The following is a 144,179-nucleotide window of genomic DNA, read 5'->3' as shown; positions in this document are numbered from 1 at the left end:
TCTATCATTTCTTACTTGTCCTCTCTTACATTTTTTCCCGAAGACTTCCCCTTCCCATTCTCATGGTTAACCGGATACTTGGCAATGTTGGTCGGTGCTGGAATGACATTCATTGTTCAGAGCAGCTCAGTCTTCACTTCCGCACTCACTCCACTCATCGGTAAGAAGCATGTATGATTGTGAGAAATCATCACTTTTAATTTTAGTGTCCCTGCTTCCTGTTGCATCTTGGCTCTTGCATCTTATAGGTATTGGAGTGATTAGCATTGAGCGGGCCTATCCACTGACACTTGGGTCTAACATTGGAACTACAACTACAGCATTGTTGGCTGCCCTGGCTAGTCCGGGGGATACCCTCCAAAACTCTGTACAGGTGGGTGTTATACCGATGTCTACTCTAGAATGTGTTACTTAAAGACATGATAAATAGAGATGAGCGAGTACACTCGTTGCTTAGGTTTCCCCGCGCATGCTCGGGTGATCTCCGAGTATTTGGATGTGCTCGGAGATTTAGTTTTCGTCTAGCCTCAGCTGCATGATTTGTGGCTGCTAGACAGCTTGAATACATGTGGGGATTCCCAAGCAACCAGGCAACCCCCGTAAATACTCAGGCTGGCTACCAACCGTAAGTCATGCAGCTGTATATTAACAAAAACAAAATTCCCGAGCACTCACAAATACTTGGAGACCACCCGAGCGTGCTCGGGGAAACCTGAGCAATGAGTACACTCGCTCATCACTACTAATGATAAACCTTAAAGGATCTGCCATGTAGATCAGCGGATTGCTGTGTGCTTAACTCTTAGCCTACCTAGAAAACAGTTAATTTGCTCAGAAAAGCAATGACTATCCAGACATTCTGTATGAATGTCTGTCAATATAATAACATGTAGAAAAAGACATGGATTGCTCACTGAAGTATTATAATCTATTATGAATTTTACAAAACTGAATATGAGGTTCGTTATTTAACATTTTGATCACACTGTATAAGCCCACTGTTAGGTTTGATGTGCCATGGCAGTGGGCTTATATATTCTGATCAAAATGTTAAGTAAGAACTTCATATTCAGTTTTGCACATTTTTTTCATTGTATAATATTTCCATCTACAGCCCAGGTTATTGAGTACAGTTATGAATGGCGGTGACATGGTCACTAGAGTTGAGAAAGAAGGTTCCCACTGCCCCAGTCCGCCATCCAGACCAGTCCTTCATAGTAGCTGAACCAGGCCAGTCTTCAATTCTGTGGTCAGGATCCTTACCCCCTCATGCTGGGTGCCACTGGCAATTACTGGGCCCTGTGATGCCATGATGTTGTGGTACAAATCATGATGTTCTGTGAGGCCTATTGATTAGAGAATTGCTTGCCCAACGCTAATGGCTGCCTTAATGTGGCTGTCCAGGATATTAAAATTATTATGGGGTCAAAAGAAACCTAACTTAAACTCAGTTGGTAAAGCTCGTGCTGCTCCATTGCCAAGACTCCTATGGTTTCACCAGTTTTGGTCACGTTGACCTTGGATGCTTATTGTCATCATTGTTGAGGCCAGTGATTGGATGCCCTAACTTATCAAGCTAATCTGTACGTAATAAAGAATCTCCTTACTTGCCTTTCTAATTCTTATGATCTGGTCATGAACACGCCATTATTGACCAGATCATACAGTGAGGCAGAGCTGATAACATAAAGTGTCTTCTCATAATCTTATTGTGTTACTTTTATTTAAACAAATTTTTTCTTTTTTTTGCAGATTGCGTTATGTCACCTTTTCTTCAACATATCTGGAATACTTATTTGGTATCCCATCCCCTTCATGAGGTTACCAATTCGAATGGCCAAAAGCCTGGGGAACAAGACAGCTAAATACCGATGGTTTGCTGTTGTCTACCTGATCATGTGCTTCTTCCTGTTGCCCTTGGCAATCTTTGGCTTGTCCATTGCCGGGTGGCAGGTTCTGGTGGGGGTCGCTGCCCCAATTGTGTTCATAATTATTGTTGTAATTGTCATCAGTGTGTTGCAATCCAAATGCCCCAGGGTGCTTCCAGATTTTCTAAAAACCTGGGACTTCCTACCCAAGTGGATGCATTCTATGAAGCCTTGGGATCTCTGGATGGCCTCCCTCTCGCTGTTTTGTGGTCACTACTGTTGCTGCTGTTGCAAGAAATGTAAGTGCTGCAAGGGTAAAGAAGATGAAGAAGAAGCAGTCGATAAGCCCAAGGCTCTGGAGTGTCATGAAAATGTTGTAGATCTGACTGACGAACTCCCATCCCTTGAGAACAGAGATCATGGAAAGACTATGAACCTCACCGCCTTGTAAAACAAATTTAAGGAGGTTCCGTTGTAGGGACTGTGTCAAATCCTTACTCGATAGAGTTTTGATCAAATGACTATTTATTTAGTGACCCGAGAGGTTCAGTATATCAAGAGCCAAGATCAAAAGTAAGACATTTTTGTAATGAATTTCTAATCATTGACACTCAATAGACTTAATAATATGAATATGTATGCAAGGAAGAAGATGTATATAGAGTACGATCAATGGGAAACATCCCAGCATAATGCAGCCTGTGCTCTGTACTGTGTACATATTAATACAGGTCTGTATATCTCATTTAACCCATGTATGTAGATAAAGCCAATGGGTATGGATCTAGTGTATATAAATGTAAGATTTTACCTTGTTTCTTATGCATATTTGTAGTATAGTTCTGACATGTTCTTATATTAAATACATATTGTGATCCAGATTTGAGCATAATTGTCTATTTGTGGTCCTGACACTCCCAATCCCTCCAAAAATATTAACTGTTTTTGATGCAGATATCAGACTAATATGTGCAGGAACTGCCTAGTTTTCAGAACTTGCCACCCACTCTGTTTAAGTTAGTGGGTCATCAAAATCACTATTCTGCCAGCACTATGGGTGCTGGTACTTCCTTTCTTTCTCTTCCCAGCACACTCTGCTCCAGACATTGTTTAATGGTTTACCTTCTCGGAATAGAAAGTCTGCCTCTTTGTTATGCCTGTATGCAGTTTGACAGGAGATCAGAAGCAATGAGACAAGGACCCAACATCTCTTTCTGTAATCTGTCTCAGCATCTCTGTTGCTAGAGATGGACTATACTTGACAACAGGCAGTGAACAAAAAGCTTATTCAGAGAGTATTTGATGTGATTTTTTTTAATGTGGATTTTACATCAGAATCTTCTTCAAAATCCACATAAAATCTATTTGAAAAAACCCTTAAAGGGAATCTGTCAGCTGCTTCTCATCTGAGAGCTGCATGATATAGGCAAAGAGAAGCTGAATCCAATGATGTATCACTTAGAATACTGGGTGCAGTCGTTCTGACACAGTCAGTGTCCTCACCGGGCTCTGTATGTGCATTGTCTATAGACAAGCATCCCCTTGAGAAAGCGGCGTCTGCAACACACGAAACGTACGTTGGGGTCTTGCCATCTAGCAGCTCAGGGTCACCTTTCTACCTCTGGTAAGCTCTACCCCCTGGTGTTACCGGTTTATACAAGTTGTTTACTCTGCATTTCTATACTTGGGGACCGACCTTACCGGGGTATACCATCTGTTATATATGCACTATCTATGCTTTGTTGTTTAGCACAGATAACGTTTGACTATGCTGTTATCTATGATGGGTGACTCTGTTATATCTGTTTGTTTTTGCATAGCGTCACTTTACCCTTGTTTCCCCTTCCTATTAATGTTTTTTCAATAAAAATGTATGCTTGCTTTTAGTATAATCACCTGCTACTCTTCATTCTCCTATTGATTTCATTGTCTATAGACAGCGAGATGCCTATCACAGGAGGGGAGGTGTCAGACTAGCATGCACTCACAGTGTCACAGCAATGATAAGCTCCTGGTGCTAAAACAATAATTGCAAACAAACAAAACCACAGAGATAAGAGAGACATTCCTGAAATCTGAGTTTTAACCCCTACCTTGTGCTGTCTTCAGATTAAATAGAAAAAAACTTGCTGACTGATTCCCTTTAGCACAAGTGTAGAGAACATTTTTTCTGCAAAGGGCCATTTGGATATTTATACTATCATTCGGGGGACCATACAAAATCATCAATTGAAAATGAGCTTGCTATATTTGGTCAAACAATTAACTCACCCCTAATATGATGGCTGGAACTGCTTCTCTTTGATAAGGCGTGTGATATTAGGTGGTATTGATGATGTTGCTACTTGAAAATGATTTTCCAGGTTTGCATGGGTCTGCAGCGCAGTTGGCTGCTTCTGATATGTTTTGTATGTGATCAGTTTCTGATCTCAGCAGTAGGTTGTTCCGAACACAGATGCATATTACACTGCATGTCTCCTCATAGTGGGAAATTCATCTCATATAGGAGACACTGTGACTGCTGTATATACATCACATAGGATACACTGGGGCTGCTGTATGTGCATAACATAAGAGACACTGAAACTGCTGTGTATACATCACATAGGAAATACTGGGGCTGGTTTATGTACATCATATGAGACATTGAGACTGCTGTATACACATCACATAGGAAACACTGAGGCTGGTGTTTATACATTACATATGATACATTTGGGATGGTGTATATACATCACATAGGAGACACTAAGACGTTTGATGTGTGAAGTATACACATCACATGGGATAGACTGAGGCTGGAACATATACTTCACATAGGAGACTGAGGCTGGAGCACATACATTACATAGACATTGGGGATGGAGCACATACATTGCATGGAAGATTCTGGGGCTGGAGCACATACCGTACATTACATAGGAGACAGCGGGGCTTTGGCACATACATTACATAGGAGACAGCGGGGCTGGGGCACATACATTACATAGGAGACAGCAGGGCTGGAGCACATACATTACATAGGAGACAGCGGTGCTGGAGCACATACATTACATAGGAGATAGCGGGGCAGGGGCACATACATTACATAGGAGACAGCGGGGCTGGGGCACATACATTACATAGGAGATAGCGGGGCTGGAGCACATACATTACATAGGAGACAGCAGGGCTGGAGCACATACATTACATAGGAGACAGCGGTGCTGGAGCACATACATTACATAGGAGACAGCGGGGCAGGGGCACATACATTACATAGGAGACAGCGGGGCTGGGGCACATACATTACATAGGAGATAGCAGGGCTGGAGCACATACATTACATAGGAGACAGCGGGGCTGGAGCACATACATTACATAGGAGACAGCGGGGCTGGGGCACATACATTACATAGGAGACAGCGGGGCTGGGGCACATACATTACATAGGAGATAGCAGGGCTGGAGCACATACATTACATAGGAGACAGCGGGGCTGGGGCACATACATTACATAGGAGATAGCAGGGCTGGAGCACATACATTACATAGGAGACAGCGGTGCTGGAGCACATACATTACATAGGAGACAGCGGGGCTGGGGCACATACATTACATAGGAGACAGCGGTGCTGGAGCACATACATTACATAGGAGACAGCGGGGCTGGAGCACATACATTACATAGGAGACAGCGGGGCTGGAGCACATACATTAAATAGGAGACAGTGGGGCTGGGGCACATACATTACATAGGAGACAATGTAGCTGGGGCACATACATTACATAGGAGACAATGTAGCTGGGGCACATACATTACATAGGAGACAATGTAGCTGGGGCACATACATTACATAGGAGACAATGTAGCTGGGGCACATACATTACACAGGAGACAATGTAGCTGGGGCACATACATTACACAGGAGACATTGTGGCTGGGGCACATACATTACATAGGAGACATTGTAGCTGGGGCACACACATTACATAGGAGACATTGTGGCTGGGGCACATACATTACATAGGAGACATTGTAGCTGGGGCACATACATTACACAGGAGCCACTGGGGTAGGAAAATCTACATCACAGGTAGGAGACACCGTGACTGCTGCCTGAGATGGCTTGGGAGCACAGAGCACTCTAACTCTGCCCGCAAATATCCTGACGCTGTCACTGGAATAAACTGAGAATGAACAGTTTTACTTGGAACATACAGAAACTGGTATATTCATCATCGTAATATTGAGGATACAAGAGAGAATAACAAACAAGAGAGGTCACATAGTACAGTATTAACAGATTGTAACAACCCAGCGACAACTGTTGTATGCTCCAACACTCTGCATATGGCATAATTATACATGGAGCTGGGGCGTTTTTTTTGTAGGCCGAGTCAAGTCAACCATGTGAGAATACTAAAGTGCCCAATATTGATTGTTCATTTGAACAAAAAATATAAATTTTCATGACACAGTCATTGTATCTTGCTTTTAATAATGTATGATCCTAAAAGACAATTTTAAATATGCAAAAATAATAAATGAGAGGCTATTAAATTCAATTACCTGCTGTACAGGAAGACATTTTGTATTGCCTCACTGTGTGCCTAACTCAATCTTATTATAATGGCGGTGTTACTTATTATTAAGCTATTGTGAGCTATTACTATTCAATCCTATTCTGTAAACAATCTACATTTCTCAGCGCACACCCTTGTAGTTACCATTACTGCAATTAATTTATAGACTGTTAACAATAGTGATGAGCGAACGTTTTCATGTCTGATGAACAGCTGCGAGACATGTGTCCGTAGGAACTCGGAGATATTTTTCGAGCACGCCCGAGATACTCGGATAACACCCAAGCATGCACGGATAACACAATATCTGACCACGCTCGCTTATCGCTAGTCAACAATAGTCAAGTACAATAGAAAAAAGTCTGTTGTTAAAAAAAAAGAGTTGTGACCTATACACATAGGCTGTGAGCAGAACGTCTATGGATGTTATGAACTTTGTCTTCTGCTTTCTCATTTATAATTGTATGCTTGATAAATGTAAACGTTAATATTGTTTGATTTAAAGAAAAAAAATGAACAAATGAGTTCTCACCTTGGCTATCTCTGTAAAGTTCATAATTTTTGGGTGATCCATTTGGATTATTATTCTGTGGAGTCTGCAGTGGTCCGTCTTCTTTTGGGCCCTAAACTTGTACATTTCAGTTAAATACTTTTCTATTTTTTTTATTTGTCTATTTGGGCTGATTGAACAATCTAAAAGGTTTCCAATCCATTGTTAAAGAATAAAATATTGTTTTAATTTTTATTTCATAATTAATAGTGCATAAGATATACTATGGAGTTTAATATTTTTTTTTTATCAGAGGAATCTGATTATTTCTGTTCTTGAACTAATCTTTCACTTTCAATTGAAGGGTAAAAGCTGAAAAATCATTAAAGTAATCATTGAAGACAAATGTTATTATTACTGAGATAGGTGATAACAGTTGGTGCTTATATGATTCTATGAAGAGTTAAAGGAGGGAGGAGCTATAAATATTGTGAACAAGAATCAGAATGTGTTGAGAACGATAAAGTATATATATATATATATATATATATATATATATATATATATATATATATATAGTACAGACCAAAAGTTTGGACACACCTCATTTAAAGATTTTTCTGTATTTTCATGACTATGAAAATTGTACATTCACACTGAAGGCATCAAAACTATGAATTAACACATGTGGAATTATATACTTAACAAAAAAGTGTGAAACAACTGAAAATATGTCTTATATTCTAGGTTCTTCAAAGTAGCCACCTTTTGCTTTGATGACTGCTTTGCACACTCTTGGCATTCTTTTGATGAGCTTCAAGAGATAGTCACCGGGAATGGTTTTCGCTTCACAGGTGTGACCTGTCAGGTTTAATAAGTGGGATTTCTTGCCTTATAAATGGTGTTGGGACCATCAGTTGTGTTGAGCAGAAGTCTGGTGGATACACAGCTGATAGTCGTACTGAATAGACTGTTAGAATTTGTATTATGGCAAGAAAAAAGCAGCTAAGTAAAGAAAAATGAGTGGCCATCATTACTTTAAGAAATGAAGATCAGTCAGTCCGAAAAAGTGGGATAAGTTTATCTGAGTCACCAGCCTCAGAAATAGCAGGTTAACCCCCTTCTGCCAGCTGATGGAATAGTACGTCAGCTGGCAGATCCCCTACTTTGAGGTGGGCTCCGGCGGTGAGCCCACCTCAAAGCTGCGACATGTCAGCTGTTTTGTACAGCTGACATGTGCGCGCAATGAGCGTGAGCGGAATCGCAATCCGCCCGCGCCCATTAACTAGTTAAATGCCGCCGTCAAGCGCTGACAGCGGCATTTAAATAGCGCTCCCGGACGAGCGGCCGGAAGTGCTCGCACCGCTAACCCCCGTCACATGATCGGGGGTCAGCAGTGCATTACCATAACAACCAGAGATCTCCTTGAGACCTCTATGGTTGTTGATGGCCGATTGCTTTGAGGGCCACCCTGTGGTCGGCGTTCAAAGTACACCTGCATTTCTGCTACATAGAGGTGATCTGTACTTCACCTCTATGTAGCAGAGGCGATCGTGTGGAGGCTATTGAAGCATGCCAAAATTTAAAAAAAAAAAAGTGTTTAAAAATATAAAAAAATATATATAAAAGTTCAAATCACCCCCCTTTCGCCCCAATCAAAATAAACCAATTAAAAAAAATCAAACATACACATATTTGGTATCGCCGCGTTCAGAATCGCCTGATCTATCAATAAAAACAAAGGTTTAACCTGACCGCTAAATGGCGTAGCGAGAAAAAAAATCAAAACACCAAAATTAGGTTTTTTTCGTCGCCGCGACATTGCATTAAAATGCAATAATGGGCGATCAAAAGAACGTATCTACACCAAAATGGTACCATTAAAAATGCCAGCTCGGCACGCAAAAAATAAGCCCTCACCCGACCCCAGATCACGAAAATTGGAGACGCTACGGGTATCGGAAAACCGCGTGATTTTTTTTTTTTTTAGCAAACTTTGGAATTTTTTTTCACCACTTATATAAAAAATAACCTAGACATGTTAGGTGTCTATGAACTCGTAATGACCTGGAGAATCATAATGGCAGGTTAGTTTTAGCATTTGGGGAACCTAGCAAAAAAGCCAAACAAAAAACAAGTGTGAGATTGCACTTTTTTTGCAATTTCATCCCACTTAGAATTTTTTTCCCATTTTCTGTTACATGGCATGGTAAAACCAATGGTAACGTTCAAAAGTACATCTCGTCCTGCAAAAAATAAGCCCTCACATGGCCATATTGACGGAAAAATAAAAAAGTTATGGCTCTGGGAAGGAGGGGAGCGAAAAACGAAAATGAAAAAATGGAAAAAGCTCCGGGGGTGAAGGGGTTAACAGCAGCTCAGATTAGAGACCAGGTCAATGCCACACAGAGTTCTAGCAGCAGACACATCTCTACAACAACTGTTAAGAGGAGACTTTGTGCAGCAGGCCTTCATGGTAAAATAGCTGCTAGGAAACCACTGCTAAGGACAGGCAACAAGCAGAAGAGACTTGTTTGGGCTAAAGAACACAAGGAATGGACATTAGACCAGTGGAAATCTGTGCTTTGATCTGATGAGTCCAAATTTGAGAGCTTTGGTTCCAACCACCGTGTCTTTGTGCGTCACAGAAAAGGTGAACAGATGGACTCTACATGCCTGGTTCCCACCATGAAGCATGGAGGAGTAGGTGTGATGGTGTGGGGGTGCTTTGCTGGTGACACTGTTGGGGATTTATTCAAAATTGAAGGCATACTGAAGCAGCATGGCTACCACAGCATCTTGCAGCGGCATGCTGTTCCATCCGGTTTGCGTTTAGTTGGACCATCATTTATTTTTCAACAGGACAATGACCCCAAACACACCTCCAGGCTGTGTAAGGGCTATTTGACCAAGAAGGAGAGTGATGGGGTGCTACGCCAGATGACCTGGCCTCCACAGTCACCAGACCTGAACCCAATCAAGATGGTTTGGCGTCAGCTGCACCGCAGAGTGAATGAAAAAGGGCCAACAAGTGCTAAGCATCTCTGGGAACTCCTTCAAGATTGTTGGAAGACCATTCCCGTTGACTACCTCTTGAAGCTCATCAAGAGAATGCCAAGAGTGTGCAAAGCAGTCATCAAAGCAAAAGGTGGCTACTTTGAAGAATCTAGAATATAAGACATATTTTCAGTTGTTTCACACTTTTTTGTTAAGCATATAATTCCACATGTGTTAATTCATAGTTTTGATGCTTTCAGTGTGAATGCACATCTTTACATGAGAAGGTGTGTCTACACTTTTGGTCTGTGCTGTATATATATATATATATATATATATATATATATATATATATATATATATGCAGCGCCCCAGAGACCTGGTCATTGCAGTAATGTCGCTCTCCCGCTAAGGAGGGTGATGTTATGTCTGATTGCACTAAAGGAGTTCATCTGACCAGGTATCACAGCACACATTACACTTCACACTCCGGCCACTAGGGGGAGCAAAAGGCACTATTTATTAGGTCACTCCTCACACTGGTAAAACTAGGGGTTGGACAGGAAGTGAGGAAGAACGCAGCCTGGGAGAGCTCCAGGGAGGATCTGTCAGAACTGGGAATCTGGCAGGTACCTAGCCGAAAGGACAGATTGTTACGGAACCGCGCCTGCACTAGCTTGCGGCGGTATCTAAAGAAAGGACACGAAGCGAAGGATATTGTGGACAGTGAGAAAAGAGATCAAGTACAAAGGAGAGCCAGTAGGAGTCGTGCCCCAAGAACGGCAACATCCTACTGAGGCGCGTAGCCGGTGGCCGGAGCACAGAGGAAGTAACAGTCTCCACGCATTACTTCAAACAGCGGCAGGACAGTTAATTACAGGTTGGCTGTCTACCATACATCACCTAAGAAGGACATAGGAGGCAATCGTGGGAGAGGGGCGACACTAGGGTCCCAGAATAACTCCAGGCCTACCTGTCATAAAGATGCGTCCTAGCCATAACAAACCTGGGGGACGGAGAGCGAAAGATCTAGAAAGAACGAGAACAGAAGTTGTGAGGACTATCCCGAATGCCCAGCAGGGAAGAACTACAACACACAGGCGCTAGTTGGTAGGCACTGATTTCCACCTGCAAAGGGGTCTTTGGATGTGCCTTTAGACCGGCCAGTCTCAGACAGCCCTGTTGACAGTGCTCTGGATTGAGGATCCTGAAACCTTCAGTAAAAGGTAAAGAGACTGCAACCCTGTGTCCTCGTTATTGACTGCGCCTCACACCATCGTCACCTACATTACTGGGAAGCCCTGGGGACATACTTCACCTGTGGGAAGGCATACCATCTAGCTGCCATCACATCACCCCAGTGGACCCCAAGCAGTGTCGGTCGACCTGACCGAATACCACAGGTGGGGTCACGAAACTTTAGCAGACCTTCATCACCCCTTTTATTGGACGCCCCTTAGCAGGGTCACGGACCAGGTCCAGCCACCGTGACAACCCTAGAGCCGAGACAGAGAGGACCGGCAACGAGTAACCCGCGGCCCTGCGTCTGGGGGCACTCCATGTATAGGGGCTTCCTGACTCTTCCCTGACAGATGACATTGGAGGAAGAATTGGGCTGTTGTAATCTTAACAGTCTATCCTTTTGTTCTCAGGGAAAATAAGTTGCTGCCAGAATTGACCAGCAGTGGCGTTCTTATCTCTCCCCTTAGAAACACATGAATGCTCACCTAATACATGTGCGTATGGGGGACTCGGGGGCGATAGCTATCTGACAAATGAACATTCGACTGTCTGCTATTTCATAAGTGTGGCCATTTTAAAGAGTAACCGTCATTTCAATTTTTATTTCATAAATAAATAATACACATGAAAATAAGAAACTTTGCATTCTCCTTCTTTCTTCTTCTGGACTGATTCTCATAATTCTCAATCCACGAGTAAAATCTGTATTCAGTGAATAAAGATTTTACCATTACTGAAACTTCACCAGGAGTGCCATCAAATCTAGCGCTACACGTTCAAGAGGACATTAATGATAGACAACTGTACTAGGGAACTGCGGAAGTTGGCTATCGGGGATGTTAGCTGGCATGTGGGACAGAACCAACAGTAGCTCATGATTTTTTTGTAGCACCCGAGCCAGTAGAATCTCTGGAGGATCCATTACTGGGTCTTCCCTATCTTCAGGTAGAGTCACCCAACACATTAGAATGAGCTATGTCTAACACCCTGCGTCCATAAGACCCTGAAACCAGTAATTGCTCTATCACCACCCTCGACAAAACAAATAGGGAAAGTAATTGAACTGACTGTCGTCTCCTGAGGAACACCATTCACTAATTACACATTTTCATCTTCCAGTGTTTGGTCCCTGAGTTGGGTGGTTCCAAAGTTTCCCCGGACACCTCCACCACACAGATGTTGGCTTCAGGGGATGCTGCCTCATCATCATTGCCAATTCACATGCAACAATGTTTCTTTGGTTGCGACCTGGTTATGAGTCGAGCTACCAGGTGACATTGCTTTCCCCCAGAGGTCTCAAAACAATGAAAAATCACGTCCCACAATTATTAGCTGCAACAAATCCTTGATCACTCCCACTTCATGAGACGTGGTACCACAGTTCGCACTTATGTTGGCGCAGGCCACAGGATAGTTCTTGGTGTCCCCATGTATACACCTCACATTTACCACCTTCCCTTGGACTAGTATATACGTAAGTGTGGCCCGTATCGGGATCACCAAGTTCCCAGAGTCCAAAAGTCCAGTCACTTGTGCTATTTTCACATTCAGTTGGCAAGCTTGAGGTCCCTCGCTAAGTTGAAGCAGAGTGGGCAAGGTAAGAGCAGTGCCGGCCTATGCTGTCCATTTTTTCTGAGGTCATAGAGCAACAGGCAACTATATGACCCAGGACATGACACCTCTAACATGTAATGGCAAGGGACTGGTAGCGACTCAGATGCCTCTTGGGACTTTTAGCGCTCCATCTGTGCCAATTTAATCCTCTTCTTTTGGGTGTCATCCAACCTTTGGAAACTGCAAGAAGGTTACTTTATCCCCCCTGACTATCCAGAGAACCCTGGACCATCCGGTACCTCTCCACTAGATACACCAAGTCATTTGCATTTTGGGCATCTCCATGGGCAACCTAGGACTGGACCAGCTTCAGCAGAGAGTGGATAAAACAATCCATTACCACTCTCACCACCATCTGGGCTGGGGAACAAGTCTCTGACTGCAGCTACTTCTGCACCTAGTGCAGTAGGACAAACATCTGCGACCGGGGGAGGTTTGTCCCTGTGATAGTCTCTGAAGTGCACCTGTTGTGTCCTGATTGCCAGCCTGCAGGACTTGTCCAACTGACATCTTGCAATCTGCAATCATGCTGCTGACATTCCTACTGTTCCTCTGATGAGTCTGGTCATGTTTTTTGTAGGCTGTCAGGGCTCCAGATTCGAAACAGCAGGAGGCCATTTAGGGATAGTAATCACTCTATATTCTGTGCAATTACTACATGTTGTAATGTGATTAGTCAGAGTAATCACTGGATGTGCAGTCCTTCTCATTTAGTGTAGTTATAGACACACCTAGAAGGCTCATATGCTCCTTAGTAAAATTTCCTGAAAAACAGGACACCTGATGGATTCATGAAACTGAATCCTTCCATAAGAATTTATTGTAATATAATGCAATGCATGCTGAAGTTGCTTGAGAGATGTTGGTCAAAGTAATGAATTTCTGATATGAAAGTGGAAGCTGAGATCTGTGCTGCTTTTTTGTGGGGCGGGGGAGGGGGGCTTACCATCAAAGAGATATAAAACAAAGCAAAGAATAATTGATCCTTAAAGGGAACCTCTCATTTGGTTTTAAGACCCTAATGCAGGGGTGGTGAATCTTTTTTTCTGCCGGGGGCCATTCGGATATTTACACCATCAATCAACAACCTTTTATGCTGTGGGCACTTCCGGAACCATAACAGCCATGCCAAGTATTGACATGGCTGTGGTTGGCCAGCGCACCATGTGACCCTAACGGTATAAATTCCGGATCACAGGTGCCGCGGAGATTCTGCTCTGCTTAGTCTAGGGACAGGATAGAGCTGGAGTGAGGGACAGTGTTAGATAGACCACTGTCTTTTCTAGTATTGAGGCAAATAAATAAATCTCAGAAGCCATTTGTAAAGCAAACAAATATTTTTTTCTGGACCGCTGTGTGTTTTCTATTAGTGTGGAAAATAAATAAATCTCAGCACATCACAGGAAAGGCAGGGGCATACAGATATCACAGGAGGGGCTGAGAGCATATAGATACCACAGGATTGGCAGTGGTGTTACCATTGCTGTCATCATTGGTGGTGGGACTGGAGCGCAAAGTGCGGAGTGCGCTGACTCCACGGTACATGAGCATCTACTGTGCACGCGCTACAGCGTTCTGTACTGAATGCTGCGTGCGCGTGTTCACAGAGTCAGGAGCAATTAAAGGGCCCACAGCTGGCAAAATGCAGCAGCTGGCCCAAGCCCTGTGGTCATTTTTCAGTCACAACCAGTTTTGCCAGAGCATGGGTGGGTCAGGGAGTGGCTAGACCCGTCCATCTAATTCATGAGAACATATGCTACTTTAGTTGCGTAATATTCCCCCAGATCCTAATTATATATATATATATATATATATATATATATATATATATAGGGTTGAGCGACCTTGACTTTTTTAGAGTCGAGTCGGGTTTCGCGAAACCTGACTATCTCAAAAGTCGAGTCGAGTGGAATCGGACGATTATCGCAAAAAGTCGGGGATCGACCGAAACACGAAACCCAATGCAAGTCAATGGGGGAGCATAGTCGGCAGTGAGTGGAGGCCAGGAAAACACCTACAGTGCCCATTTTAATGGCAAAAAACATACATTCTTGTTACTGAAGCTTGTCAATCTAAATTTACCTTATAATAATAGTAAGGCATTGGAAATTGGGGGTCATTTGGCTAAAGTTGTGGTAGGGCTGGTTCAAGTATTTAGTGGGCCCAGGAAATCTGGACCACATCACTGCAGTGGAGCAGGGAGAGGTAAGTATTTCAACTTTGCAAGTGCTGTGATCCTGAGCAAGCAGGGGGGGCCCACTCGTTGGCATTGGCACTGGCACAGGGCCCCTCAAAGTACAGCGGTGTGTTTGCACGACGGGGGCGCCTCCCACCGGCAGCAACACTTTTGCGTACTATGAGGGGCCCTGTGCCAGTGACGTCGCTAACGAGTATTCCTCCCCCCACCTGATGAAGGAACCTGCACCTTCATCTGCACCTTCCTCTTTGTCCCCGTGTAAGGTGGTATGGTATGCGGGAAGGGGAGCCTGACTTTCAGCAGGGTCACAATCTTGCAGTGTAGCGTGCACGGGGAATGTCGCGTTATGGGTCAATGTACCAGCAGACTCATCTATCACTGGCTGGGCAATGGGCAGGATGAGGGGGAAACAGATATGGGCCCAAAGAATAAGGTGGGCTAAATGCAGTTCAAAATTGGTAACAGGACTAACCAGGGGGCATTGCTTTGTTCAGTGGAGGACAACTGGAATGAGAGGCTGACAGAGAGAGTAGGCCCAAATCAGTAAGTAGTCTAAATGCAGTTCAAAATTGGCAACAGTAGTAAACAGTCGGCACAGCTTTGTTCACTGGAGGAGAACAGCAAGGAGCGGCAGACACCGATAGAAGGCCCCAACCCAACTAGTAGGCCCACTGCATTTTTTAAATTCCGATAGGCTGAAAACCAGATAATTGTAGGTCATTTTTTGTAAAGAGGACAGCTGTATTGAGTGGCGCAGCCAGACACTACAAGTAGGCCTTAAACCACAAAGTTGGCTCGGCGCAGGTTTAAAAAAGGTTACATGGGTACACGGTCTGCATTGGTGTGCTCAGTGGAGGACAATTGAAAGGAGGGACCGCAGAAAGACTTTGTAGGCGTAAAATTACAAAATAGGCTCTATGCAGCTTCAATTATGTGGCAACCTGGAGAACACCTTGGAGCGGCAGACACCGTCTCTACGACCCAGACCCAACTTGTAGGCCTAATGTAGTGTTGTTTCAACAACTACTAAACGAGAGCTAGAAGCTCGAAGCTATGGAGAGGAAACCTGGGGAACACCTTGGAGTGGAAGACACCGTCTTTACAACCCAGACCAAAATTGTAGGCCTAATGCAGTGTTGTTTTCAACAACTACTAAACGAGAGCTAGAAGCTCAAAGCTATGGAGAGGAAACCTGGGGAACACCTTGGAGTGGAAGACACCGTCTCTACAACCCAGACCTGTTGTGAATTCTGTTGTCGGGCTCCCTCCTGTGGTCATGAATGGTACTTCGGCTGGTTCTGTCCATGGACTTCCTCTGGTGGGTGTTTCTGAGTTTCACAGGTGACGAGGTTAATTCGTTAGCTGCTGCTCTATTTAACTCCACTTAGATCTTTGCTCCATGCCACCTGTCAATGTTCCAGTATTGGTCTGTTCACTCCTGGATCGTTCTTGTGACCTGTCTTCCCATCAGAAGCTAAGTTCCAGCTTGTATTTCTTTGGTTTGCTATTTTTCTGTCCAGCTTGCTATTTAATTTGTTGTCTTGCTTGCTGGAAGCACTGGGACGCAGAGGGAGCGCCTCTGCACTGTGAGTCAGTGCGGAGGGTCCTTTTTGCGCACTCTGTGTTTCTGGGTTTTTGTGCTGACCGCAAAGTAACCTTTCCTATCCTCGGTCTGTTCAGTAAGTCGGGCCTCACTTTGCTAAATCTATTTAATCTCTGTGTTTGTATTTTCATCTTTACTCACAGTCATTATATGTGGGGGCTGCCTTTTCCTTTGGGGAATTTCTCTGAGGCAAGGTAGGCTTTATTTTTCTATCTTCAGGGCTAGCTAGTTTCTTAGGCTGTGCCGAGTTGCATAGGGAGCGTTAGGCGCAATCCACGGCTATTTCTAGTGTGTTTGATAGGTTTAGGGATTGCGGTCAGCAGAGTTCCCACGTCCCAGAGCTCGTCCTTATTATCAGTAACTATCAGGTCATTCCGTGTGCTCTTAACCACCAGGTCCATTATTGTCCTGACCACCAGGTCATAACAGTACAGGTGGCCCAAAGTACTAATGCATCTCAATAGAGGGATAAGAGAAGTTCTGAGACCATTTTTTTTCTTTGCAGTGTGTTTTGTCTCTTTTTTCCCCTTTACCTCTGGGTGGTTCAGGACACTGGTGTAAACATGGACATTCAAGGTCTGTCCTCTTGGATGGATAATCTCACTACAAGGATACAAAACATTCAAGATTTTGTGGGTCAGAATCCGATGTCAGAGCCTAGGATTCCAATTCCTGATTTGTTTTTTGGTGATAGATCTAAGTTCTTGAATTTCAAAAATAATTGTAAATTGTTTCTTGCCTTGAAACCTCGCTCCTCAGGTGACCCTGTTCAACAAGTAAAGATCATTATTTCTTTGTTACGTGGTGACCCTCAAGACTGGGCATTTTCCCTTGCGCCAGGAGATCCGGCATTGCGTGATGTTGATGCGCTTTTTCTGGCGCTTGGATTGCTTTATGACGAACCTAATTCAGTGGATCAGGCAGAGAAAATCTTGCTGGCTCTGTGTCAGGGTCAGGATGAAGCGGAGATATATTGTCAGAAGTTTAGAAAGTGGTCTGTGCCCACTCAGTGGAATGAATGTGCCCTGGCAGCAATCTTCAGAAAGGGTCTCTCTGAAGCCCTTAAGGATGTCATGGTGGGGTTTCCCATGCCTGCTGGTCTGAATGAGTCTATGTCCTTGGCCATTCAGATCGATCGACGCTTGCGTGAGCGTAAAGCTGTGCACCATTTGGCGGTACTATCTGAGCATGGGCCTGAGCCTATGCAATGTGATAGGACTTTGACCAGAGCTGAACGGCAAGAACACAGACGTCGGAATGGGCTATGTTTTTACTGTGGTGATTCCACTCATGCTATCTCCGATTGTCCTAAGCGCACTAAGCGGTTCGCTAGGTCTGCCACCATTGGTACGGTACAGTCTAAATTTCTATTGTTTGTTACTCTGATTTGCTCTTTGTCATCCTATTCTGTTATGGCATTTGTGGATTCAGGCGCTGCCCTGAATTTGATGGACTTGGAGTATGCTAGGCGCTGTGGTTTTTTCTTGGAGCCCTTGCAGTATCCTATTCCATTGAGAGGAATTGATGCTACGCCTTTGGCCAAGAATAAGCCTCAGTATTGGACCCAATTGACCATGTGCATGGCTCCTGCACATCAGGAGGATATCCGCTTTCTGGTGTTGCATAATCTGCATGATGTGGTCGTTTTGGGGTTGCCATGGCTACAGGTTCATAATCCAGTGTTGGACTGGAAATCTATGTCTGTGTCCAGCTGGGGTTGCCGGGGGGTACATGGTGATGTTCCATTTTTGTCTATTTCGTCTTCCACTCCTTCTCAAGTTCCAGAGTTTTTGTCGGATTATCGGGATGTATTTGATGAGCCCAAAGCCAGTGCCCTACCTCCTCATAGGGATTGCGATTGTGCAATTAATTTGATTCCTGGTAGTAAGTTTCCTAAGGGCCGATTGTTCAATTTATCTGTGCCAGAACACGCCGCTATGCGGAGTTATATAAAGGAATCCTTGGAGAAAGGCCATATTCGCCCGTCGTCATCACCGTTAGGAGCAGGGTTCTTTTTTGTGGCCAAGAAGGATGGTTCTTTGAGACCTTGCATTGATTACCGCCTTCTTAATAAAATTATTGTCAAATTTCAGTATCCTTTGCCGTTGCTGTCTGATTTGTTTGCTCGTATTAAAGGGGCTAGTTGGTTCACCAAGATAGATCTTCGAGGGGCGTATAATCTTGTGCGACTTAAACAAGGTGATGAATGGAAAACAGCATTTAATACGCCCGAGGGCCATTTTGAGTACCTGGTTATGCCATTCGGGCTTTCCAATGCTCCATCAGTATTTCAGTCCTTTATGCATGACATCTTCCGAGAGTACCTGGATAAATTCCTGATTGTGTATTTGGATGATATTTTGGTCTTTTCGGATGATTGGGAGTCTCATGTGAAGCAGGTCAGAATGGTGTTCCAGGTCCTTCGTGCGAATTCCTTGTTTGTGAAGGGGTCAAAGTGTCTCTTTAGAGTTCAGAAGGTTTCATTTTTGGGGTTCATTTTTTCCCCTTCTACTATCGAGATGGACCCTGTTAAAGTCCAGGCCATTTACGATTGGACTCAGCCGACATCTCTGAAGAGTCTGCAAAAGTTCCTTGGCATTGCTAATTTTTATCGTCGCTTCATCTGTAATTTTTCTAGTATTGCTAAACCATTGACCGATTTGACCAAGAAGGGTGCTGATGTGGTCAATTGGTCTTCTGCTGCTGTGGAAGCTTTTCAAGAGTTAAAGCGTCGTTTTTCTTCTGCCCCTGTGTTGTGTCAACCAGATGTTTCGCTTCCGTTCCAGGTTGAGGTTGATGCTTCTGAAATTGGAGCGGGGGCTGTTTTGTCACAAAGAGGTGCTGATTGCTCGGTGATGAAGCCATGTGCTTTCTTTTCTAGAAAGTTTTCGCCTGCTGAGCGTAACTATGATGTTGGTAATCGTGAATTGTTGGCCATGAAGTGGGCATTTGAGGAGTGGCGTCATTGGCTGGAAGGAGCCAAGCATCGCGTGGTTGTCTTGACAGATCACAAGAATTTGACTTATCTTGAGTCTGCCAAACGGTTGAATCCGAGACAGGCTCGATGGTCGTTATTTTTCTCCCGTTTTGATTTTGTGGTTTCGTACCTTCCGGGCTCTAAGAATGTGAAGGCTGATGCCCTGTCAAGGAGTTTTGTGCCTGACTCTCCGGGTGTTCCTGAGCCGGCGGGTATTCTCAAAGAGGGGGTAATTTTGTCTGCCATCTCCCCTGATTTGCGGCGGGTGCTGCAAAAATTTCAGGCTGATAGACCTGACCGTTGCCCAGCAGAGAAACTGTTTGTCCCTGATAGATGGACTAGTAGAGTTATCTCTGAGATTCATTGTTCAGTGTTGGCTGGGCATCCTGGAATCTTTGCTATCAGAGATTTGGTGGCTAGATCCTTCTGGTGGCCGTCTTTGTCGCGGGATGTGCGTTCTTTTGTGCAGTCCTGTGGGACTTGTGCTCGGGCTAAGCCCTGCTGTTCTCATGCCAGTGGGTTGCTTTTGCCCTTGCCGGTCCCGAAGAGGCCCTGGACGCATATTTCTATGGATTTCATTTCGGATCTCCCCATCTCTCAAAAGATGTCGGTCATTTGGGTGGTTTGTGATCGCTTTTCTAAGATGGTCCATTTGGTACCTTTGTCTAAATTGCATTCCTCCTCTGATTTGGTGCCATTATTTTTCCAGCATGTGGTTCGTTTACATGGTATCCCGGAGAACATCGTTTCTGACAGAGGTTCCCAGTTTGTTTCAAGGTTTTGGCGATCCTTTTGTGCTAGCATGGGCATTGATTTGTCTTTTTCCTCGGCTTTCCATCCTCAGACAAATGGCCAAACCGAACGAACTAATCAAACTAATCAAACGATCAGGATGATTGGGTGTCCTTTTTGCCGTTGGCTGAGTTCGCCCTTAATAATCGGGCCAGCTCGGCTACTTTGGTTTCGTCGTTTTTCTGCAATTCTGGTTTCCATCCTCGTTTCTCTTCAGGGCAGGTTGAGTCTTCAGACTGTCCTGGTGTAGATACTGTGGTGGATAGGTTGCAGCAGATTTGGACTCATGTGGTGGACAATTTGACATTGTCCCAGGAGAAGGCTCAACGTTTCGCTAACCGCCGGCGCTGTGTGGGTCCCCGACTTCGTGTTGGGGATTTGGTTTGGTTGTCGTCTCGTTATGTTCCTATGAAGGTTTCCTCTCCTAAGTTTAAGCCTCGTTTCATTGGTCCGTATAAGATTTCTGAGGTTATCAATCCTGTGTCATTTCGTTTGGCCCTTCCTGCTTCTTTTGCCATCCATAATGTGTTCCATAGGTCGTTATTGCGGAGATACGTGGCGCCTGTGGTTCCATCCGTTGATCCTCCTGCCCCGGTGTTAGTTGAGGGGGAGTTGGAGTATGTGGTGGAGAAGATTTTGGATTCTCGTATTTCGAGACGGAAACTCCAGTATCTGGTCAAGTGGAAGGGTTATGGTCAGGAAGATAATTCCTGGGTTTTTGCCTCTGATGTTCATGCTGCCGATCTGCTTCGTGCCTTTCATTTGGCTCATCCTGGTCGGCCTGGGGGCTCTGGTGAGGGTTCGGTGACCCCTCCTCAAGGGGGGGGGGTACTGTTGTGAATTCTGTTGTCGGGCTCCCTCCTGTGGTCATGAATGGTACTTCGGCTGGTTCTGTCCATGGACTTCCTCTGGTGGGTGTTTCTGAGTTTCACAGGTGACGAGGTTAATTCGTTAGCTGCTGCTCTATTTAACTCCACTTAGATCTTTGCTCCATGCCACCTGTCAATGTTCCAGTATTGGTCTGTTCACTCCTGGATCGTTCTTGTGACCTGTCTTCCCATCAGAAGCTAAGTTCCAGCTTGTATTTCTTTGGTTTGCTATTTTTCTGTCCAGCTTGCTATTTAATTTGTTGTCTTGCTTGCTGGAAGCTCTGGGACGCAGAGGGAGCGCCTCTGCACTGTGAGTCGGTGCGGAGGGTCTTTTTGCGCCCTCTGCGTGGTCTTTTTGTAGGTTTTTGTGCTGACCGCAAAGTAACCTTTCCTATCCTCGGTCTGTTCAGTAAGTTGGGCCTCACTTTGCTAAATCTATTTAATCTCTGTGTTTGTATTTTCATCTTTACTCACAGTCATTATATGTGGGGGCTGCCTTTTCCTTTGGGGAATTTCTCTGAGGCAAGGTAGGCTTTATTTTTCTATTTTCAGGGCTAGCTAGTTTCTTAGGCTGTGCCCAGTTGCATAGGGAGCGTTAGGCGCAATCCACGGCTATTTCTAGTGTGTTTGATAGGTTTAGGGATTGCGGTCAGCAGAGTTCCCACGTCCCAGAGCTCGTCCTTATTATCAGTAACTATCAGGTCATTCCGTGTGCTCTTAACCACCAGGTCCATTATTGTCCTGACCACCAGGTCATAACACAGACCCAACTTGTAGGCCTAATGCAGTGTTGTTTTCAACAACTACTAAACGAGAGCTTTAAGATTGAAGCAATGGAGAGGAAACCTGGAGAACACCTTAGAGTGGAAGACACCGTCTCTACAACCCAGACCCAACTTGTAGGCCTAATGCAGTGTTGTTTTCAACAACTACTAAACGAGAGCTTTAAGATTGAAGCAATGTAGAGGAAACCTGGAGAACACCTTGGAGCGGAAGACACCGTCTCTACAACCCAGACCCAACTTGTAGGCCTAATGCAGTGTTGTTTTCAACAACTACTAAACGAGAGCTTTAAGATTGAAGCAATGGAGAGGAAACCTGGAGAACACCTTGGAGCGGAAGACACCGTCTCTACAACCCAGACCCAACTTGTTGGCCTAATGCAGTGTTGTTTTCAACAACTACTAAACGAGAGCTTTAAGATTGAAGCAATGGAGAGGAAACCTGGAGAACACCTTGGAGCGGAAGACACCATCTCTACAACCCAGACCCAACTTGTAGGCCTAATGCAGTGTTGTTTTCAACAACTACTAAACGAGAGCTAGAAGCTCGAAGCTATGGAGAGGCAACCTGGAGAACACCTTGGAGTGGAAGACACCGTCTCTACAACCCAGACCCAACTTGTAGGCCTAATGCAGTGTTGTTTTCAACAACTACTAAACGAGAGCTAGAAGCTCGAAGCTATAGAGAGGCAACCTGGAGAACACCTTGGAGCGGAAGACACCATCTCTACAACCCAGAGCCAACTTGTAGGCCTAAAGCAGTGTTGTTTTCAACAACTACTAAACGAGAGCTTTAAGATTGAAGCAATGGAGAGGAAACCTGGAGAACACCTTGGAGCGGAAGACACCGTCTCTACAACCCAGACCCAACTTGTAGGCCTAATGCAGTGTTGCTTTCAACAACTACTAAACGAGAGCTTTAAGATTGAAGCAATGGAGAGGAAACCTGGAGAACACCTTGGAGCGGAAGACACCGTCTCTACAACCCAGACCCAACTTGTAGGCCTAATGCAGTGTTGTTTTCAACAACTACTAAACGAGAGCTAGAAGCTCGAAGCTATGGAGAGGAAACCTGGGGAACGCCTTGGAGTGGAAGACACCGTCTATACAACCCAGACCCAACTTGTAGGCCTAATGCAGTGTTGTTTTCAACAACTACTAAACGAGAGCTAGAAGCTCGAAGCTATGGAGAGGCAACCTGGAGAACACCTTGGAGCGGAAGACACCGTCTCTACAACCCAGACCCAACTTGTAGGCCTAATGCAGTGTTTTCAACAACTACTAAACGAGAGCTTTAAGATTGAAGCAATGGAGAGGAAACCTGGAGAACACCTTGGAGCGGAAGACACCGTCTCTACAACCCAGACCCAACTTGTAGGCCTAATGCAGTGTTGTTTTCAACAACTACTAAACGAGAGCTAGAAGCTCGAAGCTATGGAGAGGAAACCTGGGGAACACCTTGGAGTGGAAGACACCGTCTCTACAACCCAGACCCAACTTGTAGGCCTAATGCAGTGTTGTTTTCAACAACTACTAAACGAGAGCTAGAAGATCAAAGCTATGGAGAGGCAACCTGGGGAACACCTTGGAGCGGCAGACATCGTTAGTAGGCCCTACCGAAGCAGTAGTAGTAGCCCCAATGCAGTTTTCAAATTCCTATAGGCTGAAAACCAGACGATTGACGCTCAGCTTTTTTAAAAGGAGGACAGCTGTATTGAGTGGCGCAGACAGACACAGGTAGTAGGTCTTAAACACAAAATTTGGCTCAATGCAGTTTAAAAAAGGTTACAGGGGTGCACAGGCAGCATTGGTCTCTTCAGTGGAGGACAATTTCAATTATGGACTGCAGACAGAGTTTGTACGCCTACTATTAAAAAAAGGATGCTCTATGCAATTTAAAATAGGTTCCAGGGGTACACGGGTAGCAGTGGTCTGGTCAGTGGAGGACTAGTGGAAGGAGGGACCGCAGACAGGCATAGTAGGCCTAACATAACAAAATTAGGCTGTAGGCACTTTAAAATAGGTTCCAGGGGTACACGGGCAGCAGTGGTCTGGTCAGTGGAGGACTATTGGAAGGAGGGACCGCAGACAGGCATAGTAGGCCTAACATAACAAAATTAGGCTGTAGGCACTTTAAAATAGGTTCCAAGGGTACACGGGCAGCAGTGTTCTGGTCAGTGGAGGACTATTGGAAGCAGGGACCGCAAACAGGCTTAGTAGGCCTAACATAACAAAAGTGGGCTGTAGACACTTGGAATTCTCTTGCAGAGGTACACAGGCAGCATTGGTGTTGTCAGCGGAGGCCGATTGTAATGAGTGTCTGACAGTTAGTACTCACAAAAAATAAATAGATGTTAATGTCTCGCAATACAACAAAACCAAAACACAAAAGGGTAGAATAATAAGGTACAGGGGTGGGCTCCTCTGCTGAGTTTCAGACCTAGTAATTTGGCGCTACGTATTTACTGGTGTAAATATAGGACACTGCCCCTGACTATTTTAAGTACCATCATACATGTCAACACATTGGTATTGTCAGTGCCAGGCATTGAAGGATGTCAGCGCATAGACTAAACATTGGTGGAACTGTGAGAGATAATTTTGCAAGTGGTAGAGCACTGTTTGAGCTGGGGGGGGGACTCTCTTGTGGCCTGCGGTACAGGCCCAGGGCCCCTCATTTTACAACGGTGTGTCTGACGTTGGGTGCGCACCACCTCCGCCAGAGACACTTTATTGTACTATGAGGGACCCAGTGGCAGTGCCGTCAACCAAAAGTGTGCACACCCACCTCTTCAGACAAACGGCACTCTCACGGGTGCTTCCGCCAAGTGGCGAGACCACGGCCCCGTGGGGGGAGTTACGCCATTTAGGGAGGTGTAAACATGTCGTATGCTGGACAAACAGCTGTTGCAAATTACGAGATTGGAAAAGTCAGTCAGAGCAGTCCACAAGCAAGACGTTTTCATAGGAAAGCTAGGTGTCAGCCGGGCAAGGTGGGGCAAAAGAATTCGAAATCCAGTTGTGGTTCATTTTAATGAAGGTTAGATCATTAACATTTTGGGTAGCCAGACGAGTCCTTTTTTCAGTTAATATTGAATCTGCAGCACTGAAAACTCTTTCTGATAGGACACTAGCTGCTGGGCAAGCAAGCTCCTGCAATGCATATTCTGCCAATTCTGGCCAGGTGTCTAATTTGGATGCCCAGTAATCAAATGGGAATGACGGTTGAGGGAGAACGTCGATAAGGGATGAAAAATAGTTAGTAACCATACTGGACAAATGTTGTCTCCTGTCACTTTGAATTGATGCTGCAGTACCTGTCCTGTCTGCGGTCATAGCAAAATCACTCCACAACCTGGTCAGAAAACCCCTCTGTCCAACGCCACTTCTGATTTGTGCACCTCTAACACCTCTGGCCTGCTGCCCCCTGCAGCTCGTGTGATAACGATCACAGGTGCTGTGTGCTGGGAATGCCTGAATCAAACGGTCAACAAGAGTTGATTGTTTGGTTGCTAATATTTGTTCCAGGTTTTCATGTGGCATAATATTTTGCAATTTGCCTTTATAGCGAGGATCAAGGAGGCAGGCCAACCAGTAATCATCATCGGCCATCATTTTACAAATACGTGTGTCCCTTTTGAGGATACGTAAGGCATAATCCGCCATGTGTGCCAAAGTTCCAGTTGTCAAATCTGCGGTTGTGCTGGGTTGAGGGGCAGTTTCAGGCACATCTAAGTCACTTGTCTCCCTAAAAAAACCTGACCACGGCCTTGCAACGCCACCAGTTGCTATTGGCCCCGGAGAAGCTTCCTCATTACAAAAATAATCATCCCCATCATCCTCCTCGTCCTCCTGTTCGCCTGCTACCTCGTCCTGTACACTGCCCTGACTAGACAATGGCTGACTGTCATCAAGGCTTTCCACTTCCTCTGCTGCAGATGCCTGCTCCTCTATGTGCGTCAAACTCATGCTTATTATGGCGTTGTCTGCACTAACCAGCCGTGTGCATTCCTCAAAACACTGAAGGACCTGACACATGTCAGGTGTGCAGTGGTCGAAGATACAAGACAACTCCATGTCTGCCATCCTACTGCCTGCCCGTGTATGTGTATCCTCCCACAAATACATAACAGCACGCCTCTGTTTGCACAGTCTCTGAAGCATGTGCAGTGTTGAGTTCCACCTTTTTGCAACGTCGATGATTAGGCGATGCTGGGGAAGGTTCAAAGACCGCTGATAGGTGTGCATACGGCTGGAGTGTACGGGCGAACGGCGGATATGCGAGCAAAGTCCGCGCACTTTGAGGAGCAGGTCGGATAACCCCGGATAACTTTTCAGGAAGCACTGCACCACCAGGTTTAAGGTGTGAGCCAGGCAAGGAATGTGTTTCAGTTGGGAAAGGAAGACGGCAGCCATGAAGTTCCTTCCATGATCACTCACTACCTTGCCTGCCTCAGATCTACAGTGCCCAGCCACGACTGCGTTTCTCTCTGCAAGAACTCGGACAGAACTTCTGCGGTGTGTCTGTTGTCGCCCAAACACTTCATAGCCAATACAGCCTGCTGACGCTTGGCAGTAGCTGCCCCATAATGGGACACCTAGTGTGCAACAGTGGCAGCTGCAGATGGAGTGGTTGTGCGACTGCGGTCTGTGGACGAGCTCTCGCTTCTGCAGGAGGACGAGGAGGAGGAGGAGGGGGTGCGAACGGCTACAGCCAACTGTTTCCTAGACCGTGGGCTAGGCAGAACTGTCCCAAAATTGCTGTCCCCTGTGGACCCTGCATCCACCACATTCACCCAGTGTGCCGTGATGGACACGTAACGTCCCTGGCCATGCCTACTGGTCCATGCATCTGTTGTCAGGTGCACCTTTGTACTCACAGACTGCCTGAGTGCATGGACGATGTGCTCTTTAACATGCTGGTGGAAGGCTGGGATGGCTTTTCTCGAAAAGAAGTGTCGACTGGGTAGCTCGTAGCGTGGTACAGCGTAGTCCATCAGGGCTTTGAAAGCTTCGCTTTCAACTAACCGGTAGGGCATCATCTCTAACGAGATTAGTCTAGCTATGTGGGCGTTCAAACCCTGTGTACGCGGATGCGAGGCTAAGTACTTCCTTTTTCTAATGAGAGTCTCATGTAGGGTGAGCTGGACTGGAGAGCTGGAGATTGTGAAACTAGCGGGGGTGCCGGTGGACATGGCAGACTGAGAGACGGTTGGAGACGGTATTGTTGCCGCCGGTGCCCTAGATGCAGTGTTTCCTACTACGAAACTGGTGATTCCCTGACCCTGACTGCTTTGGCCTGGCAACGAAACCTGCACAGATACTGCAGGTGGTGCGGAAAATGGAGGCCTTACAGTGACGGAAGGGATGTTGCATTGCTGACTAGCTTCATTGGCCGAGGGTGCTACAACCTTAAGTGACGTTTGTTAGTTAGTCCAGGCTTGCAAATGCATGGTGGTTAAATGTCTATGCATGCAACTTGTATTTAGACTTTTCAGATTCTGACCTCTGCTTAAGGTAGTTGAACATTTTTGAAAGATGACTTTGCGCTGATCAATTGGATGTTGTTTAAAAAAATGCCAGACTGCACTCTTTCTAGCATCGGATACCTTTTCAGGCATTGCAGACTGAGCTTTAACCGGATGGCCACGCTGTCCTCCAACAGGTTTTGGCTTTGCCACGCGTTTTGGGCCAGATACGGGCCCGGCAGATGGAACCTGTTGCGATGTTTATGCCTGCTGCGGCCCCTCCTCCTCCGCTTCAGAACTACTGCCGCCTGCACCCTGTTCCCCCAATGGGTGCCAATCGGGGTCAACAACTGGGTCATCTATGACCTCCTCTTCTATCTCGTGTGCAACTTCGTCTGTGTCAGCGTGCAAGTCGGTGGTATAGCGTTCGTGATGGGGCACCATAGTCTCATCAGGGTCTGATTCTGGATCAGTACACTACGAGGGCAATGTTGTGGTCTGAGTCAAAGGAACAGCATAGTAATCTGGCTGTGGCTGTGCATCAGTGCACTCCATGTCAACTTGTAATGGGCATGGCCTGTTAACTGTTTCACTTTCTAACCCAGGGACGGTATGTGTAAAGAGCTCCATGGAGTAACCCGTTGTGTCGACTGACACATCCTTCTCTGTTGTTGTTTTTGCTGAAGAGGACAAGGAAGCGACTTGTCCCTGTCCCTGACCGTGAACATCCACTAACGACGCGCTGCTTTTACATTTACCAGTTTCAGAAGAGGAGGCAAAAGAGCTAGAGGCTGAGTCAGCAAGGTAAGCCAAAACTTGCTCTTGCTGCTCCGGCTTTAAAAGCGGTTTTCCTACTCCCAGAAAAGGGAGCGTTCGAGGCCTTGTGTAGCCAGATGACAAACCTGGCTCCACAGCTCGAGACTTTGGTGCTATATTGTTTTTCCCACGACCACCTGATGCTCCACCACCACTACCATCATTACCAGCTGGCAATGAACGCCCACGGCCACGACCTCTTCCACCAGACTTCCTCATTGTTTTAAAAACGTAACCAAAGTAACGGTATTTGTTACTGTAAAACAACTTACAAGCTTCTTACAAGCAACTTACAAACTTCTGTAGGATTTAGATATCCCTTTATAGGTGGGTGAGACTGCAAGGAAAATCAGGCACAATGTTACACACTCGGTTTTCTGTGGCACCAAATGAGAGAGATGCCACACACGCAGGACTGTCACTCAAGCACAAATGTCAATATTAATCTCCCACTGTTTATTTTTTTTTCAGGGAGAATTTAAAAACCAAAAAACAAACAAAAAAACAGACACTAGGCTTTCTGTGGCTCACTATTTGAGAGAGATGGCACACAGGACTGGCACACAAGCACAAAGGCCAAAATTAATCGCCGACTGTTTTTTTTTTTTTCAGGGAGAATTAAAAAACCCAAAACAGACACTAGGCTTTCTGTGGCCTACTATTTGAGAGAGATGGCACACAGGACTGGCACACAAGCAGAAATGCCAATCTTAATCTCCCACTCCTTTTTTTTGTTAGGGAGAATTGCCAAGAAATCAGGGCCAGTAATACACACTAGGCTTTCTGTGCCCCAAAATTGGAGAGAGATGGCACACACATGACTGGCACTCTAGCAGAAATGCCAACATTAATCTCCCACTACTTTTTTTTTTTAGGGAGAATTAAAAAAAAAAAAAAAAAAGGATTATAGACACTAGGCTTTCTGTGCCCCACAATTGGAGAGAGATGGCACACACGACTGGCACACAAGCAGAAATGCCAATCTTAATCTCCCACTACTTTTTTTTTTAGGGAGAATTAAAAAAAAAAAAAAAAAAAAAGGATTATAGACACTAGGCTTTCTGTGCCCCACAATTGGAGAGAGATGGCACACACGACTGGCACTCAAGCACAAATGCCAACATTAATCTCCCACTATCGATTTTTTTTCAGGGAGAATTAAAAAAAAAAAAAAAAAAAAACAGGGACTGTCCTACAATTACTATCTCCCTGCAGTAATCTCAGCCAGCTATGGCAGGCAGCAATAACAAGGAGTGGACTGCTGCACAAATTAAATCAAAAGTGTGGACAAACAAAAAAGATAGCTGTGCAGAAAGGAAGGAACAACAGGATTTGAGCTTTGAAAAAAGCAGTTGGTTTGCACAGCGGCGTACACACAGCAATGCAGCTATCAGGGAGCCTTCTAGGGCAGCCCAATGAGCTACAGCGCTGAGGAAAAAAAAATGTAGCTTCCACTGTCCCTGCAAACAAAGGTGGTGTTGGACAGTGGAAATCGCTAGAGCACAGGCGGTTTGGGGGTTAATGTACCTTGCCTAACGCTATCCCTGCTTCTGACGAAGCGGCAGCAACCTCTCCCTATGCTCAGATCAGCAGCAGTAAGATGGCGGTCGGCGGGAACGCCTCTTTAACTATAATATATATATATAGTTAAAGAGGCGTTCCCGCCGACCGCCATCTTACTGCTGCTGATCTGAGCATAGGGAGAGGTTGCTGCCGCTTCATCAGAAGCAGGGATATATATATATATATATATATATATATATATATATATATATATATATATATATATATATACTAGCTATTGAACCCGTTCTACGCCCGGGTGGCGAGCATTTATATTGGTATATGGTCTCCATCCTGGTATGTGCTGCTCCATCCTGCGCCCCCGTTCTGTCATGTGCTGCTCCCATCCTGCGCCTCCATTCTGTCATTTGCTGCTCCCATCCTGTCATTTGCTGCTCCCATCCTGCGCCCGTTCTGTCATTTGCTGCTGCCATCCTGCGCCCGTTCTGTCATGTGCTGCTGCCATCCTGCGCCCGTTCTGTCATGTGCTGCTGCCATCCTGCGCCCGTTCTGTCATGTGCTGCTGCCATCCTGCGCCCGTTCTGTCATGTGCTGCTGCCATCCTGCGCCCGTTCTGTCATGTGCTGCTGCCATCCTGCGCCCGTTCTGTCATGTGCTGCTGCCATCCTGCGCCCGTTCTGTCATGTGCTGCTCCCATCCTGCGCCCGTTCTGTCATGTGCTGCTGCCATCCTGCGCCCGTTCTGTCATGTGCTGCTGCCATCCTGCGCCCGTTCTGTCATGTGCTGCTGCCATCCTTCGCCCGTTCTGTCATGTGCTGCGGCCATCCTGCGCCCGTTCTGTCATGTGCTGCTGCCATCCTGCGCCCGTTCTGTCATGTGCTGCTGCCATCCTGCGCCCGTTCTGTCATGTGCTGCGGCCATCCTGCGCCCGTTCTGTCATGTGCTGCGGCCATCCTGCGCCCGTTCTGACATGTGCTGCTGCCATCCTGCGCCCGTTCTGTCATGTGCTGCTGCCATCCTGCGCCCGTTCTGTCATGTGCTGCTGCCATCCTGCGCCCGTTCTGTCATGTGCTGCTGCCATCCTGCGCCCGTTCTGTCATGTGCTGCTGCCATCCTGCGCCCGTTCTGTCATGTGCTGCGGCCATCCTGCGCCCGTTCTGTCATGTGCTGCTGCCATCCTGCGCCCGTTCTGTCATGTGCTGCTGCCATCCTGCGCCCGTTCTGTCATGTGCTGCGGCCATCCTGCGCCCGTTCTGTCATGTGCTGCGGCCATCCTGCGCCCGTTCTGTCATGTGCTGCGGCCATCCTGCGCCCGTTCTGTCATGTGCTGCGGCCATCCTGCGCCCGTTCTGTCATGTGCTGCTGCCATCCTGCGCCACCATTGTATTATATGCCCCCCGCTCCAGTGTGTATGCCCCCGAATGCTGCTGCCATATAAAAAAAAAAAAAAAAAATACCATACTCACCTATCGTCCGGCTCCACTGCAGGTATGTCTTCAAGAAAATGGCGCCGGAAAGCGGGGACTGTGCAGGCGCCGATTCCGGCAGCAGGAATCGGCGCCTGCGCAGTCCGCGCTTTCCGGCGCCATTTTCTTGAAGACACACCTGCAGTGGAGCCGGAGTGTGTCTTCAAGAAAATGGCGCCGAAAGCGCGGACTGCGCAGGCGCCGATTCCGGCAGCAGGAATCGGCGCCTGCGCAGTCCGCGCCCTCCGGAGCCGGGAGCAGAGGAGCCGGGAGACGGAGCCGCAAGCAGCGCTGGAACCGGGAAAGGTGAGTATACTTACCCTCCCTCCTGGCGGTCCCTGACTCTCCGGTGGAGATCGCGGTATGCGTTCAGTGCTTACGCATACCGCGATCTCCCGGGAGCGTCGCTCTGTGAGGCCCAGACTGCGCCGGCGCTTGCGCAGTCTATAGAGGCTTCGGACAGAGTGACGCTCCCAGCGTTATATTATAGATATATATATATATATATATATATATATATATATATATATATATATATATATATACACACACACATATACAGTTAGGGCCAGAAATATTTGGACAGTGACACAAGTTTTGCTATTTTAGCTGTTTACAAAAACATGTTCAGAAATACAATTATATATATAATATGGGCTGAAAGTGCACACTCCCAGCTGCAATATGATAGTTTCCACATCCAAATCGGAGAAAGGGTTTAGGAATCATAGCTCTGTAATGCATAGCGTCCTCTTTCAAGGAACCAAAAGTAATTGGACAATGGACTCTAAGGGCTGCAATTAACTCTGAAGGCGTCTCCCTCGTTAACCTGTAATTAATGAAGTAGTTAAAAAGTCAGGGGTGGATTCCAGGTGTGTGGTTTTGCATTTGGAAGCTGTTGCTGTGAGCAGACAACATGCGGTCAAAGGAACTCTCAATTGAGGTGAAGCAGAACATCCTGAGGCTGAAAAAAAAGAAAAAATCCATCAGAGAGATAGCAGACATGCTGGGAGTAGCAAAATCAACAGTTGGGTACATTCTGAGAAAAAAGGAATTGACTGGTGAGCTTGGGAACTCAAAAAGGCCTGGGCGTCCACGGATGACAACAGTGGTGGATGATCGCCGCATAATTAATTTGGTGAAGAAGAACCCGTTCACAACATCAACTGAAGTCCAGAACACTCTCAGTGAAGTAGGTGTATCTGTCTCTAAGTCAACAGTAAAGAGAAGACTCCATGACAGTAAATACAAAGGGTTCACATCTAGATGCAAACCATTCATCAATACCAAAAATAGACAGGCCAGAGTTAAATTTGCAGAAAAACACCTCAAGAAGCCAGCTCAGTTCTGGAAAAGTATTCTATGGACAGATGAGACAAAGATCAACCTGTACCAGAATGATGGGAAGAAAAAAGTTTGGAGAAGAAAGGGAACGGCACATGATCCAAGGCACACCCCATCCTCTGTAAAACATGGTGGAGGCAACGTGATGGCATGGGCATGCATGGCTTTCAATGGCACTGGGTCACTTGTGTTTATTGATGACATAAGAGCAGACAAGAGTAGCCGGATGAATTCTGAAGTGTACCGGGATATACTTTCAGCCCAGATTCAGCCAAATGCTGCAAAGTTGATTGGACGGCGCTTCATAGTACAGATGGACAATGACCCCAAGCATACATCCAAAGCTACCCAGGAGTTCATGAGTGCCAAAAAGTGGCACATTCTGCAATGGCCAAGTCAATCTCTAGATCTAAACCCAATTGAGCATGCATTTCACTTGCTCAAATCCAGACTTAAGACGGAAAGACCCACAAACAAGCAAGACCTGAAGGCTGCGGCTGTAAAGGCCTGGCAAAGCATTAAGAAGGAGGAAACCCAGCGTTTGGTGATGTCCATGGGTTCCAGACTTAAGGCAGTGATTGCCTCCAAAGGATTTGCAACAAAATATTGAAAATAAAAATATTTTGTTTGGGTTATGTTTATTTGTCCAATTACTTTTGACCTCCTAAAATGTGGAGTGTTTGTAAAGAAATGTGTACAATTCCTACATTTTCTATCAGATATTTTTGTTCAACCCTTCAAATTAAACGTTACAATCTGCACTTGAATTCTGTTGTAGAGGTTTCATTTCAAATCCAATGTGGTGGCATGCAGAGCCCAACTCGCGAAAATTGTGTCACTGTCCAAATATTTCTGGCCCTAACTGTATATATATATATATATATATATATATATCTCTATCTCTGGGTAACTAATCCAAGAGGAATGAAGTACTATTAGCAGTTGGATATAAATATAAAACTTAGCCTTTACTTGGCATGTATAAAGATCAATTCACATACAACACATAAAAATGTGCAATTGTGAACCCTAACCAACACAGAAAAGGGGGAGGAGAGAAATACAAAAATTGTTGACAATGCTAATTGGTCACTATACCTTTGACCATATGTGCTTAGCTAATAGCTCATGTGTATCCATAGTCACTCGTAATGGCTATTGAGAAACCCAATTATTGGTTAGTATGTCAAATCCATATAATTACGACCAATAAGGAATTACCAATTCAACAGGCCTCATTAATTAGCCACTGTCAATGAATGTAGCAGCAAAATGGAGGCTTTTCAATCAAATCATGACCATAAATATGCATCTATATGTAGAGAGCTGGGATCATGCTGCCCATAAACCATTGTCATGAACAACCCCTTTAATCATTATAGTGCGGTCATTGTATTTTTGCATCAAGCTCTGTTTTCATCAGACGCCAACATGTGCAAATCGGTGTCATTTATAAAGCCCATCAATATGGGTAGATCTCACCCAAAGTTGGAGAGAGTCAATTTATCTTTCAGGAAGGTAAGAAAGCCTCCATTAGATCTGGTGTCTCCTGATGCGTTTCATCCACTAGGAATCATCAGGGGAGTGTGACAACCTGTGATAACCGCTTTACAGGTCTCCCCGCTTCTGTGATTTAAAAGCGCTGAGCCCGGAGGGGCTCCCGCGAGGCTCCGCCCTTAGCGTGTGATGCGCTTCCGGTGCCTTAAAACGTACTTCCGGTATTGTGGAGCGCTCGTCCGGACTGTGGAATGCAGGGTGCCATGGAGATGAAACGCAAGCGCTCCCCCACAGCAACCATGCGCCGCTCCGGAACAGAGCTATATAAGCTCCATACCCGCAAATCATACCTCCCAACTTTTGAAGAAGGGAAAGAGGTATAAAGTTTGCGGCGCACTTAGTGCACCATGGCAAATTTTAGGCCATGCCTCTGACCACACCCATTTCACAACTAATCACACCCATATCCACATCCCAACCACACCCATTTAGCACTGCTGATCACACTGTTTCATATACAATAATTATAACCCCCAAAAATATGGCCACACAGTGCTCCATACTGTATAATGGCCACACATGGTGCTCAATACTGCACTGTATAATGGCCACACATAATGCTCAATACTGTATAACGGCCACACATGATGCTCCATACTGTATAATGGCCACACATGATGCTCAATACTGTATAATGGCCATTGGCCACATATGATGCTCCATACTGTATAATGGCCACACACAGTTCTCCATACTGTATTGATGGCCATTATACAGTATGGAGCACTGTGTGGCCTTTATACAGTATTGAGCATCATGTGTAGCCATTATACAATATGGAGCACTGTGTGGCCATTTTTTTTGGTTATAATTATTATATATGAAACAGTGTGATCAGCAGTGCTAAATGGGTGTGGTTGGGATGAGGATATGGGTATGACTAGTTGTTAAATGGGTGTGGTCAGAGGCGTGGCCTAAAATTTGCCACGGCGCACTAAGTGTGCTGCAAACTTTATACCTCTTTCCCTCCTTCAAAAGTTGGGAGGTATGGTACCGCATTTGCCAGATCGCGTCAAGTGCTGCAAATCCTATATGGAATGAATGAAGCCAAGTGTAGTGTTGCCGTAAGTGATCCGTTATGCGGCAGATGCAGAAAAACTGCCGGATCTGCTGCAAAAGGCGACTTTCACATCAGCGATTCTTGCCAAAGTCACTGCCAATAGTGTCATACTCACCAAAGGGGGAAGCAGCGCTAAAAGTGCCTAGGGCAGCAGAAACTCTAAATATGGCCCTGGCTAAAGGAGACTGCACATGGAGTGAGGGGAGTGGTGCTGCACATGATGAAGGGTGAGTGGGGCTGCACATGATGGAGTTTGGGGGTTAAAGGAGACTGCACATGACAAAGGGGAGTAAGGGGGATTGCACAAGATGAAGGGGGATTGGGGTTGCACATGATGAAGTGGGGGAAGGGGACTGCACATGATGAAGCGTATCTGAAGTGGGACTACACATGATGAAATGAAAGGGGATAGGGGGCTGCAAATTATGAAGGGGCACTGCAGATGAAGAGAGGGGGTGATAGGGGGACTGCAATGGATGAAGTAAGGGGACTTCAAATTAAAGTGGGGGTACTGCAAATAATGAATTCAGTGAGGGATGGGGAGTGGAGAGAGCAAATGATCAATTGAAGGGGGTAGGGAGAGCAAATTATGATCTAGGGCAGAGGTCCCCAATGTTTCTGACCTTGAGAGCCACATTCAGCTCTGACAGAGGGTCGCGAGCCACATCCAGCCTTGAGAGAGGGTCGCGAGCCACATTAAACTCCCGCCCCATCACAATAGTGGCAACCAAAGCCCAAGCCCCCATTATAGTCATAATGGTAACTAAAGCTTTCCCACAAAAATCACCCCAAAGCAGTATGCAAAGATCCAGGGAATCTTACAATAGCCCCCATTCAGTGTTCTCCTATAAAGCACTCCCAAGACACTTACATCCAGCTTCAAACACCTCCTCTGACAGGTGTTGTCATCTTGTCTCCAGTGTACCATACTTAAATCATCTAAAAATCCCTAAGATCATTAGATGTTCATCCAGATCTGCTCTTCTGTACAGGGCTGCTCACAAAATTCACCATTTTCAGATGTGCTCTTCATACCCATTTGCTAGAACTGGAACTAATGTACCAAGCTGACAGACAGCCGCGAGCCACAATTCATGGGACCGCGAGCCACATGTGGCTCCCGAGCTACAGGTTGGGGATCCCTGATCTAGGGGGAGAACAGATAATGAATTTTGAGGGTGGGGGAATAAATGATGTATTGAATGTGGGGCAGAGCAGTTGATAATGAATAGAGGGTGGGAGAGAAAGACATGAGGCAATGAATTGGGGCATGTAAATATAATGAATTGGGGGTTAGGGTTAGAGCAGGAGGTACATAGTGGGGGCGTTGTGGATGAAGTGACTGGTAATAAATTGGGGGAAAGAGTACAGGTGCTAATTAAGTTATATATTAAATGGGGAAGTGGCTATTTACACACTGCTCAAAAAAACAAAAAGGGAACACTTAAACAATATAACCAAGTAAATCAAATTTCTGTGAAATCAAACTGTCCACTTAGGAAGCAACACTGATTGACAATTTCACATGCTATTGTGCAAACGGAATAGACAACAGATGGAAATTATTGGCAATTATCAAGACACCCTCAAAGGAGTGGTTCTGCAGGTGGGGACCACAGACTACATCTAAGTACCAATGCTTTCTGGCTGATGTTTTGGTCACTTTTGAATGTCGGTTGTGCTTTCACATTTGTGGTAGCATGAGACGGACTCTACAACCCACACAAGTGGCTCAGGTAGTGCAGCTCATCCAGGATGGCTCATGAATGCGAGCTGTGGCAAGAAGGTTTGCTGTGTCTGTCAGCGTAGTGTCCAGAGGCTGGAGGCGCTACGAGGAGACAGGCCAGTACACCAGGAGACATGGAGGGGGCCGTAGGAGGGCAACAACCCAGCAGCAGGACCGCTACCTCCGCCTTTGTGCAAGGAACAGGAGGAGCACTGCCAGAGCCCTGCAAAATGACCTCCAGCAGGCCACAAATGTGCATGCGTCTGCACAAGCGGTAAGAAACTGACTCCATGAGGATGGTCTGAGTGACAAACATCCACAGATGGGTGATGTGCTTGGAGCGCCCCCAGACACAGGGCCACGAGTTCTCGGTACCGGGCCTCTCTGGTTCGGTTCTGAGGCTGTCATGGAGGCTAGACCCGGTTCGCGACCCTGCTAAGGGGCGTCCAATAAAGGTGGTACAGTCTATCAGGGATTCGTGACGCCACCTGTGGTGTTCGGTCAGGGTGACCGACGCTGCTGTGGGGTCCGCTGGGGTGATGGAATGGCAGCTGGATGGTATACCTTCCCACAGGTGAAGTATGTCCCCAGGGCTTCCCAGTAAGGTGGATGGTGATGGTGTGAGGTGCAGTCAATAATGAGGACACAAGGTTGCAGTCTCTTTACCTCTTTACTGAAGACTTCAGGATCCTCAATCCGGAGCACGCTTAACAGGGCTATCTGAGACCGGCCGATCCGATGGGCACATCCAGAATTCCCTTTGCAGGTGGAAATCGTTGCCTACCAATAGCGCCTGTGTGTTGTAGTGCTACCCTGCTGAGCATTCGGAATAGTCCTCACAACTTCTCTTCTCGTTCGTTCGTTCATTCTAATTCGTTCCAGATCTTTCTAGTTCAACGTCCCCCAGATATGTTATGGCTAGGGAGCACCCGTATGACGGGAAGGCCTGGAGTTTTTCCGGGACCCTAGAGACGCCCCTCTCCCACAGTTGCCCCCTATGTCTTCGTAGGTGTTTAGGTGAGACAGCCAACCTATCATTAACTGTCCTGCGGAGTTTGAAGTAAAGCGTAGAGTCAGTTACTCCCTCGGTGTTCTGGCCACCGGCTACGCGCCTCAGTAGGATGTTGCCTCGGTCTCACGGCAGGACTCCTACTGGCTCTCCTTTGTGCTTGATCTCATTTCTCACTGTTCCACAATATCCTTTGCTTCGTGTCTCTTTCTTAGGATACCGCCGCGAGGTGTGCAGGCGCAGTTCCATAACGTTCTATTCTGGTCGCTAGGTGCCTGCCAGGTTCCCACGCCCGACAGGGACCCCCCTGAATCTTCTCCCTGCAACACCCCCTGCCACAGGATGTTGCCTGAATCCAACCCAGTCAGCTTCTGACTAACTTCCTATCCAACCCCTAGTTTTACCAGTGTGAGGAGGGCCCAATAAATAAAGCCTTTTGCTCCCCCTAGTGGCCGGAGTGTGAAGTGTAATGTGTGCTGGTGATACCTGGTCAGTAGAATTCCTTCAGTGCCATCAGACTACTATCACTCCCTTTAGTGGCAGTGTCATACTGCAACGACCAGATCTCTGGGGCGCTGCATGCTCACAGCCCAACACAGTGCAGGACGCTTGGCATTTGCCACAGAACACCAGGATTGGCAAATTCACCACTGGCGCCCTGTGCTCTTCACAGATGAAAGCAGGTTCACACTGAGCACATATGACAGACGTGAGTCTGGAGACGCTGTGGAGAGCGATCTGCTGCCTGCAACATCCTTCAGCATGACCGGTTTGGCAGTGGGTCAGTAATGGTGTGGGGCGGCATTTCTTTGGAGGGCCGCACAGCCCTCCATGTGCTCGCCAGAGGTAGCCCAACTGCCATTAGGTACAGAGATGAGATCCTCAGACCCCCTTGTGAGACCATATGCTGGAGCAGTTGGCCCTGTGTCCCTCCTAATGCAGGATGATGCCAGACCTCATGTGGCTGGAGTGTGTCAGTAGTTCCTGCAAAATGAATGCATTGAAGCTATGGGCTGGCCCGCTCGTTCCCCAGAACTGAATCCGATTGAGCACATCTGGGACATCATGTCTCGCTCCATCCACCAATGTCACATTGCACCACAGACTGTCCAGGAGTTGGTGGATGCTTTAGTCCAGGTCTAGGAGGAGATCCCTCAGGAGACCATCCACTGCCTCATCAGGAGCATGCCCATGCATTGTACAGTGGGGAGGTTAAACAGGCACGTGGAGGCCACACACAATACTGAGCATCATTTCCTTTTCATGAGGCATTTCCACTGAAGTTGGATTAGCCTGTAATTTGATTTTCCACTTTGATTTTGAGTATCATTCCAAATCCAGACCTCCATGTGATAATCATTTTGATTTACATTGATAATTAAAGTCTATAAAAAGGTTGCCACGCTGACAGGCACTTCCGAATCCATGTGTAATCCTGTATGAGGAATGTCCACTTGGGTAGCAGTTTCTTCCCCCACTGTCCAGTAGTGCTTGGCGATGGGAGCGTCTTCCCCAAGGTAGCAATTCCCCATGTAAACCCACCGCCGCAACTCAGTGGTAGCCTCAACCGATGGCGCCGCTGTCGGCGTAGCGAGGTGAGCGGGGGGCGTTTCGAGGGAAACGTCGGGATTGGCCTCTACACACGTCCGTCATACACAGACAGGTGATGTCACCATCTAACCACACCCACCGCTCACCTCGCTACGCCGACAGCGGCCGAGGCTACCGCTGAGCTGCGGCAGCGGGTTTACACGGGGGATTGCTACCTTGGGGAGGACGTTCCCATGGCCAAGCACTACTGGACAGTGGGGGAAGAAACCGCTATGCAAGTGGACATTCCTCATACAGGATTACACATGGATTCGTAAGTGCCTGTCAGCGCGGCAACCTTTTATAGACTTTGATTTTCTTTGGGCAGTTACACACACCTTACTGGCTGGTTTTGCCTGCTGCTGTTCCTTCAGGCACACGTGTTTAGCGCCATTGTGATCTATAGATATACTATTTTACATTGATAATTGTTATGCTTTATTTTTCTGAACACATTCCACTATGCTATGGGTAAAAATTTGCAACTGGAATATTTCATTCAGAAATATCTAGGATCTGGCATTTTAGTGTTCCATTTATTTAAAAAAAAAATTTTTTTTTAATAATATATAAATATACACACACACACACACACACCTACCATCATATGGGGGCACCATATTCCGTATAGGGGGCTGTAGGGACATGATCATAATGTATATAAGAAGCTGTGAGGTACATAATATTGCAATTAGAGAGCTGTAGGAGACCATCATACTATATATAGGGGGTTTTGGAGACAGTCTGTGGGGAGCTATAGTATATATAAAACTGTAAAGTCTCATACTATATATAGGAGGCAGTGGGGACATCATTGTATATAGGGGGCTATGTAGCCATTTAACTATATATAGGGAGTTTTGGGGTCCTCATCGTATAATAAAGAGGTATTGGGGCTGTAGGACCATTCTGTACATACAGAGCTGTGTGGGTGCTCAGGGGACATTATTTGTTATGAATGGGTTTATTATTAGCTTTGATAGGAGCAACCCATTTCCTTTTTTTTTTTTTTTGGGGGGGGGGGGGTCATTGTTACTTTAAGTGAGCACTCAAGGGTATTTGTTGCTGAAAGGGGGCACTTGGGATATTATTTCTTTCAAAGGACCATACAGGTCTTTGCACAGCAGGGGCATTAATACTCCGTGGGACACTAATTTCTTTGGGATGGCAGTAATCCTAGTAATGACACAATTGATTAAAAATTGGGGTCAGTGGTCCATACTGCAGGTGCACACAGAGTGGGGAGTTTTTGTAGGTTGGGAATAGATGGAGACAGCACTGGAAATGTGAGAAGTCAAATGTACCTTTGTTGTAATCTGTGCAGTTGAGCCCTGGCTGGAGAAGTTGTCATGTTGGTCTGGGCCAGATAGAAAAGTTAAAGATCCGAATCAAAAAGAACGTAATGTTTAAGTTCCTATATATAACTGTACTGTAATCACTTGTTCTGCGGCACTGGTATCTACCAATATACGGTTACTGTAAGGTTGTAATATTGCTCTTTTTAGGTAACATTTAAAAAAAAATATTTAGTAGCAGCTAAATGTAATTCAGTCATTATAGTAAAAGGTGTATGAAGGTCATTGGTCTTTGTATAGAATGTAGCTTCATGTAGAGCTAATGGTGATATTATAATATTAGGTATTCACTGTATAGTGGTGACAGTAGTAGGCACTGTGTAGCCGTCTTGTATGTATGTTTGTAAGTAAGCTCCGTTATGGCACCATATCTAAGCTTGGTACTGTAACAATTTAGTAATCTAGATTATGGTACCGTATGTATGCCGTAATCTTGGTTCTGCTCCAGTTTCTATGTAGCAGACTTGGTTCCATGTAGTGAACTTATTAAGCTCCGTTCTGCTCCCATATCTCTGGAGTAAGCTCCGTTCTGCTCCCATATCTCTGGAGTAAGCTCCGTTCTGCTCCCATATCTCTGGAGTAAGCTCCGTTCTGCTCCCATATCTCTGGAGTAAGCTCCGTTCTGCTCCCATATCTCTGGAGTAAGCTCCGTTCTGCTCCCATATCTCTGGAGTAAGCTCCGTTCTGCTCCCATATCTCTGGAGTAAGCTCGGTTCTGCTCCCATATCTCTGGAGTAAGCTCGGTTCTGCTCCCATATCGCTGGAGTAAGCTCGGTTCTGCTCCCATATCGCTGGAGTAAGTTCAGTTCTGCTCCCATATCTATGTAGTAAGCTCGGTCTGCGCCCATGCATCAAGCTCCGTTCTGTTACCATATCTATGTACCAGCCTGTTTTTAAAGCCCGTTATCTCTACTACTTTAATGCAGTGGCCAGAGATAAAACAGGGAAGAGGAGGGCAACTGCCTTGTGATTGCCCCCGAGGCTGAAAAGTGCCAGCCAGCCCCTGCCTCTGTGGTACACTAAGATACTATATTGTCGCATTTACAGCATCTATTAATAAAGTAGTAAGAACCTGAAAAGTTAGAATCTTTATTGTCTTACATATGTAGAAAATTGCCTGCAATTCTTTGTCAATTTCCACCTAAATTAAAAAAAAGAATTGTTCCTTCATATCTTCATAGCAATGATGAAGAAGTAGTGCTACATCTCACATCGTCCACCGAATGTATGAGGACATACAACACCTATGTAGTAGCATATAGAAAAGCCACTTTCCTCCTGTCATGTCCATAATGTGACTATGGCCATCACTGTGTACTGTCTCATCTCATCAGGTCTATGTTTCCAGTCTCAGAACGAGGTGGTGTAAGATTGACCACAGACGCTTCAGTTTGCTCAGGTCTTGGAGGAGAAGTATCGGCATTGTCTGATGGTTGTGGGGAACCAGGGACATGGTCAGCTCTTCGGGACTGTAATAATTTACCTGGAAAAAACAAAAACATGGAATTATACATTCTTATATTATAAAATTACTGTGCATATAAACTGAACTGTGGCTAGAGGGAACAAGAGCGGATATCTGCTGCCCGATCCCCAGGAAGCGCGAATCAGACATTGGCTGTATGATGTCAACCAGGTATGTTTTACTCTGAAATACTGCAATGCCCATGCTGTTCAGGAGATTCTCTCAAGTGAAGTGGAGTAGTTGCCAGAGACCGATTTTGACTACACACCCATGAACACATACCGAGAGACTAGTCACACAAGGAGAGTGGGGTGGGGAGAAGCCACCAGGGACCTTTTTTTGGACTAGTCACCTATGCAGCATGGATCCCAGTCAGGTGCTAGATGTACAGTATGGTGTTTAACAACAGACAGGATTTCACAATAAAAACATACCTGTCTGAAATGATCGCAAGATAAATGGCAAGGATGCTCCAGCTAAGTAAAGGCTATCATTCATTAGGTAAAACATAGCATTTATTAGGCCACTAAAAATGGTACTCCAAAAATATTGGCTGGTCTGACCATAAGCAAGATGCATAGAAGTGCGTAGGTCATCACAGTCAATAGCGACCATGATACACAGATTCGCTGCAGGTCTCCGGACCTGAACTTCACAGACTCCAAGATATTTATGAAGCTGTCAAGTCCAGGTCAGTACAAATCTTTAAAACTGAACAAACTCCCCTTACTTGTTTCCATTTGAGGTCCGTATTGAAGGACCACAACCTATCACCTGGTTGTCCAGGACTTCTTTATTAATAACGTATCTGGAGCAGTACGGAGTAGTGGCTGTTTTCTGGTACTGCAGATTAGTTGATTCTGAAGTGAACGGGAGCTGAGCTGCAGTAAGAACGGCCACTGCTGAGAGATTGTATTTTCAGTATATCTATAGTATTGCACTGGTTAGAGAGCCTGAGATAGTTTCAATTGCCTTAATACTTCCATCACCTGTACAATAACAAGGAAATCCAGAAAACATGACGTGTTGGCGGCCATGAGCACTGGGTTTGGGAAACTGTCCTTTACGTAACATGCATACCAGCAGTGGAAGCATGAGACATTAGGACAAGTGCAGATAACAGACTGAGTGATTTTAGCGCATTATCTCCACTACTGTCATGATGTGAAACTGAAGAGTTTACCAGGAGTTAACACTGATTACAGTGCAAATAACCATGAGACTAAATCCTGACAGAAGATGGATGACGCTACTACCAATATTTACCTTTGGAAATGCAATTAGTCAGTTCTTGATGGTGTTGACTTGGTAAAACATAAGGGTGCCGTCATACAGTGGCACTTTGATCGCTAGGTCGGCACGATCCGTGACGTTCCAGCGATATCCTTACGATCTCGCGGTGTCTGACACCGTACTGCAATCAGGGACCCCGCTGAGAATCATACGTCGTAGCAGATCGTTTGAAACTTTCTTTTGTCGCTGGATCTCCCGCTGACATCGCTGAATCGGCGTGTGACGCCGATTCAGCGATGTCTTCACTGGTAACCAGGGTAAACATCGGGTTACTAAGCACAGGGCCGCGCTTAGTAACCCGATGTTTACCCTGGTTACCAGCGTAAACGTAAAAAAAACAAACACTACATACTTACCTTCCGTGTCTGTCCTCCAGCGCTGTGCTTCTCTGCACTGGCTGTGAGCGCCGGCCAGCCGGAAAGCACAGCGGTGACGTCACCGCTCTGCTTTACGGCTGACCGGCGCCGACAGTGCAGAGGAAAGCACAGCGCCGGAGGACAGACACGGAAGGTAAGTATGTGTTTGTTTTTTTACGTTTACGCTGGTAACCAGGGTAAACATTGGGTTACTAAGCGCGGCCCTGCGCTTAGTAACCCGATGTTTACCCTGGTTACCAGGGGACCGGGATCGTTGGTCGCTGGAGAGCTGTCTGTGTGACAGCTCTCCAGCGACGCTGCAGCGATCGACATCGTTGTCGTATCGCTGCAGCGTCGTTTTAGTGTGACGGTACCCTAACTCGCCTAATGGATTGGTTCATCCAATGCTTAAAAATGTACACAGCTTGTTAGGTTTTTCAGAAACAACCAGGCCATGTGCACACATTTTTTTCTAGCAGATTTCACCTGGTATCCATCTGAAAAAGCGTCACAAAACAGTGGCAAAAAATGAACTAATGTACAGCAATGTAAAAACAACATTGCTGTGCACAAGTTCAGTTCTCTGGTACTTCTAACTGCTTCTGGGTTTGAAAACCATGAAGTGGTCAGAAGAAGTAGTATTTATGCCTTTATATTTTATGGTTTAAATGATTAAAAGGAAGACGCTGGCGGCACAACCACTGCATAGGTAAAACCTCCAGCAAAGTCGCTTCAGGAAAAAGACCACTGGAGCTGCTTCCTCTAGGAAACCTTGGCGGTTCCGAGGGCATCTAAAGTGAACCTGACAGCTCATACATACTGCCCAATCCGTGGATATCATGCATCAGGCACTGACTGTGGGATCTCAGCCAGGTACGTTTGACTCAAACACTGCAACGTTTCAGTGAATAATACTTTGAAATCTGGATAGGTGGGTCCCCGGCAACATCTCCACGCCGCTGCCTTGGATGGACAGGTATCACCCTATGTGCACGTATAGGCAAAGATCTGTTAATCCAGTGCAGCGGGTGGGGAGAAGCTGCCAGGGACCTGCCTGTCCAACCAGTCTACAGTGTGGTCCCCAGCGGCTTTTACAGCATGTTCTTCTCTGAAACGCCGCACTGTTTAAGTTCATACAGTACAAGTACATACAGCCAGTGTCTGCCACATGCTGTCTACAAATTGGCCAGCAAGTATCACATGTCAGGTTCACTTTAAAGATACTGTGCATATACCCTTTATTGGGATTTTTTGAAGGGCTTGTGTTTTTTTGGAAAAGGTTTGGAATAGTGATGACTGAGTGAATGTGCTCAGATAAGGTGTTCAAAAAGCATACACTGTGCTCTCCGAGTGACTTCGGAGTGCTCAAAAAAATATGTTTGAATCCCAGCGGCTGCAAGTCTCGCAGCTGTTAGACAGCTGCAACAAATGCAGGGATTGCATGTAAGACAGCCGCGAGACATGCATCCGAGGGGACTATAACATATGATTCGAGCACGCTAAAGACACTCCGATAGCACGAGCATGCTCAAATAACACATTTTCCGAGCACGTCCGCTCATCAATAGTTTGGAAACGGGTTTGAAAAAAAAAAAGTCCGCCTTTTCGTTGACCAGTGCCTAGTATGGAGAGGATTCCATCAGGATCCACTTTGAAGATGTGTGTGGCATACATATTCCTTTTTCCAGCAAGTTTTTTTTACAAAATCTTTTGAAAAACAAAAACCTCAAAAAACACCTCTTATAAATAGCATAAGTGACCTGGAAAATGCTTCTAAGTATTTTTGAAGTTGTTTCTCTAGGATGGTTTTGATGCAGTTTTTTTTTTTTTTAGCAAAAGTCTCAAAACCCTCTTTGTGAACACAGCCAGTTGCATAGCTATCAGGGAACAGAGGGGGCTGTTGCCCCGAGCCCTACACTTTGAGGGGGCCCACCCGGAGCAACGTTTCTGTAACTATCAGTGTGCACAGCATACATAGTGTGCATAGTTTCATTCTGCGGCAGAGCTTAGAGACCAGCAGCCAAGGGACCCCTGAGCAGGAGGGGAGCCCGGTGACAGCAGTGGATCCTTCGCCCGTCATCACAGTCTGCTAGATGCCGATACAGTTGGCAGCATTGATGAGAGAAGAAGCGTTACTCTCCCATCATCCCCCTCAGCATCTGATGTCACTGACTGGGTCGCGATGACATCAATACTCAGTGCCTGCAGTCCAGAGACGAAGAACACTATGAAGATTCTCGTTCACTGTCAGCAATCAGAATGCCATGATGAGATGCATAAGGCACATTGCGGCTTTTCAATATAAATGAAGGCATACATATATAGCCACCAGTCCCAGTGAAGAATTAAGAAACGATTGTAGATTCTCAGGCTGCCTTTGCAATGAATGAAGCCGGGTGGCCTAGGAACAGATATTTGATGGTCTCACCTTGTAACTTGTACACACACTGTAATAGGAATGCAGCCACTGTGACAATCACCAGTAAATGAATCTAGAAAAGGAGTAAAAAAAAGGTTATGCAAATTGCACAATTCCAATGTATTATTATGAAGGGTAGAGCCGAACATTACCAAAGAGGAATTCAGCATGTAGTGCCAAGCGTCAGTCAGCTGCAGGTAAAGCAGTGCCAACGTGCAAGGACTGATGGCCTCGTCACTGCTGAGATTCTGACACCTGCAGAAATAATAGCAGGAAAGTGATTTCTAAACAATCATGAAAGAATTAATATGCATCATGTGTCTCCTACATGGTCTCATGTCTAATTACTGGTACGGTATATCTTTCATACTTCTCACCAGCTTCACGCATTTTATTTTGTCCAATACTGGTGAGAAAACTTCATGACTGCACAGTAAGACTAAATGTTTCTATATACTTTTTCATGTTACAGATGGTAATAAACAAATTGCTAGAAATCTTTAAAAAAAAAAAAAAAAAAATTTCCTTGTTAAAGACACATGTTGGTGCTTGATTGCTCTTCTGGGACTGTCCCTCCCTGTAGTGTAGGCTGGATGTAATGTGTATGTGTACCCAGGGTGCCGTTTCCAGGGGTGTTTAATTCTTATTCATCAGCACAGCTTCTATCCTGCACTTTTCCTCTTCATCCGATTTCCTCCTCCTTTTTTATTGCGGTTTTGAGACTATATAATGTCTTCCCTTCCTATTCTTCCGATCTGTTAACAACCCCTCAGCCCTCCTGCTGTCTAATAATGAGAGACTAGAGAGGGAGAGAAGATAAAGCTATCCGAACCAGGAGCAGGAATTCTGACCTATTTGTAGTTTTGCAAAACCACTTGGCTAGATAAAGAATGTACAAAACTCCTGCTGCAGCAAATAGTAGGGCTATGTTTACACAGCTATGGTCACAGACTCCCTTTACTTATATATGGTTTAAAAGAGTGTCACCCCCAAAAATGCAAAATAAACTACTTAAATAAGTTTCTGGTTGCAATCCAACTGGGCATTTCTTCACAGTTGTCTCTGGAGCTGTGCGCTTTCAGCCCTCGTCACTCCCTGACGAAAGACTCCGTTCCAAAACGCGCGTCGCGGTGTGCACTGTGCTTCGACCGGTGGACCTTATACCTTGCCTTTTCATTTCCCCTGAGCTGCTGCTATTGCACTTTAACACTTCCCTACCCTATATTTGCACCTACTCTGTGCCTGCACTCTCACCAAGTATCTATTGTACCTTTTATTGTTTCTATATACTGCAGCAGGTCACTTGACACGATCCTGCCCTTTTCTTTTCCCACATACACTTAAGCACCAGGATACAATGAAAACAAAGGAGTTATCGTTTCTTAGTAATATATCGTTTGTACAGACAGCAGGGATTATACCAGTATTTTTTTCTTTTTATAAAGAATATATAAAATATATTAGATTACCTTTTTTTTCACATTTTTTCTGACATTGTTTTTGCTTTGGTGTTACATGGGGCTTTACCTATGTGACTAGAATTTGTGTTTATCATCATTACTGTTTTTGGTCCGCTGTTTTTTCCCATAACCATTTGCTTTTATTATCTTATTTATTAATGACCTTATATTCCAAATACGGGCACAGTTTTGTTGTAGTGCTAATGATAACCACTTCTGTGTAATAAAGATATTTTTATTACAATCATTTAGTCCTTGTACTTCCCTTTTAGACCATAAGTTTGAGGTTTTCTTTGTTCGGTTTCTCTGACCCGTGAGTGGCAGAGTATAGGAGGAAGGGCTGAAAGAGCATAGCCCCAGAGATAACTGAAGAAATGCCCAGTTGGTCTGCAAGCAGAGATTTCACATTCTGCACTCCAGAAGCAAGAAGAGGGAATATCTTAGCAATGGAACAACACGGAGTAAAAATGTAAAAGAGCTGCAGAATCAGGGGAGCTCTGGTACTTTACAAGGTGTACAGTATAACAACTCAATCTGTTTGAGCAAGTGACAGGTTCACTTTAAAAACATTTATACCAGGAAATTTACCATTTAAAAATTATACCAGCCGTATATATTTTAATGTATTAGTGGCAGAAAATTGACTTAATCTATATGTAAATTATAAGGCTTCAGTGGACTCTTACACCCCCAATTTTCATTTTTAGCACTACCCATGATATTAATTGACAGCGATTGCCTCCCCAGAGTGAGTGCTGTTATGATCCGGTGACCTTGGAGCTGCATGAGAACTTTCACTGGAGAAAGTGGCCACTATACTGACCGCAAACCTGAACTAAACACCGCAACTAGAAGTAGCCGTGGAGTGTACCTAACACACCTAGACACCTCGTCACAGCCGGAGGACTAAATACCCCTAAAGATGGAAATCGGAATACTGTCTTGCCTCAGAAAATCCCCAAAGGATAGACAGCCCCCCACAAATATTGGCAGTGAGTCGGAGAGGAAAAAAACACAGGCAGAAAAAACAGGATTTGGCACAGGAGGCCACTAGCTGGATAGGACAGGATAGGACAGAGTTCTGTGCGGTCAGTAAAAAACCCCTTCAAAAATCCACAGCAGATCATACAAAAAACTTCCTACATCTAACTAAAGATGTAGGAGCGTATATCTGCAACTCCAGTGAAACCAACCAGACTGAGAAAACACAGACAGTCTAATCTGGACAAAAGACAAACAAATAGTACTGAAAATAAGCACACTGCATGTGTGCCACAGGAAAAGAAACAGACACTTATCTTTGCTTAACTGGCAGATAAGCAGGAGAGGCCAGGCAGAGATCCAATACTTCCAAAGAAACTGACAACTGGCAAGGGCTAAAGGATCCTGCACACCTAAATATCCCAGTCAGAATTGTAATTATCCGATACACCTGGCCAGGACTGCGAGTCAGAGACAACTGCATTCCCACCAACAACCACTGGAGGGAACCCAAGAGCAGAATTCACAACAGAGTGCTAGCCGAACTTAATCTGCGTCTCTGCGTGTGCGCACTGACACTGCTGGAGCCCAACAGTATGCACCCAATGGAGGACATTAATACATTCCATCAATTCACAGGTATGTAGATGGAGTTTGTCAGCATTTTCTCAGGGGAAACAATTGATGTAAAAAAGAATTGGGCAGAGTCCAAAAAAAATGCAAATTGAGGGGTGTAATGGTGCACTGAGCCCCTTCCTCAACTAGGAAAGGAACTAAAATGTATTCAGCTGCTATAATAATATTTTATGTGGGCAAAGTCTCCTATGTAAATGTTAAAATAGTTTATTTTCTATTTTGGGGGTGGGAAGCTCTCTTTCAATGAATGAATGAATGAATGAATGAATGAAATGATCAGATATTAACAAAAAAACTGTTCACTTGCAAGTAAAAAAAAAAAAAAAAATCTAATGTAATCGTTTAACAGGTAAATTGCCGGCAGACATCTATTACTAAAGAAAAATGTACACTAGCTACATATGTGATGAGACGGGAAAAGGGGCCCATTATTTGGGGTCCACAGCAGCACCTTTTATAGAGCTCTATGGCCAGGGAACGACTGTCAAGATGCAAAGATGCCTCAATTTTCAGGTGTCCTAACAAATACTCCGGTATAGAAATTCCTTCTTGGGCCAGTTGGGCAAGATTGAAAAAACCCTACAAAAGATAATAAGAGCCGGGTCAACAAGGCGTTCCACAGAACATGGAAGATCAGGGTAGATTACAAATATGGGATTTCTAGGAATATTGCTCGTTGGGCTTTTACACTTGCTGTGATTCTTGTGGCCCATTTTTTGCAGGCTGTATTGCTGTAATTTTCACGGTCTGGCGCAAAAACCTGCGGATTGCCATTTTTCTGGTTTCAAATAAAGAGGCGATCGGCAAATATGTGCTTCACCGTGCATCGCAAAAACAAGCTTCCGTTCTTTTTGCGGCCCCATTGATTTTCTATGGGGGCCGTGTCCATAAGCCGTGAAAAATATTGAGCAGGCTCTAATCGTTCTTCACGGCCGTGAGGCGTACGGCGCTCTGACGAAGTTTTGCGGCCCCATAGAAATGTATTGGGGCCGCAAAAGCGGGCTGCAAAAAACAGCAAGTGTAAAAGAAGCCTTAGAGCAATGTTACATAATCTGTATTCATGTACCTGAGAGTCGCCTTGTAGCGCGGCCTGTGTGTACATCTTCATGGAAAGTCCCAGGTCTTTGTGCTGATTTTTTCCACCGTAATAATATATATCACCCACCTTCAATAAAGCTGGAAAAGATGGTATGTAATTGGTATTAGATATTGTAATGATCACTGCTACATTTATAGGTTACCGAATACAAAAAGACATGGCACAGTACAAATCACTGTGATGAGAAAGTGGTGTGTGTGCATAAATATACACACATATAGACACACACACACCTATATACACACACACACTATACATGTATGCAGCGCCATCTACTGGTCAATAGTTGGTGTTGCAGCTACAATATATGGAGACTTACATGTGCACAATTCACATTGTGAATATATGTAAAACCAACCTAAAAAAGCATTTACGGTTATAAAATACATACCATAATTAGGAGGATTGTACTGATGTACAGACAAGTTATAATATCTCCAAATACAAAAATCTCCAAAACTTGTTGCAGACAATTCCTGCAAAAAGGACAAACATAAGCTCAGCGATAAAAAAAATATGAAACGAAACCAAAAAGTTCCAATTCCATGCATTTGCTACACAATCTATTAACAAATTGGTTTACAGTTAAAAAAAACAAACAAAAAAATTAAAAAAATAGAGAGACTATACACATATACACACGTGAATTATTCCAATGTAAGGTTACCTTAAGTATCATGGCCCTAAATTATGAATAATATTAATATAGAGCTGCATGCAATATTATGTCCAGATAATTAATAGTCATCAGCAATTTTTTGATTGGAGAAACTGCAATGCCATTATATAACATCGGCAAGAGCCATAATAGTGAATGATATAATAGAATATATTTATATTAGACATATATTATAATAATAATAATAATAATAATAATCTTTATTTTTATATAGCGCTAACATATTCCGCAGCGCTTTACAGTTTTTGCACACATTATCATCACTGTCCCTGATGGGGCTCACAATCTAGAATCCCTATCAGTATGTCTTTGGAATGTGGGAGGAAACCGGAGTGCCCGGAGGAAACCCACGCAAACACGGAGAGAACATACAAACTCTTTGCAGATGTTGTCCTGGGTGGGATTAGAACCCAGGACCCCAGCGCTGCAAGGCTGCAGTGCTAACCACTGCGCCACCGTGCTGCCCAATATATTCTTAATATATTCTTAATTATGTCGTGGACTGAGCGGCCGGATCAACATAGTTTACATAACACAATGCACATGGGTTTGATAGATTCCTCCATGTTATATTCTGGTGTATAAATCATCTTCTGGTCTCTTCCAACTATTCCCTGCTTGTTTCATTTGTCTGTAGCCATTACCAAAGCAGTGTGATACAATGCGTCACTTTATAACTTCCATAATACTACACATACGGCAGTTTTGAAGATTAATAGTAGTAACATGGGGGAACATCCAGTACACGGAGGGAGCGGTTACAATAAACAGGATTCTTCACCGATATCCAATCCTAGAATGATCGGATTGCTGACAGTAAATGACTGGACCCAGTGCCCTTCTCTGCTGGAGGTCGTGGCTCATACCCAGTAGCACTTGGAGGTGATCATACAAGCTCTCTTCCAGCAGATCATGCCCACCATACACCGGTGGAGTGAGCCAAACTCTCCAATATCCGTGGAATCGGGTGAAAGTAATGTGTATGGTAGCCTCCAGAATATTCCCGGACAGATGATACCAGAGGAGAAGAGGATCTCAGACTGCAGATCCTTTTGTTATCGATGAGATCAGCCACCACTGGATGAGTTCACGAGCGAGCGCTCCCATGTATGGAGGAGTCAGGGGAGATCGCTGCCGGAAGAACGATTCAACTACCTACTGTATATGGGAGGGCCATGTCTCGTGACAAAAAAAAAAAAAGAAGGACTGGGCATGTTGAAGATCACATCAGATGTTCTGCCTTCAAATCATCTAATGTGTATGGCCACCTCAACAGTTGACAGAGTCTGGCAGACTTGCTCAAGCACGTTAGACCCCCCCATACACAGAGCGCTGTACGACGTCTCTCTCCAGAGTCCCTTATAACATTAGCTGATGGCTCGGGCATCTGGCAGCAGCTTACATACCAGAAAAAACAACAACTTTAGACCATTGGAAATTCAAAGTTCTGGATTCTTCTCTCCCCCCCGACATCATATGCCGGAGAAGAGTCGAGAGGATTCTGTACATATTAAGCCAATATCAGTGGGTTTGGCCAACTTCAGTCTAATCTGTATGGGGACCTTAACAGTGACAATCTTCTAATATGGGGTTGTTGCACAGCATATTTATTAATGTTTAACCAGATTGCTTCAAAGAGCCCCAGTGTGAATGTAGATATGCGGACTATATTCCCTCATGTGCAGGAGCAGCTCTGGGCACTACCCGGCCTGTCCTCCACGCTGCGGGCACTACCCGGCCTGTCCTCCACGCTGCGGGCACTACCCGGCCTGTCCTCCACGCTGCGGGCACTACCCGGCCTGTCCTCCACGCTGCGGGCACTACCCGGCCTGTCCTCCACGCTGCGGGCACTACCCGGCCTGTCCTCCACGCTGCGGGCACTACCCGGCCTGTCCTCCACGCTGCGGGCACTACCCGGCCTGTCCTCCACGCTGCGGGCACTACCCTAGGATTACAGAGGATCCTAGGTAGATGCTGATTACTCTACATAGATTCCCATAGCATGACATTTCCTACAGTGGAAGATCCTATGATACAGCTGCAGGATACAGCCGCAGTCCATAGTCCGTAGGATATTACTAAAGGATATAGAGATACATACTAAATGCTCTTCACAAAGATACGCCACATTTGTCTGCGACATCTCCACTCCGGCTTCTGCAGTCAAGATGAAATTCAGAAAAGCCTCATGTCTGCAAGAAAGAAAAAAATTAGATCTGTTGCCAATTACCATCACAGCCCTAAATTATTTACTAATGTGGTCAGTGTCACTTTAAAGGAGTTTGGATATGTCTCAAGCTGTGATTGGTGGAGAATGGGATCTGCCCACAAGTGAAACTTGGTGTGAGGTTGTAATAGTATAAATAATTTTATAAGAAGGTCTCTCTAGCGGTGCAGACTGTGGTACCACCATCTGAGAAGCGCCACTCCTTTCTGGGATTGCAGCCAAGCCCCATTCAGCGATTCCCCTTCTTAAAGCAGATCATTCACCAGATTAATAACATACAGGTTGTAGCATACAAACGGATTGCTTACACCTGATGAAGCTGCTATATTTATTGTGAATATCCATGTCACAATTGCAGTATAATCTCGATATTAAAGATTAACATTACATGTTATGGGTCCAGCTCGAGCTTTTATCTAGCATGAAAACTTTTTAAAAAAAAAGCATTATACAGCCATTCTGACATTGGTTTTCCACAATAAGTACACCAGCCCCAAGAGGTTTATTATTATATGTATTGTGGACTGCGGAAATGCGGAAATCATTTGTTGACACATGGAGAATACGGGGCCAGCCTCCTAGAAGTACAGACCACAAAAACAGCATAAAAATATCCCAGTACCAATAGTGGTGTACTAGTTTTTTCGTGTTATTTTAGTATTAATATATGCAGTCTGTATTGTGAAGTCTGGTGACCGATCTGCTTCAATCTCCCCCCAGAGTGAACGGATATGGGAGATAAATGAATGTAATGTGACTTACACAGCACCATCCAGGTACGCATTCACAGCTTTCCGGATGATGAGCCCAATGTTTCCATTCTGCTCAGCAACAAACTTTGCCAACCTGCAGTTTAATGAAACATTTATAAATTTGTTAATCATCTTTGAAGACTTCATAATTTAACCCCGTAGCAACTTGCGACATACATTTGTCTCCAGTCGCTGTGGGCTGTATGGAGCGGGAACATACACATACATACAAAAGCTTGAGCACCCCTGGTCAAAATTACTGTTCTTGTGAACAATTAAGCAAGTTGAAAATTAAATGATCCCTAAAAGGCCTAAAGTTAAAGATGACCTACTTTCTGAACATTTTAAGCAAAATAAAAGGTCACCTTGATCTTCACTCACTCTCTGAATCCCTCCTCCCTCTCACAGACATAAGCTCCCTACACAATGCGGATGATGCTGCCACTCTATATAACACCACAATAGCTGCAGCTTTGGAATCTCTTGCCCCTCTCACACATACCAAAGCTCGCAAAATCAACAGACAACCCTGGCACACCAGCATGACAAAAGAACTGAGGCGAGCTTCCAGAGCTGCTGAGCGCAGATGGAAAAGATCCCACTCCATCGAGCACTTCATCGCATTCAAACAGTCCCTCACTGCTTTCAAAACCATGCTCGCCACAGCAAAACAAACCTACTTCTCATCTCTCATATCCTCCATGTCTCACAACCCCAAACAGTTATTCAACACCTTCAACTCTCTCCTCCGTCCCCCAGCACCTCCTCCCTCCCCACTCATCTCAGCTGAAGACTTCGCCTCATTTTTCAAGCAGAAAATTGAGGACATCAGAGACAATTTTAGTAAACAACCCCCAGAACCCTTCCTCCCAACTACCCAGCCCTCCACCTCCAAAACCAACTTCTCCACCATTACAGAAGACGGACTCTCCACTCTACTCTCAAGATCGCATCTCACCACCTGTGCACTTGACCCACTCCCATCCCACTTCATCCCAAACCTCACCACAGTCTTCATCCCAACCTTAACCCATCTCTTTAACCTATCACTAACAACTGGCATTTTCCCCTCAAGCTTTAAACATGCCACAATCACACCTATCCTCAAAAAGCCCTCTCTTGACCCATCCTCTGTATCTAGCTATCGCCCTATATCACTTCTCCCCTTTGCCTCAAAACTACTGGAACAACATGTCCATATTGAACTGTCCTCCCATCTATCTTCCTGCTCCTTCTTCGACCGCTTTCAATCAGGCTTCCGGTCACACCACTCCACTGAAACTGCCCTAACTAAGGTCACCAATGACCTATTAACCGCCAAGAGCAAGCGACACTACTCTGTCCTCCTCCTCCTGGACCTGTCCTCTGCCTTTGACACAGTGGACCATTCCCTGCTGCTGCAGACCCTCTCATCCCTTGGCATCACAGAATTGGCCCTATCCTGGATCTCATCATACCTAACTGACCGTACATTCAGCGTCTCCCACTCACACACCACCTCCTCACCTCGCCCCCTATCTGTCGGAGTCCCGCAAGGTTCAGTTCTAGGACCCCTGCTCTTCTCCATCTACACCTTTGGCCTGGGACAGCTCATAGAATCTCACGGCTTTCAGTATCATCTCTATGCTGACGACACACAGATCTACATCTCTGGACCAGATATCACCTCCCTACTAACCAGAATCCCTCAATGTCTGTCTGCTATTTCATCCTTCTTCTCCACTAGATTTCTAAAACTTAACATGGACAAAACAGAATTCATCATCTTTCCCCCATCTCACGCGATCTCCCCAACGAACCTATCCATTACAGTAAACGGCTGCCCACTCTCCCCAGTCCCACAAGCCCGCTGTCTTGGGGTAATCCTTGACACTGATCTCTCCTTTAAACCACATATCCAAACCCTTTCCACTTCCTGCCGCCTCCAACTCAAAAATATTTCACGGATCCGCACATTCCTAAACCAAGAATCTGCAAAAACCCTAGTCCATGCCCTCATCATCTCCCGCCTTGACTACTGTAACCTCCTGCTCTGTGGCCTCCCCTCTAACACTCTTGCACCCCTCCAATCTATTCTAAACTCTGCTGCCCGACTAATCCACCTGTCCCCCCGCTATTCCCCGGCCTCTACCCTCTGTCAATCCCTGCACTGGCTCCCCATCACCCAGAGACTCCAGTACAAAAGCCTAACCATGACATATAAAGCCATCCACAACCTGTCTCCTCCATACATCTGTGACCTCATCTCCCGGTACTTTCCTGCACGCAACCTCCGATCCTCACAAGATCTCCTTCTCTACTCCCCTATTATCTCCTCTTCCCACAATCGCATACAAGATTTCTCTCGTGCATCCCCCCTACTCTGGAATGCTCTACCACAACATATCAGACTCTCGCCTACCATCGAAACCTTCAAAAAGAACCTGAAGACCCACCTCTTCCGACAAGCCTACAACCTGCAGTAACCACCGATTGACCAAACCGCTGCACGGCCAGCTCTACCCTCACCTACTGTATCCTCACCCATCCCTTGTAGATTGTGAGCCCTCGCGGGCAGGGTCCTCTCTCCTCCTGTACCAGTTGTGACTTGTATTTTTCAAGATTATTGTACTTGTTTTATTATGTATACCCCTTCCTCACATGTAAAGCGCCATGGAATAAATGGCGCTATAATAATAAATAATAATAATAATAATAATCTTATTTTTTGTTTTTATTTTAAAACCTTTCGAAAAGGAAAATGGACCGATACAAATCTACAAGGCTGCCAAACTTTTGTCCGCTCAGATAAGTTTGACCAAAGTTTCAAACCCTAGCCTGTTAGGGTTATGGCTTGTTCACCATCATCGTTAGGAAAGGCCAGGTGACGCAAATTTCCCAGCTTTATAAAAACCCAGCCTTCTCTAACCTTGTGCCAAACAGCAGCCATGGGTTCTTCTAAGCAGATGCCTAGCACTCTGAAAATGGTGGAAGCCCACAAAGCTGGAGAAGGCTATAAGAATATAGCAAAGCGCTTACAAGTTGGCATTTCCTCAGTTCAAAATATGATTAAGAAATGGCAATTAACAGAAACAATGGAGGTCAAGATAAGGTCTGGAAGACCAAGCTAAATTTCAATGAGCTGCTCGTATGATTGCTAGAGAAGGAAACCAGAATTATGACCATTTTATTTCTATAGCGCCAACATATTCCACAGCACTCTACATTTTAGAGGGGACTTGTACAGACAAAGAAAGACATTACAGAACAATAATAACAATAATCACATAAACAATAAAATACCAAGTGGAATGAGGGCCCTGTCCGCAAGCTTACAATCTATGGAGGAAATATGGGAGACGAGAGAGGTGGATTGTAACAATTACTTGCATTGTACAGTCCAGCCAGTGTAATAGTGTTCATGTAATGCTGCATGAACTGGAAACCAACAGGTGTGTGTAAAAGTACAGACACAGGGATATTAATTGCATGAAGGGTGTGAACAGATGATTTGAGCATCCAGGTTTTGCAGAAAATTTTGTATGGGAAAACAGGGATAGTTAGATAAGTATGTTGAGGCGGTAGGCCAGTCTGAAGAAGTGCGTTTTTGGGGCATGCTTAACCCCTTCATGACCCAGCCTATTTTGACCTTAAAGACCTTGCCGTTTTTTGCAATTCTGACCAGTGTCCCTTTATGAGGTAATAACTCAGGAACGCTTCAATGGATCCTAGCGGTTCTGAGATTGTTTTTTCGTGACATATTGGGCTTCGTGTTAGTGGTAAATTTAAGTCAATAAATTCTGTGTTTATTTGTGATAAAAACGGAAATTTGGCGAAAATTTCGCAATTTTCACATTTTTAATTTTTATTCTGTTAAACCAGAGAGTTATGTGACACAAAATAGTTAATAAATAACATTTCCCACACGTCTACTTTACATCAGCACAATTTTGAAAACAAAATTTTTTTTTTGCTAGGAAGTTAAGGGTTAAAATTTGACCAGCGATCTCATTTTTACAACGAAATTTACAAAACCATTTTTTTGAGGGACCACCTCACATTTGAAGTCAGTTTGAGGGGTCTATATGGCTGAAAATACCCAAAAGTGACACCATTCTAAAAACTGCACCCCTCAAGGTGCACAAAACCACATTCCAGAAGTTTATTAACCCTTCAGGTGCTTCACAGCAGCAGAAGCAACATGGAAGGAAAAAATGAACATTTAACTTTTTATAGTCACAAAAATGATTTTTCAGCAACAATTTTTTTATTTTCCCAATGGTAAAAGGAGAAAATGAACCACGAAAGGTGTTGTCCAATTTGTCCTGAGTACGCTGATACCGCATATGTGGGGGTAAACCACTGTTTGGGCGCACGGCAGGGCTTGGAAGGGAAGGGAAGGAGCGCCATTTGACTTTTTGAATCAAAAATTGGCTGCACTCTTTAGCGGACACCATGTCACGTTTGGAGAGACCCTGTGTGCCTAAACATTGGAGCTCCCCCACAAGTGACCCCATTTTGGAAACTAGACCCCCCAAGGAACTTATCTAGATGCATACTGAGGACTTTAAACCCCCAGGTGCTTCACAGAAGTTTATAATGCAGAGCCATGAAAATCAAAAATAATTTTTCTTTTCTCAAAAATGATTTTTTAGCCTGGAATTTCCCATTTTGCCAATGGTAATAGGAGAAATTGGACCACAATTGTTGTTGTCCAGTTTGTCCTGAGTACGCAGATACCCCATATGTGGGGGTAAACCACTGTTTGGGCGCACGGCAGGGCTCAGAAGGGAAGGCACGCCATTTGGCTTTTTAAATGGAAAATTAGCCCCAATCATTAGCGGACACCATGTCGCGTTTGGAGAGCCCCTGTGTGCCTAAACATTGGAGATCCCCCAGAAATGACCCCATTTTGGAAACTAGACCCCCAAAGGAACTAATCTAGATGTGTGGTGAGCACTTTGAACCCTCAAGTGCTTCACAGAAGTTTATAACGCAGAGCCATGAAAATAAAATAAAAATTATTTTCTCAAAAATGATTTTTTAGCCCGCAATTTTTTATTTTCCCAAGGGTAACAGGAGAAACTGGACAACAACTTTTGGGGTCAAATTTCTCCTGAGTACGCTGATACCCCATATGTGGGGGTAAACCACTGTTTGGGCACACGTCGGGGCTCAGAAGGGAAGTAGTGACTTTTGAAATGCAGACTTTGATGGAATGGTCTGTGGACGTCTTGTTGCGTTTGCAGAGCCCCTGGTGTGCCTAAACAGTAGAAACCCCCCACAAGTGACCCCGTTTTGGAAACTAGACCCCCCAAGGAACTTATCTAGATATGTGGTGAGCACTTTGAACCCCCAAGTGCTTCACAGACGTTTACAACGCAGAGCCGTGAAAATAAAAAATCATTTTTCTTTCCTCAAAAATGATGATGTTTTAGCAAGCAATTTTTTATTTTCTCAAGGGTAACAGGAGAAATTGGACCCCAATAATGGTTGTGCAGTTTGTCCTGAGTATGCTGGTACCCCATATGTGGGGGTAAACCACTGTTTGGGCGCACGTCGGGGCTCGGAAGTGAGGGAGCACCATTTGACCTTTTGAATACAAGATTGGCTGGAATCAATGGTGGCGCCATGTTGCGTTTGGAGACCCCCTGATGTGCCTAAACAGTGGAAACCCCTCAATTCTAACTCCAACACACCCCTAACCCTTATCCCAACTGTAGCCGTAACCCTAATCACAACCCCAACCCCAACACACCCCTAACCCTAACCACAACCCTAATTCCAACCCTAACCCTAAGGCTATGTGCCAACGTTGTGGATTCGTATGAGATTTTTCAGCACCATTTTTGAAAAATCCTCGGGTAAAAGGCACTGCGTTTTACCTGCGGATTTACCGCGGATTGCCAGTGTTTTTTGTGCAGATTTCACCTGCGGATTCCTATTGAGGAACAGGTGTAAAACGCTGCGGATTCCGCACAAAGAATTGACATGCTGCGGAAAATACAACGCAGCGTTTCCGCGCGGTATTTTCCGCACCATGGGCACAGCGGATTTGGTTTTCCATATGTTTACATGGTACTGTAAACCTGATGGAACACTGCTGCGGATCTGCAGCCAAATCCGCACCGTGTGCACATAATGAACACCACGCACCAACCCATTTCCTCAAGTCACCAATGGGCCACACTCCAAAAGCAATGTAAACATATTGACCACAGGATAGAAACCTTAGTCACGAAGTGTATCGTTTAAAAAAAATCTTTATTTAACATACATAAAACATACAAAATATTATTAAAATAATGCCTCACAATCAGATGAAAATACTCAATCAGGGTGAGTGGCAACGACTTACAGGTAGGTAATATATTTTATATTTACTTTACTTCCCCTGGAGGAAGCGGATGCGAAACGCGTGTCGGGGTGATCAGGGTGTAGCGTGCCACGAGGCAGGACGCAATTGATACAGGTAATATGTACCGGGCAGTGTGCCCATGATTTTTCGAGGTATATGGTTATTTAAATAAAGATGTTTTTTTAAACGATACACTTCGTGACTAAGGTTTCTATCCTGTGGTCAATATGTTTACCGTGTGCACATAGCCTAATTCTAAAGGTATGTGCACACGCTGCGGAAAACGCTGCGGATCCGCAGCAGTTTCCCATGAGTTTACAGTTCAATGTAAACCTATGGGAAACAAAAATCGCTGTACACATGCTGCAGAAAAACTGCACGGAAACGCAGCGGTTTACATTCCGCAGCATGTCACTTCTTTCTGCGGATTCCGCAGCGGTTTTACAACTGCTCCAATAGAAAATCGCAGTTGTAAAACCGCAGTGAAATGCGCAGAAAAACCGCAGTAAATCTGCGATAAATCCACAGCGGTTTAGCACTGCGGATTTATCAAATCCTCTGCGGAAAAATCCGCAGAGGACCAGAATACGTGTGCGCATTCCTAACCCTAACCCTACCCCTAACCCTAGTTCTTACCCCAACATTAGTGGAACAAAAAAAAAAAAATAATTCTTTATTTTTTTTTTTATTGTCCCTACCTATGGGGGTGGGGTCATTTACTATTTTTTTTATTTTGATCACTGAGAACCTATCTCAGTGATCAAAACTCACTTTGGAACGAATCTGCCGGCAGATTCGGCGGGCGCACGGCACATGCGCCCGCCATTTTGGAAGATGGCGGCGCCCAGGAAAGAAGACGGACGGACCCCAGGAGGCTATGTAAGTATAAGGGGGGAGATCAGGGCACGGGGGGGTTGGCGTCGGAGCACGGGGGCGGGGGGTGGATCGGAACACGGGGGGTGGATCGGAACACGGGGTGGGGGATTGGAGCACGGGGGGAGCGGACAGGAGGACGGGGGAGCGGAGCACAGGACGGAGGGAAGCGGACCACAGATCGGGGGGCTGGGGGGGGGGCGATCGGTGGGGTGGGTGCACATAAGTGTTTCCAGCCATGGCCGATGATATTGCAGCATCGGCCATGGCTGGATTGTAATATTTCACCAGTTTTTTTAGGTGAAATATTACAAATCGCTCTGATGGCTGGTGAAAGTGAAACTGCCAATCAGAGCGATCGTAGCCACGGGGGGGTGAAGCCACCCCCCTGGGCTAAACTACCACTCCCCCTGTCCCTGCAGGCCGGGTGAAATGGGAGTTAACCCTTTCACCCAATCTGCAGGGACGCGATCTTTCTGTGACACAGCATATGCGTCACAGGTCGGATTGGCACCGACTTTCATGACGCATATGCTGTGTCACAGGTCGGGAAGGGGTTAAAACTATGGATATTGGGAATTAATCGAATTGTCCTTTTATAGTGCATTCAAAATAATTAATCAGATTCCCCGCTTGACTGCAAAAGACCTTCAGAAAGATTTAGCAGACTGGTGTTGAGGTACATTGTTCTACTGTTCAGACACATCTGTACAAATATGGCCTTCATGGAAGAATCAGAAGAAAACCTCTCCTGTGTCCTTACCATAAAATTCAGAGTCCGATGTATTGAAAATACATCAGGCTTATTTAGATCTTTTGCAAACAAGCCCTGTGTAACGGATATAGTGGTGGAACCACTGTTCCTTGGTCCGAGGAAAGCCTGGAGGGGCATAACTAGGTGAAAACTTGACTCTTTGCTAGAGCCCCTGATTGTGGGGTTAAACTTAGCTCCAGATGGACACCAGGTGCTACTCCAGGACGGACCTCGGCTGAACAGCTGTTGACCGTCAAGGACATGGAGTTGGAACAGCCTAGAAAGTGAAAGCTTGTCTGGTACAGGCTGGCACAGCAAGAATATAGGAATGGCAAGTGTTAGCGGGAATGGCTGTTATACAGGCGGAAACTGGCAGGTGCACACAGGAATAGCTAGTGTACAGAAGGGCAAGACAAGTGCAGACTGGGATACATGCCCAGGCACTGACCGGTGCAGGCAGATTTGGCAGGCATACAGGAGGGCATGGCAAGTGCAGGTAGGTATGGAAAGTATGGCCGGTATACAGGTAGGCACTGGCAGGTGAATGCAGGATTGGCTGTTATACAGGGGCACAGCAGGTGCAGGCTGGCTCGGATGGTATATAGGCGAGTATGGCAAGTTCATGCAGGTACGGCAAACATGGCTGGTATATAAGCAGGCACAGGAAGATAAACTAGAAGAGGTAACCAGAGAACTAGCAAGCATGCAAGCAGCAGGAGTATACATTTTGCCATTGGCTGAGGATGTGTGCACTGTCCCTGTAAGAGGGCAAGAACGAGAGCCCCAAGCATAGTGCCCAGGGATCAGTGAGCCAAGCGCAAATCCTGGGCAGCAGGAGGAGGAAGTGCGGGATGGGGGCTGCAGCATTGAGTAAGTTGGGGTCCCTTAACATGGGAGGAGAGAGCGTGCAGGGATGCAGATGCTAAATCCTGTGGCCCAATGAGGTTAAAATACAACTCTGTGGTCACAATGATCATGTGTGGGGGAAAAAGGGCACAGAATTTCAGGAAAACAACATCTTTCCAACCATTATGCATAGGAGTGGATCAATCATGCTTTGAGGTTGTGTGGCAGCCAATGGTACGGGGAAAATTTCATGGGTAGACGGAAGAATGAATTCAATTAAGCTTCGACAAATTCTTAATGGAAACATAACTACATAACTTGAACTCAGTCGAGGGGTTCAAGAGAGGCCTGGATGTCTTCCTGGAGCAGATCAATATTGTATCATACAATTATTAGGTTCTGTAGAAGGACGTAGATCTGGGGATTTATTATGATGGAATATAGGCTGAACTGGATGGACAAATGTCTTTTTTCGGCCTTACTAACTATGTTACTATGTTACTATGTTACATTTGTAAAAAGAAAGCTGAAGCTGAAAAGAGGATGGCTTCTACAAATGGATAATTATCCTAAGCATACGTCAAAATCCACAATAGACGACCTCAAAAGGTGCAATCTGAAGGTTTTACAATGGCCCTCACAGTCCCCTAATCTGAACATAATTGAAAATCTGTCTAGACCGCAAAATAGCAGTGCATGCAAGACGACCCAGGAATGTCACAGAACTGGAAGAATTTTCCTAGGAAAAAAATGGATGAAAATCCCTCAAACAAGAATTGAAAGACTCTTGGCTGGCTGCAAACAGTGTTTACAAGCTGCGACTTTCAAAAGGGAATTATACTAGGTACTAACCATGAAGGGTGCCTAAACTTGTATCTGCACATTTTTTTTTTTGAAATTTTTAAAATTTAAAAGATGAAAATATTTTTAACCACTAAAATATATATAAAATTGAAAAACGAATAAATTTGGTATTGGCATAATCATACTAACCTGGAGAATCATAATGCCAAGCAATTTTTTTTTTTTTTTTTTTTTAACCACAAAATGCAGAAAAAAAATAAATAAAAAAAACCTTCACAACCCCCACCCCACCCCTATTTTATTTCCATTTGGAATTTTTTTTTTCCCGTTTGTAGTACAATATAAAAAGATAAAATTAGTGGTGTGATTCCAATCTGCAACTTGTCCATTAGAAAACAAGCCTTCATACGGCTATGCCAATGCAAAATAAAAATATGACCCTTAGAAGAGGGGGGCAAAAAGAAAAAAAAAATGAAAGTGCAGAAAAACAAAAATGTCCTTTAACGGTTAATTCAATTTCTACTTAATGGAATCATTTTGTTTTAAATATTCAGCTGTAGAGGACTCCTGTGCTGTTAAGATTACAGTCTAAGCAGCGATCACTAGGACTTGGACTTACACTATGGCCGCCTGTGGATCTCTCTGGACGCCTTGTAATATTCCTGTGATTAAATACTGTGCTACATTGATGGAAGCTTCAACGTGGCCGCCATCAGAAGCTTTTACTATGAACTCATAGGCCAGTGTCTGGAAGGAAATGCAAACAAAATCAATTTTTCTAAGCTCTTTTATAGAAGTTATTAAATGCACACTCATATGGAAACAACCATTTATTGACTGAGCAGCAAAGGATTCAGAATCTGCTAATCCCCCCAAAAATAAAGTTTTGACATACATAATGCAAATGACCGGGTCCCTGTTCTCCCCTGCACACTGGAGTGGACCGACAAAGGAGGCCCCAAAAAAGGGACATAGATTCCGACATCTTGTTGCCTCTGGCTTCCTGTTCTCCTGATGCCCATACATTTTATATTGGCATACACTCAAAATCTAGGGCATCCGGGCAGAAGTATGGGGTATGTGTACCGATTCAGATCTTCAGCACCATTTATTTTTACTCACATACAGTAGCACCATTAAAGGGAATTTGTCGGCGGGTTTTATTTTGTAATCTGAGAGAAGCATGTTGTAGTGGATGAGAGCCTGAGTACAGGGATGTGTCACTTACTAGGCTTACGTTTTGCGGTTTCAAAACCATGTGTTTCATTAGCAGGACATTATCACTACAGGACCAGGAGTCTAGTGCTTCCTGGGCCGACCCAGCTCAGCACTCATTAGCAGCTCTGTCAATATACACAGATCATTGCCAATCAGTGGTGTGGGTGGGTTATACACAGATCAGCATTCTGAGCACCGCTAGCTCTGCAGAAGAGAAAATTGATTCCATCAAAACTGCTACACCAAGCTGATACTTTGCTAGAATCAGCATCTTCATGTCAACATGATGCTGTAAAATTACTTTGTAAAACCTGCTGACCAATTCCCTTTAATTCCACAGCACTTTTCAGATACCATCATCAATGTCCCCATTGGTCTCACCATCTAAATGCCCTATGAGTGTCTTAGAGGTGTAGGAGGAAACCTCAGTACTTAGCGTAAACCCACAGAAACAAGCGGTTCCCAACAGAAACATGGGGAGAACAAACTCCTTGCCGATGTCATCCTTGGTGAGATTTGAACCCAGGACTCCAGAACTGCAAGGCTGTTGGGCTAACCACTGAGCACCTACCCAGCACCATTAAGAATGGTGCTCCCAGAGAAAAAGTCCAGTAGTCTCCCCACAGAGCTGCAAATAAATGTGAAGGAAAACCTGCAGCGTAAAATGTCAAATCGCGGTGCCGCTCAATGTGCTCCACCTTTCTAGGGTAATCGGCAAAAGAGTAGACACTTCAAGTCACCAATATGTCAGTAGTCAGACTCACTTCATTGTCACCGTCATCCCCTGGGTAGGTGCCGTGTAGGTGCATCACTCCGAGGTTAAACGCTGCGTCCGTATTCCCCTTGTCATAGGCTTCTTTCCAATATTTCACGGCTGTGACATAATCTTTCTGGAAATTATGGTAATACCAACCCAAGCCATTCAGAGCTTCAACCAGTCCCTGGGTACAAGGACAACAATCAACCATTGTTAAAGCAGATGCTTATTATGCAATTTTGACTGTCGCCCAAGAGTCTAGCCCCGATTTCCTCCTTTACACAATCAAAATTATTATACATGCCAACAAGGAGGAAGAAAAGGCCTTCCTTATACCGTCTGAAACAATGTATTAATAAATTGGGCTTCATTAGTGTGACCTAAAAGGGATAAGGCGGCTCCATGTGCACTAACAGAGCTATGAGATTTGCACGGATCTCAATGAGTACTTCTCTCCTGTTTTATAACCTTCAGAACAATGACCTCCATATTTATAAAACTTCTTGGATGACATTCCTGTGCTGTATATTCCTGCCCTGGTCTTCTCTTTGGACCTAAACCACCTTAAAAGTTTTATACGGTTCTAATATTAATCATAGTAATAATTGCTACGTGCAGACAAACCATACAGATCATGTCCAATTGGAAACTAAATCTTTATATAATTATATCATGGGCTAAGACTTCATAGAGTTGAACAAAAACAATTTTCAGGACCATTGTCCAGTGGCTACATCTGTAGCACAAGGCCACCGGACTAAAGCCCTGCGATACTAATGCCTGCCAGCATCCCCGGTTCCTTTTTTGTTTCTTTGACCCGGTGCAAAGTCATGCCACAAAGATGATGTCCCACTGGGTTGACCAATCTTGAGGAGCCAGAAAAGCCAACAGGTAGATGGATCATAGGGCTTTGATCAGGCAACCAAAAACTATTGACGTGGCTGTTGTATCAGCGTCCTGTAGGGATGTGGACTGTCTTACCTTGTTCCTGCTTCTGAAGACAACAGACACGCTGTGTGAACACAGTCGGGCGGTTTGATATGTAAAAGTAACGTGTGTCTAATGTAATGTATTATGGTGATGTACTGTACATAAGAGGTTAATGAATAATGTGAGGATAGCAGAAGGATAAGCTTAAGGTACCTTCACACTGAGTGACTTTAGAACGATAACGATCCGTGACGTTGCACGTCCTGGATAGCGATATCGTCCAGTGTGACACGCAGCAGCGATCAGGATCCTGCTGTGACATCGCTGGTCGGAGCTAGAAGGCCAAAACTTTATTTCGTCGCTGGATCACCCGCTGACATCGCTGAATCGGCGTGTGTGACGCCGATTCAGCGATGTCTTCACTGGTAACCAGGGTAAACATTGGGTTACTAAGCGCAGGGCTGCGCTTAGTAACCCGATATTTACCCTGGTTACCATTGTAAACGTAAAAAAAACAAACACTACATACTTGCATTCCGGTGTCTGTCGCGTCCCAAGGCGTTCTGCTTCCCTGCACTGTCAGCGCCGGCTGGCCGTAAAGCAGAGCACAGCGGTGATGTCACCGCTCTGCTTTACGGCCGGTGCTTACACAGTGCAGGGAAGCTGAAGGCAGGGGACGCGACAGACACCAGAAAGTATGTAGTTTTTTTGTTTTTTTTTCACATTTACACTGGTAACCAGGGTAAACATCGGGTTACTAAGCGTGGCCCTGCGCTTAGTAACCCGATGTTTACCCTGGTTACCAGAGGACTTCGGCATTGTTGTTCGCTGGAGAGCTGTCTGTGTGACAGCTCTCCAGCAACCACACAACGACGAAACAGCAACGCTGCAGCGATCGGAATCGTTGTCTATATCGCTGCAGGGTCGCTTAACGTGACGGTACCTTTAGGACAGCATAGGACACAGAATAAGGGTAATAGGTTTAGCATGAAAGATAGGAAATGGTTAAGAATAGGATTAGCCCAGTAGTGGGCACCAGAGCTGATAAGAAGGGGACACTCCCTAGTTAGAGGGAGTTCAGTGTCAGCCAGTGAAGTGTATAGAGGAGTTCAAGTTCATATGCGGTGGGCTGCCGGGGGGCAGCATGGGCCAAATGTTCGAGGTAGTGGGAGGCCAAATGGAGATCCCTGATAGACATTCAAACAGCATCCGGGGCCTAGGGCTTGGGCCAGGAACCACGAGGAGGTGGAATTACATGGTGGACAGATTGTCTGTCCCGGGTGCACTGCCAGAGTGGACAACAAATCCCTGAAGCTGATGGAGTCAGTGGGCTTGGGGGTAATCAAGAGTGAACAGGTGGGAAGACCGAAGAGGAGTTGTACTAAGGAGGAAGGAAGTGCCAGTTGCTGTTCCCTATCCCACTTGTGACCACCTGATGAACTTGGACTGTTCAGTAAAAGTTTACCTATTGCAAAGAACTTAGGAGCCACCACACACAATGCATGGGACACCAATGACACAGGCCTGGAGACAGCAGAGGCCTGCAGCCCACAAGTGAGTGTGATGCACCCAACACCCCATTGGGATCGGGAACCTTTTTCTGTAAAGTTCCAGAGGGCAACTGGAAAGCAGCTCAGTTGTGACTACCACTCTTGGGACACACTTCAGTCCCACTAGTCCAAGATTCATTCACTTCCACTAACATCCTGACCAATGAGCTCAATCTTTTCCTGCCATTTCAGTGGATGGGACCTCACCAGAAACATCCCCTTGATTGAGGAATAGGAAACATTGTTTTTACATTGCGTAGAAGAAGCAATGTACAGAGCCGATGCACAGCTCAGTGCATTTTGTAGCAGCCATTGTCTGTTTTGCAGGTCAGCTGCCATGCACTAAAATATGATGATCGAGGGGTACTGGCAGTTGGACTCCACCAGTCCGATACTGGTGAAAACGAAATATCCTAAGAATAAGTCATCAACATCCGGGAAAACCGAATTAACGAGCTGCTGGATGTAAACCTTTTGCACAATTGCTTGCATTTAAAATAATCAAATTGCAGGTGAAATCTCAGTGTAAAACTGGTCCCTAGTCGGGTGCTGTATAGACTTAATGGGTATGCAGCCATTATACCTATTATTCCAAATGTATCAAACAAAAAAAGCTTATATACATTTGCTCAGTGTTTGGCAGATGCAAAGTCTCTCTTTTTCTGCCCATGAATAATTCTCACACACAGATATAAAGATTTTCTGGGGTTAAAATGTCCTTGTATACAGAACTTCTACAATTAGTAGTAAATCATTTATAGGACTTAAAAAAAAAAAAAAAAACTGTTCTGGTCGTGTGATGGACTCACAGCTGCACAGCTCAATGCAGTTACACTATAGTTATCTGATCATGCGACAGGTTGTGATCTGGGCACATTTTTATACATGGGGAGTAAGTTATGTAAATTCCAACTGAATTAAAGCCAGAGATCTTAAGAGAAATAAGGTATGGAAAAAGCTATGGTAAATGCAGCGCCCCAGAGACCTGGTCGTTGCAGTAATGTCACTCTGCCACTAAGGGGAGTGATGGTACGTCTGATGGCACTAAAGGAGTTCATCTGACCAGGTATCACCAGCACACATTACACTTCACACTCCGGTCACTAGGGGGAGCAAAAGGTTTTATTTATTAGTCCCCTCCTCACACTGGTAAAACTAGGGGTTGGATAGGAAGTTAGTCAGAAGCTGACTGGGTTTTGTCCAGGCAACATCCCGTGGCAGGGGGTGTTGTGGGGAAGATTCAGGGGGGTCCCTGTCAGGCGTGGGAACCTGACAGGCACCTGGCGACAAGGATAGAACGTTACGGAGCCGCACCTGCGCTACCCTGCGGCAGCATCTAAAGAAAGGACACGAAGCGAAGGATATTGTGGACAGTGAGAAACGAGATCTACTGGCTCTCCTTTGTGCTTTGGAGTCGTGCCCCGAGATCGGCAACATCCTACTGAGGCGCGTAGCCGGTGACCAGAACACCGAGGAAGTAACTGACTTTATGCCTTACTTCAAATACCGCAGGACAGTTAATTATAGGTTGGCTGTCTACCATACATCACCTAAGAAGACATATTGGGCAAACGTGGAGAGGGGCGTCTCTAGGGTCTCAGAATAGCTCCGAGCCTTCCCGTCAAACGGGTGCATCCTAGCCATAGCAAACCTGGGGGACGGAGAATAGAAAGAACGAGAACAGAAGTTGTGAGGACTATCCTGAATGCTCAGCAGGGAAGCACTACAACACAGGTGCTAGTGGTAGGCAACGATTTCCACCTGCAAAGGGGACTGTGGATGTGCCTTTGGACCGGCCGGTCTCAGACAGCCCTGTTAACCATGCTCTGGATTGAGGATCCTGAAGCCTTCAGTAAAGAGGTAAAGAGACTGCAACCTTGTGTCCTCATTATTGACTGCACCTCACACCATCGCCATCTACATTATCAAGAAGCCCTGGGGATACACTTCACCTGTGGGAAGGTATACCATCTAGCTGCCATCACATCACCCCAGTGGACCCCAAGCAGCGTCGGTCTCCCTGGCCGAATACCACAGGTGGCGTCACAAAGCATTAGCTGACTTTCATCATCCCTTTTATTGGACGCCCCTTAGCAGGGTCACGGACCGGGTCCAGCCACTGTGACATCCCCAGAACTAAGCCAGAGGACCGGTACCGAGTAATCCGCGGCCCTGTGTCTGGGGGCGCTCCATAAATATATTTAAAAAATGTTTAAACTTTTATACCGGTGCCAAACATCAATGACGCTACAAAGTCGTGATGTAGCCCCAGCCTAAGGCCTCATTCAGACATTAGTTTATCACATACGACTTCTATCCACTTTTTTTGTTCGAGAACTGGTACCAATTATAGTCTATGGGGCGGATCACATGTTCATGTTTAGATGCAGACCACTCTTCACAAAACATGGAGACCGGTCCGATTTTGATTTCAGTCCTCCGATCAACTCTTCACTGCAAGGTTATAAGACCATGAAAACAAAAAGAAAAATAAACAGAACTCGGATGTTTGAGGGAACTTGTTCATTAAAAAAAATAAATAAAATAAAAGTAGTAATGAAATGGATAAACTGAAAATGGGACACAATGATGAAAATCTGATCCAAAACAATGATGTCATGATTTAGGACTGCTGCTAGTTTATATTAACTGTTCACATTTATTCACGGGTTTTTTCCTGTTCGGCCTCCACTAAACGGTATTGTTGCTTTTTTATTATTGTTTTAAATATGGTGTAATAAAAGTTATATTTTATCCGCATTATTCGTGGGATCTCTTCATGTTTCCATTTAATATGATTTAATATGGAAGATTTGTGTATACTGAAAGTCTGTATGAGAAATTACCCACGTCTGAATGAGCCCTAAAACACACATTTTACATTAATATGATGAAACTGGAATGCCCTTTAATATATTATCTTTTTTACCTTTGCAGCAGCTTTCTTCATCAATTTTAAGGCTAGCTTCTCGTTCTTTGGGACACCGTCACCCTAAAAAAGTTAAATAAAAAAAAAAAATCAGTAATACCTGCATGAAATTTTTATGGTAGAGGACACAACTAGGCCATGTTCTAATATTTTAATAAGGCCTCATTTACACGTCTTTCATGTACATCATGTTTTTCAAGAATAAAAATATGTACGGTAGTTTTTGGCAAAAAAAAAAAAAAAAAAAATGGGAGGGATATCAGTTACTGATCTTTGATCAAATTTACCCATTCATGTGGACAGGTCCTTTAAAAAAGATAAAATAAAAAAAAAGGGATAACACTGATGCCTACCGCAGATCATCTGAGCGCTGTCCATTTTTTACTGGGTAGGGGAAGTTTTTGGAAAGGTTTATTTTTTTTTTTTGCATATGAGAAAAATTGTAGCGACATTCATGGGAAAAACTGACATGGATCAAAAATGGATAAAAATCAGATCCAACACATGAATAAAAACGCTCTTTTGCTCAAGAAAAAAAAAAAAAAAAAAAATGTCTGAATGAGGCCTACTGCAGAGCAGATTAGCGTAGTGGTTCACATTCGGCAATCTCCAGTCCTAGAGTGACTGCAGAAATGTGAAACATCGTTTATGGTCTTTTTCCAGGTGTACAGATGAGCCTGCACCATGCTATGGGTTACGTGACTGAACGCACCTTAAACAACAAAACAGCATAATCATACATCAGCATCGGCTCCTCGTTCTCCTTGGCCCCTCGCTCATACCACGCTATGGCTGCTCTCGGGTTCTTCGTTACTCCTTGCTGACCCCAGTAAAGCATCTGTGCCATTCTGTGCTAGATAAAGCAAACATCGCCACAATTACCTTTTATGCTTAAACTAAGCTGCTGTTTTAATGCTTTTAATTTATTTATTTATTTATTTATTTAGTTAAACATCAAGTAAGTAGTGTGCAGTGTGTAAAGGGGGAATTCTGCAGACATCTAATTCCACCTCCCTAAGCACCTTACATAAGGGTCCCGGGGTGTGTGCGCATGCGGTTACATTTCTGTTATAGACACCTTCAGGATACGTTCTGGCACAATTTGTTCAGCACTCGATTTTAACTTCAAAGACATAAACAGATGGTTTTGTTAAAATAAAGTCTTGTTTACTGATGTGAGAACATATACTGTATTATTCGGACTCCAAGATACACGGGGGGGGGGGGGGCGTCTTATATTGCGATCGCAGGCTTACCATGGGGGTTGCGGCAGAGGTGTGGCGATGCAGCGGGGGTGCAGAGTGCACCTGAATAGGGTCCATTAAGGATGCCAGTGGCAGAAATGTGCGGGCGGCGCCGCAGCTCGGTGTCCACTGTGAGCAGAGTGCATCACCGGTTTCCCTGCGGCCATCTTCCTGAAGCCGTGGGCCACCGGAGGCCACACGTGCGCAGATTGAAATCTCGGCAGCACTCAGCTTCAGAAAAATGGCCGCAGGGAAAAGGGTGATGCACTCTGCTCACCGTGGAAAACGGGCCGCAGCGTCGCCACATTTCTGCCGCCAGTATCCTGAAGAAGGGACCCTGCTCAGGTGCACTCCGCACTGCCGCAGCATCGCCATACCTCTGCCGCCGCCAGCATCCTGAGTATGGGACCCTGCTCCAGCTCTGCCTCACCGCCGACACCAGACCCGCAGCATCGCACCCCGGGACTGCAGCATTGCCCCACTTATGCCGCCGCCAGCTTCCTGAGGAAGAGACCCTGCTTTCTGTGACCCCTCTGTAGCACCACTGGCTCTTAGGCAAGATACGTTAAATTCGGACAACAAGACTGACTCCCATCTTAAAATCTTTTTTCGGCTATTTTCCACCCCAAATTTGGGGTGTGCCTTATAGTCTGAAAAATACGGTATACAAAAGGTCAGCAGGAAGAATGCTTGGCTTTCTCTTCTGCATTAAATGACAAAGGTTTGTGCATAATGGTTTTGGACGGTGACATCACTTTCAGGCTGGGGTCACACTCAGCGTAGGGAAATACGGTCCGTTTTTTTTTTTTTTTTTAACAGGCGTAATACGCAGAAATGATCCCAAAACAGTGATCCATATGTCATCCATAGGCAAGGTGTGGCTGCGTATTTTGCACATGTAAACCTCCAAATGTAATCCGTATTGTCATCTATACAGCGAGATTCTCTCACCGGCTTGCAAAATGGACATAGAATGGATCCATAGGCACATACATACAGACTATAACTTTTTTTGGGGGGGTTAAAGTAAAGCAGCACAGCCCACAATGGAGACCTGGTGTATATTCAGTCCTCAACACTGGAAACCTGCTGTTCTCGGGAGGTGCTCGCGTATGAAACAAGGAGAAAACCATGTAGCGGAAATAGAACGCGGCAACACTCACCGAGCCTGTGGTAGGAGCTTGTCTTTATTGAAGCATGCATACAAACAAGACAAGCTCCTACCACAGGCTCGGTGAGTGTTGCCACGTTCTGTTCTATTTCCGCTACATACATACGTCAATGAGACACATACTGCACAGACCAAAAGTTTGGACACCTTCTCATTTAAAGATTATTCTGTATTTTCATCACTATGAAAACTGTACATTCACACTGAAGGCATCAAAACTATGAATTAACACATGTGGAATTATATACTTAAAAAAGTGTGAAACAACTGAATATATGTCTTATATTCTAGGGTCTTCAAAGTAGCCACCTTTTGCTTTGATGACTGCTTTGCACACTCTTGGCATTCTCTTGATGAGCTTCAAGAGGTAGTCACCGGGAATGGTTTTCACTTCACAGGTGTGAAGTGTCAGGTTTAATAAGTGGGATTTCTTGCCTTATAAATGGGGTTGGGACCATCAGCTGTGTTGTGCAGAAGTCTGGTGGATACACAGCTGATAGTCCTACTGAATAGAATGTTAGAATTTATATTATGGCAAGAAAAAAAGCAGCTAAGTAAAGAAAAACGAGTGGCCATCATTACTTTAAGAAATGAAGGTCAGTCAGTCCGAAAAATTGGGAAAACTTTGAAAGTGTCCCCAAGTGCAGTGGCAAAAACCATCAAGCGCTACAAAGAAACTGGCTCACATGAGGACCACCCCAGGAAAGGAAGACCAAGAGTCACCTCTGCTTCTGAGGATAAGTTTATCCGAGTCACCAGCCTCAGAAATCGCAGGTTAACAGCAGCTCAGATTAGAGACCAAGTCAATGCCACACAGAGTTCTAGCAGCAGACATCTCTACAACTGTTAAGAGGAGACTTTGTGCAGCCGGCCTTCATGGTAAAATAGCTGCTAGGAAACCACTGCTAAAGACAGGCAACAAGCAGAAGAGACTTGTTTGTGCTAAAGAACACAAGGAATGGACAATAGAATAGTGGAAATCTGTGCTTAGGTCTGATGAGTCCAAATTTGAGATCTTTGGTTCCAACCACCGTGTCTTTGTGCGACTCAGAAAAAGTGAACAGATGAACTCTACATGCCTGGTTCCCACCGTGAAGCATGGAGGAGGAGGTGTGATGGTGTGGGGGTGCTTTGCTGGTGACACTGTTGGGGATTTATTCAAAATTGAAGGCATTCTGAACCAGCATGGCTACGACAGCATCTTGCAGCGGCATGCTATTCCATCCAGTTTGCGTTTAGTTGGACCATCATTTATTTTTCAACAGGACAATGACCCCAAACACACCTCCAGGCTGTGTAAGGGCTATTTGACCAAGAAGGAGAGTGATGGGGTGCTACGCCAGATGACCTGGCCTCCAGTCACAAGATCTGAACCCAATTGAGATGGTTTGGGGTGAGCTGGACCGCAGAGTGAAGTCAAAAGGGCCAACAAGTGCTAAGCATCTCTGGGAACTCCTTCAAAATTGTTGGAAGACCATTCCCGGTGACTACCTCTTGAAGTTCATCAAGAGAATGCCAAGAGTGTGCAAAGCAGTCAAAGCAAAAGGTGGCTACTTTGAAGAACCTAGAATATAAGACATAATTTCAGTTGTTTCACGCTTTTTTGTTAAGTATATAGTTCCACATGTGTTAATTCATAGTTTTGATGCCTTCAGTGTAAATTTACAATTTTCATAGTCGTGAAAATACAGAAAAATCTTTAAATGAGATGGTGTGTCCAAACTTTTGGTCTGTACTGTATATACCATAGGACAAGTTCTTATGTGATGTATATACAACAGCCCTATGTCTCCAGTGATTTATATACCGCAGCCCCATGTCTTCTGTGAAGTATAGACAGCAGCCTCAGTGTATCCTATGTGATGTATTCAGCAGTCTGTTTTATATGTGGCAGCCCCAGTATCTCCTATGTGATGCATTTAATGAAGGCTCAATGTGTATTATGTGATGTATTTAGCAGTATCAGTGTGTCCTATGTGATGTATATACAGCAGTCTCAGTGTCTCCTACGTGATGTATACTGCAAGTCTTCTACGACCCGAGTTCTGCCAATTCAGTGTGAGCAGTGACGAATTTCCCCCTGTGAGGAGACTTGAGGTGTAAGATACATCTGTGTTTGGTACAACTTAATGCTGCAAATTTTTTTTTACAAAAAACTTATCACAAGAGTCGCTGGCACTCCAGACTGATGCAAATTTGGAAAAGAAGACACGAGTAGCATCATCATCCATACCATCTAACACTCCTCGTCAAAGAGAAGCAGATCCAGCTGTCATTAGGGATGTGTTAAATGGTTTAGCCAAATACAGTAGAGTAATTTTCAAGTTGATAATTTTGTACGGCCCCCGAAGAATGGTATAAATAGCCAAATGGCCCTTGAAGGAAAAAAAGATCCCCCACCCTGGCTTAATGAAACTGGACTTATTGTGAAAATTAATGTGAGAATGGCTATAAGTACACCAGCCTCATCAGATCTAGATCATAATATGTGCGGTTTGTATTGTAAAATATGTAGACAGATCCTTTTTAAAGTCAGCATATGGCCATGATATGTCTGACTGCCAAACAGGTAATCGTAACTAAGGAAGAATACAATGGACTTCTAGTGATGAGGAGTTTACTACATTTATGAGCCCAGTCATCAGTCTCAGCCTGTCACCAATCATTAACAGCCCCATCTGAACAGGGATGTACATGAAAAAAAAAAAAAAATTTAATTATATATATATATATATATATATATATATATATATATATATATATATATATATATATATATATATATATATATATATATATATATATATATATATATATATATATATATATATATATATATATATATATATATATATATATATATATATATATATAGTCTTGTGAGGAGCTCTGGGGAGATCCAGATTCATGAACACAGAAGTCCCGGACTATGGCTCCACTGCTCCTTCATAGCAGCCATTATCCACACAGCACATCCTCATACCAGACAAAAAATATTTATGGTAATTCAATGCAATAATTTACATACAATGCTTGAATTGAATGACATCCGTCTCTTGTTACCTAGTAAACAGAGAAGTTGGCTGCTCCTGTCGATGGATTTTTATAATAGTAGATGTTAAAGGGAAGACATCAGAAAATGAGGATGATGTTTAAATCAGGTTTTTCAACACCATTTTTTAAATGGCCTTTTTCAAATCATGATCTTTATTAAAATTTTAAAATAAATGTAATTTTGTACTTTCTCCACTGGCTACTAGGGTTTTTTTTTTTTATAAAAGAGATTAATTTTCCCTGTGCTGTCAGGAAGATGCACAGGAGTTTCCTTATTAGAGGCAGGAATACAACGACAGACAACATCTCTACACACTTGTGATGGCCACTGTATCCAGAAATCACTATAGGCGAGTCACAGCTGACTTCCTCCACAGTTACCTTCGCACACGCTCATTAGATGCTTCAATACAAAAGATCAAAAGATAGGGCCGAGCCTGTTCATTGTGGCTAATGTACATGTGTCATTTCCCAAGCCAACAGGAAGTTAAAGTCTAGTAAAACCCCAGTGGCTGTGAAAAATCGCAAGATTTCCATTTTTTTTGTAAAATTTCTAATGCAGATTGTAAGAAGCATAAAAAAAAAATTGCCAAAACTTCTGTTTAACGCCAAAACCAATTTTAAACTGTATTTTTTTTTTTTTATAAAGCTTCTCTTTACAGATAGTTAACTCTGAACATCTCAGTTACCTGGGAATACACATCTCCCCTCTCTGCATTCTGTTTAAGCCATAAAAATAGGTCATCGTTTTCTCTAGTCTGTTCTTTCAATACGTCTTTATCCATTAATCTTATGGTTTCCACAAATGCCTTAGAAAAAAAATATATATTAGAATAGTATTAACATGATATGCTCTGATGGAGAAGTAAATTAATAATGGAAATCACTGGTATGGTAAAAAAAAAAAAAAAAGTTCTCTTGTAAATCAGTCAGGGTCCAACAACCGACCCAATCAGCACAGCGCAGGTCCGTACATTGTTTAGCGGTCACTGCCAAGTTTCATACTTCATCGCCCATTCACTTGAATAGGAGAGAAGGTGCAGTAGACGAGAGCAGGCACTAAACAATATATTTTACTTACATCCGTCCGCCTCAGATCTAGGTGTACCAGACGTCAGACACCCACCAATCTCATACTGAAGGTATATGTTTGCCCTAGACAACCCCTTTAATGCTGCTGAAACCAACATTTAGCATAAGGGGCAGTTACATTTTCATATATTAGCGGTATTAAAGAATGTAAAATGCAAAAGGCCTCTTCAGAGAGGAAGAGGACATGACCTTTAGTACCACCTATAGGAAGTCGCAATCCTAAAAGTCAATATCAACCCTTTAAAGGGGCCTTGCTTTAGATAAGAAGCCAAATCAAAAACTCCACTTTGAGAGAATTTCAGGGTGCTCTCCCCCTCATCAGTGCAAAGCAGGAGAACTGGTTTGGCTGGATGAGACTCCTGACAGGAGATCGAAGGGGAAATGTCTCCATTTCTGTGGCCTGCCAAGGCGACAGTCCATTATTCATCTCATGTGGGAAATTTTAATAATTTGGGGAAAAGGAGGAGGTCAGACTGTGGAAGGAGAAGGAGGATTCAAGGGTGTATCAAACCTCAGAGTTTAAGTTTTGATGGGAATGAGGTTTTGTAGCAGACCGCCTCGATAATATATATAAGTGAGAGAAATAGCATTCATTACTTGTTCGGCGTTTCTTGATAATCGATCCTTTGGCGTCTTCTTTGCAACATTGATATAGTAAGAGAAGGCAACATCTAGATCCAAGGTATGATTGTCTATTCCTTGGAGGTGCTTATATCCAAGCTTCAGAAGACCAAGCCTATCGTTTCCCTGTGCCCCAACCAGGCTGTAGAGCAGAGCCTAGAAACAGAGGTCAAAGAGGTAAAAAAAAAAATAATGAATCACATCCCTAACTAATTACTCTTAGCACCACCATAAGCTGAAATTACACTGATAAAGATTGTTCACATGATTGTACGCACCTCAGCCGGATCAGCGGGTACACCAAGACCAATCTCATACATGACACTGAGTAGGTAAGTAGCTTTATGGTATCTACTGCAGCTGGCGTCAAGCAAATTGGGCACAGCATCTTTGAGGTGATGAAAACTATATGACAAATTTTTCAAAGTTTCCTCAAATATATTTTTTCCAAACTGGATGCCCAAATCACTAGAGAAATCTAAAATAAAAAGTTTATTAATAGTCAGTTGCTTAATTACAAAAAAAAAAAAAAAAAAAAAAAAAAGTGTCTGGTAAAGATGGTTAGAAATGAAAACATCAGAAATTGACAAAGTTATATTTTCTTGTACTTAAAGAGATTTGAAATACATTTTTATTTCATAAACTGTTCTTATCTTATGTCGTGTGTAAACATATTTCCATACTTACAGAAAGCAGTCTTCAGCTTCCTGCACCTAACTGGTCCCACTTGAGGACTCCTCTTTGATGGCTCAGTGTCCATTGTGTTGCTTGGAGCTACAGCCTTTATTGTTTTATGAAGCCTCACAACGAGCCTCTATAGACTACACACAGAGGGACTCAGCTCACACACAAACCTCCATGGGAGCCATTTAGTCTGTTTGCAGGTCACATGGGAAAGACCCCAATTGGTACACATTTTAAAAATACTTTATATAACTAGGCAATTGAGATAAAAATCTCAAACTTAGTTTGGACTTTAAAGAAAACTGATCACCTGGAAAACTTAATGAAATAAAAAGTAAACCAAAATATAAAAACCCATCTGCAGTATATATAATTAGGAGAACTAAAAAGTTCCTTTGATTTAGGGGTAACAGCAAGGGTGTAACTACAACAGGTGCAGGGGTTGCAATCGTACCTGGGCCCTGGAGCCTATGGGGCCCTAAAAGTCCCTTTGGCCTATAGAAAAAGACTACTGCTATTAACGATTTAAAATATTTGGGGGCCCTGTTGGAGCTTTCGCATCGGGGCCCATGAGTTTCAAGTTACACCACTGGGTAACAGCTCGGCCTGTTAAGAAATAAGAGACTGAAGTCAGGGCTCTCCACTGTCTCTTTTACAGCTGTGTGAGACTTCCTTCATTGGAGTTGGAAGATATCATGGTGTGTTATGTGCTTCTGTCTTACTGCTGTCTCTTATTTCATGAGGGATGCTATAATATTAACCCCTTACCGGCATCGGACGTACTATACTGTCCGATGCCGGCTCCCCTGCTTTGATGCAGGGCTCCGGTGAGCCCGCACCAAAGCCGGGACATGTCAGCTGTTTTGAACAGCTGACATGTGCCCGTAATAGGCGCGGGCAGAATCGCGATCTGCCCGCACCTATTAACTAGTTAAATGCCGCTGTCAAACGCAGACAGCGGCATTTAACTACCGCTTCCGGCCGGGCGGCCGGAAAGGACGTCATCGCCGACCCCCGTCACATGATCGGGGGTCGGCGATGCTTGTGAATGGTAACCATAGAGGTCCTTGAGACCTCTATGGTTACTGATTGCCCGTCGCTGTGAGCGCCACCCTGTGGTCGGCGCTCACAGCACACGTGCAATTCTGCTACATAGCAGCGATCAGCAGATCGCTGCTATGTAGCAGAGCCGATCGTGCTATGCCTGCTTCTAGCCTCTCATGGAGGCTATTGAAGCATGGCAAAAGTAAAAAAAAAAAGTTTAAAAAAGTGAAAAAAATAAAAACATAAAAGTTTAAATCACCCCCCCTTTCGCCCCAATCAAAATAAATAAAAAAAAAATATCAAATCTACGCATATTTGGTATCGCCGCGCTCAGAATCGCCCGATCTATCAATTAAAAAAAACTATTAACCTGATCGCTAAACAGCGTAGCGGGAAAAAAAGTCGAAACGCCAGAATTACGTTTTTTTTTTTTTTTTTTTTTTGGTCGCCGCGACATTGCATTAAAATGCAATAACGGGGGGGGGGGCGTGGCCAGCAGCTCAAGGAGCAGGACGTGCTTCCATTAAGCTCCTCTGCTGGCTATTTATATCTAACTTAATCCGCACTTATCAACAACCCATCCACTGGACTTGAGATATTTAATCAGCTCCTTTCTGGTCCAGGAGACTTTTACACCCTTTTGAGCCCTCAAACTGATCTTATATCGGGCTTAGACCCCGAGGCCTACATGTGAGCCTGAGGCTGGCTGGACGGGCCGAGTGGACCATCAAGTGCGGTGAAATAGCCGACTCGCTGCAGCGGGGGTTTCTCCACCTCCCCCTGCATCTACAGCTGGAGTGCCCGAACGCTTAAATAACTAAAATTCCCAGCCTGCTGAGTACACCACGGCTCTGCTGTAGTCTGGCAGAGAAGATCAGCCGACGAAGCGACGCTGAGGCTGAACGGCTGTTACTTCCAGCCTACACTGGAGAGAGCTGCTGCACGGAAGCACTGCTGCTGAGGGCTGCTCCCATCCCCCTTGCTCCGGCTCAGCGATCATAATTGCCTACCTCCTGCTGCTCCGGCCTGTGATCAGATACCTGCGGGGTCTGTAGCTGCGCCCTGACTCGGCTCTCACCCCTGACCCCTGGACGCTGGGACGTGAGAGAGGAGAACGAAGTGTGGCCGGCGGTCGGTGGTCCCTCTGTCCCGGCGGTGATTGAAGACGTCTGCGCTCCTGGGAGGCGCGGGAACTTTTCGTGCCAGCGCCATATTGGCTGATATGGTGAAGAAGCCCTGCATTTGATGAAGGTAGGGGGATAACGGCCTGCTCTAAACTATCTCCCTCTCCTCAGGGGCCCATCTCCTGCTCCCCCCTGCTGCCCCATACCCAGAGACATCAGTTACACACTACAGAACAGTGTGCTCTGCATTAGCTGTAAACCTGCTGCATGCCCAGGGCTTCTCAGTACGCCGGAGAAGGCAATAGAGGGTGATATTAACCCCCCTTTGGTGAGCAGTGCTGGGAAGGATTGTGAAGCTGCCGTTATCTGCGCTGAGGGTACCTCCTGTTCCTCCTTCCCCATCCATCGTGGGGCAGATTACTTTGAACTATTATATCCCCAAATCGTCTGAGAGTCAACTTGCTTTTATCTTTAAAGCATAATATCCATCACAACTTTCTTGCACCCTACCTATATCAACAGGCAGAAAACTAACAGGATAAAGGAGTGCTATACTGATATCTTCTGGCGATTTACATGAGCTACTGCTCCAACCAAATTTTTTGCTTCATTTTTATTAACAAACTCCTTTTCAGCTCTGCTACATCTTACTTATATCAACAGAGAGCTAGTAACAAAAAGACACTCCACCGCTGCCATCTTCTGGTGACTTACAGGAACTGCTGGTTGTTATTTCAATTTAAGTTTTTCATTTTTCTTTTACAATTCTATTTAGCTTTTTCTCATCTGTGCACTCTATCCCCGGCCGAAGCCGGTCAACCATAAAGCGCAAAATTATGCTCAAACAATAGAGAACCGTTTCTCAACAATGAACTAACACTTTTCACTCGAATGTCCAAGTGGTGACCATTGCATATCACGCCGTCAGAAGCTTTACTATGGGTAAAACAAACAAAGAGCGTGATAAACTTTCAGCTAAACCGCTCGCTGACACTCAAACTCGTAAAGCGCATGGAAATTTAGATAAATATCTTAAAAAGGGGACAGATATGCCGCAGACTCCCTCAAAAAAATCATATAAGAGAGCTATCTCTTCAGATGTCTTGGAAGACTCAGATTCCAGTGGGGAGGGCTCTGACTGCGAATCCACTTTGGAGGACTCAGCCCCAATCTCTAGAGCCTTCATGAAAAAACTACTTGCACAAACCATGCAGCCACTTTTGGAAGAAATTTCTGGGTTGCGTGCAGATCTACAGCATATGGGCCAGAGAGTGGAAACCCTAGAATCCGCCAACATGGAAGCGACTGATGCCATCTTGTCCCTACGTGACCAACTCCTACAACAACAGCACCAACTTAACACTGCCCTCCTAGCTGCGGAGGACCAGGAAAACCGCAGCAGAAGAAAAAACATCAGGCTGAGAGGCGTTCCTGAATCCTTTGCTCGGGAATCACTGGATAAGGTCACCAGGGAAATTTTCTCTGACCTCCTAGGGAAAGAAAGAGCGGAATCCATTGTCATTGAGAGAGTTCATCGCGCCCTCAAACCCAGGCCTAAACAGGGAGAACCGCCAAGAGACATCATCTGCGGCCTATTGAGCTTCGTGGATACCACAGCGGTCCTAACTGGCGCTAGGGAAAAAGACAATCTCTTATATGAGGATGCTCATTTACAACTCTTCCAGGATCTCGCCCCTTCCACTCTGGCTAAACGGAGAATTCTCAAACCACTCCTATCCGAACTGAGGTCACGCGGCCTGATGTATAGGTGGCTCTACCCCTTCGGTCTGGCCATCACGGTGGGCAACCGCCAGATCACAATACGATCCCCGTCAGACCTTGATGAAGCCTGGTCGACTCTTGACATTTCGCCGATAGACATCCCCTCCTGGATGCCAGTTGACACAGGATGGAATTTCCCTAAACTGACAAAACTACAAGAATGGTCAGTTAAAAAGAAACACGTTTCTCCTAAACCGAAGAAAACTGCCCCTAAAGTTCTCCCAACATGAAGCAGACCGGTTATGCTGGTTTGATTTTCTCTTCTCCTTGATAGGGGCGAAATTTATGACCTGACTCCTGAGTCTTTTTTCTTTTTTATCTTTCATCAAACCAAGTTCTCCTTATGATTCTTTTTCTCCTGTTGCCAATGTTTTTTCTCATCTGTTCACATTGTCTGGAGTCGATAGAATTTTTTGTAATTTCTCTGGACTTGGAGAAAAACTCCATATTGTTAATTGTATTATGTTTCTGTCCCTTAATACTATTGTTTGTTCGGTACTTTGATAATAGCTACACTGCTATGTTCAAATATTTTTTCTCTTTTCTCTTGCCTTTTAAGACAAGTTGTAGAGGTCGCCACTTGGACCTTCTCTCGCTTATGTCTGGGTTCTTGTACCCCCCCCCTGCGATAAGCGAGCTGTATTTTGTATATAGTTTGTTAACTACCATGTTTTATTTTTTTCTCAGGCTCTATGGTGTGACGGGGGATTCTGAGGAAGGAGTGGATGGCAACTAATCGAACTGACGCGGGTACGGTCACGGTAGCGTCCTTTAATGTGAAAGGTTTAAATTCCCCTGCAAAACGCAGTCAGATACTAACACTGTTAAAAAAACAATCTACACAAATAGCCTTCTTGCAAGAAACTCACTTTAAAATGGGAAGAACCCCTAATATGTCTTTCTCCCCTTTCCCAACTTGGTACAACAGCTGTTCCTCCTCCGCCTCTAGGGGAGTAAGTATAGCGCTTAAAAAAGGTCTCCCATTCACACTAGAGGATAGTCTGACTGATTCGGAAGGCAGATTTGTTTTTATAAGAGGGCTATTAGCAAACACAAAAATAACCTTAGCAAATTTATACGCCCCAAATATAAACCAGACACAATGGATTCTCAAAACATTGGACACTCTACAGCTTTTTAAGGAAGGTTTATTGATTGTGGGAGGGGACCTAAACCTGACTCTACAACCTAACCTAGACACCTCTAGTGGTTCCTCTTCCATTCCTCAAAAATCGAGACAAAAACTCCTAAATAAGCTAAACTCTCTACAACTAATAGACCCCTGGCGAAGCTTCTACCCCACATCGAAAGATTACACATTTTTCTCGTCACCACACAACTCTTATCATCGCATTGATTACTTTCTAGTACAATCTCGAGCCTTACATCTAGTAAAATCTTCTAAAATTGGCACAATCACTTTATCAGATCACGCCCCTGTCTTCATTGAGATTCTCATCACCACGTTACCTAGGCCCGCTATGACCTGGAGACTTAATGAATCGTTGATTGATAGCCCGAGACATACAGACAAACTTAGAGCCATCATCTCTCATTTCTTCAGTGAAAACATAAATACGGGTCATCTCACTCCCATTATATGGGAAACACATAAAGCCGTTCTCAGGGGTGAACTCATCTCACTTAGCTCGTACATTAAAAAACAAAGAGAAAAAGAAATCCAATCTCTCCTCCACCAAATAACCACTGCAGAGCGTACACATAAAAGTACTAAATCACCTGAGTCTCACCAGGATCTTGTTTTTCTTCGTAACAAGCTCAAAGACTTATTAAATGTAAAGTCAGCAAAATTGTTTATGCATTGCAGACACCGCTTTTATTTGCATGGCAATAAAAGTGGGAAACTCACCACACAATTGCTAAAGAAGCAAAAAGAGAAAAAATTCATTAAAAAAATTGTTGCGTCGACGGGCAGGAGAGTGGTGGACTCAAAAGAGATTGCTGAGACCTTCCGGCAGTACTATGAGTCCCTCTATAATCTGCCCCTTTCTGATGATATGAAAAATTGTCCGACAGCCATGACTAAAATCCAAACTTTTTTGGCCTCTCTCCCCCTTCCAAAAATCTCCCCTGAAGAAGGTAACGCACTCACGGCCAAAATTACACTTAAAGAATTAGAAGACATCCTAAAAACCATCCCGAATGGGAAGGCACCTGGCCCCGACGGTTTCCCGGTGGGCTATTACAAAAAGTTCTCTGATATTCTTCTTCCCCACCTAGTTGATCTGTTTAATTCCTTTCTAGAAGGGAAGCTCCCACCTCGCCAGGCACTTGAGGCCTACATTGCTATTATACCTAAGGAGGGGAAAGACGACAGCCTGTGTAGCAATTACCGCCCTATCTCATTGCTCAACACTGACCTGAAACTGTGGGCTAAGGTGTTGGCTTCGAGGTTGAATGGTGTCTTGTGCAGAATTATTCGGCCTGACCAGGTGGGTTTCGTGAAGGGTCGCGAAGGCAAACATAATTCTACTAAAATCCTCCATGCTATTTCATATGCAAAGAAGACTAAGACTCCATTGACTATTCTGTCAACTGATGCTGAAAAAGCATTTGACAGAATTAGCTGGAGATACATGGTCTGTACGCTTCAAAAGTTTGCCTTCCCACAAGCCTTTATAGATGCTGTAATGTCCCTCTACGTAGATCCGTCTGCTAGGGTCGGTGTGAACGGTATTTTTTCCGAACCATTTAATATAACTAACGGTACCAGACAGGGCTGTCCTCTCTCTCCCTCCCTCTTTATCATGGTCATGGAAACCCTGATGGAAAAGATTAGACAGGATAGTGAGATCATAGGCCTTAAGATGGGTAAACTTGAGGTCAAAGTAGCTGCTTTTGCCGACGACCTCTTAATCTTAACCTCCAATCCCAAAACATCTTTCCCGAAGTTAATGTCCCTGTTTGCCGATTTTGGTGAGATATCTAACTTTAAAATAAATGCAAATAAATCTGAAGCATTAAATATCTCAGCAAAAAACTCAGATATACTGGATTTAAAAGAAAACACCCCCTTTAACTGGCCATCAGAGAAACTAAAATATCTTGGAGTTTATCTAACGGCTGATCCTTCCTCCCTATATAGATGTAATTATACTCCCCTCCTGACAAGGCTTCAAACGGATCTAAAAAACTACAACATACCTTATTTATCTTGGATGGGCAGAATAAATGTCATTAAATCTTATATTTTCCCTAAAATATTTTATACCATGAACATGGTTCCCATATCCCTTCCCAACTCATTCTTCCATTCAGCCAACCAACTGTTCTCCCAGTTTATATGGAAATACAAAAGAGCCAGACTCCCTTTTAAAATTCTTTCTCTTCCTAGAGGTAGCGGCGGTCTTGGCCTTCCAGATATCAAAACATATTACAAAGCCATACATATTGCTAGATGGTTTAACCTGGTAAAACCCAATCCAGAAAATCTCAATACATATCTAGAACTTGCTATACTAGGGGATGAAGCTGATCTCTATCTTTGGTCGTCTTTTAATTGCACACGCATAAAATCTAATGAGATCCTATCTAACACCCTATCCATAAAACGTTCCCTTATACCAAACCAGCTTCCGTATTGCCATTTTCTAGACAATATTCCAATTAAGATCATCCCATGGTTGGTGGACCCTACCTATCAAGACATTTATGGACTCTGGACATCCCTACCAGACGCCCCAATTTCTCAGTTCCTTTCAAACCGAATACCTTGCATTGATAATTGGCCGATCAGTGCCATAAAACAACCTACTAATTTTCTCCAGAAATATCATATACACCGTATAATGACCGCGTTTAGAACTAAGATAAACCAATCTACGGATTGGCTCTGGCTTGACTTGCTAGTGAGGTTGAAAACTCCAATCACTAAACTGGTTTCTAAACTATACGTGAACCTCCTTAAAAGTTCAACTCAATTTAAACCCTTATATCTTTCTTCCTGGGAGATGGAGTTGGGTCTGACGCTTTCCCCTCATGAAACTCAGCGGGTACTAGCCAATTCCCATGGGTTCTCTAGATGCATCCTATTGCAGGAAAATGCATTTAAGATCCTTTCCAGGTGGTATCATACCCCAGAAAGACTGTTTCATTTGGGATTGGTGGATTCCCCGCAGTGTTGGAGATGTTCTCGATGTGTGGGGTCCTTAGCGCATATTTTCTGGCTCTGTCCGGAATTGAAACAATTTTGGGCAGATGTAAATATATCTTTACAAGATATGGGCCTGATGGATCGGGATCTAACTCCCCAGGAGGTGTTGCTCTCTCTTCCTTCTTCCTCTTTTAACCCAAAGAAACACGACTTACTACCCATTTTATTAGCGGCCGCAAAACACTTAATCTCAATACACTGGAGAAAAACATCTCCCCCAACGCTGGAAGAATGGATCCTCAAAGTCCAAGACTTATATCGTTTGGAGGAATTATCTAGCTGGGAGGCACGCTCTCACGAGAAATTCAAGGATTCTTGGCTTCCGTGGGAGGTGTTTTTGTCCCCTACTCTTGGACTTGGGGCGGAGGATCCCCCTTGAGGAATTCATCTACTAGTCCCCTACCAAGAGTTCTGTTTGGCCCTTCCTACTTATCTTTTCTTTAGCAAGACGCGATGACCGTCCTGACTCTATTTTTTGCATGTTCCAGCCATTTTCTTTGCCGTCCACTCCTCCTTCACCTCATCTGAATTCAATTATATCCACGGTAAATTAGTCCTTCCGTCTCACCCTCTAGCCTTACAAATTTTTTATCATAACTCGTACTGTTTCTAGGGCTAGTTCTTTGCAGTCCTGAAATTTTGTTCTAAGTTCTGTAAGCTCAACTGTCTTCACTTTCTAGGGAATGTATACGTTTAATCCATCTGCCTTGAATATCCTTAGACATATTATAATATGACAAATACCCGTATTTCTTGACATGAGAGCAAATGTTAACTGTTTTATTACTGTTAATTGAAAACTTAAATAAAGAATTTCAAAAAAAAAAAAAAATGCAATAACGGGCGATCAAAAGAACGTATCTGCACCGAAATGCTATCATTAAAAACGTCATCTCGGCACGCAAAAAATAAGCCCTCAACCGACCCCAGATGATGAAAAATGGAGACGCTACGAGTATCGGAAAATGGTGCAATTTTTTTTTTATTTTTTTTTAGCAAAGTTTGGAATTTTTTTTCACCACTTAGATAAAAAATAACCTAGTCATGTTTGGTGTCTATGAACTCGTAATGACCTGGAGAATCATAATAGCAGGTCAGTTTTAGCATTTAGTGAACCTAGCAAAAAAGCCAAACAAAAAACCAATGTGGGATTGCACTTTTTTTTGCAATTTCACCGCACTTGGAATTTTTTTCCCGTTTTCTAGTACACGACATGCTAAAACCAATGATGTCGTTCAAAAGTACAACTCGTCCCGCAAAAAATAAGCCCTCACATGGCCAAATTGACAGAAAAATAAAAAAGTTATGGCTCTGGGAAGGAGGGGAGCGAATAACGAACACGGAAAAACAAAAAATCCCCCGGTCATGAAGGGGTTAAGGCAATGTAAAATGGATTCTTGCAAATTATGTAGTAGCAAGAGGAGGAGGAGGTTAGCAACAGCAACTGAGGTGACTCCTCTTGTACAACATTTAGTGAAGACTCAGATTACCGTAACTCTTCAGGCAGCAGATTCCTATTTACAGGTGATCTTCCCATTGCCTAACAATCAGGCAATCCTTGCATATGTTGCAACTGCCTAACAGCCGCAAAACATGCACCCGCAGGAAATCGAACATATTATCCGAGCATGCCCAAGATACTCCGATAACACCCGATCATGCTCTGATAGCATGTTTTCTGAGCATGTTCGCTCATCACTGGTGGTCATCCTTTCCAATTTGATCAGGTTCCTTTAGTACCAATTTTCAAAAGTTGTAGAAAAACCTTTAAAACTATCCAACATACTAAAGTGACTGACATTGACTGGTACAAAGGTTGCTGGACAGGAGGCAATGAGGTTGGGTAAGAAGAGGAAAACACCTTAAGTTTTTAGGTACCATTACTTGTATCTTGTGGTTGATGGAAAATGGGCATGGCTAACAAAATGGGTGTGACTGCGTGGCTACCCATCAAGCAAGGAACCTGTTAAAAAAAAATTTGCACAAACCATCCTCAAAGTATTAATGAAAATATTGAGAATTAATGATCAGTCCAGGAGGAGAAATATCACTGGAGAAATCTGATTCGATGACAAGGTTTCTTATTTTCATGTGTGCCATTTATGTAATCGTAATTAAATGACTTAATATCTTTTTAAGCACTGAATCATGTAAAATCGGGTTTGTAATTGTGTAGCAAGACAAATTATGACAATCTGAAAAGAGGACTTCACTGGCAGAAATGTGTGAGTTGTCAGTTGTCCTGCCATGAATAGATTAGCTTCTTTTCACTGAGCCATGGGTAATACCACAGGTTGGGGTTTGACCATCAGATCTTAAGCCTTGTATTTGTTGGACTCGATGTGACTTATCAGAGTTCCTGGAAAAGACGCCAGGGTAGCACAACTCACGCATCATTCTGCACTAGAACATGACTTGTATGTGGACTGATGGCGTAAGACACCACGGTATTCATACACAAGGTCCACTGTACGATTTGTGATCACTGAATACATTCATATAGCGCAAAACTGGAATTACTGTAGATAATGCAATACTTACCCCAGGAAACACCATCACTAACACTCAGCATCAAAAATAAATTTCTATATCTTTCTCCTCCTCCTCGTCTCCAAGGATCCCTCTTAGTAGTTGGCCTATCTTCATATTTTAGATATAGGTCTTTATAATTCTCAGCTTGACCTATAGTAAATTACATCAAATCCAACTCTGAAAACAATTTCTATAAATTGTATATACATACTATATTACACTAATAAAAACCAGTTGAAAAGTCAAAATAATTCCATATGAGGGGAAAAAATATAAGTAGAAAAGTGATAAGTAAATAGATAATATTAGTTTTTAACTGGCATACAGAATATAATCTATACATCTCAGCTGTCACCATATTACAGCAATTGGTAGAATAGAATTATAATTTATTATCCTGTTCAATAGGCAACTCGATGGGAGCTTTGTGCACCAGGTTCCACAAACGCCCATCACCCGTGTCTCACGCTACAATGACAAGAGGCGGTAATCAGAGCTCCCACCCAGTAATCAAAGATTCCCGATGTGGCTGATAGAGTAGGTGCGAACCAATTTACAGAACCCATTCTAATTCATAACACTAATGTTAAAGAGCATAAAAGTAATTTTTCCCCAAAGTATAAATTTATAAAAATGAATATGCTCTTAAATGGTTATGTAACAAATAACTGGCCCAACAAACAAACAAAACACCAGACCCTATACAGTCTGATCAAGTAAAAATATGATGACCTGAATGTAAGTATATAAAAGTACAAAACCATTAAAAAAAAAAAAATTTTTCTAATGGAATAAAAACTTTACTGGTCCAGAAGGTGTTCATTATATACATACTTATGAATGAGGCAAGAATGATCTAGCAGTTCTTTGTACTTACAATTAGTCTCCAGGTCATGTTTCTCCTGTAGAATACGCAGATGTGGTAGAATCATTAGTCTGATCCCCGCACACCTGGTGTAATATTCATTTATCTGACGGTAAATCTTAGCATCTGGGAGAGGGTTTGATATCTGCAATGGCACAATAAGCAATTATTTTTGTAAAATCCTGGTCGATTTGGTCCATCTCCCCCGCATAACATCAATTTAAAAATGGGAACAACACACAAAGTAATTACTGAGGTTCATTCAGATGAGAGTACAGATTGGTCTGAGATCAGAGCCCAATGCAGGTAGTGACCGCAGGTCTCCCAACCCGAGCGGGACAGCCTCAGAAATAATCGAACACGATTGGGTCAGGAGAGCTGCGGCCAGTCTGTGCACTAGCGGTCCGCGCTTAGCACAAATGTCTAACTAAACCCTTAGAAGGAAATCTTAGAGTAAGGTATTGAGGCAAAACGCACATCGGGGCCAAGTCCTTTCCTGCTGGAGTGACATGGTTATATTTCCACTGACTACCTAGTCTTACTCTGGCATGTTATATATCACTGCATGGTACCTCCGTGTTTAGCACTGCAGTCTTGCAGCGCTGGGGTCTTGGGTTCAAATCCCACCAAGGACAAAACACTTGAAGGAGACTATGTTCTCCCTGTGTTTGCATGGGTTTCCTCCAGTTATCCTGTTTCCTCCCACACACCAAAGACATACTGATAGGGAATCTAGATTGTAAGCCCCAATGGCGACAGCGATGAGGAATTAATGGCGCTATGTAATTATGGAAAATTAACATACAACTGTCCTGACTGCTATATACAGTAGGTGTACTGTTTGGCATGGTCTTCTTCGGCTACCCGGTAAACATGCCATATGCCTGTATTGTCCTCTCCTACTGCTTATGATGCTTTTGCTTACACAATGAAGTTTATATTTCTATAAACATTGTTTCTATATTTTATCATTTTCTAGGTTTTCGTTTCCCTCTGTTTGCGCTTTTAGTTGCCCTTTCACATAGGAGGCATGAAAAATAGGACTAGGTCTTGGTCCTTTGATTATATATTATTTTGTTAATCTCTCAGTGGTACCATTGTTAGCTGAGCAGTTTTGGTTTATATACCGGACTTACCGTAAATAATGGCAGGGTCTCTAAACCTTGGTGCTCGCTCACATTGACGAAAATTATCTGATGTGTTATCTAAGGCTACATTCACATTAGCGTTATGCATGTTTGCGTCGGGTGACGCAACGGCAACGCATGCGTCATGCGCCCCTATATTTAACATGGGGGACGCATGCGTCTTTGTGATGCGTTGTGCGACGCATGCGTTTTGCCGCAAGCGTCGGGCCAAGAAAACGCAACAAGTTGCATTTTTCTTGCGTCCAAATTTTGGCAAAAAATGATGCATGCGTCGCAAAACGCAGCGTTTTTGCGTGTGTTTTGTTGTATTTTTGTTTGCGTTGTGAACGTAGCCTAATAGCACTCAAAGCGGGCAGTGCAGAGCTGCTATTTTTTCTTATTCAGCATGGCAAAAAAAAAAAAAAAAAAAAACCACCACAGCATGCTGCAAGTATCTCTAATTCGAACCATGCACACCCATACAAGTCTATGGGTGCATGTGAAACATTGGATTTAATCCTAGCGCAATCCCACAACAGCGGACACAGAAAATGGAACAGATGGAGAATTTAAGTTCTCCATCTTCTCCACACTTCTGCTACAATTTACAAATGCGAGATAAGCAGATCACGAAGATGTCATTGGATCAAACTGACAGAGTTTGAGCCATCTATCATTAGCATAATCGGCCCAATTCTCTCGCATGACAGTACAAGGCGGCGGTCAGACGGCCATTTGTAGTTCTTCTGAATAATCTTGTTATGACTACTGCATAAGTTCAACTCTTAACTAGTTATAAATCATATTAAGTGTGCAGCAGACGGCCGTATAACACAGACTATTAGCTCATCACAATGCTCGGACTGGTCAGCGGCTCTCAAGACCCGAGCATGAAAGCTGCATAGAAATATTTGCAGTCACGCTCTGGTCAGGAGAGCCGCCAGCCAGTCAGAACATTGCTATGAGACCGACGTCCGTGTTATACGGCCGTCTGCTGCGCCCTTAACCCCTTCACGACATGTGCCATACTAGTGCTGCGCATGTCGTGTCTCCCCCTTTGATGAGGAAGATGGCATTGAGCTTATCTTTTCCGGCAAATGTCAGCTGTTTTGAACAGCTGACATGTGCCGGGACAGCCACAGGTAGAGTCATGATCCACCTGTGGCTATTAACCCATTAAATGCCGCTATCAAACTGACAGTGACATTTAACATGCGCTTCCGGAAATTGCGCCGGAAATCCGCCCATCGGTGACAGTCACGTGATCGTGGGTCGCCGATGGGTTGGCATGACAGGTCTCCTGCAGACCTCTATTGCTGTCACTGCCGGATTGCTATGAGCGCTGCCCGCTGGTCTGTGCTCATAGCAAGTGAGTAATTCTGCTACATACAGGTGATCTGATCATCGCCTGTATGTAGCAGAGCCAATCGTGTTGTGGCAGTGTCTAGTCTCCCATGGAGGCTATTGAAGCATGCCAAAAGTAAAGAAAAAAAAAAATAATATGAACCTAGACATGTTTGGGGTTTATGAACTCGTGAGGACCCAGCGAATCATATTAGCAGGTCCGTTTTAGCATTTGGTTAACATGGTAAAGAAAAAAAAAAAGTTATGGAATTACACTTTTTTGCAATTTCACTGCGCTTGGAATTTTTGTTCCCATTTTCTAGTACACGATATAGTAAAACCAAATGGTGTCGTTCAAAAGTACAACTTGTCTCGCAAAAAACAAGCCCTTACATGGCCATATTGACAGGAAAAAAAAAAAAAGTTGTGGCTCTGGGAAAAAGGGGAGCAAAAAGCAAACGCAAAAACAAAACAGGGCTGTGGCGCAAAGGGATTATAGATCATCAAGGAAAAGAATGGTGAAGTGTACAAATGGCCGTTAGAAGGAGCTCATTTTAATTGCAGCTTGTTACCAGTGAGTCTGCTATGCATGATAATACACAAAGGAAATAGAAGCCAAACAGCCCCCAAAAAGTAAGGAAACCTTATTGGAATTTTTTATTTAACTAAAGAAAAAAAAAAACCATGCATTTACTAAGAAAAAAAACAAAAACAATGCTCCCAATGTTGTCAATATCCTTTCGAGAAAATCTGATTGTGAATTTGTTTCTCAAACCACATGCGGTATTAATCAGAGACCGGCTCTGTTACTGCGATCATGTATGGTTCTCTCTGCCGCATTTCAGAGAAATAATAGTTTTAAAATTTGGCAGGGGAACTATACAATTATGACGACTAGTCAAGAGGTCAATCCTTGTCCCACTCCCTTAGATTGGTAGGTCTTTCCCTGTACACACAAAGGGAGAGGGGGGTGAAGCCCCAGGGAACCTGCCTATCGTCCTGGTCATCCAAGTCATACTCCCTGGCCAAAAACTAAAAGGTATGATTTCTCTGAAACACAGAAGCATTTTAGAGTAAGGGTACCGTCACACTATATGATTTACCTACGATCACGACCAGCGATATGACCTGGCCGTGATCGTAGGTAAATCGTAGTGTGGTCGCTGGGGAGCTGTCACACAGACAGCTCTCCAGCGACTAACGATGCCGAGGTACCCGGGTAACCAGGGTAAACATCAGGTTACTAAGCGCAGGACCGTGCTTAGTAACCCGATGTTTACCCTGGTTACCAGCGTAAAAAAAACAAACAAACAGCACATACTTACATTCTGGTGTCCGTCAGGTCCCTTGCCGTCTGCTTCCCGCACTCACTGACTGCCGGCCGTAAAGTGAAAGTGAAAGCACAGCGGTGACGTCACCACTGTGCTCTGCTTTCACTTTACGGCTGGCAGTCACTGAGTGCGGGAAGCAGACGGCAAGGGACCTGACGGACACCAGAATGTAAGTATGTGCTGTTTGTTTTTTTTTAGTTTTACACTTGTAACCAGGGTAAACATCGGGTTACTAAGCGCGGCCCTGCGCTTAGTAACCCGATGTTTACCCTGGTTACAAGCGAACGCATCGCTAGATCGCATCGCTAGATCGGTGTCACACACACACCGATCTAGCGATGACAGCGGGAGATCCAGCGACGAAAGAAAGTTCTAAACGATCTGCTACGACGTACGATTCTCAGCAGGATCCCTGATCGCTGCTGCGTGTCAGACACAGCGATATTGTAACGATATCGCTGGAACGTCACGAATCGTACCGTCGTAGCGATCGAAATGGCAGTGTGTGACGGTACCCCAAGACCCACACTGCAATAACAGCAAGTATCTGACTCCTCGTGCACCGTGCACCATGAATCAGCTGACAGTTTGCCTTTAAATATTTTCTTTCCACTGATATCCATGACTTATATGATCCCCCGTACGCTCAGTTATTAATCACTGGATTCATTTTCAGCAGCAATAAACCACAATATAAATTAAAATGTCAAGAAAGTCAGCTGGAACTCCTGAGGAAGATTGCAACTTGGTTTTCTTTAGTGGTGCATCTGTTAGACGTTTAATAGTTAACCATACATGCAACTTTGTAAGGCCACATGCACACTTTGTGGATTACTCTGATTTCTAGACTGATTTTTGTAAATCCGCACTGCGGATTTCCTGCGGGATTACCGTGATTTTGCGGATTCCTATTATGGAGCAGGTGTAAACCGCTGCGGTATCTGCACAAAGAATTGACATGCTGCAGAACAAAACACTACGTTTCTGCGCTTTTTTTTCCACAGTATGTGCACTGCAGATTTTGTTTTCATGGTACTGTAAACGCATGGAAAACTGCTGTGAATCTGCAGCGGCCGATCCACAGCAAAATCCGCAACGTGTGAACATGGATTAAAGCATGAATCAGATGACAATGTAGAATCAGCATGGGGCATATATCAAAAGTTTACATGTACCTGATCCATCTGTAGAGCCTTCAGCCGATAATATTTCACAGGCCCAAAGAATCCATTAATACCGACCATATACTTGCTTCCTCCGACAACTAAGTATCCATCGGTATCATCGAAATAAATGTTGTCATCAAAACTTTAAAAAAAAAAAAAACTCTTTAGATATCCAATAGAACCAACACAAACTTAATGCTACTTTTTGCACTTCGAACCCCTTCACGACCTTTGATGTTCCCATCCATCAAGGTTGGGTAGGGGTTCCTGACTTGACGTATAGTTATGTCATGGCGATCATGCCCGCCATAGGAACTGTGCCGCACGATCGCCACTGGGAACTCTGCTTACAAGAAAGCCAAACCCCGGATGCTACACCCAGGAGCAGTGCCCGCACCACCCCTGAATGTTTAACCCTCTAAATGCCACAACATTTAGGAAACTAGAAGAGGGAGGAGGCTCTCTTCCTTCCAATTGGCAACGTCAAGGCAAAAAAAGGTAGTCTTGTCGACCTCTGGGCGTATGAGCAACTGCGGCCAGCTTAGACCGTGCCAGTAGTATGGTCCAAGAGGCTTCTGTCCGTGTGATACTGACATGTATAACATTGTAGAGCCGATACATTGCATTATACCAGCAATCAGTAGTGAACGTTGATTATATATATATATATATATATATATATATATATATATATATATATATATATATATATATATATATATATATATATATATATATATATATATATATATATATTCGTAAAATTGAAAAACACACACACATACACATTTACTAGAGCAAAATAGAAGAGAAAATCCAGCTTCAAAGAATATCAAAATTTATTAAAGATAAAATCCAAGGTCCAAAAACTTAGTTCACAGGAGAGGAGATAGCAGCATGCTACGCGTTTCGAACACTAGGTTCTTTTTCCCAGCTTTGAAAAAGAACCTAGTGTTCGAAACGCGTAGCATGCTGCTATCTCCTCTCCTGTGAACTAAGTTTTTGGACCTTGGATTTTATCTTTAATAAATTTTGATATTCTTGGAAGCTGGATTTTCTCTTCTATTTTGCTCTATTGTCTCACGTGAAGACTGCACGTTATCCGGGCTTCCCCACAACAAATGCCTAGTAGGTGAGCTGGTTTTTCTTTATATTTTTTTTTCCTTTTACATACATTTACTGTATGCAAAAAAAATGAAAAAAAAAATAAAGTGCACATTTGGTATACAATTCTGTGAATTGCCTGAGGGTTAAAAATGCTCACTACACCCCTAGATTTGTTTTTTGCCTTCCTCTGGATCAACATGTTAGGGCATGTTAGGTTAGCCTATGGGTTGAACTAGATGGACTTATAGTCTTCCTTCAACCTTAAAATTATGTTACTATGTAGATGAATTCCTCAAAAAGATATAGTTTCCAAAATGAAAATGGAGTCACTTGTGGAGTGTCTGCTGTTTTGGCATGTTAGGGGATCAAATATGGCATGGCATCTTAAGCTATTTCAACCAAAATTGTGCTCCAGAATTCAATTGGCGCTCCTTCCCTTCCGAGCCCTCCCGTGTGCCCCATACATGGGGTATCTGTGTACTCGGGAGAAATCGCACAACAAATTGGTGGTCCATTTTCTCCTGTAAACCTTGTAAAAATGCACCATTTGGGTTTAAAGCAACAGGTTTGTGGGGAAAAAGTAAAATTTTCATTTTTTCCATTCGCAATTTCTTTAATTCCTGTGAAGCAATTGAAGGGTTAATAAACATCTTGAATGTGGTTTGAGGGCGCAGTTTTAAAATGTTGTCACTTTTGGGTATTTTCGGTCTCATAATACAGGCCCTTCAAATGTAATATGGTCCTTACAAAAATTGGTTTTGTAAATTTTGCTGGAAAAATGAGAAATTGCTGATCAACTGATCTGAGAGACGGGTTGCATCTTACCAAAACTGGAACACATTTGGTAGGCGCCTTGCTACACTTATCAGGGAGAACTTTAAAATGAAGCAATATGGGATGGAAACATACGGTTAGGGAAGAAAAAAAAATACCCTGCTCCTAGAAGAGGAAAGGAAGATCAGAAGACAATACATTCCGAATGAAAATAGGGGAGCAAGAGAAACCGACTACAAACTAAAAGTGGCTATACAAATGCATAGAGCATGGGAAACAAGGAGAATTGGAATTGCTCCCCCGGGAAGATAGATGATGATGTCATAGGCATCACTGAAACTTAGTGGGATGATATACTTGACTGCAATACAAACCTTGAAGACTACAACTTATTCATCAGAAAGAGGATTAACAAGAGGGGAGGAAGTGTTTTACTGTACGTTAGAAAAACATATCTCCATAGAGATCCAGGCTAAAGAGAATGGTAGTTCTATTAGAAACTGTTTGGGTAAGAATACAAAGAGAAGAACAGAGAGGACATTATTGTAGGTCCACCATGTACAAGAAGAGAGCATGGCACTCACTGTCCCACAAAATGTCCTTTTATTATGGATAGATGTAAAAGGCAGGGAGACTTTCAAGTGAAAACCACATTGGACGATGGCATTTTTGTGCTGACTTGCGCTTCTATGGGTCCTCAAGGACATGGTTTGTGGGACAGTGAGTGCCATGCTCTCTTCCTGTACATGGTTAATTTGGACATCTGCTTGTTTTCCAGCTGATGACACCCGTGTCCCTGGAGTTTCAACTAAGCCTCGTGTCCTCAGAGTTGTGCAGCGGTGCCGTTCAGCTCTTTCTCTGCATACATTATTGTAGGTGTTTACTATAGGCCACCTAGACAGACTGAAGATATAGATTAACTATTTACATCAAAGGTCACGGATCTCAAAAAACTATGACAGTGATCATGGGAGATTTTAACTTCCAGATATATTTTGGGAATCTCTCTATCAGGCAAAAGTATTGGGTCATAAAATTCTTATCTCTTGCCGACAACCTTATCGTTCAAAAAGGGAAAAGGACAAGAGGATCTGCAATCTTGGACCCAATTCTTACCAACAAGGAGGAAATCATGGAGGCTGGGAATTTAGGAGGTAGTGATCATGCTATCCTCGAATTTTGGACTATAAGAGGAAGAAGACTCAGACTTTAAAATTGTACTTCAGAAAGACAGATTTTATTGCACTCAAAGAGGGTAGGAAAGGTCCAATGGCTGGATGTTCTAAAACAGAGGTCCCCAACTCCAGTCCTCAAGGCCCACCAACAGGTCATGTCTTCAGGATTTCCTTTGCATTGCACAGGTGATGCAATTATTACCTGGGCAAGACTAAGGAAATCCTGAAAACATGACATGTTGGTGGGCCTTGAGGACTGGAGTTGGGGACCCCTGTTCTAAAAGACCGAAATGTCCAAGAAGGTTGGGAGATTTTGCTAAATTAAATTCTCACTGCACAGCCAGGAACAATTCCAAAAAGGAAGCGTTGGAAGCATTTAAAGCAATGGACAAACACAACTTAATCACTCGTTAAAAAAAAAAAGCTAAAAAAGAATGTATATTAAATGGAAAGAGGGAGGTATAGCTAAAAGAAAAATATAATGCTGTTTGCAGAGCAAGCGTTAGAAGAGCTGCAGTCAGTAATGAAATGAGGCTTGCAAGGGAGACCAAGAGCAGTAAAAAGGATTTTGGGGTATATCAAAAGAAAAAAAAAAAAAAAACACACATTGAGAAAGCCGAATTTTAAATTCCTTTTTTTTTCCCCATCAGTGTTCTCCAAGAAAGGAATTGTAACAAACTGATCTTCACAATGACATCGAAGGAATAAAATAATCCCAATATCTGAAGGGGTGTCAGTGTAGCGGGATCATCCTTAATGTCATTTGAATATGAAAACATGAGAAGCAATGGAATGGACGTGAAAGGGAGAACATTATATATTAGAAAAAAAAGGCGTTTTTTTGACAGTTCGGGTGATCAATGAGTGGGACAGGCTGCCACGAGAGGTGGCGAGTTCTCCTTCAATGGAAGTCTCCAAAAAGAGGCTGGACAGACATCTGTGAGATGGCTTAGTGAATCCTGCACTGCATTGAGCAGGGGGTTGGACACAATGACCCCAGGGGTCCCTTCCAACTTTCTATGGTTCTATGAACTGTTAGTTTAACAAAAAAAAATAAATAAATAAATAAAAAAATAAAAAAAATTGTCTAAAAAAAAAAAAAAAAATTGGTGCAGATGTAAAGTAGACATGTGATAAATGTTATTTATTAACTATGTTGTGTGATATCACTCAGGTTTAAGGGCATAAAAAGTTAGAAAATTGTGAAATTTTCAAAATTTGCGCCAAAACTCCGATATTTTCACATAACAAAATATATTGACCTAAACTTACTAACATAAGGTACAATCTATCATGAAAAAAAAAAACAAAAAAAAAAAAACTCAGAATCACTGGGATACGTTGAAGCGTTTCAGAGTTATGGACCTGTGTAACAGTTTGTTTATTTGCACCATGAGTCGATGTTTTTATGGATATCACATCGGGCTGTGAAGGCCAAAGAAATGCAATTCTGGCATTTTTTTTTTCTCGTTACGCCATTTACTGGTCAGATTCATTTTTTTGTTTTTTAATATTTGGATAGTTCAGACTTTTACGAACACCGCAATACCCAACTGTTAATTTGCTTGTTTTTAGTTAATTTCCTAATTTTTAATAGAGAAGAGGGAGGGGGGTGATCTGATCTTTGAGATATTTTATTTTTTATTTATATGTTTTTTATTTTCACTTCCCAACAGATTTGTTAAATCCTCTTATGAGACTTGAACCTGCGGTCATCTGATATACAGCATTGCTGTATATAGTAAAAATCATTGTCTCCAATGAATGCCAGCACCAGGCTAGTTTTCATAGGATTACTGTAGTGACGGGCACAGACGAGGAGAAATATGTATGCACTGAAGACATTTTCTTTGTGAACTCAGGATTTTGAGAATGAATGAGATCAGTCTAAAAATGGAGAAAGAAGCAGATTTCTGAGGAGATGTTACAAAGGGTGCTTGTTTTCATGTTTACTATATATATTTTTTTGTTATAAATCAAAATAAAACAATGGTTACTCTTTCAGACTCCACTACCAAAAGCATAACTACATCCGGGAGGAGTATCCTGCAGCACAGGTCTCCCCTGTGTTTACATGCTGCACACTCAGTGACATCTCCAAACTCAAAAGCAAGAAGTCTCACAGTGGATGAGACATTGAGAGCCCAACTTTAGGCTCTCTTTACTAAAAAGGAGTTATATAGGTCCGAAAAATGTTCGGTACATGAAAAATAGGTACGTCACCGCTGTGCTCTGCTTTACGGCCGGCGCTGACACAGTCAGTGCGGGAAGCTGACGGCGGGGGACGTGACAGACATCGGAATGTGAGTATGTAGTGTTTTTTTTTACTTTTACAACGGTAACCAGGGTAAATAACGGGTTACTAAGCGCGGCCCTGCACTTAGTAACCCGATGTTTACCCTGGTTACCCGGGGACTTCGGCATCGTTGGTCGCTGGAGAGCTGTCTGTGTGACAGCTCCCCAGCGACCACACAACGACTTACCAACGATCACAGCCAGGTCGTGTTGGGAGGGGGGGGGGGGGGGGGGCAGGTTCCTTCTAAGGATTGTACTAATTTAACATGTTGGCCACTAAATATTGCCTTTTAACCCCTTTGCGCAACCTGCTATACATGTACGTCATGGACAGGGTGCCTGTGTATGGCGTGGACTCCTGACCTGTGCCCGCTCCATACAGGGCAGATGCCAGCTGCAATACATAGACCGCATTTGCCCATAACAGCAGCAATAAGTGAGCCACGATCGCTGCTGCTGAACCATTTAAATGTCGCTCTCAAATCACTGACCGCAGCCTCTAAATAGCGCGATTGCCACTGCATGCGCTCACTAGTGCCCACTGTCCAATATGCGTGTGCCCGAGGGACCGATGAATTACCATGGCAGCCAAGGGGCCCATCTAAAGTCTCCATTGCCACCATCTTGGTACTCCTCTAAAGCTCTGCCATAAGCAGAGACCACGAAAAAAAAAAAAGTAAAAAAATTTTTTTTTAATTATATATCATTTAATAATGATTACATTTATTAATTATTTAATAGCGTCCATAAATATTTTGTGAAAACAAAATGATTTAAGACCTTATGAAAGCCAGTTTAAAAAAAACAACAAAAAAAAAACCATGTTTTAAAATGCCAGATTTGCAGTTCATCCCCCCAAAAAAATGCAGTAAAGTGATCAATACAGTATTTTGTATGTGCCCCAAAAGTATATAAATTTAAGACTACAACTCAACACAAAATTCATAAACATGCCCTCACATCATTCCATTGATGGGGGGGGGGGGGGTGGAAGACTCGGATATTGGCAACAGCAAGTTAACAAAAAAAAAAAAAGCCCTTATGCAGCTGTAGAGACTAAAAACTTAAGGCTACTTTCACACTAGCGACGTACCGACGCATGCTGTGAAGTAAAAGCACAGCGGGCCAGCGGATGCAGTTTTACAACACATCCGCTGCCCCATTGTAAGGTCCGGGGAGGAGGAGGCGGAGTTCCGGCCACACATGCGGTCGGAAAAAGCGGATTCAATGGAAATAAAAACAAACACGTTGCAAGCAACTTTTTTTTGTCCCGATGGACTGCAAAAACACGCAGCATCCGTCACACGACGGATGCAACGTGTGGCAATCCGTCGCTAATGAAAGTCTATGGAGAAAAAAAAACGCATCCTGCAGGCAACTTTGCAGGATGTGTTTTTTCTTCAAAATGACGCATTGTGACATGCGTCGAACGACGCTAGTGTGAAAGTAGCTTTATAAGTTAGGCTACTTTCACACATCAGGTTTTCAGTGTCAGGCTAAATCCGGCGAGTGTTGGAAAAACAGGATCCGGCGCAGATTGTGAAAAACTGATGCGACGGATCTGGCTAGCCTATCTAGAATATTGGATAAAAAAAAAAAAAAAATATTGGAGCATGTTCAGTTTAAAAAAAGCGGATCAGGCCGCCGGATCCGGCACCTCCCGGCTCCCATTCTATGAAACAGCCAGAAGCACCGGATCCGGCGCTTCAGGCTTTTTTGCCGGAGACAAACCGTTGCAGTGGACGTTTTTTCAAGAAACCGGAAGCAGCAGATTTGCTGGATCCGGCGAAAACCGGACGTGACGCAATGTCATCCGGTGCAATCCGGCACCAATACAAGTCTATGGGAAAAATAACCTGATCCGGCGGCAACATTTGCCTGATTCATTTTTTTAAATTTAGCTGGATTTAGCCTGACGGCGAAAACCTGATGTGTGAAAGTAGCCTTACAGCTCTTGGAAGAAAGACAGGAAAGAATTAAAGTACAAAAATTGAATGGTCCTGAAAAAGGTTAATATTCATCAAATCTAATCTTGTGCTGTCAGTAACTACTATCCAAGTTATGACACCAAAAAAGGCAGCATCACCGAACGATTCCAATGCTGCCGATAGTTCAGGTCACCAGACGCGCAGTAGGACTGGGGCTCACACTAACACGGATAGTAAATGCGACCGGTTACATCAGGCCTTACTAGTAGGGATGAGTGGACGCGTGGAGGTTCAGGTTCTGGTACCAGAACAGTACTGGACCTTCAACCAGAACAGTGGATACCTGAACTTTTCATCTGGAAAATTCACTCACTCAATGTTAGTCTAAGTTAAAGGGAACCTGTCCCATTATGCACGCAGTCTGAGCTGTGGACAGCATGGTGTAGAGGAGGAGAAACTGAGCAGAATGATAAATAGGACTGTGGAAAAGACTCCAGTAAGGAACACCTGTCAATCACTAAGACCGCCCACTGGACTATGCATATAGGCACTGGGGATATCAATGAATAAAAAGTAAGTTTTACTGAAACTTTTTGTATAAAAATGTCCAGCAATCAAGCTCTTCCTGCTCTAAGATCCTGGCTGCAGATCAGATACAACCACCAACAGGACAGGTTCCCTTTACGATGAAAGTTTCACATACCAATTTTTAACTATAAAACACGAAAAATAGGTATAAAATTCCCCTTAAGGACCCACTCCTATTGTAAGAATGCAGAAAAACATCCCTCACCTGAACGATTGGCTGTTAGAAACTACTAAATCTTCTCCAAAAAAGGAGTTTAATAATATCTACAAACAGAACACAGGGGGTTAGAAAAGGAATCACAAATCGTAATGCAACATATGAACACTGATACGCACGGTCTGTCCATCACGGTGTACGTTCTTATACTCGCGGAATACAATTACACAGACAAACAAACATGAGAATTGGTGTAAAATGTTTGATTTCTTGCGATTTCTGATCTTGTGATTGTTGGAGGTCCCGGTGGTAAAATCCTTAGTGATTATTTTGCCGAATTCTTGTCCGAGTAAGAGCCATGTAATGTGCATGGCTGACTTTAAAGGGATCACCCACTAATGTTTAACCCTTATTAATGGGACCAGGGGAGATCCTGACGAAGGTCAGGAGACCGATATGGTTCTGATCTGGGAGGAGAGCATAATGAGTTTTTTTTTACCCTCAACCCAATAATTTGGGATTGTCCAGGAGAGGACACTTTTGGCCAGTAGTAATGGAAGAAATCCTTGTCTGCAGAATTTTTACTTTCCAATCCGAATATTTGGACTTGAGTAAAATTTAGTATTTTATATCTTAATTTTCTTTTGTTGAGGAATTTAAAAACAAAAACTAATTTTGCACTGATTTTTTTTTTTTTAATTTTTTTTTTTTAATTTGTGGGGGAAGGAAAATAAAAATCTTTATTACGCACCAGACAGGACAATCAGAGAGGACAAAGCTAGTCCTGGCTACTGATGTCTTCCTATCGGTGCCAATGCTGTTTAAAGCACCTAAAGAAGACAGGAGGGATTGGCGTTCCCACCAAGACCTGTCATTATGCTGAGGGCACCTCAGTCAATTATGTACCTGTACTTCCAAGTGTCTCAACACAAGATAAAACTAAGACTAGTATATGTAACTGGCATGAAAGGAGTTATCAGGACACCAGCAGCGACGGCATGGGATGTATGGTCAGACACACAAAGCTGCTCACAGAAGCACCATATGGTAACACATTCTAGAGGTCTGCAGACCTTCAGGAACTCTAGTTCACAGCACTGAGCCTTTGGATATGAGCTTGCCATGTTCATGAACCTGTTCTTTGCCACATTCTGGTCTAACTCTGCAGAATGTACTTAGCATGTTTTGTGTAGGAAAAATGAGTTTCAAGGTCAAAGATAGAGACCATAGTTGCATAAACTTCATAATCATCTTCATACTGCAAAATTACCTTTCTTTTTGTAACTGTAAAGTCCAGCCGAACCCATATGTGAAGAGGTAGATAAAAAGCTGACCTTGTTGCAATATCATCCCCTGTTGTCAGCTGCACCTGAACATGGACTTGACCTGATAAAATGAAGATATTTCATGGTCCATATTGCTAACTATGCTTAATAGATAAAATATTTTATGTATACGGATATGTAATGCTTAACGCTCTTAATGCAGGCACTGCTCGTTTAATATGTAAACGAGGTCACTGCATGTGCAATGCCATTTTTCATGTGTAAATGAACTGTTAAGATCTATGGGCTGGACACAGATTTCACCGAGAATCTGCCTCCAGAGCTTACTGTAAGTGAATGGGGACATCACCAGTGTGAGACATGTAGATCGGGAGCGCGGACTGTCAGTCATTACATGTCTCACACTGGTAACGTCCCCTTTTTATGTAATAAAAGTTCTGGAGGCAGATTGACAGGGAGATCTATGTCTAGCCCATAGATCTTAACAGCTCTTATGAATATTTAGAAAAATGTTGATTTTTCTATAAGACATCAGAAGGCAGATATCAAGTTATCATTTTGTACAATTTCCTATGACTTGCATGCCCACATAATTGGGTTAGAGGGGTAAATCCTAGTGACAGATGCCTTTAAGTCTGTGATACATGTGTAACGTGGGCATGCAAATTAGCCAAGTCACGGGTATGCAAACTAAAGCGTCAATATGCTTAGGCTCCATGCTAGGTGGCGGCTTAGTGCACCACAGAGAAAATGATTAGTCAGTGATATGGTCAGAGTGTGAATATATTGGGTAAAGTGTTGCACTGTTGTGAGTTAGCAGCAGCTAGGAGGATCCATGTTTGGCGTTAGTCTCTGAACAAGGGTAGTGTCCCTAGTATCTGAGGAGGAAGATTATAAACGAACATCTACCAATTTCTGGACTGCTGGTACTCTTGGGTCTGAAGGAAAGAAGAATCTGTGATTAGAGACAGCTCTTGATATTGCAAGTGGTTGTGGACCATTGTATGATGAGAGATGGAGACCAACCCAGCGTCCTAGGCCCTCTGATCCCATGCTATGTATTACATTGTGAACTGCGCCAAGATACTGCATCTGCTACTGATGAGCCCCAGCTCTATTGCACAATTCTGATGGGTCACTACCAAGCTCTGTGCCTCAACTCCCATATGTAACCTCCAAGCCCTGTGCCCCAACTCTCTGGAGTAACCTCCAAGCCCTGTGCCCCAACTCTCTGGAGTAACCTCCAAGCCCTGTGCCCCAACTCTCTGGAGTAACCTCCAAGCCCTGTGCCCCAACTGTCTGGTGTAACCTCCAAGCCCTGTGCCCCAACTCTCTGGAGTAACCTCCAAGCCCTGTGCCCCAACTATCTGGTGTAACCTCCAAGCCCTGTGCCCCAACTCTCTGGAGTAACCTCCAAGCCCTGTGCCCCAACTCTCTGGAGTAACCTCCAAGCCCTGTGCCCCAACTATCTGGTGTAACCTCCAAGCCCTGTGCCCCAACTCTCTGGAGTAACCTCCAAGCCCTGTGCCCCAACTCTCTGGTGTAACCTCCAAGCCCTGTGCCCCAACTCTCTGGTGTAACCTCCAAGCCCTGTGCCCCAACTCTCTGGTGTAACCTCCAAGCCCTGTGCCCCAACTCTCTGGTGTAACCTCCAAGCCCTGTGCCCCAACTCTCTGGTGTAACCTCCAAGCCCTGTGCCCCAACTCTCTGGTGTAACCTCCAATCTCAGGCTTAACAATAACTGCCAAGAATAAGGCCTAATTGAGACAGACTAACTGCTATGCTGTTTGCCTCTTGGTGATTAAACATCTGTCCGCAAAAAAAACTTGCGGAGTCTTTGTGAATCACTGCACCATCTTCAAGTGGACATAGGCCACATACACGAAACTGATTATGCGTTCACGTACCTTTACGAGTCAAGAAGAAGAGTGGTGTAGCATACATTTTTTCAGTATCCACATGGTGAAATATTCCACATTCTTTCCTAGTACAATAATCTAGTAAATATATCCAGATGGAAAGTGTAAACCTGAAAAATAGAAAATTGGAGGGTTAGATCCTTGAAGATAAATAGAGCAATATTTTATCAGTGTATCATATGGGGTTTGACAATAGTTAGAAGCAGAAAAAAAAGAAATCATTTAGCCTTAAAAGGGAACCTGTCAACCCCAAAATCGAAGGTGAGCCAAATCCACCAGCATCAGGGGCTTATCTACAGCATTCTGGAATGCTGTAGATAAGCCCCGGATGTATCCTGAAAGATGAGAAAAAGAGGTTAGGTTATACTCACCCAGGGGAGGTCCCGCTGCGGTTCTAGTCCGATGGGCGTCGCGGTCCGGTCCAGCGCCTCCCATTTTCTTACGATGATGTCTTCTTCTGGTCTTCACGCTGCTGCTCCGGCGTAGGCGTACTTTGTCCTGTTGATGGCAGAGCAAAATACTGCAGTACGCAGGTGCTGGGACCCTGTCTTTCCCGGCGCCTGCGCAGTGCAGTACTTTGCTCTGCCCTCAAAAGGACAGATAAAGTACGCCTGTGCCGGAGCAGCAGCGTGAATACAAGAAGAGAACGTCATCATAAGAAGATGGGAGGCACCGGAATGGACCGCGATGCCCATCGGACCAGAACCGCAGCAGGAACGCCCCTGGGCGAGTATAACATAACCTCTTTCTCATCTTTCAGGATACACCGGGAGCGTATCTACAGCATTCCAGAATGCTGTAGATAAGCCCCTGATGCTGGTAGGCTTCGCTCATCTTCGATTTTGGGGGCGACAGGTTCCCTTTAAACACATTCCTTCACTGAAAAACCCTTCAATGCCCTTTTTAAAGAGAGACAGATCAATCGATCTAGATAGATAATCCTTCATCCTGGATCAAGCACCTTCAGGCTTCGGGGGCATTTTTCCCCCTTTGTCCACCATCTTGTGCCTCCACTTGTGTTTCATTTGTGTTTATCCCCCTGCACATAGTGATAGGTGGGCAAGCAGAGCAGTACTTTGTAGCTAAGGGACCCAATCTTAAGGATACGAGCATGTTTGTAGGTACATATGTAAATGCTGAAAGATAGTGACTTTGTGCCACCACGACCCACAGAGGTATTGTAGACATCTCATACTACATTCGGAATGGCTTTTGCAGCGCCCCAGGGTCCTGGTCGTTGCAGTAATATTCTCCTCTGGGTGGGGGGGGGGTGGAGTGATGTTACGTTTGGAGGCAATAAAGGAGAACTCTTTACCAGGTAACACCAACATACAACACATTTCATACTCCAGTCCACCAGGGGGAGCTATGCTCCTATTAGGGCACTCTTCACAATTAGGTAAAACTGGTGGCCTGGAGAGGAAGTTAGGCAGTTGCTGGCTGAGCTTCGGCTCAGGTAGTTGGTCCCTGACAGGGGGGGGATCCTGTCAGAGGCCCAGAATGAAGGACAGGGAGCTGCGCCTGCCCCACGTGCGGCAGTTCCTAAGGAAGGACAGGAACAGAGAACTGTCTTGTAGAGAGTGAGAAAGAAGTCATAGCAAAAGGAGTGGAAACCAGAAGTTCTGCCCTGCACAGGACAGCTAATTTCAAGTTACTGATCCACCCCATATCCAGGAGGCAAGGTGGCACCCACGAGAGGCCAGGGCGTGCTAGAGTCCCTGTAAAAAGCCTCAGGTCACCGGTCGTACGGGTTGTCCTATCCATCTGGGGGACAGAGAGACATAACATCTAGAACATCTACAACAGTTGTGAGGACCTTATGAGAAGCTCAGCGGTAAGGTTCTACAGCACCCATGCACTAGAGGAAGGCTACTGATTTCCACCTGGATAAGGGGACTCTGGATTTGCCTCCAAACCGGCTGGACTCTTCCTGCCCTGTGATCTGGTGCTCTGGACTGTGGATACTGAAGTCTACAGTAAAAAGGTAAAGAGACTGCAACCTTGTGTCCTCGTTCTTCACTGCGCCTCACACCATCCACACTCTGGGAAGCCCTGGTGACATACTTCACCTGTGGGAAGGTATACCATCTAGCTGCCATAACATCACCCCAGTGGACCCCTAAGCAGCGTTGGTCACCCTGACCGAGTACCACAGGTGGCGTCACGAAGATTATCCCTTTAAGGACCTTTCCCCTTTACAACGGACCTCCCGAGGGCACGGACTGGGTCAGCCACCGTGACATCCCCCTTGAATGACCCGGTACCGAGTACCCCACAGCCCTACACGGGGGCGATCCACTTTGACCTTGGGAATACCCACTACTTACTATGGTGGAATCTCCCGCCATGATCCGTGCTGGTGACCGGTTATGGCCTTCCAAGCCAAGTCATACAACTGTCACACACACCCACTTCCAGGGAGGAACTCGCATGTGGTCAACTTCCAAAACTTTGGTCAGTAAATTGTCACATTAACAAATAAATCACAAGTGGTGCCTGCAGCTTTCAAAGGCCACCAACACGCCTGTAACCTACTGCTGATCTGCACAGCGCTGGATGAGGACGCCATTGTCAGGGTAAATCGTTCTAGACATTAAGTCTGACCAGCTAATGGTGCATTGATGGAGAAAGCAAAAGTGTAACGTAAAAGAGTATGCAAACATAAGTGATAGTATCTCACGTTGGATAGTGCTTTACATGCTGCCGTCTCCTCTTCTCTAGGTCTCCATTTGTGAATGGCTCAAAGGTCTTGATGAGGCCGCTGTGTTCACCATTTGATGCAAGGGGAAAAGGAAGGATTGTGACTACATCTAAAAACAAAACATCAGTGAACATTATAAATCTCACGTGGTAAAAAAAAAAAAAAAAAAAAAAAAAATCTATATAATTTCAAAATAAGCACAAATGTATAAAGAATGCATTATTATTAAGCAAATGTAATAATGCAAATGTCACTCATGTACCAAAATCCATGATCTAGTTTGGTCTAGGAAGACCATGTCACATGGGCATGTGTATTTTTTGTTAACACTTAGCAAGTAACCTAAATTAGTACAAATAAAACATGTCAGCCCATGGTTCCCTCCTATAGCTCGAATGACAAAAAAAAAAAAAAAAATGCAAATGTTAATGGTTTCAGAGAACGGTGACCTAATCATTTTCTTTTTATTTACACATTTGTCATTGCCAACTCAGTTTGTTTTTTTTTTTTAACCAAACTCAGTCCATTTTGATTTTTTTTTTTTATTTGTTAAAGTTAAAGTTGTTTAGAATCAGTCCTCCAACTTCTTTCCTAAAGTATGATGTAGTAAGATGTGCCAGATTCACTAAGTGCATGCTTCCCAATACATTTGGCACAGAAAAATCACAGCAACTAGGAGTCACTACTGAGCATGTACATAAAGTGCAGCACAGATTCATCTCAACTATAAGCCGAGATCCTTAGATCAGGAATAGAACAGACATTTATAGGACATTTCATAACTTTCCAACTTTCCCAAGTTCTTATTAAAAACTTTACAGCAGACCCTGCATTGTACTACTGGACCCAAGGTATTATATACAGTGGGGCAAAAAAGTATTTAGTCAGTCAGCAATAGTGCAAGTTCCACCACTTAAAAAGATGAGAGGTGTCTGTAATTTACATCATAGGTAGACCTCAACTATGGGAGACAAACTGAGAAAAAAAAAAATCCAGAAAATCACATTGTCTTTTTTTTTAACAATTTATTTGCATATTATGGTGGAAAATAAGTATTTGGTCAGAAACAAACAATCAAGATTTCTGGCTCTCACAGACCTGTAACTTCTCCTTTAAGAGTCTCCTCTTTCCTCCACTCATTACCTGTAGTAATGGCACCTGTTTAAACTTGTTATCAGTATAAAAAGACACCTGTGCACACCCTCAAACAGTCTGACTCCAAACTACACTATGGTGAAGACCAAAGAGCTGTCAAAGGACACCAGAAACAAAATTGTAGCCCTGCACCAGGCTGGGAAGACTGAATCTGCAATAGCCAACCAGCTTGGAGTGAAGAAATCAACAGTGGGAGCAATAATTAGAAAATGGAAGACATACAAGACCACTGATAATCTCCCTCGATCTGGGGCTCCACGCAAAATCCCACCCCGTGGGGTCAGAATGATCACAAGAACGGTGAGCAAAAATCCCAGAACCACGCGGGGGGACTTAGTGAATGAACTGCAGAGAGCTGGGACCAATGTAACAAGGCCTACCATAAGTAACACACTACGCCACCATGGACTCAGATCCTGCAGTGCCAGACGTGTCCCACTGCTTAAGCCAGTACATGTCCGGGCCCGTCTGAAGTTTGCTAGAGAGCATTTGAATGATCCAGAGGAGTTTTGGGAGAATGTCCTATGGTCTGATGAAACCAAACTGGAACTGTTTGGTAGAAACACAACTTGTCGTGTTTGGAGGAAAAAGAATACTGAGTTGCATCCATCAAACACCATACCTACTGTAAAGCATGGTGGTGGAAACATCATGCTTTGGGGCTGTTTCTCTGCAATGGGGCCAGGACGACTGATCCGGGTACATGAAAGAATGAATGGGGCCATGTATCGTGAGATTTTGAGTGCAAACCTCCTTCCATCAGCAAGGGCATTGAAGATGAAACGTGGCTGGGTCTTTCAACATGACAATGATCCAAAGCACACCGCCAGGGCAACGAAGGAGTGGCTTCGTAAGAAGCATTTCAAGGTCCTGGAGTGGCCTAGCCAGTCTCCAGATCTCAACCCTATAGAAAACCTTTGGAGGGAGTTGAAAGTCCGTGTTGCCAAGCGAAAAGCCAAAAACATCACTGCTCTAGAGGAGATCTGCATGGAGGAATGGGCCAACATACCAACAACAGTGTGTGGCAACCTTGTGAAGACTTACAGAAAACGTTTGACCTCTGTCATTGCCAACAAAGGATATATTACAAAGTATTGAGATGAAATTTTGTTTCTGACCAAATACTTATTTTCCACCATAATATGCAAATAAAATGTTAAAAAACAGACAATGTGATTTTCTGGATTTTTTTTTTCTCAGTTTGTCTCCCATAGTTGAGGTCTACCTATGATGTAAATTACAGACGCCTCTCATCTTTTTAAGTGGTGGAACTTGCACTATTGCTGACTGACTAAATACTTTTTTGCCCCACTGTACCTTAGGAGTTTTATACGGACTCCACCAAAATGGACCCGGACTCAGGCTTCACAGCCCTGTTTCAATCTATGCCTGCTATTGGGAAGGATGTTATCACATATCTTCACATATTATGTGGTAGGGTACAATAGCAGTAAAAGTAATTACCGTAGGGGTTTTCAAGCATTTAACATTAATGTACTCTTAATAGGCAAAATAAAAATCATGATTTGTGTCTGTACCAAAGTAAAAGGGTGCCTTAATTCTCTGAATCAAGGAGGTCCTGAGTTTTAGATCCCTATTAGCCACAGGCTGATGGATAAAGGGGTATTCCCATCTCCAAAATCCTATTCAAATACAGTATGTAGTAGGTGTAATAGTAACAACATTAGCAAATACCTCCAATTAGAAATGAAGTATAGTTCTTCTGATTTGCTACGTTGCCTACCCCATGTGCAGAGCATTGCACTGGCTTTGGTATCCATGGTTGTGACCACTAAGAACCGTCACTATATGAGTGGTCGTAGCAATGAATACCTAAACTCCTACAACGTCCTGCACATGGGCTAAACAGAGCGCACCAGAGGGACCAAACTACATTTCTAATTGGGAGGAATTTGCTAATATTACTACAAGATATTTGGATAGGATCCTGAAGACAGGACTACCTCTTTGACAACATGCCAGTAATGTTATAAGTTGGAAAACACATTTAAGACCCATTTATTACATAATTATAGCAAAGCCTACACTGTATGAATTCAGCCTAAGGATATGTGCACACAACATCTTACAGGAAGATTCCACCTGAGATTCTACTGAAATCCACTTGAAAAATGGGTGCAAAACTTTGTCAGAAAGAAAGTTGTTGGCACACACCCTAACACTCGGCAGCGCAAGTGTCTTCAGACATTATACCCATCTACAAGACCGTGGATTACGTGTTGATCGGTGGTGGTCCGACTGGCGGGATCCGCACCAATTGGCAGAACTTTTCTCCCTGTTAGAATGGAGCGGCCGTGTGCATGTGGGTCTGTCCCTTTACTCAATGCCGCACTCTCTCTGGCACCCCATAATCTATGTGACAGAAAAACTATTCAATCACCCAATGAATTAGTGTTTTGCCCCATAGAGAATGAATGGAGTGCCGGTGGGGCATCCAACTTGTTACTCATTATGTAATAGGGATGGTATCCCATTGGGGATAAAAATTCCCTGATCTGCTTATCACAGCAGTCAGGTCCCCACCAATCAACAGACAATCGCTTTTATCGCCTTCTTTGGTGTGTGTTAACCTTATGGTGTGACATCGCTTTATTGAGAACAGTCCGGCCACGTGTTACGGTCATCACCCCCTGTAGTGACCAGTGAATCAGTGTCTGGGTGCATCGATGCCCTTCCAGACCAGACCAATGCTGTCGAAATATGCTAAAGACGGTAAGAAGAGGTTTTAGCGCCGATAGAAACTATTCTTTGGGCCATGTTAGACTTGATTGGGATGAAGGAATAGGGCTATAGATGGTGTAAGGGTGGTTTGGATGTCTCGGGGGTCCTGACAGGTTCCTATTGTTTTGTGCAGTTAATAAATACTTCACGTCAGACGTAATATACCTGATTCCACTGGACACACAAGTATTGCTTTTTCTTTCAACCTTCTCAAAAGACCAGAAATCCATGACACGCAGATGGGAGGATCCTTGTATGGTCGCTGGTGAGGAGGATGAATGTCCAGTACTCTGTAGGCCTTGGCTGCGGCATAGAAGAAGGTTTCACTGTGTCTGACCTCTGTTTCCAGACTGTGCACGACCCAGGCCCTAACCACCGCATAGTATATATCTATAGAGTCCTCCCTGTAGACCATGCAGCTTGGGAACTTCAGTCTGACCGTCCGCCTCTGAAGCTGATGGAGATTTCCCTCATTTCTCCATCGTTTCTTGATCACTACAATCCCAGTTCTAAATTCTGAGGAAGCCACAACGTCCACATACACCGTGCAAGGATCGGAGCACAGGTACTCCACAGAAAGATCTGCATTGGCAAGTGTTTTTGGCAAATCCTCAATAGCTACATAGTCTTTGTTATTCAAGTATTGTTCCGGGTGTTTGGTTACTGATGTTGTCTCCTTAGTGTAGCAGAAAAATGGAACCTGTAGAAAGAGGAAATCATCAATCTCTCGGACATTGCAGTGACGTATTTTCATGTAATATACAGCATTGGCAAACAGGAGGAGATATTTGCATATAAGTGCGTTATGTTGACAGTTACTAGAAATTGTTCAAAATGCATCTAAATTTAGACCGAAGTTATAATCCTCATGGTGCCCATTTAATTTCTAATAATTAAGCAATACCAGTGCCTCACCTGTCTTCAGGTTGTGTGTGGTATTGCAGCTTTGTCCTATTTTCCACAATACCAGATATAAGCTGTGTGTTACTCACCTGGTTCTTGCTGAGAGTCCAGGTACTAGACAACCTTGCTTCCCTTCTCATTTAACAATGGTTCACGTCTTCTGCATCAGACCCGGCTGGTTTAGGCCCTCAAATTCCATTTTTGCAGGACAACCGAGACATCCAGTATCGTAACTTAAAGCTAAATATCTAAAAGGGCCTCCAACTTTGACATGTCTTTGATAATATGGGTCTTCACAAATTGGTTGAAGGGACCTTTTGTACACTCCAGGCTCAGATACAACTGGAAACTATATGGTTATACTCCTGAAGGCAACCAAACCCATAAGTGGCCTGGTGGACCAACTAAGGGTACTCAGGCTTCTGTGCTTGGTCTGATTTTGTTCCATGCCTGGCAATTTATTGCACTATCATTTACTAGTTTTTGACTTGATCCTGACCTCAGTCTTGTTCCTGTCGAATTGTTGTCTGGTTCCTGTGTGGATCCATTCCAGGAATTGACTGCTGGCCTGTAGCCTGATTAAGACCCTCACATTTTGGCTCATTGCATCCCGATTACTTATTCTGGTACATTTGGCTATATTCCTGACTTCACTTCAGCACATCGGACAACGATCAGAAGAAAGTAAAATGGGAGTCTGTACAGAAAAGAACATACTGCCTTATAGGAGTTAAAGGAACTGTATGTATTTATGTATGTATGTATGTATGTATGTATGTAAATATATAAACATTCTTAAACTCAGTTTTTGTGTTGAATGTATTGAAATTTTTTTTTATTTTATTTTTTTTATACTTCACATCACAATCTGTATTCAAAACAAATTAGAAATCTTGCAATTTTCACACTGGCCACAAGGGTCACTAGACCAGGGCCAAGAGGTCCAGCTGGCGTGCTGAGTGGTCACACTTCTCGCGTCTCTGCTCAGCGCCCCATATGGATGTAGAGGAGATGAGCATTGTCATGGAACCTCATTATAGATTGGCGAGCAGGTGATGATTACTTCGATTTTTGTTTTATTTTTAGGTTAATAAATGGGTAAAAGAGGGTCGAGGAGTGCATTTTTTAATTAAAAAGACTTTTCTGTGTGTGTCTTTATTGATTTTGACCATGGAGTTATTAATGGGGTGTCTGATAGACACCTCTCCATTACCAACCCCTGGGCTTGATGTCAACGGACAAAACAGCTGACAATCCCAAAATTATTCCACTTAACCAACGCATCAGGGCAAGTGGCAAGAGCTGAGGCCAAGCGTCAGAAATGGCACATCTAGTTGATGCAATATTTCTGGGGTGGTTGAGGGCCCCTTCCCAGCTGATTAATATCAGCCCCCTGCGCCTATTTAGCCTTTGCTGGTTATTAAAAATAGGGGGACCCCACAACGTTTTTCTTTATTTTGGGTCCTTTAATAAAAAAAAATAAATAAAAAAACAGTAAAGGCTACACAGACAGCTGGGAGTAGTTAGTAATAAGCTGGAAAGATCCATGGATAGTGGCCCCTTCCCAAAACACCAGCCCCAGCAGTCTGAATTCCCTCACCTGCTTAGTAAAAAACAAAGGGGATACCATGCCATTTTTTGCTATAAAAATGTATTTAAGGCTGGGTCACACTTGCGAGTTCAGCGCGATTCTCTCGCATCAAGTCCCAGCACTGGCACCGGCACTCAGGACAGGAGCGTGCGGCTGCATAGAAATACATGCAACATACGCTTCGGTCCCGAGTGCCCGTTGCAGTGCCGGGTATTGATGCGAGATTTTCTCGCATTGAACTCGCAAGTGTGCCCCCGGCCTAACAGGTTAAAAAAAAAAAAAAAAAAAAAAAAGGCTAAAAACACCCTTTGGTGCCACATGCAATCCAATAAAGGGTGCTAGTCTATTATACAGTATGTAAGGGGCTTGTGACATTAGCATTAAATATCTATCCTATTTATTATATTTCTATATACAAGATTTATTTTTTTTATTTATTTTTTTTTTTACTTAGAAAAATAGCTTTACATGACAGTATATTAAAGCTAATGTTAAAAGCACTCTGCATATGGATGTCATACGGATGCTACTTGGTAAAAATCCCCTTGTACTCGCATAACACCTACTTTTCAGGATCATCATTGGAGTGATTTTATTTGTGCTGATGCATGTGAGCCCCTTCTGTTCTTTCAGGAAGAGTTTTCAGAAAGTTCATCACAGGCATGATTTACAATGACAGGTCCAACACAAAAACCCGATGTAAACAGTAGGTTATTTTCTGATGGTATATTCTCTTTAACCCCAATCAAGGCAGTATGAGGTTTCAAATATAGATCATAATTAAAAGAAAAAAAAATCCTCAAAACTTGTATACAATACATTTAATATAAAATCCTGGTTTAAACTGCATCTCATTTTGTGGTGACATTCCCTAAACAGGGACATCATGTAGTCTCCACACCTCCGTGTAGCCAATGCTAAACCCACTGCAGCTCAGAGGATCATGAGGCCTGGTGGCCGCAGACAGAACACACTGGACTCATGAACGCCATCACTCTTTAGCTGGATTCATATAAGGCTCATTTTAGTATCTGGATTGTACAGCCATTTTCAAAGTAAATACACCAGCCTCATCAGGTCTCAGATCCATTTAATAATGCATGTGATTTGCATTTTGAAGCCTGCTGACTATTCCATTTCAACACATTTCCTGTTTTTAACGTCTTTGAGGTAGAAATCAGGACAGTCCCTTAAAGTAACAGAAATTCTCTAAATAGCAGCACCAGAAATCTGCAAGTGCTGCATGCTGTAGATAAGCCCCTGATGCCGGTGGGATTACCTCACCCGCGATTTTCGGGGTGACAGGTTCCCTTTAAAGGGGTTGGCAGACACCAGGCACCCCCCATACGATCAGCTATTTATTGCCTCTTCACATCTGATAAAAACCTGTCTGTTTTTCTTGGATGTGCCCAGAAAGTAGTGGGTGCTAAATACACAAGAGGTGACGTGTTTCTATTATACTTTTCCTCTGATTGTTCCACTCGTGGTTTTGGCGGTAAAATACTGAGGTAAAATACTGAGGTAAAATACTGAGGTAAAATACTGAGGTAAAATACTGAGGTAAAATACTGAGGTAAAATACTGAGGTAAAATACTGAGGTAAAATACTGAGGTAAAATACTGAGGTAAAATACTGACCGTGTGAACGTGGTGTTAAGTTACTTCCATTTATTTAACTGAATTTTTATCTCTTTTCGGTGTCATGTTTGAAGTAAAGCTGCTTTGTTTTTCATTCTTCCTGGTTATCTGGCTTTGACAGAACGTTATTCAAATAGCCATATGTGGATTATATTCATTTTTGATGTGGGGAAATGCAGTAAAAATTCATGTGTATTTTATCTGTGAATTTTTCTTAATCTAATGCAAGTCTATGGGGAAAATCTGCACAGCAAGGCTAGCGTACCCACAAGAGAAATTGTCATGTTGCGGAATTTAAACACTCACCACAGGTCAATGTATACACAGAGTTAAAAAAAAAAAACCACCCACACATAATGAGATTTCTTTAAATCCCATCCGCTTTGCAGGAGATGTTGCATTTTTGACACAACAAAAATATACCGTATCAAGAACTCATTGTGGGAACGTAGCGGAAGGCTGGAGACACGCAGTTTGTCTACATTTTTTTTTTCGCAATTCAAAAGTAAAAGTGATTTAAGGCCACGTTCACATGGTCAGAATTTCATATCAATATTTGTGAGCTAAAACCACAAGTGGAACAATCAGAAGAAAAGAATAATAGAAACATATGCACCACTTCTGTATTTATCACCCACTCCTGGTTTGGGCTTAAGTATTGGATCAAATATTCAATGTGTGAAGGCTTTTACTCAAAATTGCATGGATGGAAAAAACAAAAAAAAACACGACAGGTGTAAGCAATGGATTTTTGCTGCAGATTATCACATTTGTGATTTTGCATTTTTTTCTTTTTTTACAATTTGTTACTTTTGCAAGGCCATGTTCCCACAGTTTTTGGTGATTTTGGTGATTTTTCTAATGCTGCATATTTTCAGAAAGATGCAAGTAACCTCTACTACTTACTGGGTGTAAAAAAAATCTGTAACATCAAAAACTCACCAAATGCTCATTATGGAAACGCATCCTAACAAGCATTTTTCTGAGGTTTTTGAAGTCCTTCAGAAAAGAATGGAGAAAAAGACCAAAACAAATGCTGCACCTAGGAGCATGCGGTTACCAAAAAGCCCCAAATTTTTAGAAACCATGGTTTGTAATGCATTTATACATTTGAAATAATTTTGAGCAGGAGAGGAAAAAACCCCCAAAAGGATTACGCATTCTCAGACGGCGAATCTAACCTAAAGATGAAGGCGTTCTCCATTACTATATTAGAGATTTACAACGAGACTTACAAGCCACATATCCTGCATGGGATTAGCAAATTGTTCAGATTTTATTGGATTCACCACCAGTTAAGAGGAATACTGTGAGGGCATAGGAGCGCCATTACCTTGACATTAGTAAACACGCCGGCTTTCATGGTTCTCATGTGAAGGACTAATTGAAGAGTAGTAATAACAGGGATTTGAATTCCCACCGCTTGAAGGATTAGGAGCCAAGATGTGGGAAAGGAAGACGTGCTCTGAACAATCCGAGATTCAGATATTAGCTACAAAGTCACCTGTATGATGAACATGTCTGCAATACTCCTGGATAATATGTAGTGCAAAAACAATTGATCAAATATAAATACATGTTGCAAAAATAGTTTAGTATCTGGACTAATGCTTTTCTACAGGCTTACAAGATCTGGGTAGGACGACATCTGCGAGGAGTTTGTATGTTCTCCCACATTCCAGAGACATACTTATAGGGAATCTAGATTGTGAGCCCCTATGGGGACAGTGATGATAATGTCTGTATCTGTAAAGTGCTGTGGAATTAATAACGCTATATAGGCGAGAAAAAAAAAATAGTAATAATAATCTTCAATCTGAAGTTCTCCAGCTGTTTAGAAGCTACATTTCCCAGGATGGTTGGAGTTGGACAGCTGAAAGCCACTGATCAATGGCTGAAAACTAACAACATGATAATACAAATAATTATATAAATATCCTTGTAGATCCAGTGTAGATATTTGGGCCAAGGTATGACACGCCGTGATCAGTGGAACCGGTTGTTACATAGCATATATTGGGGTAATGACTCTCGTAGACACAGTGTATAGAGAAGACAACACTCAAGTCAGTGAGATATAACAGATGTAGAGACACAAGGAAGGGCAAGGGGCAGTGTGCCAGCCTGACCATAGAGGGTGAATAAAGCCTGGCAGTCCTCACCATGCAGAGCAGCAGAATACAGGGGGCACCCAGCATGTGGGTCCAGTGGGGCATTCTTCCTCCCCGTCCTCGTCGTCTTGTGCTGCGGGGTGGGGCTGCCAGGTGGAAGCACAGGAATACCTGTGTCTATGGGCAGGTGCTGCTGATCCTCCCTCCTGTCTCGCCCCCGCCTTCTCAGGTAATCTCATTAGATCCACGTCTGCACTGGTGACTTATTTATAGAGCACTGATCTATAGGGGGCAGCCATTGTATAGGCGATCTGTACGTGTACAAAATGGATCTGGCAGTAGAAATCTCTTTGGATCCATTTGCTTATGTGGTCTCAGGCTGGGGGGCTTTGGGAGGTGCACAGGTTGCAGCTGTATATCAGAGGAGACCACAGTGCTAGGAATGGTGTGATGTGCTATCAGGATAAGCGCTCGTTCACACACCTTGTTTTCTGGTATAAGGCTACTTTCACACTTCCGTCTTTTCAGATCCGTTGCATTGCGTCGTTTTGGGGAAAAAACGGATCCTGCAAATGTGCCCGCAGGATCCATTTTTTCCCATAGACTTGTATTAGCGACGGATGACCACACGTTGCATCCGTCGTGCAACGGATCCGTCGTGTTTGGCGGACCATCGTCTGGAAAAAACGTTCAATGCAACGTTTTTTGTCTGCATTGGGAAAACGTGTCGCGACGGATCCTGCGGCATACGTCGTTGACTAGAATTGAAGCCTATGGACGCAGGATCCGTCGTGACACGTCGTATGACGGAATCCAGCGCTGGAATCCTTTTTTTACACTGAGCATGCTCAGAATCAGGAATTTGTAGCCAATTGGCCAGACAGGCCCCAAATCTATATAAACCTGGCCTGGGGCGTCACCCCCAAAGGTGCCAGCAAGACTCCTGCCAGCCTAAAGACAGCCAGCCAGTGAATATATTGGTTTCCCTATTTTCCAGTAGCCAATCACATTTGGCAGACTCCCATTTTTAGGCATGGAAAACGGATCTGTCAAAAAAAACGGATGAAACGGATGGTAAAAACGGATGCAACGAATCCAGTTTTTCGAAGGAACCGTCTAGCAGATCCGTCGAAATACTGGATGTGTTGCATCCGTTTTTCACTATTTTTGACGCATCTGGCGATACGTCGAGTCGACGCATTGTGACGGATTCAAAAAAACAGAAGTGTGAAAGTAGCCTTAGTTCTATGCACGGTTATCACCCATCTAGTCCAGCCTACGGAGTCGATCACATTATCCGTGTATTATTGCAGACTGAGTGCTCCGCACAAGATCAGGGAGATAAAATCAATTTTGATTTAAGTCGCAGATCAAACTCACCAATGCAAGTCTATGGGCCCGTCAAAAAAAAAAATCAGACCGTCCTCGGATGCCACCTGCGTGGAGTGTATTTTTCACAGACTGTTTTGAGAAATCTCCAGTTTTTCAGGTTTTTTTTTTTTTCACCAGAGAAAAATTGATGGAACTTGGAAAAAAACTTTGATGGTAAGAATCAAACTCTGATGAACCGTGGGCCTCATTCACACATCCGTGTTCGTTTTCCTTTCACAGACGCAACGTGTCCCCATTATGTATATTGTGCAAAACCCTGTAGAATTGGAGTAACTATGAACCACCAAGAGTAAAAACAACCATTAATTGAAAAGAATAAAACTATTACCATTAAGAACATAACGTGTCAAATAAGGAGGGAAAAAGGTGGGGAGCATCTATCATAATAACAACGCGCGATCGCTATGTGCCAGGGGTGGAACAGAAAGAGGGGACTGCAGATAAAGGGGAGGTGTTGAAAAAGCTACACAGTAAGGCCGGGCTCACACATGCGAGAAATATGGCCGAGTCTCGCATTTTAATACCCGGCATTACTGCCGTCACTCAGGAGCGGAGCGTGCGGCTCCATGTATTGCTATGCGGCTGCACGCTCCACTCCTGAGTGACGGCGGCAATGCCGGGTATTAACATGCGAGACTCGGCCATATTTCTCGCATGTGTGAGCCCGGCCTAAACGCGCGTCGAGGTGTGCTGTTGGGCCATCTTGATCCTCCCCTATTATGAGTAAGTAGCATTATCTGCAATCCCCTCCTTCTGTTCCATTCTATATCAGAATGGCGGCACCCAGTAATCTAAGTGACACATCGCTGGAATTAGGGTCTCTTTCCCTACATTATGCGGGTCTCAGAAAAAGTTGCAGAAACCTGCTGACGGATTCCATTTAAAGGGATATTCAAGTCCAGTCTGCATTCAGTCTATTTGACGGCAGCCCACCAACCTATGAGCGTGTGTGATGGACGCACTGTTATACTTCTCGTCAAGTGACCCCCACGTATGCGGTTTGCGCACTTGCCAGCTGGTCTCATTCGGCTTCACAACAGATAAAGCGCATTCAGGGGCGTAACTACAATAGGTGCAGGGGCTGCAATCGTATCGGGCCCAGGAGCCTAAAGGGCCCAGAAAGTCCCTTTGGCCTATAGGAAAGATCAATGTTATTAAGGACCTGCAATAATTGTGGGCCCAAAATATGGCTGCATGCCTCTGCTCCATCACCGGCCGGCTGATGGGGCACTACAATTCTGGGGGCTGTCTGCGCCTATGTGGCCCCCATATAGTCAGAATACAGGATACAGGAGATATTTAATTTCCAAACCACCGAGTGACAAATGAGAAGGGCGATCTGATTGGTTGCTAGGGCAACAGACCCAGGTCTTGTAGATCTCGGTGACTACAGACAAGGAGCGCGCGCTGCACGCATCAGCGTGTTATGACGGAATGACAGAGCAGACGCACCATCCAATCAGAATGTGCGTTACATTCCAGGCGGTTTCCGGGTTCGGGACCACGTGGTACTGGACCTCGCAGTAAGCGTCGGTCATGGGGAGGAGCGGCAGAGTGGTGCTGATATTCGGGGGCTTCGCTGCTGTGGTGGCGGCCGCGCTGTACCCCATATATTACCACCCGATGGCACACATAGACCAGTACAGTGAGTGGCCGCTCTGGGGGAGACGTGTGTATAGAGGGGTGACGGGCGTGCAGAGGAGTGTATACAGGGGTGACGGGCGTGCAGAGGAGTGTATACAGGGGTGACATGCGTGCAGAGGAGTGTATAGAGGGGTGACGGGCGTGCAGAGGAGTGTATAGAGGGGTGACGGCGTGCAGAGGAGTGTATACAGGGGTGACATACGTGCAGAGGAGTGTATACAGGGGTGACGGGCGTGCAGAGGAGTGTATAGAGGGGTGACGGCGTGCAGAGGAGTGTATACAGGGGTGACGGGCGTGCAGAGGAGTGTATACAGGGGTGACGGGCGTGCAGAGGAGTGTATACAGGGGTGACGGGCGTGCAGAGGAGTGTATACAGGGGTGACATGCGTGCAGAGGAGTGTATACAGGGGTGACGGGCGTGCAGAGGAGTGTATACAGGGGTGACGGGCGTGCAGAGGAGTGTATAGAGGGGTGACGGGCGTGCAGAGGAGTGTATAGAGGGGTGACGGGCGTGCAGAGGAGTGTATAGAGGGGTGACGGCGTGCAGAGGAGTGTATACAGGGGTGACGGGTGTGCAGAGGAGTGTATACAGGGGTGACGGGCGTGCAGAGGAGTATATACAGGGGTGACGGCGTGCAGAGGAGTGTATACAGAGGTGACGGGCGTGCAGAACAGTGTACATGGGTGTCGGGCGTGCAGAGGAGTGTATACAGGGGTGACGGGCATGCAGAGGAGTGTACACAGGGGTGATGGGTGTGCAGAGGAGTGTATACAGGGGTGATGGGTGTGCAGAGGAGTATATACAGGGGTGATGGGTGTGCAGAAGAGTACACGGGTCACGAGTGTGCAGAGGAGTGTATACAGGGTGATGGTTGTGCAGAGGCGTAAATGGGTGATGGGTGTGCAGAGGAGTGTATACAGGGGTGACGGGCAAGCAGAACAGTGTGTACATGGGTGACGGGCGAGCAGTGGAGTGTATACAGGGGTGACGGCGTGCAGAGGAGTGTATACAGAGGTGTCGGGCGTGCAGAGGAGTGTATACAGGGGTGACGGGCATGCAGAGGAGTGTATACAGGGGTGACGGGCGTGCAGAGGAGTGTATACAGGGGTGAAGGGCGTGCAGAAGAGTGTATACAGAGGGGTGAGGGGCGCGCAGAGGAGTGTGCAGAAGTGTATACAGAGGGGTGATGGGTGTGCAGAGGCGTAAATGGGTGATGGGTGTGCAGAGGAGTGTATACAGGGGTGACGGGCGAGCAGAGGAGTGTATACAGAGGGGTGACGGGCGTGCAGAGGAGAGTATACAGGGGTGACGGGTGTGCAGAGGAGTGTATACAAAGGTGACATGCGTGCAGAGGGGTGTATACAGGGGTGACGGGTGTGCAGAGGAGTGTATACAGGGGTGATGGGTGTGCAGAGGAGTGTATACAGGGGTGACATGCGTGCAGAGGGGTGTATACAGGGGTGACGGGTGTGCAGAGGAGTGTATACAGGGGTGACGGGTGTGCAGAGGAGTGTATACAGGGGTGACGGGTGTGCAGAGGAGTGTATACAGGGGTGACATGCGTGCAGAGGGGTGTATACAGGGGTGACGGGTGTGCAGAGGAGTGTATACAGGGGTGACGGGTGTGCAGAGGAGTGTATACAGGGGTGACATGCGTGCAGAGGGGTGTATACAGGGGTGACGGCGTGCAGAGGAGTGTATACAGGGGTGACGGGCGTGCAGAGCAGTGTATACAGGGGTGACGGCGTGCAGAGGAGTGTATACAGGGGTGATGGGTGTGCAGAGGAGTGTATACAGGGGTGATGGGTGTGCAGAGGAGTGTATACAGGGGTGATGGGTGTGCAGAGGAGTGTATACAGGGGTGACGGGCGTGCAGAGGAGTGTATACAGGGGTGAAGGGTGTGCAGAAGAGTGTATATAGAGGGGTGAGGGGCGCGCAGAGGAGTGTGCAGAAGTGTATACAGAGGGGTGACGGGTGTGCAGAGGAGTGTATACAGGGGTGATGGGTGTGCAGAGGAGTGTATACAGGGGTGACGGGTGTGCAGAGGAGTGTATACAGGGGTGATGGGTGTGCAGAGGAGTGTATACAGGGGTGATGGGTGTGCAGAGGAGTGTATACAGGGGTGATGGGTGTGCAGAGGAGTGTATAAAGGGGTGACGGGCGTGCAGAGGAGTGTATACAGGGGTGAAGGGTGTGCAGAAGAGTGTATACAGAGGGGTGAGGGGCGCGCAGAGGAGTGTGCAGAAGTGTATACAGAGGGGTGACGGGTGTGCAGAGGAGTGTATACAGGGGTGATGGGTGTGCAGAGGAGTGTATACAGGGGTGACGGGTGTGCAGAGGAGTGTATACAGGGGTGATGGGTGTGCAGAGGAGTGTATACAGGGGTGATGGGTGTGCAGAGGAGTGTATACAGGGGTGATGGGTGTGCAGAGGAGTGTATACAGGGGTGATGGGTGTGCAGAGGAGTGTATACAGGGGTGACGGCGTGCAGAGGAGTGTATACAGGGGTGACGGGCGTGCAGAGCACTGTATACAGGGGTGACGGCGTGCAGAGGAGTGTATACAGGGGTGATGGGCGTGCAGAGGAGTGTATACAGGGGTGATGGGTGTGCAGAGGAGTGTATACAGGGGTGATGGGTGTGCAGAGGAGTGTATACAGGGGTGATGGGTGTGCAGAGGAGTGTATACAGGGGTGACGGGCGTGCAGAGGAGTGTATACAGGGGTGAAGGGTGTGCAGAAGAGTGTATACAGAGGGGTGAGGGGCGCGCAGAAGAGTGTGCAGAAGTGTATACAGAGGGGTGACGGGTGTGCAGAGGAGTGTATACAGGGGTGATGGGTGTGCAGAGGAGTGTATACAGGGGTGACGGGTGTGCAGAGGAGTGTATACAGGGGTGATGGGTGTGCAGAGGAGTGTATACAGGGGTGATGGGTGTGCAGAGGAGTGTATACAGGGGTGATGGGTGTGCAGAGGAGTATATACAGGGGTGATGGGTGTGCAGAAGAGTACACGGGTCACGGGTGTGCAGAGGAGTGTATACCGGGTGATGGTCGTGCAGAGGCGTAAATGGGTGATGGGTGTGCAGAGGAGTGTATACAGGGGTGACGGGCAAGCAGAACAGTGTGTACATGGGTGACGGGCGAGCAGTAGAGTGTATACAGGGGTGACGGCGTGCAGAGGAGTGTATACAGAGGTGACGGGCGTGCAGAACAGTGTACATGGGTGTCGGGCGTGCAGAGGAGTGTATACAGGGGTGACGGGCATGCAGAGGAGTGTATACAGGGGTGACGGGCGTGCAGAGGAGTGTATACAGGGGTGAAGGGCGTGCAGAAGAGTGTATACAGAGGGGTGAGGGGCGCGCAGAGGAGTGTGCAGAAGTGTATACAGAGGGGTGATGGGTGTGCAGAGGAGTGTATACAGGGGTGATGGGTGTGCAGAGGAGTGTATACAGGGGTGACGGGCGTGCAGAGGAGTGTATACAGGGGTGACGGGCGTGCAGAGGAGTGTATACAGGGGTGACGGGCGTGCAGAGGAGAGTATACAGGGGTGACGGGTGTGCAGAGGAGTGTATACAGGGGTGACATGCGTGCAGAGGGGTGTATACAGGGGTGACGGGTGTGCAGAGGAGTGTATACAGGGGTGACGGCGTGCAGAGGAGTGTATACAGGGGTGATGGGTGTGCAGAGGAGTGTACACAGGGGTGACGGGCGTGGAGAGGAGTGTATACAGGGGTGACGGCGTGCAGAGGAGTGTATACAGGGGTGATGGGTGTGCAGAGGAGTGTATACAGAGGTGATGGGTGTGCAGAGGAGTGTGTACAGGGGTGACGGGCGTGCAGAGGAGTGTATACAGGGGTGAAGGTTGTGCAGAAGAGTGTATACAGAGGGGTGAGGGGCGCGCAGAGGAGTGTGCAGAAGTGTATACAGAGGGGTGACGGGTGTGCAGAGGAGTGTATACAGGGGTGATGGGTGTGCAGAGGAGTGTATACAGGGGTGATGGGTGTGCAGAGGAGTGTATACAGGGGTGATGGGTGTGCAGAGGAGTATATACAGGGGTGATGGGTGTGCAAAAGAGTACACGGGTCACGGGTGTGCAGAGGAGTGTATACAGGGTGATGGTCGTGCAGAGGCGTAAATGGGTGATGGGTGTGCAGAGGAGTGTATACAGGGGTGACGGGCAAGCAGAACAGTGTGTACATGGGTGACGGGCGAGCAGTGGAGTGTATACAGGGGTGACGGCGTGCAGAGGAGTGTATACAGAGGTGACGGGCGTGCAGAACAGTGTACATGGGTGTCGGGCGTGCAGAGGAGTGTATACAGGGGTGACGGGCATGCAGAGGAGTGTATACAGGGGTGACGGGCGTGCAGAGGAGTGTATACAGGGGTGAAGGGCGTGCAGAAGAGTGTATACAGAGGGGTGAGGGGCGCGCAGAGGAGTGTGCAGAAGTGTATACAGAGGGGTGATGGGTGTGCAGAGGTGTATACAGGGGTGATGGGTGTGCAGAGGAGTATATACAGGGGTGATGGGTGTGCAGAGGAGTGTATACAGGGTGATGGTCGTGCAGAGGCGTAAATGGGTGATGGGTGTGCAGAGGAGTATACAGAGGGGTGACGGGCGTGCAGAACAGTGTGTACATGGGTAACGGGTGTGCAGGGGAGTGCATACAGGGGTGGCGGGCGTGCAGAGGAGTGTATACAGGGGTGACGGGCGTGCAGAGGAGTGTATACAGGGGTGAAGTGTGTGCAGAAGAGTATACAGAGGGGTGAGGGGCGCGCAGAGGAGTGTGCAGAAGTGTATACAGAGGGGTGACGGGTGTGCAGAGGAGTGTATACAGGGGTGATGGGTGTGCAGAGGAGTGTATACAGGGGTGATGGGTGTGCAGAAGAGTACACGGGTGACGGGTGTGCAGAGGAGTGTATACAGGGTGATGGTCGTGCAGAGGCTTAAATGGGTGATGGGTGTGCAGAGGAGTGTATACAGGGGTGACAGGCGTGCAGAGGAGTGTATACAGGGGTGAAGGGTGTGCAAAAGAGTGTATACAGAGGGGTGAGGGGCGCGCAGAGGAGTGTGCAGAAGTGTATACAGAGGGGTGACGGGTGTGCAGAGGAGTGTATACAGGGGTGATGGGTGTGCAGAGGAGTGTATACAGGGGTGATGGGTGTGCAGAAGAGTACACGGGTGACGGGTGTGCAGAGGAGTGTATACAGGGTGATGGTCGTGCAGAGGCGTAAATGGGTGATGGGTGTGCAGAGAAGTGTATACAGGATGATGGGCGTGCAGAGGAGTGTATACGGGATGATGGGCGTGCAGAGGAGTGTATCCAGGGGTGATGGGCGTGCAGAGGAGTGAATACCGGGTGACGGGTGTGCAAAGTAGTGTATACAGAGTGATGACGGGCGCGCAGAGGATTGTATACAGTGGGTCTATGTGCACGTGCAGACGGGTATACAGCTGGTTGACATGCGTGCTGAGGAGTATACAGAGGGGCGACGTGCACGTGCAGCAGGGTATGCAGGGGGATGTGCGCGTGCAGAGTTGGAGGACGTGCATAGGCGTATTCAGAGGGTGACATGCACGTACAGAGGGGCGACGTGTGCGTGCAGAGGAGTGTATACAGAGGGGTGACGGGCGCGCAGAGGATTGTATCCAGCTGGTCGATGTGCAGACGGGTATACAGCTGGTTGACGTGCGTGATGAGGGGTGACGGGTGCGTACAGAGGAGTATACAGAGGGGTGACGTGCGTGCAGAGGGGCGACGTGCAGAAGGGTGTACAAAGGGGCGACGTGTGCATGCAGGAGGATGTGCGCGTGCAGAGGGGTGAGCAGGGGGGACGTGCGTGTGCAGAGGGGTGTAGAGAGGGGCAATGTGCGTGTGCAGTAGTGAATGGGAACATTCCAGTGATGTTTTGGCGGCATGCCTGCAGTTTGTGAGCAGCTGGTGATTGTCCCCCCAGTATATATGTCGTTTAGGCTACTTTCACACTAGCGTCGGAATCTTCCCGTCGCAATGCGTCAGGCCGAGATTCCGACGCTAGCGTTTGATGCGCCGCACAACGGAGACAGCGGATGCATTTCTCCGGCGCATCCGCTGCCCCATTGTGAGGTGCGGGGAGGTGGGGGCGGAGTTCCGGCCGCGCATGCGCGGTCGGAAAAAGCGGTCCGTCGACAGCAAAAAACGTTACATTTAGCGTTTTTTGCTCCTGGCGGTCCGGCACAATACGGCGCAACCGTCGCACGACGGTTGCGACGTGTGGCAATGCGTCGCTAATGTTAATCTATGGGGCAAAAACGCATCCTGCAAACAACTTTGCAGGATGCGTTTTTTGCCATAAACAACGCTTTGCGACGTATTGCAAAAAACGCCAGTGTGAAAGTAGCCTTACTCACCTTCCTCAAATTATCTTGGTACAAGTATCCTGCGGCTCCCCCACCCTTGGTACAATTCTTAGGTGGTATCTACCTTCCCCAGTACAAGCCCCCCTCCCTGTATCTGTGCTAGCCCCCCTCCCTGTATCTGTGCTAGCCCCCCTCCCTGTATCTGTGCTAAACCCCCCCTCCCTGTATCTGTGCTAGCGCCCCCCTCCCTGTATCTGTGCTAGCGCCCCCCTCCCTGTATCTGTGCTAGCGCCCCCCTCCCTGTATCTGTGCTAGCCCCCCCCTCCTTGTATCTGTGCTAGCCCCCCCCTCCCTGTATCTGTGCTAGCCCCCCTCCTTGCATCTGTGCTAGCCCTCCTCCTTGCATCTGTGCTAGCCCTCCTCCTTGCATCTGTGCTAACCCCCCCTCCCTGTATCTGTGTAGCGCCCCCCTCCTTGTATCTGTGCTAGCCCCCCCCTCCCTGTATCTGTGCTAGCCCCCCTCCTTGCATCTTTGCTTGCCCCCCTCCCTGTATCTGTGCTAACCCCCCCTCCCTGTATCTGTGCTAGCGCCCCCCTCCCTGTATCTGTGCTCGCGCCCCCCTCCTTGTATCTGTGCTAGCCCCCCCCTCCCTGTATCTGTGCTAGCCCCCCTCCTTGCATCTGTGCTAGCCCTCCTCCTTGCATCTGTGCTAGCCCCCCTCCTTGCATCTGTGCTAGCCCTCCTCCTTGCATCTGTGCTAGCCCCCCTCCTTGCATCTGTGCTAGCCCCCCTCCTTGCATCTGTGCTAGCCCCCCTCCTTGCATCTGTGCTAGCCCCCCTCCTTGCATCTGTGCTTGCCCCCCTCCTTGCATCTGTGCTAGCCCCCCACCTACGGCTTCATGTAGGTCTGAGACTGTCATTCTCCAGTCGGGAGGCCGGCGACCGGTCCATGCATCGTGGTGTGAGATCCATGAGCCCCAACATGGAGTGTTTGTGTTAATCATGCACACTGGTTGCATTGTGTCACAGCGTTACTTGTGGGCTGATATTCATCTGTTATTCTAGAGAAAGAACAGGCAGTGAACCGAGCTGGTGTGGACCAGGAATCCGTGCAGCCAGTAGGTGCGTACATGTATAAGGAGTCTTTCCTGTTTTCTGCAGTGTTCAGTGGGGAAAAAAATTTTTTTTATGTATCTACAATTTCTTTTTTTACAGCTTGTACCGATTACTGTGATTATGATTATCATCTTATAAGTCGCAGTAAATGGCTCAATACACAAACATTGGTCTGTGTGCAATCCATTGTTTTGTCGATTGCACTCTGGCCAAAAATTCTATTGCCTGCACCTGCCCTTAGGCTTCTTTTACACTTACCGTGGTTTTGCGTCCCGTTTTTGCCACCCCAATATATTTCTATGGGGCCGCGATAATTCCACGGAGCGCCGTATGGCCATGATTGGCCGTATTTACGGCCGTGAAGAAATAGCGAGCCTGCTTACGAACCTTACGAACACAGCCCCCATTGAAAATCAATGGGGCCGCAAAAACAGCTTCTTTTTGCCGTGCACTGTGACTTCCATTTTTGCGGATCCGCAAGTTTTTTGCAGTCCGTTAATGCGGCAGATTGTGAAAATTGCGGCAATACGTCCCACAAAAAAGGCTCGCAAAAAACACGGTAAGTGTAAAAGAAGCTTAACACTCTGTGTTAGCGATTTGCCAGCTGAAATAATTGGGCAGAGTAACCCTAACGATAAAGGCCACGGGCACTTGAACACTAACATTATTATGGTTCTGTACAAACGACCGCTCAGGTATGACTGCAGTGGAAAGGCTTTAGGCTGCTTTCACACATCAGGTTTTTGCCATCAGTTGCAATCCGTTGAATTTTGAAAAAAATGGATCTGTCGCAGATTGCGAAAAACTGATGCAACGGATCTGTTTTTTTTTTTTGTCGGATTCAACTAGCTGATCCGGTTAATTGGTTCCTAAAAAAAAATGGGAGCGTGCTCAGTTTAAAAAAACTTAATCTGTCGCCAAATTCCGTCATTTGATGGATCCGGCGCCATGGGCTTCCATTCTAGCAACGGATCCGCCGTTGTCTGTTTTTTCGACGGACACAAACGTTACTTTGTCCGTTGTCTCCGGCCAACGGATCCGGCGAACGACTGATGAAACATGAGGCCATTTTATTGCTAATACAAGTCTAGGAAAAAAACGGATCTGGCGGTATAAGTCGCTGGATCCGTTTTTTCAAAATTCGACGGATTGCGACTGATGGCAAAAAACTGATGTATGAAAACAGCATTAGGCCTGGGGTTGGTTGCAAATGTTCATCAGTGAACCCAGAATCACACGCTCTTTAGATGTTGTTCTCCACTTATCCTAATGATGATCCACTAACCCCTTCACCCCTGTTTTCACCTTCCTGACCAGGCCATTTTTTTTCATTTCTGACCACCATGACTTTATGTGGTAATAACTCTGGAACGCTTGAACGGATCCCACTGATTCTGAGATTTTCTCGTGACATATTGTACTTTTATGATAGTGGTAAAATGTCTTCGATATGACATTCAAGTTGTTTATTAACCCTTCATGTGCTTCACAGTAACTGAAGCAACATGGAAGGAAAAAATTAACATTTATCTTTATAGTCACAAAAATGATCTTTTAGCCCCGACTTTTTTTTTTTTTCACAAGGGTAAAAGGAGAAAATGGACCGCAAAAGTTGTTGTGCAATTTCTCCTGAGTACGCCAATATACCATGTGTAGGGGGAAAACCACAATTTGGGCGCACGGCAGGGCTCGGAATGGAAGGAGCTCCGTTTGATTTTTTGAATGCAAAATTTGGCAGGAATCGAGAGCGGACACCATGTCGCGCTTGGAGAGCCCCTGATGTGCCTAAACAATGGAAATCCCCCACAAGTGACCACATTTTAGAAACTAGACTCGTCAATGAAGTTATCTAGAGGCATAGTTTTATAGTAATGATAATGTGTTTGGTTTTACTGGTGTATGAATTTTTAATGTGGTGTTATGTGTACGTTGTGCAAAGTACATTGGATTATAAAAGTGTGTTGTGTCACCGGGATAAAAATAAATGTTATTAATTTGTGAATGTGTGGTGCTCTTTGATGCAATCCTTAATGCAAAGGCCAGGTTTCTCAGGGCAGATTCCCCTTTTGGAGTGTACTCTGCACCGTTTTTGTGATCTTCCTTTCTTCGCTGTTTGGGGAAACTCTCCTATAAAATATTGACTGACTAAGGACAACACGGGCACTATCAGTTTCAGGAGTACTGGGACACTCGCCTTCCGGAGTGCCAAACATTAGGGCCTTGATGACTTCCTCCTGAAACTGAAGGAAGGTCCCTGTATTACCTGCAGATTGAAACAGCACAAAAGCATTGTACAGTGCCATCTGTACACTGCGTGGCCATTTTTTTTGTACCATACATTAGCTTTTCCCATGGCACAGTATGGTTTTTGGACCTGATCTGAGAGATCTACACCCTTCATGTACTTATTGTAATCCAAGACACAATCTGGCTTTGGTACTTGGTGACAAACAAGCTGTTTTCACAGTGTATGGTGGTTAAGATAAGGACATGAAGTTTGTCGTTATGCTTGACCACCAGCATGTTGTCGCTGCATCGGGCTCTGCTTTCACCTTTTCTCAGCATTTGTCCATTTAGCGGCTTAGGGAGGCTTAGCTGATTTAACCCCTTCCCGACCTGTGACACAGCGTATGCGTCATGAAAGTCGGTGCCAATCCGACCTGTGACGCATATGCTGTGTCACAGAAAGATCGCGTCCCTGCAGATCGGGTGAAAGGGTTAACTCCCATTTCACCCGATCTGCAGGGACAGGGGGAGTGGTAGTTTAGCCCAGGGGGGGTGGCTTCACCCCCTCGTGGCTACGATCGCTCTGATTGGCTGTTGAAAGTGAAACTGCCAATCAGAGCGATTTGTAATATTTCACCTAAAAAAATGGTGAAATATTACAATCCAGCCATGGCCGATGCTGCAATATCATCGGCCATGGCTGGAAATACTAATGTGCACCCACCCCACCCCACCGATCGCCCCCCCAGCCCTCCGATCTGTGGCCCGCTCCCCTCCGTCCTGTGCTCCGCTCCCCCGTCCTCCTGCCCGCTCCCCCCGTGCTCCAGTCACACCCCCCGCGCTCCAATCAAACCCCCCCGCACTCCGATCCCCCCCCCCGTGCTCCGAACCACCCCCCCTGCACACCGATCCACCCCCCCTGCACACCGATCCACCCGCCCGCACACCGATCACTCTCCCCCATGCTCCGATCCCTCCCCCCCCCGTGCTCCGACGCCCCCCCGTGCCCTGATCTCCCCCCCCCCCCCCCTGTGCCCTGATCTCCCCCCCTTATACTTACCGATCCTGGCGGGGTCCCGTCCGTCTTCTTCCCCGAGCGCCGCCATGTTCCAAAATGGCGGGCGCATGCGCAGTGCGCCCGCCGAATCTGCCGGCCGGCAGATTCGTTCCAATGTGAATTTTGATCACTGTGATATAATCTATCACAGTGGTCAAAATAAAAAAACAGTAAATGACCCCCCCCATTTGTCCCCCATAGATAGGGACAATAATAAAATAAAGAATTTTTTTTTTTTTCACTAAGGTTGGAGTTAGAACTAGGGTTAGGGTTAGGGGTAGGGTTAGGGGTAGGGTTAGGGTTAGGGGTAGGGTTAGGGGTAGGGTTAGGGGTAGGGTTAGGGTTAGGGGTAGGGTTAGGGGTAGGGTTAGGGGTAGGGTTAGGGTTAGGGTTTCGGTATGTGCACACGTATTCTGGTCCTCTGCGGATTTTTCCGCAGCGGATTTGATAAATCCGCAGTGCTAAACCGCTGCGGATTTATGGCAGATTTACCGCGGTTTTTCTGCGCATTTCACTGCGGTTTTACAACTGCGATTTTCTATTGGAGCAGTTGTAAAACCGCTGTGGAATCCGCAGAAAGAAGTGACATGCTGCGGAATGTAAACCGCTGCGTTTCCGTGCAGTTTTTCCGCAGCATGTGTACAGCGATTTTTGTTTCCCATAGGTTTACATTGAACTGTAAACTCATGGGAAACTGCTGCGGATCCGCAGCGTTTTCCGAAGCGTGTGCACATACCTTTAGAATTAGGCTATGTGCACACGGTGCGGATTTGGCTGCGGATCTGCAGCGGATTGGCCGCTGCGGATTCGCAGCAGTGTTCCATCAGGTTTACAGTACCATGTAAACCTATGGAAAACCAAATCCGCTGTGCCCATGGTGCGGAAAATACCGCACGGAAACGCTGCGTTGTATTTTCCGCAGCATGTCAATTCTTTGTGCGGATTCCGCAGCGTTTTACACCTATTCCTCAATAGGAATCCGCAGGTGAAATCCGCAGTAAATCCGCAGGTAAAACGCAGTGCCTTTTACCCGCGGATTTTTCAAAAATGGTGCGGAAAAATCTCACACGAATCCGCAACGTGGGTACATAGCCTTAGGGTTAGGGTTGGGTTGGAATTAGGGTTGTGGTTAGGGTTAGGGGTGTGTTGGGGTTAGGGTTGTGGTTAGGGGTGTGTTGCGGTTAGGGTTGTGGTTAGGGTTACGGCTACAGTTGGGATAAGGGTTAGGGGTGTGTTGGCGTTAGAATTGAGGGGTTTCCACTGTTTAGGCACATCAGGGGGTCTCCAAACGCAACATGGCGCCACCATTGATTCCAGCCAATCTTTTATTCAAAAAGTCAAATGGTGCTCCTTCCCTTCCGAGCCCCGACGTGTGCCCAAACAGTGGTTTACCCCCACATATGGGGTATCAGTGTACTCAGGACAAACTGGGCAACAATTACTGGGGTCCAATTTCTCCTGTTACCCTTGAGAAAATAAAAAATTGCTTGCTAAAACATAATTTTTGAGGAAAGTAAAATGATTTTTTATTTTCACGGCTCTGCGTTGTAAACGTCTGTGAAGCACTTGGGGGTTCAAAGTGCTCACCACATATCTAGATAAGTTCCTTGGGGGGTCTAGTTTCCAAAATGGGGGCACTTGTGGGGGGTTTCTACTGTTTAGGCACACCAGGGGCTCTGCAAACGCAACGTGACGCCCGCAGACCATTCCATCAAAGTCTGCATTTCAAAACGTCACTACTTGACTTCCGAGCCCCGACATGTGCCCAAACTGTGGTTTACCCCCACATATGGGGTATCAGCGTACTCAGGAGAAACTGTACAACAACTTTTGGGGTCAAATTTCTCCTTTTACCCTTGGGAAAATAATAAATTGCAGGCTAAAAAATCATTTTAGAGAAAATAAAATTTTTATTTTATTTTCATGGCTCTGCGTTATAAACTTCTGTGAAGCACTTGGAAGTTCAAAGTCCTCACCACACATCTAGATTAGTTCCTTTGGGGGTCTAGTTTCCAAAATGGGGTCATATGTGGGGGATCTCCAATGTTTAGGCACACAGGGGCTCTCCAAACGTGACATGGTGTCCGCTAATGATTGGAGCTAATTTTCCATTTAAAAAGCCAATTGGCGTGCCTTCCCTTCCGAGCCCTGCCGTGCGCCCAAACAGTGGTTTACCCCCACATATGGGGTATCAGCGTACTCAGGACAAACTGGACAACAACATTTGCGGTCCAATTTCTCCTATTACCCTTGGCAAAATAGGAAATTCCAGGCTAAAAATCATTTTTGAGGAAAGAAAAATTATTTTTTATTTTCATGGCTCTGCATTATAAACTTCTGTGAAGCACCTGGGGGTTTAAAGTGCTCAATATGCATCTAGATAAGTTCCTTGGGGGGTCTAGTTTCCAAAATGGGGTCACTTGTGGGGGAGCTCCAATGCATAGGCACACAGGAGCTCTCTAAACGCGACATGGTGTCCGCTAACAATTGGAGCTAATTTTCCATTCAAAAAGTCAAATGGCGCGCCTTCCCTTCCGAGCCCTGCCGTGTGCCCAAACAGTGGTTTACCCCCACATATGAGGTATCGGCGTACTCGGGAGAAATTGCCCAACAAATTTTAGGATTCATTTTATCCTATTGCCCATGTGAAAATGAAAAACTGAGGCGAAAAGAATTTTTTTGTGAAAAAAAAAGTACTTTTTCATTTTTACAGATCAATTTGTGAAGCACCTGAGGGTTTAAAGTGCTCAATATGCATCTAGATAAGTTCCTTGGGGGGTCTAGTTTCCAAAATGGGGTCATTTGTGGGGGAGCTCCAATGTTTAGGCACACGGGGGCTCTCCAAACGTGACATGGTGTCCGCTAACGATGGAGATAATTTTCCATTCAAAAAGTCAAATGGCGCTCCTTCCCTTCCGAACCTTACCATGTGCCCAAACAGTGGTTTACCCCCACATGTGAGGTATCGGTGTACTCAGGAGAAATTGCCAAACACATTTTAGGATCCATTTTATCCTGTTACCCATGTGAAAATGAAAAAAATTGAGGCTAAAAGAATTTTTTTGTGAAAAAAAAGTACTTTTTCATTTTTACGGATCAATTTGTGAAGCCCCCGGGGGTTCAAAGTTCTCACTATGCATCTAGATAAGTTCCTTGGGGCGTCTAGTTTCCAAAATGGGGTCACGTGTGGGGGAGCTCCAATTTTTAGGCACACGGGGGCTCTCCAAACGTGACATGGTGTCCGCTAAAGAGTGGAGCCAATTTTTCATTCAAAAAGTCAAATGGCGCTCCTTCCCTTCCAAGCCCTGCCGTGCGCCCAAACAGTGGTTTACCCCCACATATGAGGTATCAGCGTACTCAGGACAAATTGGACAACAACTTTCGTGGTTCAGTTTCTCCTTGTACCATTGGGAAAATAAAAAAAATGTTGCTAAAAGATAATTTTTGTGACTAAAAAGTTAAATGTTCATTTTTTCCTTCCATGTTGCTTCTGCTGCTGTGAAGCACCTGAAGGGTTAAAAAACTTCTTGAATGTGGTTTTGAGCACCTTGAGGGGTGCATTTTTTAGAATGGTGTCACTTTTGGGTATTTTCAGCCATATAGACCCCTCAAACTGACTTCAAATGTGAGGTGGTCCCCAAAAAAAATGGTTTTGTAAATTTCGTTGTAAAAATGAGAAATCGCTGGTCAAATTTTAACTCTTATAACTTCCTAGCAAAAAAAAATTTTGTTTCCAAAATTGTGCTGGTGTAAAGTAGACATGTGGGAAATGTTATTTATTAACTATTTTGTGTCACATAACTCTCTGGTTTAACAGAATAAAAATTCAAAATGTGAAAATTGCGAAATTTTCAAAATTTTCGCCAAATTTCCGTTTTTATCACAAATAAACGCAGAATTTATTGACCTAAATTTACCACTAACATGAAGCCCAATATGTCACGAAAAAACAATCTCAGAACCGCTAGGATCCGTTGAAGCGTTCCTGAGTTATTACCTCATAAAGGGACACTGGTCAGAATTGCAAAAAACGGCCAGGTCATTAAGGTCAAAATAGGCTGGGTCATGAAGGGGTTAAAAAAAAAATTAAAAAATTCTGCACGGTGCCACATGCAACTGTACCTCTGACAGGGAGGGTCTTGAACATTGGGATGCTGGTGTAAAAGTTATCAATGTAGAGGTGATAACCCTTATCCAGCAGTGGGTGCAGCAATTCCCACACAATTTTCTCTCTCACCCCCAGGATGGGGGAGGTGTCAATCTGGGTGTCCTTCCCCTCGTAAACCCTAAGTCTGTGGATGTACCCTGAGGTACTCTCGGACAGCTTGTACAGTTTAATTCCGTACCTGGCCTTCTCACTGGGCAGGCATTGTCGTAATTTTAACTTCCCTTTTTGAAATGAACCAGAGATTCATCTGTAGCGATGTCCCTTTGGTGGTTATACGTCTCTGCAAATTTTCTCCTGAAGTATTCAACTACTGGCCGAATTTTGTACAGATGGTTAGGAACATCTCGGGGAGGACACCGCACATTATCACTATAATGCAAACCTTTTTGGATCACTTCAGATTGTGTACTTGTCATGTCAATACAGAATACCGGTGTACTGTAGAGAATATCAGTACTCCAGTATTGCTGAAGCTCTGGTTTTCAGATTATGCCCACGTGCAGCACAATGCCCCCAAATGTCATCATCTCTGCTTCATTTACAGGGTCCATCTGGCGTTTGACTGGGGATTTGGGGTGAAAAATAAATGGGCATACAAGTTTGTCTGGGCCACCATAAGATTTATTATTTCTTTGCTGAAAAAGAATTTGAAGAAGTCCGTTTCGGTGAGGCCTGTGACATCAAATTGGATTCCTAAGCTTCTGATGAAATCTGGAATAACAGGCTGATAATTTTCAGTGGTTGCAATCCATATGGGATTGATTGCTGTTCTAGGGTTCCTTGCTGCGGGTCCTTCCTCACTAGATGATGAGGAGGAATAGAGGAATGTTTGATCTTTCTTATTATTGCTCCCACAGGTGATTTCACACCAAGCTGCTTGCCTATTGCAGATTCAGTCTTCCCAGTCTGGTGCAGGGCTACAATTTTGTTGCCGGTGTCCTTCCACAGCTCTTTGGTCTTCACCATAGTGGTGTTTGGAGTGTGACTGTTTGAGGTTGTGGACAGGTATCTTTTATACTGATAACAATTCAAACAGGTGCCATTACTACAGGTAATGTGGAGGACAGAGGAGCCTCTTAAAGAAGAAGTTACTGGTCTGTGAGAGCCAGAAATCTTGCATGTTTTTAGGAGATCAAATACTTATTTTCCACCATAACTTGCAATATAAATCTTGCCAAATCGGACAAGGTGATTTTCTGGATTTGTTTTCTCATAGTTGTGGTCTACTTGTGATGTTAATTTTAGGCTTCTCTCATCTTTTTAAGTGGGAGAACTTGCACAATTGGTGGTTGACTAAATACTTTTTTCTCCATGTACTGAACTGTTTGGCAGAAAACTAATTGTCTCTATACCTGCACTTCCACATAGCACCACAATTCTATGTAAACCATTACTTGGCTAATCTGAGCTATTCAGTTCTCTGGAAGTCTTGTGTAATTTCTTGTCTAATAAATTAAAATTAATGTATTTTTTTTTTCTTCCCTTGTTTTAGGCTTGAAGGTGTGGAGCGACCCTTTTTCAAGGAAATAACACAAAATTAATTTTAATTTATCAAAACTTGTCCGAAGTTTCCGCTTCGTCAAAGCTGATAGACTTTGTACATATGTAACAATAAAGTAGAACTTTCAGATTTTGGTATAGAATCTGGTAACAATAAAATATACAAAACAAGGAAACTACAGCAGCACGGGTTTTCATTTTGTAATTCTTCTATTAATGCCGACATCACTTCTATACCTGGCTAGCTGTGATGGGAAGAGGTAGTCAAGATCTGGAACGTGAAATCCATGGTCTGGGGCAAGAGCTGTGATAAACAGCCACACACACTGTAATTGCATCAATTAGAGGAACTTCCCATCTCTGCCTTTCAACCCTCGATTGTAGCATTTGAAGGGGATGTCCATTTGACTTTGTCACAGGGAATCTGTTACCACGATTGTATGGTTACACAGCCGGATTTATGTAACCCCTTTTTTTATGTAACTAAGGTGGTTTGCACACTAATGACCAGGCCAATTTTTAAATTTCTGACCCGTGTCACTTTGAGGTAGTAACTCTGGAACGCTTTACCCATTTCCACTGATTATTAGATTGTTTTTTTTGTTTGTTTTTCTGTCACCCATGACAGCACCCACGAGAGAGAGGGATCCGCCTTTTAAGAACATGAAACCTCCTATATAAAAAGAGTGGTACCTCTCTCCACATTGGCTAGTTTCCTGTTCTTGATGGGAACCTTAGGTAAGAGGATGACGGTGAAGAAAGAGGAAAAGGAGAAAGTTCCCATCCCTGGGCCAGTTGGTGTCTGGCAGGGCACTGTCTTTCCTGCGGTCGGCACCAGGAGGCACTGGAAGCGCCGCGGCAGGTCCCACATGGGTATTCCTCCCTGAGTGTGCTTGAGCTGGGCACCAGCATCTGCACACAGGCTGGTGCCCAATAGCCAAAGGACCTGGCATTGCGCAGGATGGATTCCCTGATAATGCGCATTGGGGAAGAAAGAGGTAAAAAACAACAAAAGCAGAAGAAAAGAGATTGGAGAAGAAATGTGTTCCTGGACCTGGGCCAGTTGGATTTCCTTCTTCACAGGCTGATGCCCAACGGCTGCGCGTCCTGTCAATGCACAGGTCCGGGAGTTCCTTCAGAAGGGACTAGAGCGGGATCTTTCAGTCAGCACCCTTAATGTTCAAGTATCATCCTTGGGGGCACTGTACAGTTATAATCTTGCAAGTAATAAATGGGTCTCTAGATTTATCAAGGCCTGTAGTAGATCTAGACCAATCCCTTCCTGTAGAGTTCCTCCTTGGGACTTGAATCTAGTCTTAATGGCAGTAACAGAAAGCCCCCTTTGAATCCTTAGATTCTGCCTCAGACAAAATAATTTTGCTAAAGACATCATTGCTAGTAGCCTTAAGGTACCATCACATTAAGCGACGCTGCAGCGATATAGACAACGAGCCGATCGCTGCAGCGTTGCTGTTTAGGTCGCTAGGAGACGTCAAACACAGCAACTCCAGAACGATGCAGGAGCGATCCAGTGACGTACTTATCGTTCTCGCTGGTTGTTGCTCCATGAAAAAACATTGCAGGCATCATTGCTTTTGCTGTCAAACATGACGAATCACGCCGACCTGACGACCAAATAAAGTTCCGGACTTTCAGCGACGACCAGCGATGTCACAGCGGGATCCTGATCGCTGCTGTGTGTCAAACACAACGAGATCGCTATCCAGGACGCTGCAACGTCACGGATCGTTGTCGTTCTCGTCGCCCCTTAGGACATTTCCCATAATCAGCCTTACTGTGGACTATTACTTATGGCCTGACCTGCAGTATTATAGCCACATTGGCGCCACTGGGTATTAAGTAGACAGATAGGTGGGTCTGGCATTCTGGTCCTGCTCTGTGGCGGTGTGGGTATCATGGATCTCTCATGTATGCATCATCTTATGGCAATAAGGTTATACTGTGATTCCGATTGTTAAATATATAATACCAGTATTGATGTATTTGTTCTGGTGTTTTCTATTGGTGTTTTTTAGTGTGTCGGTTTTTAATAAATTTTCTAAATTAAGTTTATACTGCTTTTCCTAAACGCTCCTGTTGTTCTCCTGTGTATATACATAGTCTATTGGGAGCAGGTGTTAGAGGGGCCTGGATACTATCCGGGCCGCCTTTCATTATGAGTCTGAGTTTTTGCGTAGTGCTAATTATTTCTGTGTTCTTCACAGCAGGTCCCAGCATCACAAATATGGACTTTAGAGCCCGTGACGGTACATGGCTCACACAAATTGACAGTGTTTTTAATGACACCAATGAATTGGGTTGGAGGGGAATTCGAAGGGTTTACAGGAAACGGTGGCTACATTTAAGGACTTACTAAGAAAACGTACTAAGGGTGGAACCATGCGTTCCTGGAGAGATATTTACAAAAGGGACTCATCCCGAGAGGCTTAAGAGTTCAGGTCTTCCCATCCTTCCCGGTGGATGACGTTGGCATCAGGGAGAGGTGGGAGGACTGTGCCAGCAAATGTTACGTGGGATTCATGGAGATACTTAAGGAGATGAACGCTAATTCTCTGAAAGCTGGAGGTCGAGATAGAGGTTCTACAGTCGACTATTAAAAAAGAGATGTCTAGTGAAGCCCTAAAGAAATTCAATAATGATATTGACAAGGAAGTACAGAAATGGGTGGATGACATCCAACAAATAAAATCTAAAAAATTCCAACATGACATAAATGATAAACAGATAAATAAAATGTATAAATGGAGGAGTGGGAATGAACGCTCACGTTCATACTATCGGAAAGAGTCACGCTCAAGATCTCGATCCACTTCTTACAAATCGACCACATCAGTGGATGACAAATATGGAGGGAGAAAGGGTCCCTCTGAGAAATCGAATGATGGCCCGCAAGGGAGTGGGAAAATGACCACTAGACAAATTGTGAAGAAGGGGTCGGCAGGGAAACAGTCGGACGGTCGGACCCAGGGGGGTTTACAGGTAATCAATTTGTCCGACCATGTCCTCTCCAGTCAACTGAGTGTTTTGAGTAGAGGTCTTTCTTTTTCACCCACTAATGGCTTTAATTTCTTTACAGCCCTAAAAGACCTCCACTTATTTTCTCGTAAATTGGTTTTGAAGAAGCTACATTCTAGAAGGGGACGTGGGTCGGACACTCTGGGCTGCACTGAGGAGGAGACTCTCCGGATTTTGGATGTTATTGGAGGAACAAACTAATACATCTATAGGTAAGTTTCCATCGGTAATACTTCCCTGATCCACAAGGTTTCTCCCTTTGTCACTCTGCCCTGCGGTGGAGGTATTTACAAAGTTAGTAATGGAGGACTTTAAGAAACTGTCCACACGGAGGCAATTTGACAATCTGACAAGAAATGAGAGAGAGGCCATTCGCCAACTACAATCATTGAAAGATGTAGTCTTTAAGGTGGCTGACAAGGGGGGAAACATCGTGGTCTGGCCGGTGGAAAAATATGAAAAGGAGGCATTCAGACAGCTGCGCAATGAGACTGTGTATGTAAAGCTTACCCATAATCCGGTGGCCTCCTTCTCTGTGCAGCTACAGAAGATTCTATGCCGGGCATTTGAAGAGGGGACAATTAATAAAAAAGTCTTGGATGGTCTGATGGTGGAATATCCCAAGGTCCCAACATTTTACCTCCTGCCTAAAGTCCACAAGGACCCGATCAACCCCCCTGGGCGTCCGATTGTGTCAGGGATGCAGGGTCTATGTGACCCTGCATGTAAATTCATAGATCACTATCTTAAAAAATTGGTGGAAACTTTACCGTCCTTTGTTAAAGACACAACGGACGTCCTGACTAGAGTTTACGGGGTCTTTGTGGACAGTGGGACTCTCCTTGTAACAGCTGATGTGGAGGCCCTTTTATACCTGTATCGATCACTCCGATGGTTTACGGGCGGTCCGCTTCTTTCTGGGGGCCTCCGACCTGGGCAGCCCTTTGTGTGAGCTTATCCTTGAGTTGTTGGAATTCGTTCTAACGCATAATTTTTTTAAATTTAAAGATCCTTTTTACCAACAAAAGCTCGGCGCAGCCATGGGTTCGGCCTGCACGCCCGCGTACGCCAACCTCTTCCTTGGGTTTTGGGAGAGGCTGGTTTTTGGTGACGCGGGGGCCGCTGACCATGTGCTGTGTTGGCTGCGCTACATTGATGACGTTTTGTTCTTTTGGCGTGGTATGGAACAACAACTCAGGGATTTTATGGCTGTGCTCAATTCAAACCCATTTAATATTAGACTTACCTACAAGTATGATTATGATACAATTGACTTTTTGGATATCTGTCTCAAGGTAGGCTCTGATTCATCAATTGAAACAGATGTGTTTCGCAAAGAAATGGCGGTGAACTCACTGGTTCATGCATCATCTGTGCACAGCCAAGCCACGATTAGGGCCGTCCCGGTCGGACAGTTCCTCCGGATGAGGCGGATCTGCTCGACTGACCATACGTTTGAAAGACAGGCTGAGGACCTGAGTGAACGGTTCCAGCAAAGGGGCTACAGTAGACGGTGTGTTCGATACGGGTATAATAGGGCCAGGAGGACCCCACGAAATCATTTGCTGTATAATAAGAGGAGGAGGGATGTTGGAGATGAAACAATCAGGTTTATATCTGAATATAACCATGAATGGGACAACATCAGAGCCATTCTGGGGAAACATTGGCGCATCCTAAGCACAGAGCCCTCCCTGGGTCCGTACCTGTCGGACTATCTTCGTATGACCCCACGTAGGGCCAAGAACTTGAAAGACCTCCTGGTGAAGAGTCACTATACGGCACCTACTACAAGTCTTTTCGGTTCAACACGACCGATTAGGTGTTGTTATATTTGTGGCCACTGTCTTGCCTGCGCCAATGTCCTGCGCAGCACCTCCTTTCACTCTGCCGACGGTAAAAGGGAATTTCAAATCAAAGAGTACATTTCCTGCAGTAGCAGGAATGTAATATATTATGCCACATGTGGCTGCCCACTAATCTATGTGGGTTTGACGTCG

General features: G+C 44.8%; 3 protein-coding genes across 6 annotated transcripts in view; 2 read left to right on the top strand and 1 right to left on the bottom strand.

Moving 5' to 3' along the window:
* Nucleotides 1–2,749, top strand: part of SLC34A2 (solute carrier family 34 member 2) — a 24,809-nt gene extending 22,060 nt beyond the window's left edge. For all 4 annotated transcript variants that reach the window (XM_069744645.1, XM_069744644.1, XM_069744647.1 and 1 more), the window contains 3 exons: nucleotides 44–160; nucleotides 249–373; nucleotides 1,753–2,749. In XM_069744645.1, coding sequence (XP_069600746.1) covers nucleotides 44–160; nucleotides 249–373; nucleotides 1,753–2,319 — 809 coding nt within the window. In that variant the 3' untranslated portion in view covers nucleotides 2,320–2,749. The remainder of the gene's footprint in view (nucleotides 1–43; nucleotides 161–248; nucleotides 374–1,752) is intronic.
* Nucleotides 2,750–41,987: 39,238 nt separating this feature from the next.
* SEL1L3 (SEL1L family member 3) lies at nucleotides 41,988–119,872 on the bottom strand. The gene is made up of 24 exons (XM_069744643.1): nucleotides 119,754–119,872; nucleotides 113,625–114,159; nucleotides 109,542–109,671; nucleotides 106,850–106,971; nucleotides 104,927–105,042; nucleotides 103,705–103,763; nucleotides 95,642–95,774; nucleotides 90,677–90,809; nucleotides 89,809–89,949; nucleotides 78,738–78,937; nucleotides 78,436–78,615; nucleotides 77,436–77,555; nucleotides 71,990–72,130; nucleotides 71,278–71,340; nucleotides 65,876–66,052; nucleotides 64,513–64,640; nucleotides 54,290–54,373; nucleotides 53,402–53,492; nucleotides 51,013–51,097; nucleotides 50,589–50,698; nucleotides 49,974–50,101; nucleotides 46,598–46,700; nucleotides 46,455–46,518; nucleotides 41,988–42,395 (listed from the first exon to the last, which is right to left on the bottom strand). Exons 1-24 carry the CDS (start codon nucleotides 119,805–119,807, stop codon nucleotides 42,235–42,237), a joined length of 3,258 nt encoding a protein of 1,085 aa, XP_069600744.1. The 5' UTR covers nucleotides 119,808–119,872; the 3' UTR covers nucleotides 41,988–42,234.
* A 2,711-nt stretch (nucleotides 119,873–122,583) lies between these two features.
* SMIM20 (small integral membrane protein 20) lies at nucleotides 122,584–139,319 on the top strand. Its single transcript, XM_069744642.1, has 3 exons — nucleotides 122,584–122,739; nucleotides 130,142–130,198; nucleotides 139,136–139,319. The coding sequence occupies exons 1-3, from the start codon at nucleotides 122,631–122,633 to the stop codon at nucleotides 139,171–139,173; spliced, it is 204 nt and encodes a 67-aa protein (XP_069600743.1). The 5' UTR covers nucleotides 122,584–122,630; the 3' UTR covers nucleotides 139,174–139,319.
* Nucleotides 139,320–144,179: the final 4,860 nt, after the last annotated feature.

Source organism: Ranitomeya imitator, chromosome 1 (genome assembly GCF_032444005.1).
Source record: "Ranitomeya imitator isolate aRanImi1 chromosome 1, aRanImi1.pri, whole genome shotgun sequence".
Lineage (NCBI taxonomy): Eukaryota > Metazoa > Chordata > Amphibia > Anura > Dendrobatidae > Ranitomeya > Ranitomeya imitator.
The sequence above is the reverse complement of the archived record's forward strand: the minus strand, read 5'-3'. Positions and strand labels throughout refer to the sequence as shown.

Bases quoted from the DNA above. Each gene is read 5' to 3' on its own strand.
- SEL1L3 (XM_069744643.1), bottom strand. From the start codon at position 119,807: ATGCCCCACTGGACCCACATGCTGGGTGCCCCCTGTATTCTGCTGCTC. The intron at 89,950-90,676 runs GTAAGTACAAAG...AATTTACTATAG, and splicing joins ACATGACCTGGAGACTAATT to GTCAAGCTGAGAATTATAAA. The intron at 46,701-49,973 runs GTGCTGCTGTGG...TTATTTCTGCAG, and splicing joins GCCATAGAGCTCTATAAAAG to GTGTCAGAATCTCAGCAGTG.
- SMIM20 (XM_069744642.1), top strand. From the start codon at position 122,631: ATGGGGAGGAGCGGCAGAGTGGTGCTGATATTCGGGGGCTTCGCTGCT. The intron at 122,740-130,141 runs GTGAGTGGCCGC...CTGTTATTCTAG, and splicing joins GGCACACATAGACCAGTACA to AGAAAGAACAGGCAGTGAAC. The intron at 130,199-139,135 runs GTGCGTACATGT...CCCTTGTTTTAG, and splicing joins GGAATCCGTGCAGCCAGTAG to GCTTGAAGGTGTGGAGCGAC.